Source organism: Saimiri boliviensis, chromosome 5 (assembly GCF_048565385.1).
Source record: "Saimiri boliviensis isolate mSaiBol1 chromosome 5, mSaiBol1.pri, whole genome shotgun sequence".
NCBI lineage: Eukaryota > Metazoa > Chordata > Mammalia > Primates > Cebidae > Saimiri > Saimiri boliviensis.
The window spans coordinates 65,427,669-65,571,847 of NC_133453.1; the positions used below are offsets into that span (position 1 = coordinate 65,427,669).

General features: G+C 41.5%; 2 protein-coding genes and 5 pseudogenes across 8 annotated transcripts in view; 4 read left to right on the forward strand and 3 right to left on the reverse strand.

The window, feature by feature from the left end:
* Positions 1-3,368: 3,368 nt before the first annotated feature.
* Positions 3,369-50,234, reverse strand: SP9 (Sp9 transcription factor). Of its 5 annotated transcripts, none has more exons than XM_074399453.1 (3): positions 50,148-50,234; positions 15,815-17,453; positions 3,369-7,250 (listed from the first exon to the last, which is right to left on the reverse strand). In XM_074399453.1, exons 2-3 carry the CDS (start codon positions 15,944-15,946, stop codon positions 5,820-5,822), a joined length of 1,563 nt encoding a protein of 520 aa, XP_074255554.1. In that variant the 5' UTR covers positions 15,947-17,453; positions 50,148-50,234; the 3' UTR covers positions 3,369-5,819. The 5 variants fall into 5 exon arrangements, with proteins under 5 accessions (XP_074255554.1, XP_074255556.1, XP_074255557.1 ...); XM_074399455.1 differs by lacking the exon at positions 50,148-50,234 and adding an exon at positions 14,429-15,467 and having other exon boundaries at positions 15,815-15,902; XM_074399456.1 differs by lacking the exon at positions 15,815-17,453 and having other exon boundaries at positions 50,148-50,199.
* LOC101037851 (coiled-coil-helix-coiled-coil-helix domain-containing protein 2 pseudogene) lies at positions 20,584-28,097 on the reverse strand (annotated as a pseudogene). Its single transcript, XR_012517716.1, has one exon. The product of XR_012517716.1 is annotated as a coiled-coil-helix-coiled-coil-helix domain-containing protein 2 pseudogene (transcript).
* Positions 49,729-50,438, forward strand: LOC101039206 (ras-related protein Rab-28-like; annotated as a pseudogene).
* Positions 50,439-52,939: 2,501 nt separating this feature from the next.
* LOC101035729 (leucine-rich repeat-containing protein 2 pseudogene) lies at positions 52,940-54,583 on the forward strand (annotated as a pseudogene).
* A 60-nt stretch (positions 54,584-54,643) lies between these two features.
* On the forward strand, positions 54,644-55,210 carry LOC141584691 (large ribosomal subunit protein uL23 pseudogene; annotated as a pseudogene).
* Positions 55,211-69,069: 13,859 nt separating this feature from the next.
* Positions 69,070-70,574, reverse strand: LOC101038899 (heterogeneous nuclear ribonucleoprotein A3 pseudogene; annotated as a pseudogene).
* Positions 70,575-105,422: 34,848 nt separating this feature from the next.
* Positions 105,423-144,179, forward strand: part of OLA1 (Obg like ATPase 1) — a 175,989-nt gene continuing 137,232 nt past the window's right edge. Inside the window, exons 1-4 of one of the 2 annotated variants that reach the window (XM_010351949.3) lie at positions 105,423-105,590; positions 107,222-107,322; positions 124,068-124,211; positions 129,068-129,195. In XM_010351949.3, the coding sequence (XP_010350251.3) occupies positions 107,222-107,322; positions 124,068-124,211; positions 129,068-129,195 (373 nt within the window). In that variant the 5' untranslated portion in view covers positions 105,423-105,590. Of the gene's footprint in view, positions 105,591-107,221; positions 107,323-124,067; positions 124,212-129,067; positions 129,196-144,179 lie in introns of those variants that run through there. The other variant, XM_074399457.1, reaches the window with a different exon arrangement.

Sequence of the window (144,179 nt, forward strand, 5' to 3'; positions counted from 1 at the left end):
TAACTGGAGTTGCAAACACGCAGTCTATATTTATATCAACAATATATGGAGGAGGCATGTCTGTATGTATTTACCTCATACATATTTCTATACACTCCAGCGTCTGGGAAGGGTGGGGGGTAAATAACACTGAACGGTTAAAATTATGGAGAAGGGATAATAACTGATTACTAATTTGAAAGTAAACAAACAGGTGACTTTTTCAGATCAAATTCCTCCTTGTATCGTTACAATAAATATCTCTGAAGGAAGCTCTCTATTTATGTTGTCATTGATTAATTCTTCACTACCTCATTTGATTTCGATTTAGAACGATTTGATTCTAATTTAATTAGCATGTAATTTGGATGTACATAATTACTGTAATTATGACATTCAGGTAAGGCAGCTTTAGGCTGAAAGGCAATTTCAAATTTTCTAGCAACCTACTTTGTACTGGGAAATGGACAAGGACTTTGCGCCCTGCTATCCAAGTAGTAATTAGCACATCTTTGAAATAGGCAGTGCGGCGGGGTTTGTATTAAAACAGCAAATACAAACCCAGCCGAGTTACCCGCCGCAAGGGTGGCTGCGAGTCCCCAGAAACGCACTGCGTCTCCCCTGCGCGAGTTCAGGGATCCCGGCGTCCAGGCGCCTTGGCTGGGCTCTCCCTGCTGCGGGCTACGGCGCCTCCGCCGCCTCGGGCGCAGGGTTTGAAGGTGTCGCTTTTTAAATTAAAATACAATAAATACGCGCTGGGGGGTGGAGGACACAAAAAAGAAGGAAGTCACTCCAGGCAGTCTGAGGACGGGCTAGGGTGGGGGAGATAGCGGACTGCGAAGAGGAGGTAAAGGGGCGGCGCGGGGAGGGCAAAGCACTCAGAGGAGAGAAAATTGGCCAACAACCCCAACGGTTACCCGATCTCATATTTGGGTTTCAAAGGTAAAAGGAGAGGACAAAAGGGGTTGGTTTGCTCCGGGATGGCGTGCGCACCCTTCGGGGAGGCCTGGGGAGGAGGGTTTGGGGGCTTCTCGCCGCCCTCGGAGGCCCTGTTAGCCCGGCCTGGCTCGTGCCTGCCTGGCCGCCCCCGCACTCTCCTCGGGCTGGGGTGGCGGCCGGAGGACGAAGGCGAGGCAGAAGGCTACTCCGGCCTGCCTCGGGTTCCGGCTGCGAAAGCAACGGGTCCCTCGCCTTCCCAGATTGTCCACGGGTGGTGGCGGGGTGGGATGGTTTGGTGGCCTGTTGGCATCGGCCTGGTTCCAGCCGGCCCTGGATGGTCCACGCGGGCTTTGCGGGACGGGAGCCGCGGATGCAGGGTCATGGGAGCCTGAGTCTACAGCTGGGTCCCCACATCCTGGGGTCCAAGTCGCCGCCGACAGCGCTCAGTGTTCTCAACTCTAAGCTGGAAGACCCTGAAGTTGCCTTGAAAAGGATGTTAAATGCGACAATTCTAAGACCAGGGCCAAGCGGTCTTTACTTTGTTTTGTTCCAATTTTCAGTTAGCACGTTCCAGAGATGACCCTCTTGCCCAGAAGCCACTGCTAAGCAGTGCTCCCCGCCCCCAAGAGCAGGGCTGGTTCCCCGCTGGAACGCAAACCCTCGCGTTTCTTCGCAGGATCCGCTGGGTTGCTGCTGCTGGAGGCAAAAGCAGGTCTCCCAGCGCTGACAGCCGCGAGACACGCAGGCGGCCGCCTTTCTGCCTGGGAGCTCTAGATGGCGCCAGCGAGCCGCACTCGCCAAGCTCCTCTTATGAGAATCAAGAGCTACTGTCAAACATAAAAGCAAATCAGAGTTTTCAGTTTTTTTAATGTGTTAAGAATGTTATTCCTTAAGAAAATTTGTAGCTAAATTATTCTCACTTAAAATAAACACTTAGTATACCAATTACACAAATGGGCGGGATTTATGTGAGATTTACTTCATCTGCATTTTTGTAGTGGAAGAGAGTCTTGGTGAATACAGATAATAGATGCAAATAAGATTAGAGTTAAAATAAATAAAGTTTCCATCTGAATAAAAAGAAATTCAATTTTACACGACTTGTAACGATTTGACGAAGGTCCAGACACGCCATTCAGGTGCACAATCTAATCTCATCAAAATAATGTTGTTTCCCCCTCGAAGAAAGAAAATCTCTTTTCTTTTTCCTCATCAGGTAGAACCCAATTCAGTCCACGGGGAGAAAACTGGCGTCAGAAAAGGAAACGCCGGAGGATGGTGCGGATCGTGGCTGGGTGGGCGCTGGGCCGAGGAAAATTTGGTCTTCGTTTCTCTGCTGCGCTGGAAGCCAGGGGACAGGAAACACCGGGGAAACCCGGGGACTCGAAATCGCACTGTCCTCACTCTGGCCTGGGCGGGACTCTGCACCCCCAGGCCGCGGCCCCCACCCCCACCGACCTCCAGGCTGCTGCCCACCTCTGCCCTTGGGTCCCTGACCGCCGCCTCTGGCTCCTCCTGGCCCCTGAGCCGGGGAGGCCCAGGCCGCCGGGGCCCCGAGGTGGCCCTGGGGAGGCGGGATCCCACCGCAGTTGGGGACCGAACTTGTATTCTAGTTCGGGGGGCTTTCTCCTCCCGCGCGCGCTGTCTCCAGTTTGGTCATCCCCAGCCGGATGGTCGCCACCCGCTCAGGTCAAAGTTCCCCGCGCCCCCAGGGGCGCCTAGGCCTGGGGGGAGGGCGGGCAGGAGGCCTGGGCCCTGTTTTCGCCGGTTGGCTTCAGCCGGGGCACCGGGGCCCCACTCCCTCCGAGCTCAGGTTCTGCGCACTGCCGTCTCCCGGCTGGACGCTCTGGCCGCGGCTACCGCCCGCCACTCCCAGGAGCCTGGGTGATGGACGTCCGCTGACCCGCAGGGCAGAGGCAGCGCGCACAGGCCTTGATCACTGGCCTGCGGAGGGAGCCGCGCGGCCAGCGGGACCTGCACGGCCGGGCCCTTTGATCTGCCTTTATTATCAATAAGAAACAAAGCTGCCTGAGCCCGACGCCCGGGCGCCCGCGTTCCTCGGGAGACCCACCACACCCTCTACTCCGCGCCGCCAGCCCGCGGCCCCTAAACGCGCCAGGCACCCTCTGGGCTCCAGCGCCCCGGGCCGAAGCCCCTCCAGAAAACGCGCCGCTGCCAGCCGGTTCTCCAGAAGACCATCCCCCAACCAGAGGCGCGTGGGGAGTCGGGGGCTCCTGACTATGAACAGCATGAGCCGGGAGAGAAAATGGCTAAAGTGAAGAAAAACTCGAGGAAGAAGAGCGGGGCAGCCTGGCTGCACGGTGCGCAAGGAGGAGGAAGAGGCCCTTGAATGTCATGCTGCAAACTCCCTGCTGGGGACCTTCGTTCTGTTTTATCGCTACTTTGCGACTTGGTGTTTCAGAACAGCTTCCGAGAAAACACTCTGCTGGTTGTTAATAACAAGATTTTATTTTTTCTTTCCTAAAAATCAAAACTTTCGTTCAAATTCCCAAGGCGGAGAGTCATCAAAAATGGGAAAAAAATTATGTTGGTGCTGACTTCGCTTGTATTTCCACTTGCGTGGGAAGTCTTTTAGAAATATTTTTATTCTGTAAATATGTACTTTATTTTCTAAATCAACATTTTTTCGAATTGCGAAATTATCTCATTTACCAATTTTCTTTTTGTCTCTCCCTCTTTTAAACTGGGGCTGTTAAGTTGGTGGTCAGAAGACAAAGAGAGTGAAAATAATTTTCATTTCAATAATTGCCTTCTGGTCAATTTAACTGCGCCTTATTTTGAAAGAGACTGTCTAAATGAGATTCCTGTCCCAAATGTGTTCCCAGGCCTGATCCCAGCCTTTAATTATTCCTGAGTTTTTTTCTTCAGAATAAGACGCCGCACTGAGTAATCACAAAGAAGTCAGAGAGCATCCTTGAACCTTTTCAGAAGCAGCGCCACTGATATTCAAATAACCTGCGAGGGCCATTTGACGGCGCCGGGACCTAGGCATTTCCAATTCACTATTTGCATAGATCAGCCGTCTTTGAAAAGGAAAGGAGCAGTTGTCTTCCCTAACATTAAAAAGCCTAGTTATCAAATCAAGTGCTTAGTTTGGGGGCTTTTAAAACGTTTACATTTTATCTCAGGTTGCCCTTTACCGTTTGACATGCAAATTTGGTGCAGTTAATTTAGACAATTAAAAAGATCTTCAAGGGAGCTTTGTCACAGAGAATATTTGGAGTTTTCCCCGCGGACCAGCTGAGATAAAGTTGGCCAGAACAAATGATGTCTAGGAGATTAATTAGATATTTGATAAGACATGAATCCCTAATAAGGGAATACAAGGCACAGGGGGCTGCTGTGTGCTCTAAGTCAAAATTAATAACATTTAACAAGATTTTCATTTAGGCATGAAATGTCTTTTCCGGGGTATTGACTCTAGCGATTTATTCCCTTGAGTTGCTTCCCAACATACAGGGCCTTGGGAGCGAAAAGACTTCTTTTTAAAAAGCGTTTTTCTTTCACAGATTGTTTTTAAATCACTTTTTGAAAACAAACAAAACCACCAGTTTTCTCTGACCCCTCCCAGAGGTTTAGGCATCTCCCCAGCTAAAGCTGCCAAGGACCTTTGCATTTAGGCGATCCAGAGTTTTAAAACGTCACCTTTTGAGGGCCTTCACATTAAGTAATAGAACTACACGTCCTTATAACCCAATTTAATTTACACTGTTGATATACAAATAAATAATTTTGACTTCTCAAAAACGCGTATGTAGTATGGCTTTGGTAACCCACATAAACTTTACATTACCTACAACTAACATTAAGGAAATTTTTTCCCAACCAAAAAACAAAAACAAAAACAAACCAAAAAAAATCGACCCACGAAAAGGTTATTGAGGGGGAAACAGGATTTTAAAAAAAAGGAAATGTATTGTGCAGAGTCCTTTAATAATACCAAAATGAAAATATGATGTCAAGATTTTCTTCATACAGATAAACGCATTTAATTTCTTTAGATGACCTTAACTTACGTATTTGTGAGTGAAATGATAACTCAACATCTTAAATATCTTTTACATATATACTGACTTTCACAAAGTGCATCAGAAAATTAAAAAAAAAAAACTCCCTGAATTTCAGGGATTCACCAAAAAAAACTATTCGAATGAACATTTACAAGAAAATAAAAGAGAACACAATCTTTTGAACCCTATTTATACATATGTTATGAAATACAGAGAAACTGTCGCTAGACTTCCAGTTTAATTTCTCACCTTAAGCCTTTTGATGCTTCCTTTTTTAGGGAAAAAAAAAGTCTCATTGTAAGTAGATATCAAGCAGGACTTGGAGCATTTTATAATATAATATAATCCACACAAAGGGTGTTTTTTATCGGTCCCGTTTGTTTTCAAATGTTCTGACAGTCCTTTGCTGGGTGGTGGCTTGTTTTTGAGAAAAGGAAAGAGAAGGGTGTTGGAGGGACATGGAGAGTGGGGAGAGGGAGCCTTTCTGTGTATTGCTCTTCGCTCGAGAAGTTTGGGCGAGTGGTGTGTGTGCGCGCGCGCGAGTGTGCGTGCTTGTGGTTGAGGGTCTCCGGTGTATGTGTATGTCTGGACGTACAGTTTTTAAAGTGTTTGTGTCGGAGGATGGTTCGCTTTTGTTTCCGGACCACGCGTTCGATTCTCATCTGGGCGCGAAGGCGGGGGAGAGCTCCTGACACGGCAGGCGAACCGCAACCCCAGAGCCCCGCGCGGCTCCACCTCGCGCCCAGCCCGGGCCCCGGGGGCGTCACTGGAGCCCCATGCCCTCCCGTCCCCCGCTCGCTCGCCCTCCGAACCTCTCGCTCGTTCTCGGTGTCTCTACTCGCTCGCGTGCTCGCGCCTCTCGCCCGGCCTCTAAGAGTCGTTGGGGCCAGACGCTGCTTCCTTGCCTCCTGCGGAGACCGCCGCCGCCGCCGCCGCCGCCGCCGCCGCAGCTGCCGCCGCTCGGGCTGCACTGACGCCGGAGTCATGCAGGATGAGGTCGGGGGATTCGGAACGGGGTGTCTCCAGGTTGCTGGCGTCCGTGTCACTGTCGCTGCCCTTTTTGCCCCCGCCGCCCCCGTTGTGCGTCTTAATGTGTTTGCTCAGGTGGTCGCTGCGCATGAAGCGCTTGTTGCACACCGGACAAGCGAAGCGCTTCTCGCCCGTGTGAGTCCGCAGGTGCCGCTGCAGCTCGTCCGAGCGCGTGAAGCGCTTGCCGCAGAAGAGCCAGTTGCACACGAAGGGCCGCTCGCCCGTGTGCCAGCGCAGGTGCGCCTTCAGGTGCGACGTCTTCCCGTACACCTTGCCGCAGCCCGGGATATGGCAGCTGTGCAGCCCCTTGCGCCGCAAGCTCGCCCCGGCCGGGCCCAGCCGCTCCGCCTCCTGGCAGTTGGGGCAGTCGCAGGTGGCGCGGCCTGAGTAGCGGCGGGCAGAGCGTGCTGAGCTCCCCCCGGCGGCGGCGGCCGCGGCGCCCGAGATCATGGCGCTGGCCGCGGCTGCTGCCACGGCGGCGCTGGAGTCCGAGTAGGAGGGCAGCACCGGCTTGAAGCCGTCCTGGGCCAGCAGGTGCTGGCTGGTGGAGAGCAGGTGCGAGGCGGCGGCGGCGGAGGAGCCGAGGCCCGTGGAGCTGAAGGCCGAGTGCGTGAGCGAGCTGAAGTCGGGGTTGTAGGTGCCCAGCTGCGAATGCAGCGAGGCCTGGGGGGCGCCCGAGTGCAGCGAGCTCTGGAGCCCCCCAGCAGGGTTCTGCACTTCCAGCCACGAGCCTGGGCTGCTGTGCACGTCCCACCACGACGACGCCGCGCCGTTGGTCACCTCGCCGGCCGCCAGCGTCGAGTGGAAGCCCGACTTGTACCACGACTCGTACGGGTGCGCCATGCCCACGCGCGGGTACAGGCCGTCGGCCGCCGTCGTGTGCACCTTGGAGATGAAGGCCGACTGGCCACCCGCCTCCTGCGGGGACACCCCGGCCGCCGCCGCCGCGGCCGCCGCCGAGTTGGAGAAGAGGCCGCCGTAGTCGCTGCTGAAGGCGGACGACGTGGGCGACGTGGAGGCCAGGCAGAATGCGCTGTTGGCTGCGCCCGAGCCACCCGCCAGGCCGCCCGAGCCACGGCCCCCGGTGGCCACGGCGAAACCCGAGAGGCTGGAGCCGAGGTTGCAGCTGGACGAGGAGCGCTTCCAGGGGTGAAAGCCGCCTTTGGCGAAGGCGCTCGACTCCGGCAGCGTCGTCAGCGGGCTCGTGTTGCCGATCTTGTTGCAGGTCGCCGCCAGCATGGCCAACGGGGTCGTTCCGAAGCGCGGCTCTTCCTAGAGTGGGTGGGATGAGGGAGGGAGCAAGGAGGAGGAGGGCAGGAGGAAGTGGGGGAGAAACAAAGTGCACCCGTGAGCAGCCTCGTCCCCTGCAGCGGCTCCCGGGGGGCCGTGGCTCCCCGGCTCGAGCCTCTTCCCCACTCGCTCGCAGGGGAGTCGCCGTGCCCCGCGCGGGGCAGGGGCGATCACAGTGACGAAGGTCCGGGCGCCGGAAAGTTGCTCTTCGCTGAGCCTATAAATCAAAGATGCCTCCGGTTCCCCGCCTCAGTCGCTGCAACCCTGCCTACAACCGGACTTTGGTTGTCGCTGTAAACCGGCTCCTCTCCCAGAAGACCCCAAGTTGCCCTTCGGGGTGAAGCACGAAGGTAAACACAGAGACAACAAACACCAGGTGAGGGCGGAGGCGGCCGAAACAGCTGCCTGGGACAGGCGAAACTTGCAGCACTCCAGGGTGGCTACGACTTGACTTTTTTTTTTTTTTTTTTTTTTTTAATAGAAAACGTTTGGTTTTAAAGTTTACGCACACACACAAACACAGCGATTATGAAAACAACAATCCGAGGATAAGCGGCCAGCAACGTATTTCAAAGTCACGGGTGAACTGGGGAGCCGCGGAAATGCAAATGTTTATTAGCCTGACTAAATGAACTGCAAAAACGATTAAGGCTGTTTTCTGGAAACACCTCTGTCATGTAATTGCAACAACCCCCAAAGCAAGGCGGGGGGTGGGGTATAAATCACCAGGGGAAGAAAAAGAAACCTCTAGCTTTTCTTTGAAACAAAATAAAAAAGGACTTGCTTAAGGAGGCCTTTTCTTGCAAAGGCATCTGCTGGGTTCCAAAAACTTGGGAAAAAATCAATCCCAGAATTGTGGAAAGTGCTAATAGAAGCTGAAGCTGCAGTCCAGCAGCAACAGTTTCTCGGGAGTCGCAGACCCCAGAAGCCATAACGAAAAATTACTCCGGTTAAAACAAGCAAATGCGTTGCAGCGCTTGCGACTTACCCCGAGTATAGACGTGGCCATAGCAGGTCTCTGGCTGCGCAGCGAGGCTGGGAGCGGGGCTGAGCCTGGCGGCTGCTCGGAAAAACGGATTGGGTCCCGCGCAGCTCCCGCGTCCCCGCGCTCGCGCCGAGCGGACTCCGGGCTCCCGCCGGCTAAACTCAGCCTAAGTGCGAGGAGCACCCGCTTTGAAGTGCCGCTGGCTGTGCCTCTCGCCCAATGAGGGCGCAGGCAGAGCAGACGGGAGCTGCCCCGCAGCCAATCAGACGCGCCGAGGGGCCCGAGCCTGGGCTCCCGGCGCGTGCCAGTCAAGTCCGCAAGCTAGGACTGCGGGTGGGGGTAGGCAGGGGGGCAGACTGGTGGGGGGGCGGGGGCGGGCTGGGGACTGAAGAAATTACAGTGCAATTAAAAATTTACACACACGCACCAAGCCAGGTTTAAGTACCAGTGAAACCCAGCCACAGGCACCCCCCCCACACACACACAAGCCACCCCAAGATTTTGCAAGTTAGAGTTGACAGTCCTACTCGACTCCCCACTTGTAGGAAAGGAGGCAGGAGGGGAGGAGACATTGAGGCAGAGGCCACACCAGCAAGGCCCCAAGAGGAGACAGAAACGTCAGCGCTCACTTTGTGTGTCCAGGTTCTTGCCCGCAGAGCACAACTTCAGCTTGTATCTATCATTCTTGCTTGTGATTTTTATTATTTTCGTGTGTCTTCTATCCAATTCTTTATTCCACTAGATTCAGTGTTACTCTCTCAGTTACACTGGGGAGGGGCGCGAAGAGACAGCTCCTCCGAGAGGGCGAAATAGGCCTCTATGTACAGGTTTACACCCACAGATTTGTTGGGAAGTCCTGGAGCCTGCTGCATCCCGCCATTTCCCCCCAGCGATGTAAGTGACTTCCTAATTGTCGCTCTGGCCTCTGACCCGGGGGGTAATACAAGTGCCACTCACTCTAGAGGCTTCTGGTGGTAATTGAGGGCATCCTTTGTACGGTTTCGCCAGCGCTTAGATACCAGGTTAACCCAGTTGTCAAATATGACTAAACAGTGGGATGTGCTGATTATCTGCCGAGTTTTGCTGGGGGCTGGTGTGGGGGTGGGAGGCATCAGCCCATACAACACGCTGCACGAAGCCGCTTATTTTCACATTGTAACAACTTTGGAAACAGAGACCGGCGCGAGCGGCGTCCGCCCCCACCTCCACCTCCGCTGAGGCTGCAGCTTGCTCGGCTGTTTGTTTAACCCGGTGAAGATTTGCATGTCGCGTTTCATCCTGGAGTGGAGTTTTGTCCCAGCTCCAACCCACTCCCACTCCAGACCTCCCTAGAGGCTCGTCTGCAGGGCAAGTGCGCCGCGTTAAGGTGGGCTCCCCTTCAGTGTCCTGCTTTCACGGACGTGCCTGAGAAACCTTTTCAGGACTGTCACCCGGGAGGGCATAGGACCAGGCCACACATGGACGCCTCCACATTTTGCAGGCTGGAAGCATCTTGAAGTCCTCCTTGGACCTTGTCAGTGTCAAAAGAGGTGTCCTCAAACAGACCAAGGTGAAGCTTCGAGTCCCCCAGCAACCGCTGAACTGCTTGTTTTTCTCTTTCTTGGCCCCGCTTTCTCTTTCTTCTCCAGGGTAGCCAGAAGCTGTTTTTGAACCAGAAATACCAGCGCGCCCTTGGACAGACCTGGGCACTGGCTTTAATTTAGCACATTCCCCACTAAACCCACACCCTGCTTCTTAGAGAAAAAAAAAATCAACTATCAACCCCAAATGCTCGGGTGCAAACGACGAGTTGTCTTGGAGCGGGTGCAAGTGACAAGGACGTGGAACTGTGCCTCCGTGATTTCTCTCCTCTTTTGCAAGATCTCTTGACCCAACAGTACGACCAGCGTGGCGCTGCTCTTGGCCCTGTGATGGAGCCTGGGTGCGTCTTGGCGCGTTCCGTGGGTGGGGACTATGTGGGTCGCTTTCTTGGATTCCTGTTAAAATACTTTTGCTCGGAATGGTTTCTCTCTTTATTTTTTATTTCTCTTTTTTAAGGTGGCGAGTGGCGAAAGCACAGAGGAAGAGAAGGGACGGGAGAAGAGAACGAAAAGGCTCTAGTGGCTGTCAATGAAGTGCTGTGCCCTGGGAGACTGAGGTGAAAATAGGGGTGGGGAGGTGTGAAAAGTCTCTGGGGGACGCGGAGTGGAGGGTGGAGGAGAAATCGGGCCGCCTGGAAGAGCTGGAAAGCCCAGCAGGGGGACCCAGGAGCTGTTCCCAACAGGTGACTTCTGCCCTGGAAGAAGACACTGGCCTTCGGCTTCCCATAGAGTCTCCGCGTGGATTTACTAATAGAGGGATTGTTAAGTGGCAGCGAGGCGTTTCCGACTCACCCTGTGCAGCCTAGGGAGGAGATGCGCCGAGGTTTCCCCTGTCCACCTCCTCCCCCACCCCCAACACACCCTCTCCTTAAGGAAACCTGACAAAGTAATAAATAAGACAATCCGAAAAGCCACTTAGCAATAGTGACATTTTCAAGCCAACCATTTAAAACAGTTCTTGCAGGCGCCTCGGGCTCCCGGCGCCCTGCTCGTCCTGCTCTTCTTCTCCTCCCCTTGGCTTCTCTCCCCTCCCCCTCCTGCCGTTTCCCCGTGGTTCCAGCTGTCAGACTCTAGACGTGGGCACTCGCATATTCCTTTAGATACACGCGTCTGCATCACAATAAAAGTTAGGGAAATCTTCCAAACGAATGCAGGCAAACACCCGGGCCACTTCAACTCTAAGGTGGGGCCCCAAAGAAATCTTTCGGAGGAAGTCCAGATTTTTTTCATCTGACAGATTTTTTTTTTAATCGTCTAAAAAATCTAGTTTTTAAACAAAGATCAATGTGTTATGCTAAAGTGTTGAGCTGACTGTTAAAACATTTGGGGAAATAATGACAATGTAACAAAGGCCTGGTTTGGAGTGAATCATCACCCTTTTAAAAGTTAAAGCAATTTTCAGGAGAATAGCTTTCAGCAAACGCTTTACATTATTCAAAACGGCCAAATAATGCTCTATTATAGCGCCTGAATGCTGCCAGTCAGCCCCTAAGTGCAATTTGTGCAAAGGCCCCGGTGCCTTATCTCCACTTCTTTATAAAGAGGTGAATATAAAACAATTTCTTCCAAACCCAGACAGAGAGCACGAAAATTGCTTCCCTTTCTGCAATCAGGGCAATTTAACTGGAGTGCAATTAGCACTATTAAATGTCGATTCTGCATAAACAAATCTGACTGAGCAGCGAAAGTGGGGTGAGAACCTCATATACACTGAAACTGATTTTTTAAAATTATGTATCCGGGTCCTTTACAATTGATCGGTGACGTTTTCATCTTGGAATATATTTACATCATAAATACACTATGGTTAAATCAACATAATTTTTTTGCAAAAAATTTCAATACGAATCCTAATAAGGAAGAATAGGGTAATTAAAGGGAAGAGTTCACTTCCTTTGAACAAATATTGTTTCTACCATCTTGCCTCTCCCGAAAGCTTTGAGCTGAGCAACTGCTCAAGTTGCTGTGTTTAGAAGGCAAAGCCAGGGAAACAATTCAGTCATTAGCTCTGATCGGAATGATTGGACCTCCTGAGCCACAGATAAAATGCTTCTCCCTCATATGCAGGAAGCAGAGTGGGAGGACCAGTTATTTTCTGAATAACTCGATATACTAGCTGCTTAAATATTAGGTGGCTACCCAGTCTCCCTGTAGCTTTAACCTGGCAGAATTTAGCAGCAGATATACGCCACTGGGGTGGGGTGAGGTGGGGTAGGAGGGAGGTGAGGTGGAGTCGGGGGACTCCAGAACACCACTGAAGGGGAGGCGTTGGGGGAGGAGGAACAGAAAATGCTCGCCTTGGCCAGGCTGGCTGCAGTCAAAATCTGGACCACCATGACCAGGAGGCCTGGGGGGTGGGGGGGGGTGATGGGAGCCCAGCCTATAAAAATCCGACCTGTCCTCCCAACTGCCTTTATTTACTTCCTAAGCCACAGCGCTCCTTTTTAAATCATTTGTGCAATTAATTATGCTTTTCATTTGCATGATCTTCACTAGAGCAGTGATTATCAGGTCAGCACGGTGTGGGAGTTGGGGAGATACATTAATAACTTGAGTTAAAAAAAAAAAAAGAAAGAAAAAGCTGCCCTTGTGTACCCACGTTGCCTGCCATGAGCAAGGAAGAAGGAAGCCCAGGAAGGTCCATAGTGCCTGTTGAGTCGGGTGAATCCTTCACACAGTTGGAGTCTTGTCAGTGGGTGAAAATGAAATACAGCCTTTGATTAGAAGGGAATCTTTTATAGTTAACACATATTTATATTTCTTAAGCACCAGTTGTTGAGATCAAACGGATGGAGAAAATTAATTGAAAATTAAGAAACTCTCCCACAGTTTCTGTTGAGCTTTCATTTCATATTTGTTTTATAATGTCCTAATTCCAGCCCAACCCTTGCAAATGAAAGAGCCAGGAAGAATCAATAGGCCAATGGGACTTTCATCTTTTTTTCTGTATCTCAGAGGCGTCACTGCCATTTAACAGTGGCAGAAGATGCAAATCTTTCTTGCCTCTGTAGGGTCGGCTGAAGAAATTGAAAACCCCTAGTCTATCAAGTACAGTCCAAACGTTTGTTACACAACTAATTTTCTGCTGCTAGATGTATCCTGGCCATATATTTTAAGCTTGCCCCGATCTGTTTATCTAAGCCAAAAATGCATTAACAATTAAGGGAAAGGCTGGTGTGTCAAAGGAAGGAAGGTGACTGTAGACTGTGTGATGATTTTAATGACTGCAATTATTGGAAGATTATTCAACAAGCATCATAGATTTGTTTACTGCATCACTCGGAAACTATGGGGGGCCTATTCAGCTTGGGGTTTTACTTTCCTCCCTCCCTCACCAGCTACCACAGAAGGGTCTAAGACCTAAGCAAATGCAGCATTCTGTAGTGCCTTTCTTCTTTTTAAGAGCATCTCTACCAAAATGATGCACATGTATTGTCTCAGCCAACTCTAATGGAACTCTGGAGGTATTAAAACAATCTTTTCACATAGACTCTAATATCAAGAAAAGCCAGAGGCCAGAGGATTCTGATCATTAGTCAGCTTCTCCTAGCCAGGGTACCAGTTTCCTCAGTTTTAGCCTTTCATAGGCAGGTTTGAGGAGGCTTCCAGCTCTTTCCTCCTCCCTCCAGGGCTTGGAAAAGGCATTACATCCACAAGATGTTAAACAGGAGAGTAGGCATACCTCCAGGAGTCTCTTGGATAGTCTGGCTTTTCCTTCCTTGCCTTTAGCACACCCCTCCCCCATGGTTATTTCCTAGCACAACTCCTGATGTTGCTGTTAAAAGTAAGTTAAAAAAAAAAAAAAAAAGTATGGCTAAAAGCATATCAGTTTGTAACTAAGGAAGTTTTTACTGTAAATACAAACACAGGGGATGCAAGTAAGGAAAGTTTCTTCTCTGATATTAACAAAATGATCCTCAGTCCACAATAATCTATAAATTGCCACATGGGCTTTGCTCATTCATCAGTGACTGATTTAGAAGGGAGATTGGGGGAAAAAATGAACAGCAAATAGCCCCACTAACACCCCCTTTCTTCCCTGCCCCGTAGAACTGAGACTGCAGTAACCGCACCATCGTGGGTTCTGTAGTCGCCCAACCTCAAGCCTTAAGGTGGACTTGGCTAGAACTTCCCTGTTCAAATGTGAGCCTGCAGGATTCTGCAAGTGGCAATTAGGAGCCTACTACAAGCCATTAGATTGATCAATGTTCCTTAAACAATGCGCATGATTTGTATCACTGATTTATACGGGAAGAAAAAGAAAGCGGGGTACGATTTCATCTTTACATCCACAGGCTGTTCCGTAGAAGAACCAGGCCCAGCCTCTGGTTCATCACAGCTTAGAACCACCCAAGCGATTTATCTAGAAAACTTTTCAAGCAAAGACAAGGTCCTCTCAGCTTGTCCGGTGGGTGGCGAGGTACACATTCTCTGCCCTTCTCTCTGCTTTCTAAGGAAGAGCTTAGAAAGACCAAGGCCCGGAGGGGCAGCCGAAGGTCACAGCGGCGCCACTCTGCTAGTCAAGGACACCACCCGGGGCGGGCCCAGCTGCCTCCTTCCCTAGTCTGTCCACAGAGAGGGGGAGGACGACTTACATATTTGTTTAACGGAGTGTTGGAGAGCTGCGTGGCCTCCTAATTACGTCAGGAACACAGAACCATCAGCCCTTGAAGTTTCCAGCGAGACTTCGGGAGGAGCGGCGACCCGACTCCGGGCGCGAGATGACGCAGGGGGTAGGGAGGGAGGGGACTCCGCAGAACAGAACTCCATGCTAGGGCTGGCAGTTCCAGCTAATCTATCTGGCGAAGACAAAATTACAACAGAGCTGGAGCGAGCAAAGCTGGCCCCCGCCCCCACTCCCGTCCGCCCGCCTTCCCTGCCCAAAGTCTGTTTGTAGTTGTCTTCTCGGCTGCAGACACTCGTCCATCTTCTCACAACAAGGAAATTCCTGCCAGTTTTTCCAGAGCCTGCAAGGAGAGGACAGACGCACTTCACCCGTCCCAGAGGAGGAAGATTCCCTTTGTTTAACCTCCTCCTTCCACAGTCGGCCTTCAGCTCTGAAATAGGGGAGGAGGACAGGAGATGGAAAGACCCTGGGCGTGGAGGGGCGGTTATAACAGAACCCCAGGTCCAACTCTGCCCTGCTGGTCCCTCCTTTTTCTCCTACCTCTTCTCTTTCCAAGCTTCTTCCCCCCTTTCTCCCTCTCTCCCTGCCGCCCTCCTTCCGATCTTCTAGATCCTCTTCTCACCCCTCTCCCGAGCTCGCGCGCCCAGAGCCTGGACAGGCTCTGTTTATTTCCCGGCCTTCGTAGTTTGGCGAGAAAGGGCTTCGTCCCGGCTTGTTCGTGAGTGTCTGGGACAACTCCTTTTGTGTCTGTCTAAGTGTGGAAGCCTTCCAGGTTGATAATGGGGCGCAGAGAGAAGAGGGAAAGAGCAGAGAAGCAACCTGCGTGTGTCTTTTGTAGCCAGTATGCGATGGCAGCCAAGGGCTTGGAACCCCTTCCAGATGGATCATGATTTCACACACACACCCGGGTGTGCTCATCTGTCTTTTATTATCCATGTTCCACTCCTGGGTTCTTTTCTAAGTTAGTTCCTTTCAGTTCTCTCCTTCCTAGAACCTCTTCTCAGAACCTTACAGTTCAGTGGGAAGGGGAGAAAAAAAGATAGGTTCTGAGACTCCTCTCGAGGACCAAAGCACTCCCGTGACATATCCGGAAACAGGCCAGCCCTGGGCCCACGCGTCCATGCTTTCTTGATTTTCGCCACTGTAGAGCGCAACCCTGACACTGGGACTTCCCTGTCACACCCACGCCCTTCCAGAGTCCGGACGGATACCCTCCGCCCTGACCCGCTTCCTGGAACGTTGACTGGAGGGTATACGTAGGGGTAGAGGAAGGCTCTACGCACTTTAGACACGTGCGCCTCCCCCTCGCCCCGCTGCCACATGCAGAATGTACACTTATGACAGACACACTTACCCGGGCACATGCCAGCGGCGTCCATCCTCCTTCCCAGGCAGGCATCAGCAAGCGAGACGGCCTTGAGGCAGGTGCCATCGCTGCAGGGTGGTTGGCTCCGAGCTCCAGATGTCTCCCTGGGAGTCGGGACATTCAGGTCCCCCAAAGCCAGATTCCAGCCTCCCGGGCCGGGTGGCTGAAGACCTTAACGAGGCTAGGCGTCCCCCTCCGCCTCCCGCTGTGCTCCCGCGCCGCTTCCTGCTCTGCACCACCTCCGCCGCCGCAACTGCTGGAGCGCCCCTCTCCGAGAAGCCCTCTGTCCGCCGCACGCAGCCCATAGGCTCCGCTACATCTGGGATGCATTGCCCCTTAATTGTCAACCCTATTATTGTGATCAAGTGAACGTTACTAATCTCTACATTTATTATTTAGGTAAATAGAGGCTGCATTTAATCAATATGCAGGGCCCCAGCTCTCGCAGCGCCAAGTAACTTAAGTCAACGGTGAAGCTTTCAGTGTGTGCGTAATTACAGAGCTTGCGGAATCTTCGCTCCAGCTCAATTCCACGTCTCTCCGCCGACCCGGGGGAGAGGGAGGAGGGAATGCAAGGAATCTCCACCCTCCAATGGGTCGAGGGCCTGCTCCTTCAGGTCAAGTAAATGACTTCGTGGCGTTGACACCGCGCGCCAGGCCCGCGCCCTCAACTGAGCGCGCTGCGAACGCGGGGGCCTGCGGCGGAGCTGGGAATTGCCCCCGACTTCCGAGCGGCAGAATCTGGCGCTCCGCGCCCCCACTCTACCGCTTCTGGACCCCTCCCATCCCAAATCTGCCTCAGGGAGGTGGGTGGTTCCCCATTTGGCAGTCCCCGGCAGGCGGGAAAGCGGGGGCGGGGCCCTGGAGTTGGGTTGCCCGAAGTTCCCAACGCCCCGGCCCCAGCACGCAGGCTCCCTCTTCTCCGCCCCAGCTGCGGGGAGCAGCATAGTTCCTTGCCCGCGGGGAACTCCCTAGAATGCCACGTTTGGACGTGCAGAGCGCGAGTTACTTTGCACTTCTTCTTAAATAGCTATAGTTTCCTAATTTAAGGGGACCTTCGCCAGGCAAGAACCTCAGGGATTCACAGCAGGGGGTGGGCGGGTCTGGGGAGGTGGGCGGTTCGCTCCGGCTAGTCAGTTCCTGAATATAGCTTGGCACCGGGAGTGGTCACAGAGTGAGGGCCTCTGGGTCTCGGCGGGGAAAGAGCTGAGAATCTTCCGGGCGGCGGTGGAAAGAACCGGACCCCCCAAACACACCCTGGAGTGGGGCCCAAGAAGCTGATCCTCAAGTTTGAGACGCCAACACTTCTCTTTCGGCAACACCGTCGTCGCGAGTTTCTCCTTCTCCTGGTTCCTCTTTCTCCGCTCCGTTCCTGCACAAGTCCGCCATAAATAGTAACTTCATTTGTAACCAGATACCCGCCTTGTATGGAATTGTCCGGCTTTATATAAGCAGGATTCTAAGGTCAACTCATCATTTGCAAGTTTAGAGTGCCATTGCAACCTCCCAACTAAATTACAGCTGAAGTTTGAAAAAAGGGCCCATGGTATTTGATGGCAGCTGGCTGTTTTTAATTTTCGGAATTGAACAGTTTTCGTATAAGGTACCTCTCCCTGCTTTCTTCTTCCTTTAAGTTGAATAGCATTTGGAACAAGAGGAAAATGAAACACAAATGTCAGCGCAATCCCGAAAACCTTTGTGTTTCTATTACTACATTCAGAGCCTCCCCTCTGCAGGGCCCAAGCTACTCCCAAGCCTGTAATCCTCCTCATCAGCTAAGCAGACCTCTTTACCACTCGGCTGCGAACCAGTGTGGCCTCTGCCTCTACAGGACAGATGAATATGGTGTCAGACTCTTTTAATTGGGAATGGCAACTTAAACTTTTCTGGGTGGCAGTTGTTTTTAAGCTAGGATAAGGAAAAGAAAGGCAAGAGAGTTGATAGCCAGAGTTCCTGGGTAAGCACCAGCCCTCTGGAGGTCTCAGGAGCTGGGTGTGATTTGAGACCCACTCTTAACAGTGCTGTGACCTTAGGTGGGCCTTGAAACTTGTGTTTCCTCCTCTCTAAAACGAAGCTAATAATTTCAACTTTGAAGGATTGTTATGAAAGTTAAATAAAACTATATAGGGATATTCCTAACAATGTGCTCAATACTTATTAATAGTTGAGCTAAAAAAGCTCTTGCTTTCCATTTTCCACTGAAATAAAATTCCCAGCTAAAACTTACTGTGAAACTAAAGGCAAAGCCAACAGCCGCTATCAAACAGAATTTTAGTGTGTGTGTGGGAAGCACAGGGCCTAGTACAGAAGCAAGGTTGGATGAGGATGCTTGCAATGACAGCTTGCAGCTGTCTGATTTGGAAGGAGTTAAGGTTAGCTGCTCCAGTCAGCAACATATTTTATGGTCGGGCTTTCATAGTTCTGCAGGAGGGGAAGAGGAGGCCTTGTCTCTAAAAGTAATAATAGCTAGTATTTATTATATACCAGGCATTCTGCCAAGTGCTTTACACACAGCATCTCATTTAATCCACACAATAATCTTACCAGGTATTACTGATACCTTTTAAAAACTTTTATTGTAGAAAGTATCTTCTGGGCGCTGTGGCTCAAGCCTATAATCCCAGCACTTTGGGAGGCCAAGGCAGAGCATATCCCTTGAACCCAGGATTTGAGAGCAGCCTGGCAACATTGGAAAACCCTGTCTCTACAAAAAATACAAAAATTAGCTGAGCATGGTTATGTGTGTCTATGGTCCCAGCTACTAAGGAGGCTTACATGGGAGGATCAATTGAGCCTGAGAGGTCGAAGCTGCAGTGAACCATGATTGCACCACTTCACTCTAGACTAGGTGACAGAGCAAGATCCTGTCTGAAAATTGAAAAAAAAAAAAAATCAAATACTTATTTAGAAGTAGAGGTAATATTTTAATGAGCCCCTCTATTTCCATCACCCAGTACCAACATTTGTCGGCTTACGGCCAAACTTGTTTCATCTCTATCCCATCCATTTCCCTCTTCCTTATTTTGAGGCAAATCTCAGACATTATATTATTTTATTTGTAAATATTACAGTATTTATCAAAATGTCAAAAAATAACACCAAAAATCCTCCAAAACAATGTTATTCTATAATTATACCTAAACACATTTGAAATAATTATTTAATATTAGATATCCAATCAATGTTCAAATCTCCCCATTGTCTCATAAATGATTTTTAAAATTTGTTTCAAATCAGATTTAAACATGCACATAAAACATTTAGTTAATATGCCTCCCAGTATCTTTTAATCTATAGGTTCCTCTCTCTCTTTTCCTTTCCTTGCAATTTATTTGCTGAGGTAAGTCAGTCATTTGTTCTGATATCCCTCTCCCCTACCCCCACCCTGTTTTTTTTTAAGAGACAGGGTCTCACTATGTTTCCCAAGCCAGATTCCAGTTGCTAATCTCAGGTGGGATCATAACTCACTATAGGCTCAAACTCCTGGCCCCAAGGGATCCTCCTACCTCAGCGTCCCCAGTATCGGGAATTACAGATGCATACCACAGCCCTTGGCTGATATTCTTTTCATATTTAAAGTATTTATTTATTTAGAAACAAGGTCTCACTCTGTGGCCCAGGCTGGAGAACAGTGGTGCAGTCACGGCTCACCGCAGCCTTGACCTTCTGGGCTCAGTGGATCTCCCAGGTGGCTGGTACTACAGGCACATGCCACCATGCTCAGCAAGTTATTTATTTGTTTGCTTTTAGTAGAGACAGGGTTTCACCATGTTGCTCAGCTGGTCTTAAACTCCTGGGCTCTAGCAATCCTCCCACCTCAGCATCTCAAAGTGTTGAGATTACAGGCATAAGCCACTTTGCCTGGCCTTAATCTTTTTACAAATAAAGAAATTCAGAGGTGAAAAAAGTTTAATAAGGGATAGAAAAGGAATTTAGTCCAAGATATAACCAATTCCAGAATCCAAGCACTTAATGGCTTTATTATGTTCACTTTAAATCAAGTGATGAAAACCAAGACAGAAAAAATACAATCACTCATTAAAGATTTCAGAACATGCATGACTCCCCCAAGTAACCAGTTCTTTTACCAAGTACTCATGGAAAACTGTTCACTTAAAACCCAGGCAAGGCTTGAAATGCAGGAAGAGAAATTGAAAACAGAATAACCCAGTATCCACCTTATGTTTTGAATCTGACTAAATAAATCCTAAATGTAATCTGGACTAAATAATCCTAAATGTAAATCTGACTAAATAAATCCTATCTGACTAAATAAATGTATCCATAACGTAAAAGAATTTTTACTTCCAACAAATATTTAGCAAGGCAAAAACATTTCTTAAACAAATCTATGAATTTTCTTCTCCTTTTTCCTTCTTTTCTTCCTGTTCTTCCTTTCCCTCTGTTCTGTATAGCTAAGATAAGGAGGAAACATCTCTTTCTTTTTTTTTTTTTTTTTTTTTTTTTTTTTTTTTTTGAGACAGAGTTTCGCTCTTGTTACCCAGGCTGGAGTGCAATGGCGCGATCTCCGCTCACCGCAAACTCTGCCTCTTGGGTTCAGGCAATTCTCCTGCCTCAGCCTCCTGAGTAGCTGGGATTACAGGCATGCACCACCATGCCCAGCTAATTTTTTGTATTTTTAGTAGAGACGGGGTTTTCACCAGGATGGTCTCGATCTCTTGACCTCGTGATCCACCCGCCTCGGCCTCCCAAAGTGCTGGGATTACAAGCTTGAGCCACCGCGCCCGGCCGGAAACATCTCTTTCAAGCAGTTATTTTAAAATACCAGTCAAATTAACAATTTGGTAGTTTGATATGTGATATCTGGGCTTTTGTTATGGTAGTTTTGAAACCACAGTTACCCTAGCAACTGAATACATTTTTTCTTTAAGAAAATTCTTAGCTGTCTGAAGGAGAAAAAAAGAAAGAAAGAAAAAGAAAACTTCTTGCCAGAATTTTCCCATAATAGCTTCCATTAACTGCAGTGACTTCTATTGGAGAGGCCAGCACTGCTGTCTCCTGCTGTCACCAGTCATTCACTGATCTAGCAGATGTTTTGTTTGATAAGGCCAATTTGAGCTTTATAAAACATTTATTTTTTTCACCTCCAAGGAGCAAATACCGGTAAGGATAGATTCAACATTTATCACTGGATACCGTACAAGGGCCTCAACCTGCCAGTGGAGCTTGTAGGTGAGAAGAAAAACAGCAAGAGGCCAGGCACGGTGGCTCACGCCTATAATCCCAGCACTTTGGGAGGCCAAGGTGGGCAGATCACCTGAGGTCAGGAGTTCGAGACCAATCTGGCTAACATGGTGAAACCCCATCTCTACTAAAAATACAAAAATTAGCCAGGCATGGTGGCACATGCCTGTAATCCCAGCTACTGGAGAGCCTGAGGTGAGAGAATCGCTCGAACCCGGGAGGCAGAGGTTGCAGTGAGCTGAGATTGCACCACTGCACTCCAGCCTGGGCAACAGAGCAAGGCTCCATCTCAAATAACAAACAAACAAACAAGAAAGAAACAAAACTTAGCAAGAGGAAAGAGTGAGCAAAAGACCAACAGTCTATTTTAGAACCTTTCTGGCAATACCTGGTAACTGTGCAGTTGCCAAAGAGGGCAATGATGCTAGTTAATGAGAAAAAGGAAGAAAAAAAGGAGTGATGGACATTGCATTGAGTTTTGTAGGTTTTATAAACCATGGATTGGCAGTTTTGAGATGGAGTCTTGCTCTGTTGCCCAGGCTGGAGTGTAATAGTGCAATGTCAGCTCACTGCATCCTCTGCCTCCCAGTTTCAAGTGATTCTCCAGTCTCAGCCTCCTGAGTAGCTGGGATTGCATGCACGTTCTACCACCCCTGGCTAATTTTTGTATTTTTAGTAGAGACAGGGTTTCACCATGTTGGTCAGGATGGTCTTGAACTCCTGACCTCATGATCCATCCGCCTCAGCCTCCCTAAGTATTGGGATTACAGGTGTGAGCCACTGTGCCCGGCCCATGGGTTGGCATTTTAAGGAAGTGAAGTAGGTAAGACTCAGCAAGGAAAAAAAGGTGTATATTAGGACTTCTTGAAGCACGTAGACTTTGAGCATTGGCACAGATATTCACTTGCTTCTGAACGAAATCCCTTTCACAGTCATGCTTGTAATATAGACAGCTCTATGTTTCTTTTCTTAAAAACACACATACAGGGCCGGGTGCAATGGCTCACGCCTGTAATCCCAGCACTTTGGGAGGCCGAGGCAGGTGGATCACAAGGTCAAGAGATCGAGACCATCCTGGTCAACATGGTGAAACCCCGTCTCTACTAAAAATACAAAAAATTAGCTGGGCATCGTGGCGCGTGCCTGTGATCCCAGCTACTCAGGAGGTTGAGGCAGGAGAATTGCCTGAACCCAGGAGGCGGAGGTTGCAGTGAGCCGAGATCGTGCCATTGTACTCCAGCCTGGGTAACAAGAGCGAAACTCTGTCTCAAAACAAACAAAAACACACACACAAACTGATTTTACAAAAATATCCATATCCTTTCTCTTGAATAGGTTTTAAGACCTGGGGCTGTGGTGTGGGTAAATCAAGAGATGGCAAAAGAAGCACAGGGTAGTTCTGCCTCTGTTAGTAAGATACTGCTTTTTGTAGGCCTCCTGGGGCTCATTTAGTTGGTCATTGTGCAGAAGACCAAAAAAAGCCAAAATCCAAAACAGGAGGCTATCCTTTACAATATAACAGCTCAACAAAGTTTTTTTTTTTTTTTTGAAGAAAATCACTTTATTCTAATTAACTCACAAAGAATAAAATCATAACAGCTAGTTTAAGGAGGCCACACAAACATCTGACCAGCTCCAAATTCTACAGAGTAGGAACACCCCCTTCCATTTCAATTCTGAAGCAAGGAAGCTAGGAATGACAGGAGAGGTTTAACTGATGGCTACACTTTACACCTTCACTAGTAATTAAATTTTTATATTAAGTTAACTTGGTTATGAGAGCTGGTTTTCTGTTTCTCCAGTTTGAACTTCTTGATTAGGCCAATCTGTTTGCAAGTTGGCACTGTTTCAGCACCTCACTGAAACCCTCACAGAGCTTGATGTCACCCTGGTTCTGGGCACACTCCAAGAACTGTTTGATCTCATAGAAGCAAGGCTGCTGCTGCTGTGCCGGCTGGGTTCCCTGAGGCTCCTGGTAAGTGATGTCAGGCCTCGCAGGCTCAGGACCACTTCCTCCACTGAAGCCCCCAGTAATGGCGTGGCCCAGTGTGTGCCCCACAGCAGAGCCCACAGCCACGCCAGCTGCAGTGGTTGCCATCTGGGACAGCAGACCTGGCTGCCGGGGCACAGCAGCAGGAGAGCCAACTGCAGAGGGGGGTGCTGCTGCTGGTGGCTGAGCGGCTGGTGCTGGCCTGGGCGCAGCTCTCATCTGAGGGGCCCGGCTGGCCGGAGGGGCCATGCGGGAGGTACGGCTTCGGCTTCCACGTGGCATCCTAGCAACGGGGCTGTTCGGCCTTTAGACGTGCAAGGATCAGGGCAACAAAGTTTGAAAGAATGAAGATTCTCATCCTTGGGATTTTATTTTAGATTGCCCTACCTACCTAAGTATACTATTTTGACTTGAGGAATTATACTTTAAGCCAAGGTAAGAACTAAAAAAGAAAGAAAGAGGACCAACTATTTTTGCAGAAAGTGTAATTTTTCTATAGTAAACTCACCCCACACTAACTCTCTCTCCATGTCTCTCTCTGTATATGTGTGTGTATATATATATATGTAAAGTCCTAATGAGCACATTTCTCTCTAAGGCAAAATAGAAAACGAGAGCAAAACAGCAAGATTAGTTAGGCCTTTTTCTTTCCTTTTTTTTTTTTTTTTTTTTTTTGGCTCACTGCAACCTCCGCCTCCTGGATTCAAGCGATTCTCCTGCCTCAGCCTCCCGTGTAGCTAGGACTACAGGCGCACACCACCACACCCAGCTACTTTTTTGTATTTTTAGTAGAGTCAGGTTTTCACCATGTTAGGATGGTCTCGATCTCCCGACCTGGTGATCCGCCTGCCTTGGCCTCCCAAAGTGCTGGGATTACAGGCATGAGCTACCACGCCTGGGCAGGACTTTTTCTTAACGACTTAAACTATTAAAGGAACTTGCTGCTTCTTTATTGACCATCTGCAAGATGTTATACCTGAGTTACATTTTCATTCTTGAATCCCACTCTTATGTAAGATCTAAAACTGGAGAATGGCTCTCCAAAGGAAAATCTTGACACTGTTAGCATCAGAAGGGGGATTGGATATTGGGAAGAGAAAAATTAAAATGTTAACTACAGATGGCAAAAAAGGAAGACAAAAATCATATTGATTAATTAGAAGAACTGAGGAAATCTGGAATGAAGGATTGCTCCGAAGTATTTAAGCACCAGTAACAACAGACATTACTACCAGAATTAGAGAACTCTGCAGTAAATTCAGTTCTTGTTTCTAGTCCTTATCCCTTTTCTTTTCTGTTTCAACATGCTCCTTATTTTGAAATATAATTTGAAGCTCACAGAAAAGTTGTTAGACTCTTACAAAGAAACATTTCTGTTTATCTTTTAGGACATTCACCAGGTTTTAACATTTTGCCTCATTTGCTTTGTTACTCTCTCAGAAGATTCAGATTTTCAAAGAAGAAATGGGTTTGGTTTGAGACCAACTTAAGTTTGAGAGAATGATGGAATGTCTAAGCAGAAAAGCTCGGCCAGGCACGGTGGCTCATGCCTATAATTACAACACTTTGGGAGGCTGAGGCGGGTGGATCACTTGAGGTCAGGAGTTCGAGACCAGCCTGGCCAACATGGAGAAACCCCGTCTCTATTAAAAATACAAAACTTGGCTGGGCACGTTGGCTCATGCCTGTAATCCCAGCACTTTAGGAGTCCAAGGCAGGCGAATTACAAGGTCAGGAGTTTGAGACCAGCCTCGACAATATGGTGAAACCCGTCTCTACTAAAAATATAAAAATTAGTGGGGCGTGGTGGCACGTGCATGTAGTCCCAGCTACTCAGGAGGCTGAAATGGGATAATTGCTTGAACCTGGGAGGCAGAGGCTACAGTGAGCCGAGATCATATCACTGCACTCCAGCCTGGGTGACAGAGTGAGACTCCATCTCAAAAAAAAGAGAAAAGCCTAGCAGACTGAGAGTCAAGACTACTCAGAAAGATAAAAATATGAAGAAAAAACTAAGTGGAACTAATTTGTTTGAGGATATGGTTTTTGACAAAAAGCCTAATTCTGAAAGACAAAAGGTCTTAGTTCTGGCCAATGAAAAGGCATGAGATACTATTAATATATGAATTGTAACTTTTTCATATCTTGGTCCACTTTAGGGTCATCTGCTATTATTCTTATTTTACATTTGAAGACTACTTTGAAAATACATGAGGCTCATTGTATGGTTTTATTCAGAAATTTATAAGAAATTGGAAGTCTTGTCATTAATATAGCTTTTAGGTAACATACGTTCTAGTTACCATTGTTGTGTAACAAATTACCCTAAAATTTATTGGCATAAAATGGCCATTCTATTATGTTCACAGATTCTCTGGGTCAGGAATTCAGATTGGGTGCAATGGGTTTGGATGGTTGTCTTCACTCCATCATATCTGAAGCATCAGCCAGAAAGACTCAAAGGCCAGAGGTAACTCAACAACTGGGGACTGAAATCATTTGGCTATGACTTCACTCACTTATCTGGCAGAGGATGTTGGCTATTTTTTTTTGAGATGGAATTTTGCTCTTGTTGCCCAAGCTGGAGTGCAATGGTACGATCTTGGCTCCCTGCAACCTCCGCCTCCTGGGTTCAAGCAATTCTCCTGCCTCAGCCTTCCAAGTAGCTGGGATTACAGGCGTGGGCCACCATGCCTGGCTAATATTTAGTATTTTTAGTAGAAACGAGGTTTCACCACATTAGTCAGACTGGTGTGATCTGCCCACCTTGGCCTCCCAAAGTGCTGGTATTACAGGTGTGAGCCACCATGCCTGGCCCAAATGCTGGCTTTTAACCAGGACACCTACCATGTAGCTCTTCATGGGCCAGTGCAGGCTTCCTTACAGCATACAGCTGAATCCCTGTATTGAGGGTCCCAAGACAGCAAGATGAAACACTTGGCATTTTTATGATCTAGCCTCAAAATTTACATAGCATCACTCTCCAGTGTATTTTTTTTATTGAGACAGTTGCAAATGTTTGCCCAAAGTTAAGGGGAAGAGACATAAACTCCACTTCTCCATAAGATAAATGTTAAGGTAACGTTATAAGAAGAGCACTTGGAAAAATAGATTCTGTTTCAGCTACTTCGGGAAAATACAATCTGCAGTAAAACATATATGAACACAAAAAGGGAGCATCTAACAGAGTACAAAGAATACGCATCTGAGAGGTATTTTTTACTGTCTATGGTGGTTGAAATTTAAAATATTTCCTCAAAGACTAAGATATAAGGAAGAATTTTACATATACCCTATGCCTTCTTTATTAGGAATTATTTTCCATAAATGTCTTGAAAAAGTAAGATTTGCAGAGGTATTTATTTATTTATTTAGAGAGAAAGTCTCACTCTATTACCCAGGGTGGAGTGCAGTGGCTTGATCTTGCCTCACTGCGACCTCCACCTCCCAGGTTCAAGCAATTCTCATTCCTTAGCCTCTCGAGTAGCTGGGATTACAGGTAAGCACAACTACACCAGGCTAATTTTTGTATATTTAGTAGAGACAGGGTTTCATCATGTTGGCCAGGCTGGTGTCAATCTCCTGACTTCAAGTGCTCTACCCGCCTTGGCCTCCCAAAGTGCTGAGGTTACAGGCATGAGCTACCATATCTGGCTGCAGTGTTTTGATTAACACTTTGCTCTTACATGTACAACTTAGTGGATTACAATTCTTTAAAATCTCATGAGCAGATGAACAGCAGCTCATGAGATGTCCAGAATTACAAAATCTATAGGAGTTTTCCATTTGGCTCAAAATTGAGGTGCTAATCTAATAACTTGATCACTCATATCTCTTTAAAATAAAATCTGATAGATGGCTTTAATAGTTATTCATAATAGAAAAAATATTCAATCTGTCAGGTGTGCATTCTTTTTTATTAGCTCCCATTTCATTACATAATCCAAAGGTCTGGAATACTGGAAATCAGTCTGCATCTTTGAAAGAAACCTTAATACTTTCCTTTGTTACTGCAAGTATTTTTTTCTTTAATATGAAAAGAGACTGAGGAAATGTCTTAATGTTTGGTCAACAAATTAAAAACCCATGTTTAAGTGCTTTAAAATTCTAGTCCTATTTCACTGTGTCATCAAGGGGTTGATTTACCAGCTGTAAAATTACATAAGAAACCTTTTAAATGTAGACCTGTTAAAAGTATTTGACTCTCTGTGCATATACTGTGATCTTCTGATAATGACTACATCAACTGTGACAACTCATTGTAGCTTACCAGCACTAGCTCTGCATTCGCTGATGTGTTTTCAGAGATCAGAGGAGGTAATAAAGCTGGGCTTGTTCCAGTATTCAGTGCTTGTTATTCATTCAATATTTCAAGTCTTTTCCAGCCTTTGCCAAATCCTTTTTGCAAACCATATGAAGAAAACATTACTTATTTTTTTTGAGACAGGGTCTCATTCTGTCACTTAGGTGACATGTATAGTGGCATGATCACAGCTCACTGCAGGCTCAACCTCCTCAGGCTTAACTGATCCTCCCACCTCAGCTTCCCAAAGTAGCTAGGCCTATAGGCATGTACCACCATGCCCAGCTAATTTTTGTAATTTTTTTTTTTTTTTTTTTTTGAGACGGAGTTTCACTCTTGTTGCCCAGACTGGAGTACAATGGTGCAATCTCGGCTCACCGCAACCTCTGCTTTCCAGGTTCAAGTGGTTCTCCTGCCTCAGCCTCCCAAGCAGCTGGGACTACAGGCATGTACCACCATGTCTGGCTAATTTTCTATTTTTAGTAGAGATGGAGTTTCTCCATGTTGGCCAGGCTGGTCTTGAACTCCCGACCTCAGGTGATCTGCCTGCCTTGGTGTCCCTAAGTGGTGGGATTACAGACATGAGCCACTGTGCCTGCCCCAATTTTTGTAATTGTTTTTAGAGTTGGAGTTTTGCCATGTTGCCCAGGCTGGTCTTGAACTCCTGGCTGAAGTGATCAGCCTTTGCCGTCTAAAGTGCTAGGATTACAGGCGTGAGCTACAGCATCTGGCCAGAACACTACTTTTAAGAACCAAGAAACTGCCGGGCGCGGTGGCTCAAGCCTGTAATCCCAGCACTTTGGGAGGCCGAGGCGGGTAGATCACGACGTCAAGAGATCGAGACCTTCCTGGTCAACATGGTGAAACCCCGTCTCTACTAAAAATACAAAACATTAGCTGGGCATGGTGGCGCATGCCTGTAATCCCAGCTACTCAGCAGGTTGAGGCAAGAGAATTGCCTCAACCCAGGAGGCGGAGGTTGCGGTGAGCCGAGATCGCGCCATTGCACTCCAGCCTGGGTAACAAGAGTGAAACTCCGTCTCAAAAAAAAAAAAAAAGAACCAAGAAACTGATATATTTGAGTAGCCAATCAATTAAGAAGGCAGAAGAGATGTGTTGACTGTATAGCAAGGGCAGACCAAGGGAAAGGAGTTTTGAAAGTTGAACATTTTCATCTTAAAACATGAAGTTTAGCTGGGTGCTATGGCTCATCTCTGTAATTCCAGCAAATTACAAGAGAATCGCTTGAGGCCAGGAGTTCGAGACCAGCTTGGGCTATGTAGTGAGATTCCATCTCTACCAAAAAAAAAAATACATTTTTTAAAATTAGGGTGATGTGGTGGTGTGCAATGTAGTCTCAGCTACTCAGGAGGCTGAGGTGGGAGGACTGCTTGAGCCCAGGAGTTTGAGACTACAGTGAGCTGTGATAGTCTCACTATTCTCCAGCCTGGGTAACAGAGCAAGACCCTGTCTCTAAAACAAAACCAAAAACCAAAAAACATTAAGTTTAATGGAATACATCTCAGTTAATAGTTACATTACAAGAGGAGGCCTTAGCTCAGAGCAAATCCAGTTTTCTGTGTGTCTAGTTGTACCATAATTGAACGATGAGGAAAGAAGTATACAGTAATGTATGTAAGTCAGGGTTTGTTTGGCTACAGGTGTGAAAGTAATCAGAAACCAAAATACAGAACATTGGCTTGAAGTGCAGAAAGAAGTTTACTTCCAAACTGATATGGTGGCTCCATGGATCATCAAGGATCTGAGTGTCTTTTCTCTCCCCTTTTATCCCCATGTGTCTATGTCATCTATGATTTTTTTAAAATTATTTTTTATTTCAATAGGTTTTGGGGGAACAAGCGGTGTTTGGTTACATGGATAAGTTCTTTAGTGGCGATTTCTGAGATTTTGGTGCACCCGTCACCCAAGCAGTGTACACTGTACCTAACATGTAGTGTTTTATTTCTCACCCCCTTCCCACACTTTCCCCTGAGTCTCCAAAGTGCATTGTATTATTCTTTTTTTTTTTTTTTTTGAGACGGAGTTTCACTCTTGTTACCCAGGTTGGAGTGCAATGGCGTGATCTCGGCTCACCGCAACCTCCGCCTCCTGGGATCAGGCAATTCTCCTGCCTCAGCCTCCTGAGTAGCTGGGACTACAGGCACGTGCCACCATGCCCAGCTAATTTTTTGTATTTTTAGTAGAGACGGGGTTTCACCATGTTGACCAGGATGGTCTCGATCTCTCGACCTCGTGATCCACCCGCCTCGGCCTCCCAAAGTGCTGGGATTACAAGCTTGAGCCACCGCGCCCAGCCTGCATTGTATTATTCTTATGCCTTAGCATCCTCATTGAGTGCTTCTCTTTTAATATCTCACCTATTTTTCTTCGTACACAGCCTCATAGATCAAGATGCTTCAGTTCCAGCGACTGTTTCTCTGTTCTAGTGTGTAAGAAGGAGAAAGGGCAAAGAAAACATGCCCTCTACCCTTACAAACACTTCCCAGAAACTCAGCTCAACAATTCAGTTAACATCTCATGGACTAGAATTTACTCACAGCCACATCTAGCTGAGAGGAAGGTTGGGAAATACAGTTTGTTGTTGTTGTTGTTGTTGTTGTTGTTGTTGTTTTGCTTCTAGCTAAAAATTCTATAACCAAACACTATGGTTTGAATGTTTTTGTTCCCTCCAAATTTATGTGCTGGAAGTTTAATCCTCATTGCGACAGTGCTGAGAGGTGGGGCTGAATGGGAGGTGTTTCAGCCATGAGGGCTCTACCCTTGTGAGTGGATTGATGCTGCTGTTTAAAAAGAGTTTGCAGGAGTGGGCTCTCTCTCTTCTGCTCTTCTGCTATGTGAGGAACACTGTTCCTCTTCCTCTGGAGGATGCAGAGTTCAAGGCACCATCTTGGGGGCAGAGACCAGCCCCTCACCAGATGCTAAACAGGCTGGTGCTTTGATCTCAGACTTCTCAGCCTCCAGAACTGTGAACAATAAATATCTGTTTATTATAAGTTCCCCAGCCTCAGATGTTCTGAGCACAAATAGGCTAAAGCACTAAGGAAAAATGGGAGCTAACAGACAGTATTCCCTTACACAAAATAAGTCTTATGGGAAAGGAGGGATGATCTAGGAACCAATAAACTGTTGTGGTGAAATAAATTTATATGATGCTTGGATAGTCAGTGTGTGACCAAATAGAAAAATGATTTTAAACTTTATTCTACCCAAATGAACATCAATAATTCAAGAATTAGATTTAAATAAGACAAAAAATTATTCTTGATGTTATTAGTGTGAAAGTGGCATTGTGGTAGTGATGTTAGGAAAATGCCCTTACTTTTTAAAGATTTATATTGAGGATGAAGGAGTGAAATGACATGATCTTTGGCATTTACTTAGAATATATCTACAGGCCAAATGCAATAGCTCAATGCCTGTAATCCCAGCACTTTGGGAGGCTGAAGCAGGAAGATCACTTGAGCCCTGGAATTCAAGACCAGTCTGAGCAACACAGTGGGACATTGTCTCTACAAAAAAATAACTAAAAATTAGCCAGGCATGGTGACACACCTGTAGCCAGTCCAAGCTACTAGGGAGGCTGAGTAGGAGGATTGCTTGAGCCCAGGAGGTTGAGCCTGCAGTGGGCTGTGTTCAAGCCACTGTGCTCCAGCCTGAGTGACAGAGCAAGACTTTGTCTCAAAAAAACTAAACAAAAACAAAAAAACTTCTACAAAGAAATAAAGGGGGAAGATGAAAAATATATAGTCAAAATCTTGATCATTGTTAATTTGGGGTTGGGAGCGGAGGCTCACACCTGTAATCCCAGCACTTTCAGAGGCCGAGATGGGCAGATCCCTTGAGTTCAGGAGTTCAAGACCAACCTGGGCAACATGGCAAATACCCTATCTTTACAAAAATACAAAAATTAGCTGGGCATGGTTGTGTATCCCATGTTCCTGGCTATTTGAGAGGCTGGGGTGGGAGGATCATCTGAGCCTAGGAGGTCAAGGCTGCAGTGAGCCGTGAGATCATGCCACTGTACCCCCGCCTGGGTGACAGAATGAGACCTTGTCTCAAAAAAAAATTTTTTTTAAATTTGGGGTATGAGTACATGGAATTTATTGTACTTTTTTAAAGTATGTTTGAAATGTTTTATTAAACAAACTTTTTTGTAAATAATCAGGATCAAAATTTCTAAATCTTAGTTTGGAATATCAGTACCATGTATCCTTGGCGAATTTAATGTTTCTGTGTTTGGGCTTTTTCATTAGTCAAATGCAAATAATAATACCTTGCCTAACTAGTTAACAGTACTGTACTGAAGGCCAAATATAAAAATGCCCATGAAAGAGTTTCAGAACCTATAATGTAATATGATATCAGATATTGTTGATAATATGCTTGCTGTCATTTTTATTCATGTGAGACCAGAGTCCATGCCCTATTATTCACTGCTGTATCTCTAATGACTGGTAAAATGCCTGACACACAATATATATAAAATAAATGTTCGATACATGAGAACAAAAATTAAGAAAAAAATTGTAAATGAAATTGACATGAACTAGTAAGGACAGAAGAGACCTGGGAAGTCATCCAATAACCTCACGTTACATATGAAGAAACTGAGCCCAGAGCAATTAAAGGACCCACCTAACACAACACAGGTGGCAGAACTGCAGTACAGTCAAGCAGATAAAGGCACAGTCATCCTTAAAATCACAAGGGAAACACCACAGACTCCAGGAGAATGTTGCTCCATTTTTAGCTACTTCAAGAAAATCATGCCATCATATCATCACATCACTTCTTGTTGCAGTCATAAGGAACAGTGTATTCTCTAGCAGCACTCAGACTTTGTTCCATTAACAACTGTTACCAAACAGGAGGCAGTACAGACTCAAAAATCCTTTTGTCACATTTTGGTTCTAATGTTTCCAATGATAAGAACTGGTCCCGTGGATGGAACAACTACTTATAATCTTTTCTTTAAAAGTTCTTGTAGGCTAGGTGTGGTGGCTCATGCCTGTAATCCCAGCACTTTGGGAGGTTGAGACAGGTGGATCAACTGAGGTCAGGAGTTCGAGACCAGCCTGGCCAACATGGTGAAACCCTGTCTTTACTAAAAATGCAAAAATTAGCTGGGTGTGGTGGTGGGCACCTGTAATATCAGCTACTCAGGAGGCTGAGGCAGGGGAATCACTTGAACTCAGGAGGCGGAGATTGCAGTGAGCCAAGATTGCACCACTACACTCCAGCCTGGGTGACAAGAGTGAAACTTTGTCTCAAAAAATAAAAAAAGTTCTCATAATACTGTTAAACAGTCTTTGTGGCCAACAGCTACAAATTCTGAGCAAATATTTCATGGAAATCTTCTCCTTGAGTATGCATCTGGATCAACTGTGTCAACCATGTCCTGATATAACAGGGCTGAGTCAGGATAGTATTTTTCAGAAGAGCACTCTACTTTGATGTGCGGGATATGTGCTCATCAATTCCCAAGCCAATAGCACCAGACAGCAATCATTTAGTAGCCAAGTTTCAAGGACAGAAATTATCCAACATTTATTTATTTATTTTGGCATTTTTTTTTTTTTTTTTTTTTTGAGATGAAGTTTCTCTCTTGTTGCCCAGGCTGGAGAGCAATGGCACAATCTTGGCTCACTGCAACCTCCGCTTCCTGGGTTTCTGCAATTCTCCTGCCTCAGCCTCCCAAGTGACTAGGATTACAGGCACATGACACCATGCCCGGCTAATTTTTTTGTATCTTTTAGTAGAGACAGGATTTCACTATGCTGGTCAGGCTGGTCTTGAACCTGTAATCTCAGGTGATCCACCCACCTCGGCCTCCCAAAGTGCTGGGATTACAGGTGTGAGCCACCACACCCTGCCAAAAATATTTATTTTTGCTCATGAGTCTATGGCAGGCATCCCCAAACTACGGCCCATGGGCCGCATGTGGCCCCCTGAGGCCATTTATCTGGCCCTCCGCCACACTTCAGGAAGGGGCACCTCTTTCATTGGTGGAAAGTGAGAGGAGCACAGTATGTGGCGGCCCTCCAACGGTCTGAGGGACAGTGAACTGGCCCCCTGTGTAAAAAGTTTGGGGATGCCTGGTCTATGGATTCGCTAGGCTGTTTTGCTATTGAGCTAGTCTTGATTGATTTCAGCTGGGTTCACTGGTATCTGTGATCAGCTGGCAGGTCAGCTGGGAGCTAATTGGACTAGGATGGCTATGGCTGCTATGACTCATCTCTGTGCTTTCAGGTTTCCTATCATGGTGGAGGAAAGTTTCCAAACAAGCAAGCAGAAGACACACAGGGCTTCTTTCTCAAGGCCTCAGGTCAGAACTGGCATATTCACTTATGCTTCATCCTATTGGTTAAGCAATTAACAAGGCCAGTAGAGATTCAAGGGAAGGGAAAATGGACTTCATATTTAGATGAGGGAAGCTGTGAAGTCACATCATAAGGGGCATAGATACTGGGAAGAGAAGAACTGGGGCCATTTTTGCACTCATTTTATTACAATAAAGATGAAATGTTGCTAAGGATACTTCAGTGAACTTTCTCCTTGGAGTATTCTCAGCCAACCAAACACATAGCACATAGCCTTTACCTCTTGAGTGGGGAGAAAAGGAGCACTTTATTGAAATAGTGGAGATAAGTTTGAAGTCAGGCAGGCTGGCAACAGATATAGACTTTACAAAACCAGGCATGGATGTTATTTTTTTGTTGTTGTTTGTAAAGTTTGTCCATGCCCAATAACAACATGGATTTCTATGTTCTGGGTCTTACACCCTTATAGCGGTTCAATTAATCCTCACAACCACCAAATTAAATATAATTAATCCATATTTTATAGACAAGTTAACTGAGGCTTAGGAAGGTTAAACTGTCTAATCAAGGTTTCTCAACTATAATTGGGAGAATATAGATTCACACCCAACTCACTCTAACTTCAAGGGCTGTAGGAGACGCCACACATTATCTCCCGAAATGCAGGAGCTCCCTCTACCCTGTAAATTTCACTGCACATCCATTTGGAGGTACAGAAAAACCCAATAATTTCCATTTTAATTTTTATTTGCAGTTAATATGGTAAAGCAGGATGGTGTCATATCTTAACAAAGGTGTCTATAAACTTTTTTTTTTTTAAGCCAGATAGTAAATATTTTAGGCCTATGGGTCATATAGTCTTTGTTGCAACTCTTGGCTTTGTTTTTGTAGAACAAAAGCAGCCAGAGACAATATGTAAATGAATGGGTTTGGCTGTGTGCCAATAAACTTTATTTATAGAACCAGGTGACCAGCCAGATTTGTCGTAGAGGATTTGATAAGAAGCCAGGACTTAGCTAAAATGTACTCTGTTCCAAAGGTCAGTTTGAAGTGTTCTCCAACTCCTCTCAAACATTATAATAATGATGTACATTATAATTCCTATATGCTACTAATAAAATGTTATTTTTAAAATAAGGCAAAAGTATGGCTGTCATACAAATATGTTAAAAAGTTAAAGATTTTGCCAGGTGTGATGGTTCATGCCTATATTCCCAACACTTTGGGAGGCTGAGGCAGGTGGATCACTTGAGGTCAGGAGTTCGAGACCAACCTGGCCAACATGGTGAAACCTTGTCACTACTAAAAATACAAAAATTAGCTGGACATGGTGGTGCAACTGTAGTCCCAGCTACTCAGGAGGCTGAGGCAAGAGAATCATTTGAACCCCAGAAGCAGAGGTTGCAGTGAGCCAAGATCCCACCACTGCACTCCAGCCTGGATGTCAGAGTGAGACTTTGTCTCAAAAATAAAATAAAATAAAAATAAAAATAAAAAACAAAGTCAAAGATTTTATTTAACACATTCATTAATTAAAAAAACACTAATAAATTAAAACCAGTTGAAAGGGGATTAAAAGAACAAACACATATAGGAGCAATCAGGAATGCCAAAATGAATTTGTCAATAGATGAAAACTGATCGATATTTATAAGAAATAGAATAATGCTTGGAATCATCTTTTCCACAGAGTGGTCATCAATTGCATCTTCAACAAACACAATTTATTGCCCGGTCTATGGAAAAGACTCATTTGCATTACTGTCGGGTTTTTTTCAAGACAGGGCCTTGCTCTGTCATCCAGGCTGGAATGCAGTGGTGCCATCTTGGCTCACAGCAACCTCTGCCTCCTGGGTTCAAGTGATTCTCATGCCTCAGCCTTTCGAATAGCTGGGATTACAAGCATGTACCACCATGCCTGTTTAATTTTTGTTATTTTAGTAGAGACAGGGTTTCACTATGTTATCCAGGGTGGTCTTGAACTCCTGGCCTCAAGTGATCCACATGCCTTGGCCTCTCAAAGTGCTGGGATTACAGGCATGAGCTACCACTCCCAGCCTGATTTTTTTTTTTTTTTTTTTTTTGCACCCATGCTGTTGATTGCTAAATGTAATAGTCTGATCGTAACACTGAATAAATGTCTTTTTTTTTTTTTTTTTTTAATGTGCTGTGTAAAGTTAGTCTACGCTGAAGCCATCTTGGTAAATTTCCCCCAACAGTGTGAAGTTAGAATTCTTTCAGGGTGATGCCAGGTTCTTTTTGGAATTTATATGCAACCTGCTTGGGTGGAAAAGCCATTGTTTTCAGAAACCTTGGTGTAGTTGAACTGATAGTTACTGTTGCAACCTGAAGTTCACCATTAAAAGGGATTACCCAGGCTGGGCATGGTGGCTCAAGCCTGTAATCCCAGCACTTTGGGAGGTCGAGGCGGGTGGATCACGAGGTCAAGAGATTGAGACCATCCTGGTCAACATGGTGAAACCCCGTCTCTACTAAAAATACAAAAAATTAGCTGGGCATGGTGGCGCATGCCTGTAATCCCAGGTACTCAGGAGGCTGAGGCAGGAGAATTGCCTGAACCCAGGAGGCGGAGGTTGCGGTGAGCCGAGATCGCACCATTGCACTCCAGCCTGGGTAACAAGAGTGAAACTCCATCTCAAAAAAAAAAAAAGGATTACCCAAGCAAAATCATGGAATTATTGGTTATAAAAATGATAGCTGGCACATCCCATGCAATATATGTAAATTGAATAATAGTGCCAGATAAAATTATAGATGAGAATGAAGCTTGTGTATCATCCATTATCATGTGTAATCAATAAATGATTACATTCTCTTAGAAAAAAAAGAAGCAAGAATCAAACAAAAATCAGATTTCCTATTAACATTAGATGCTCAAAAACAGAACAGATACCTTCGAAGTTTAGAGTAAAAGTTATTTTAAGTGTAGAATTTTATTTCCATTCAAACTTTTCACTTGAGAGTGAGAGCAAAGCATGGTTATGCTCAGAAGTTTAATAACTAAGAAGATTTAATAGCCATATAAATTCCAGATAAATTAAAAACTTAAATGTGGTACAGATTTGTTTCCAGCCCAGATGGAGTCACAGAGACCAGATTTACCCTTCTGCCTGAAATCACTAAAAATAATCAGACAAAATCTATTAAACAATGGTTTTTCACTGGACATGAGACAAGGAAGAGTGATCCCTGAGAGATGGGCAGCTAGTCAAGTGAGCCCAGTGATTGTCTGAGCTTAGTGCCTGAGGAGAGTTTCCAGGCTGCAGGGCACAAGCATTAAAGGGGGAACCCAAGCAAGATGCAGTGACCTTCCGGACTTAAGAGAAAGACCTGAAAGTTGAAGAGATGAAGGTGGGAAAGACCAAAAAGACCAAAGCTGTTGGAGTTTGCAGAATAAAATACTGGAGAGGAGAAAGGTTCTCAGAGAAAGAATCACCAAAATGTCCAGAGGTTCTCCCTCACATACTCAGCTGAGTACTGTCCAGCACATGCACGGGGTTTGGAAATGACACATGAAAAGAGCTACTCATAAGAAGCTCATGTGGGGCCAGGAATAGTGCCGATTCCCCCCAGTCACACTTGAAAACCTCATAAATAATGGGGTTTTGGGTAGAGTACTCAGAAGGGTTTTGCCTCCATAGTGGGAAAAATTTAGCCCTAGGTTAAATGTTATTCTGATCTCACCTAAAGAGGCTTAAAAGCAAGAACTGAAAGGATCAAACTTTTTCCAGGTAACATAGTTGCATCTCAGAACAAAGCTGAAGGATGTTTACAGGTATATGAGAATATCCAGCACCCAACAAAGTAAAATTTACAATGTCTGACACACAATTTAAAAAAGACAACTCTAAGGCATGCAAAGAAGCAGAAAAATTATAAGGAGAAAAAATCAATCAATCAAAACTGCATAAAATGGACATAGTTGATAGCATTAGTAGACATGGGCAGGGCATGGTGGCTCACGCCTATAACCCTAGTACTTTGGGAGGGCAAAGCAGGCAGATCCCTTGAGCCCAGGAGTTTGAGACCAGCCTGGGCAACATGGCGAAACGCTGTTTCTACAAAAAATGCAAAAATGAGCCAAGTATGATGGCACACGCCTGTAGTCCCAGCTACTTGGGAGGCTGAGGTGACAGAATCACTGGGGAGGTTGAGGCTGCAGTAAGCTGAGATCGCACCACTATACTCTATCATGGATAAGACCCTGTCTCACAAAAAAAGGAGACAAGGACATTAAAACAGCAATTATAACTGTATTCCTTGTATCTCAAAATCTAGAGTAATAGTTTTCAAGGCCAGGCACGGTGGCTCAAGCCTGTAATCCCAGCACTTTGGGAGGCCGAGGCGGGTGGATCAAGAGGTCGAGAGATCGAGACCATCCTGGTCAACATGGTGAAACCCCGTCTCTACTAAAAAATACAAAAAGTAGCTGGGCATGGTGGCATGTGCCTGTAATCTCAGCTACTCAGGAGGCTGAGGCAGGAGAATTGCTTGAACCCAGGAGGCGGAGGTTGTGGTGAGCCGAGATCGCGCCATTGCACTCCAGCCTGGGTAACAAGAGCGAAACTCCGTCTCAAAAAAAAAAAAAAATAGTTTTCAGTAGAGGCATATTTCACATCCCTGGTGACATCTGGCAATGTCTGGAGATAGTTTGGTTGTCACAACTTGGGGGTAGTGGTGCCACTGGCATGATGTAGGTAGAATCCAGGGATTCTAAACATTCTTTATGTACCAAATAGCCCCACAAGACAAAAAAATTATCTAGCCCAAATTGTCAGGAGTGCTGAGGTTGAGAAACTCTGATCTAGAGGAAGATTAAATATGTTAAATAAAGACATAGGAAATATGAAAAAGATACAAACTGAACTTTTGAAGATAAAAATAACAATGACTAAGATTAAAAATACATTGGACAGGATCAATGACAGGTTAGACATTGCAGAAAAATATGAGTGAACTTTAAAACATGGCAATATAAGCCATGCAAAATGAAACTCACAATATAAGTCTGGGGTATAAGAAAAAAGAAACAGATCATTGGTAAGCTGTGGGACAATGTCAAGTTAAAACAAAAATTAGCTGGGTGTGACAGTGGGCGCCTGTACTCCCAGTTACTCAGAAGGCTGAGGCAGAAGAATCACTTGAATCCAGGAAGCAAAGGTTGCAATGAGCCAAGATGGCACCACTGCTCTCCAGCCTGGGCAACAGAGTGAGACTCCATCTCAAAAAACAAAACAAAACAAAACAAAAAACAAACAAACAAAAAAAACCCAGAGGAGAAAGAACATATAATATGTACAGAAGAAAGGAGATAATGACGACAGAACATTTCTGGTGGCCTAATATATATGTAGTTGGAGTCCTGAAGGAAAGGGGTGATAGAAAAAAAGATCTAGGAAGAAATACAAGCCATGACATTTCCAAATTTGATAAAAGCTATAAACCAACAGATACAAGAAGCTCAACAAACTAGAAGCACAAAAAATGTGAAGAAAACGACACCAAGGCAAAATCATAATCAAGTCACTTAAAACAAATTATAAAGAAAAAATATTAAAAGCAGCCAGAGAGCCGGCCGGGTACAGTGGCTCATGCCTATAATTCCAGCACTTTGGGAGGCTGAGCTGGGTGGATGACCTGAGGTAAGGAGTTAAATACCAACCTTGCCAACATGCTGAAACCCCACCTCTACTAAAAACACAAAAATCAGCCAGGTGTGATGGCGGGTGCCTGTAATCTCAGCTACTTGGGAGATTGAGGCAGGAGAATTGCTCGAACCAGGAGGCAGAGGTTGCAGTGAGCTGAGATCGTGCCACTGCACTCCAGCCTGGGTGACAGAAAGACTCCAACTCAAAAAAAAAAAAAAAAAAAAAAGCAGGCAGGGGAGAAAGAAGATATAACATGTACAGAAGAAAGGAGATAATCATGATCAACATTTCTTGTCAGAGACAAGGTAAACGAAAGAAAATAGTGGAACAAAATCTTTAAAATACTTAAAAAGAAAAAGCTGTCAACCTAAAATTATATATTAAGATATCTTTTAAGCCAGCACATGGTGGTGCATGTCTGTAGTCCCAGCTATTCAGGAGGCTGAGGTGGGAGGATCACTTGAGCCCAGGAGTTTAAGTTCAGCCTGGGCAACATAGTTAGATTCCATCTCTAAATAAATAAATATATCTTAAAAAATAAGACAAAATAAAGACCTTTTAGATATTAAAAAGCTGAAAGGACTTATCACCAGCATATCCACATTGCAGAAAATATTAAAGAAAATATTTTAGGCAGAAAGAACAGTTGGAAATATAAACCTACATAAAGGAATAAAGAGCACTGGAAACAGAAACTATGTAGGTAAATATATAAAATTTTTATCTTATTATGTCAATATTTTAAAAAGATAATTGCCTAGCCAGAGCAATGAGGCAAGAGAAATAAAGGGCATCCAAGCTGGGAAGGAGAAAGTCAAATTTGCAAACAATATGATCTTATATATAGAAAACCCTAAAAGTGCCACCAAAAACTCTTAGAACTGAAAAAAAAGTTTCGTAAAGTTACAGGATATGAAATTCACATACAAAAATCAGTAGGATTTTTATACATCAACAAGGAATTAGCAGAATAAGGAATCAAGAAAGCAATCCAATTTACAATAGCTACTCCCCCAAAATTCCTAGGAATCAATTTAACAAAGAAGGTGAAAGCTAAAGATGTTTCTCTACAAACTATAGAAAAACTATAAAACACTGATGAAAAAAATTGAAGAGGATGCATTCAAAAATGGAAAGATATTCCATGTTCATGTTTCTAATATTATTGGAAGAATATTGTGAAAATGACCATATTACTAAAAGTGATCTACAGATTCAACACTATCCCTATAAAAAATATTAATGACATTCTTCACAGAAATAGAAAAAAAAAATCTTAAAATTCCTATGTAACCACAAAAAGCTCCGAATAGCCAAAGCAATCGTGAACAAAAAGAACAAAATTAGAGGCATCACATTATTGGACTTCAAAATATACTACAGAGCTGTAGTAACAAAACAAGATGGCACTAGCACAAAAACAGGCAAACAGATGATTGGGACAGAATGGAGAGCCCAAAAGTAAATCCATATATTGCAGTTAACTTATTTTCAACAAAGATGCCAAGAACATTTATTGGGGAAGGCACAGTCTTTTCAATAAATGGTGATGGAAAACTGAATATTTGTATGTAAAAAAAAAAAAAAATGAAACTAGACTCCTGTCTCTCACCATATTAAAAAAAAAAAAAGAAAAAAAGGAGGGGATCCAAGATGGCCAAGTAGGAGCAGCTCTGGATTGCAGCTCCCAGCAAGAGTACAGAGGGTAAGTGGTCATCACATTTCCAGATGGATTTTTATTGCCCACAGACCAGGAGATTCCCAGACGAAGGAGCCCTACAGGTCTCCAGCGTGGCTGTTTCGGCCAGAGCAGCAGGTCTCCCACAAAAACTCACATGGGTCCAGGTGCCATTTCAGCTGGCGACTGGAGTGCCTGGGAGACAGAGTCACCCATTCAACTGATAAAAATGTGACTCAAGGCCAGGCGCGGTGGCTCATGCCTGTAATCCCAGCACTTTGGGAGGCCGAGGTGGGTGGATCACGAGGTCAAGAGATCGAGACCATCCTGGTCAACATGGTGAAACCCCGTCTCTACTAAAAATACAAAAAATTAGCTGGGCATGGTGGCACATGCCTGTAATCCCAGCTACTCAGGAGGCTGAGGCAGGAGAATTGCCTGAACCCAGGAGGCGGAGGTTGCGGTGAGCCGAGATCGCACCATTGCTCTCCAGCCTGGGTAACGAGAGTGAAACTCCGCCTCAAAAAAAAAGTGACTCAAATAGGGTGACAGGCCAGGAGATTCCTGGGTGGAAAAGTGCCATGAGTCTCCAGCTCGGCTGTTTCAGCCAGCACAGTGGGTCTCTGCACAAAATTTCACACAAATCCAGGCGCTTTTTCAACTGGCAACTGGAACGCCTGGGAGACAGAGTCACCCATTCAACTGACAAAAAGGGGACTGAGGCAGGGAGCCAGGTGATCAGGCTCGGCTGGTCCCATCCCCACAAAGACCAGCAATCTGAAATGCTCTGGATTGAGAGTTTCACAGCAAGCACAGCTGAACCCGGGATGGTCCATTTCTGTGGGGGAGGGGCGTCCACCATTGCCAAGGCAGTCCACCTTTACCAAGGTGGCCTGCCACTACCAAGGCAGTCTGCCATTACAGAGGCGGGTTGCCATTGCTGAGGCAGTTCTAACTATTCCCCTATAAACAGGACTGCAGGGAAGTTCACATGGCAGCTGGGAGAAGCCTACGGCAGCTAAGCAACACCTCTGCTGGCAGACTGTGACTAGGCTGCCTCCTCGCTGTGCAGGGCATCCCTGAAAAAAGGCAGCAGCATGACAGAAACTTACAAATAAAGCCCTACCTCCCTGGGACAGAGCACCTGGGGAAACAAAGGCGGTTATGAGATCTGCTGCAGCAGACTTAAATGTACCTGCCCAGCAACTCTCAACGGAACAATGGAGCTCACAACTCAGCATCTGAGCTCCTATAAAGAACAGACTGTCTCCTCAAGCAGCTCCCTGACCCCTGTATATCCAAAGAGTCACCTCATAAAGGAGAGCACAGACTGACATCTGGTGGGTATCCTGCTGGGACAAAGACAGCAGAAGAAGAAACTGGCAACAACCCTTACTGTTCTGCAGCCACTGCAGGTGATCCCCAGGCAAGAAGGGTCTGGAGTGGACCTCCAGCAGTCCTACAGGAGAGGGGTCTGACTATTAAAAGGAAAACTAAGAAACAGAAGAAAATAAGTTCATCATCAACAAACAGGACATCCACTCAGACCCCATCTGAAAGTCACCAACTACAAAGACAACAGGTAAATAAATCCACAAAGATGGGAAGAAACCAATGCAAAAAGGATGAAAACACCCAAAACCAGAATGCTTCTCCTCCTCCAAGGGATCACAACTCCTCATCAGCAAGGGAACAAGGCTGGATGGAGAACAAGTCTGATGAACTGACAGAAACAGGCTTCAGAAGGTGGGTAAAAATAAACTTCTCTGAGCTAAAAGAACATGTTCTAACCCAATGCATAGAAACTAAGAACCTTGAAAAAAGGTTTGATGAAATGCTAATGAGAATAAACAGCATAGAGAAGAATATAAATGAATTGATGAAAAACACAACACAAGAACTTCGCAAAGCATACCCAAGTTTCAAAAGCCGAATTGACCAAGCGGAAGAAAGGATATCAGAGGGTGAAGACCAACTCAATGGAATAAAAGGAGAAGGAAAGAATAGAGAAAAAAGAGTAAAAAGAAACAAACAAAGCCTCCAAGAAATATGGGATTATGTGAAAAGACCTCATCTGCAATTGATAGGTGTACCTGAATGTGATGGAGAGAATGAATCCAAGCTGGAAAACACTCTTCGAGATATTATCCAGGAAAACTTCCCCAACCTAGCAAGGCAGGCCAATATTCAAGTCCAGGAAATACAGAGAACACCACAAAGATATTCCTCAAGAAGAGCAACCCCAAGGCACATAATTGTCAGATTCACCAGGGTTGAAATAAAGGAGAAAATGCTAAGGGCAGCCAGAGAGAAAGATTGGGTTACCCACAAAAGGAAGCCCATCAGACTCACAGTAGAGCTCTCAACAGAAACCCTGCAAGCCAGAAGAGAGTGGGGACCAATATTCAACATCCTTAAAGAAAAGAACTTTCGGCCGGGCGTGGTGGCTCAAGCCTGTAATCCCAGCACTTTGGGAGGCCGAGGTGGGTGAATCACGAGGTCAAGAGATCGAGACCATCCTGGTCAACATGGTGAAACCCCGTCTCTACTAAAAATACAAAAAATTAGCTGGGCATGGTGGCGCGTGCCTGTAATCCCAGCTACTCAGGAGGCTGAGGCAGGAGAATTGCCTGAACCCAGGAGGCGGAGGTTGCGGTGAGCCGAGATCGCGCCATTGCACTCCAGCCTGGGTAACAAGAGCAAAACTCTGTCTCAAAAAAAAAAAAAAAAGAAAAGAACTTTCAACCTAGAATTTCATATCCAGCCAAACTGAGTTTCATAAGCGAAGGAGAAATAAAATCCTTTTCAAACAAGCAATTACTCAGAGATTTCATCACGACCAGGCCTGCTTCACAAGAGCTCCTAAAAGAAGCACTAAACATAGAAAGGAACAACCAGTACCAGCCACTCGAAAAACACACCAAAATGGTAAATAGTATCGACACAATGAAGAAACTTCATCAACTAGCATAACAATATTAACCCTAAATGTAAACAGGCTAAATGCCCCAATCAAAAGACCCAGACTGGCAAATTGGATAAAAAGTCAAAACCCATCGGTGTGCTGTATCCAGGAAACCCATCTCACAGGCAAGGATACACATAGGCTCAAAATAAAGGAATGGAGGAAGGTCTACCAAGCAAATGGAGAGCAAAAAAAAGCAGGAGTTGCAATCCTAGTCTCTGATAAAATAGACTTCAAACCAACAAAGATCAAAAGAGACAAGGAAGGACATTACATAATGGTAAAAGGATCAACGCAACATGAAGAGCTAATGATCCTAAATATATATGCACCCAATACAGGAGCACCCAGATACATAAAGCAAGTTCTTAATGACTTACAAAGAGACTTAGACTCCCACACAATAATAGTGGGACAGTTTAACACCCCACTGTCAATATTACACAGATCAATGAGACAGAAAATTAACAAAGATATCCAGGACTTGAACTCAGACATGGACCAAGCAAACCTAATAGACATTTACAGAACTCTCCACCCCAAATTCACAGAATATACATTCTTCTCAGCACCACATCATACCTACTCTAAAACTGACCACACAATTGGAAGTAAATCACTCCTCAGCACATGCAAAAGAACGGAAATCGTAACAGTCTCTCAGACGACAGTGCAATCAAGTTAGAATTCAGAATTCAGAAACTAACTCAGAACTGCACAGCTTAATGGAAACTGAACAACTGGCTCTTGAATGTTGACTGGATAAACAATGACATGAAGGCAGAAATAAAGATGTTCTTTGAAACCAATGAGAACGAAGATACAACATACCAGAATCTCTGGGGCACATTTAAAGCAGTGTCTAGAGGAAAATATATAGCAATAAATGCCCACATGAGAAGCAAGGAAAGATATAAAATCGACACCCTATCATCAAAATTGAAAGAGCTAGAGGCACAAGATCAAACAAACTCAAAACCTTGCAGAAGACAAGAAATAACTAAGATCAGAGCAGAATTGAAGGAGACAGAGACACAAAAAAACCCTTCAAAAATCAATAAATCCAGGAGCTGTTTTTTGAAAAGATCAACAAAATAGACCACTAGCCAGATTAATAAAAAAGAAAAGAGAGAATAATCAAATAGATGCAATAAAAAATGATAAAGGGGATATCATCACAGATTCCACAGAAATACAAAAAAGCCATCAGAGATTACTACAAACAACTCTATGCATATAAACCAGTAAACCTGGAAGAAATGGATAAATTCCTGGACACATGCATCCTCCCAAGCCTAAACATGGAAGAGGTCAAAACCCTGAATAGAGCAATAACAAGGGCTGCAGTTGAGGCAGCAATTAATAGCCTACCAACCAAAAAAAGCCCAGGTCCAGATGGGTTCACAGCTGAATTCTACCAGACATAAAAAGAGGAGCTGGTACCACTCCTTCTGAAACTATTCGAAACAATCCAAAAAGAGGGAATCCTTCCCAAATCGTTTTATGAGATTAACATCATCTTGATACCAAAACCTGGCAACAAGAAAAGAAAACTTCAGGCCAATATCCATGATGAACATAGATGCAAAAATCTTCAATAAAATACTGGCAAACCAACTGCAACAGCACATCAAAAAGTTTATCCACCATGATGAAGTAGGCTTCATCCCGGGGGTGCAAGGCTGGTTCAACATACACAAGTCTATAAACGTAATTCACCACATAAACAGAACCAAAGACATAAACCACATGATTATCTCAATTGATGCAGATAAGGCCTCTGACAAAATTCAACAGCACTTTATGCTAAAAACTATCAATAAACTAGGTATTGATGGAATGTATCTCAAAATAATAAAAGCTATTTATGACAAACTCACAGCCAATATCATACTGAATGGGCAAAAACTGGAAGCATTCCCTTTGAAATCTGGCACTAGACAAGGATGCCCTCTCTCACCACTCCTACTCAGTAATATAGTATTGGAAGTTCTAGCCAGAGCAATCAGGCAAGAAAAAGAAATAAACAGTATTCAATTAGGAAAGGAGGAAGTCAAATCATCTCTATTTGCAGACGACATGATTGTATATTTAGAAGATCCCATCATCTCAGCCCAAAATCTCCTGAAACTGATAAGCAATTTCAGCAAAATCTCAGGATACAAAATCAAAGTGCAAAAATCACAAGCATTCCTATACAACAATAACAGATTTAAAGAGAGCCAAATCAAGAATGAACTGCCATTCGCAATTGCTACAAAGAGAATAAAATACCTAGGAATACAACTAAGAAAGAATGTAAAGGACCTCTTCAAGGAGAACTACAAACCACTGCTCAATGAAATAAGAGAGGACACAAACAGATGGAGAAACATTTCATGCTCATGGTTAGGAAGAATCAATATCATGAAAATGGCCATACTGCCCAAAGTAATTTGTAGATTCAACACTATCCCCATCAAGCTACCAATGACCTTCTTCACAGAACTAGAAAAAACCACCTTAAACTTCATATGGAACCAAAAGAGAGCCTGCATAGCCAAGTCGATTCTAAGCAAAAAGAACAAAGCTGGAGGCATCACACTATCTGACTTCAAACTATACTACAAGGCTACAGTAATCAAAACAGCATGTTAGTGGTACCAAAACAGATATATAGACCAATGGAACAGAACAGAGGCCTTGGAAGCAATGCTACACATCTACAACCATCTGATCTTTGATAAACCTGACAAAAACAAGCAATGGAGAAAGGAGTCCCTGTTTAATAAATGGTGTTGGGAAAACTGGCTAGCCATGTGCAGAAAGCAGAAACTGGACCCCTTCCTGACACCTTACACTATAATTAACTCCAGATGGATTAGACTTAAACATAAGACCTATCACCATAAAAACCCTAGAAGAAAACCTAGGCAAAATCATTGAGGACATAGGCATAGCAGAGACTTCATGACTAAAACACCAAAAGCATTAGCAACAAAAGCCAAAATAGACAAATGGGATCTAATTAAACTCCAGAGCTTGTGTATAGCAAAGAAATGATCATTAGAGTGAACTGGTAACCAACAGAATGGGGAAAAAATTTTGCAATCTACCCAACTGACAAAGGGCTAATATCTAGAATCTACAAAGAACTAAAACAGATTTACAAGAAAATAACAAACAAACCCATCTAAAAGTGAGCAAAGAAGACATATATGAGGGCAACAAACTTATGAAAAAATGTTCATCATCACTGATTATTAGAGAAATGCAAATCAAAACCACATTGAGATACCACCTCATGCCAGTTAGAATCGGGATCATTAAAAAATCTGGAGACAACAGACCTGGAGAGGATGTGGAGAAATAGGAACACTTTTACACTGGTGGTGGGATACGTGTAAACTAGTTCAACCATTGTGGAAGACAGTGTGGCGATTCTTCAAGGACCTAGAAATAGAAATTCCATTTGACCCAGCAATCCCATTACTGGGTATATATCCAAAGGATTATAAATCGTTCTGTTATAAGGACACGTGCACACAAATGTTCACTGCAGCACTGTTTATAATAGCAAAGACTTGGAACCAACCCAAATGCCCCTTGATGACAGAGTGGACAGAGAAACTGTGGCACATACACACCATGGAATACTATGTAGCCATAAAAAACGATGAGTTCATGTCCTTTGTAGGGACATGGATGAACCTGGAAACCATCATTCTCAGCAAACTGACACAAGAACAGAAAATCAAACATCGCATGTTCTCACTCAAAGGTAGGTGTTGAACAATGAAAACACATGGACACAGGGAGGGGAACATCACATACTAAGGTCTGTTGTGGGGAACTAGGGGAGGGACGGTGGGGTGTTGGGGTGTTGGGGAGGGAGAACATGGGGAAAAATACCAGATATAGGTGATGGGGAGGAAGGCAACAAACCACATTGCCATGTATGTACCTATGCAACAATCTTGTTCTTCGCATGTACCCCAAAACCTAAAATGCAAAATATATATATATATATACATATATATATATATATATATATATACACATATACACCACATACACACACACACACACACACACACACACACACACACACACACACGAAGAAAAAACTCAAAATGGATTAAATATTTAAATATAAGACCCAAAACTGGTGGGGCATGGTGGCTCATGCATATAATCCCAGCACTTTGGGAGATTGAGGTGGGTGAATCTCAAAGTCAGGAGATTGAGACCATCCTGGCTAATATGTGAAACCCATGTCTCTACTAAAAATTAAAAAAAAAAAAAGCCAGGCATTGTGGCACATGCCTGTAGATCCAGCAACTTGGGACGCTGAGGCAGGAGAATCGCTTGAACTCAGGAGGTGGAAGTTGCAGTGAGCCGAGAGTGTGTCACTGCACTCCAGCCTGGGTTACAGAGTGAGACTCTGTTTTTTTTTTTTTTTAAAAAAAAAAGACCCAAAACTATGAAGACAGGAGAAATGCTTCAGGACATTGCTCTGGTCAAAGATTTTTATGGAAAAGACCTCATAAACAGGCAGTAAAGGCAAAAACAGACAAGTGGAATTCCATCAAACTAAAAAACTTCTGCACAGCAAAGAAAATTATCAACGGAGTGAAGAGTTGATTTACAGAATGGCAGAAACTATTTGCAAGCTATTTGTCCAACTAGGGATTAATATCAAGAATACATAAGGAACTTGAACAGCTCAACAGCAAAAAAAAAAAAAAAAAAGGAAAGAAAGAAAAGAATGGACAAGAAAAAAAAAATTTTAAATGGGAAAATGAGTCGAGTTGATATCTCCTCTCATACAGGAAGATATACATATGGCCCACAGGTATATGAAAAAATGTTTAACACCACTAATCATCAGAGAAAGGTAAATCAAAACCACAATGAGTTCTCTGACCCCAGTTGGAAAGGCTATTATTAAAAACAAGAAACAAAAATTAAAAAAATACCCCACAAATGCTAGTAAGGAGGTGGAGAAGCAGAACTCTTATGCCCTCTTGGTGGCCATATAAATTAGCAGTCATTATGGAAAACAGCATAGAGGTTCCTCAAAACACTAAAATAGGCCAGGCACAGTGGCTCATGCCTGTAATCCTAGCACTTTGGGAGGCCAAGGCAGTTGGATCACTTGAGGTCAGGAGTTCCAGACCAGCCTGGCCAACATAGGGAAACCCCATCTCTACTCAAAATATAAAAATTAGCCAAGTTTAGGGGCATGTGCCTGGGATTCCAGCTACTCAGGAGGTTGAAGCAGGAGAATCTCTTGAACTCGCGGAGGTTGCAGCAAGCCAAGATCGTGCCATTGTAGTCTAGCCCGGGCCACAAGAGCGAGACTTCGTCTCAAGACAAAACAAAACAAAACAAAACCACCCTAAAAATAAAACTACCGGATGGTCCAGCAATCCCACTGCTAGGTATATATCCAAAGGAAAGGAAATCGGTATGTCAGAGAGATATCCGCACTCTCACGTTTATTGCGGCACTATTTACAACAGTTAAGACATGGAATCTACCTAGATATCCATCAACAGATGAATGGAAAAGAAAGCATGGTGGCAGAGGGAGGGGCGGTTGGCAAGATGGGGCCTGGCGAGTGATTCTCCTCGGATCCCTCCAGCTGGTGCGGACATACCGGGGTGGGTGGGGGTCCTGCCACCATTACCTCCCTTCCTCTTCTCCTCTGCCCACAAAGCCTTCCTTCTTCCCTTCCCCCCTCCACCTCCTGGGGCGGACCTGGTTCTTGGGACACCATGTTGGACTCTGAGGAGGAGAGCCAGGAGTCAACTGAAAATCATCATGCAGGGGACGGCGCCTCTGGGAAGACCTCCTTAGCTACTGGGAAACAGTACAAACAAACTACAGGACTGAATTTCTTTTTGAGAAGGATAACACTGCCAGGAAACTTGATTGTTACCCTTGAAATTTGGGATATAGGAGGGCAGACAATAGGAGGCCAAATGTTGGAAAAATATATCTATGGAGCACAGGGAATCCTCTTGGTATTTGATATTACAATTATCAAAGCTTTGAGAATTTAGAAGATTGTTATACCATGGTGAAGAAAGTGCGCAAGGAGTCAGAAACTCAGCCACTGGTTGCCTTGGTAAGCAATAAAATTGATTTGGAGCATATGCGACCAGTAAAACCTGAAAAACACTTACGGTTTTGCCAGGAAAATGGTTTAAGTATCCACGTTGTCTCAGCCAAGACAGGAGACTTTTGGTACTTTGAAATGGTTTGTTCGTACGAAATTACTTTAAGACTTGTAATCATCTCCAGCTCCAGGTCTTCTTGTGCTTTCAGAAAGTTGCTGCTGAAATCCTTGGGATCAAAACACAGCAGAAGTAGAACAGTCACAGAGAGTACTGAAGGCAGATATTGTAAACTACAACCAGGGACCTATGTCAAGAACTGTTAACCCTCCTAGAAGCTCTATGCCTGCAGTTCAGTGAGTGCATTTTCCTTTTGTGTTGATAGTTTTGGCTGCTCTTCACCTCTGGGTGAGCCAGAGGACTTCTAGGAACTTGTTTTAACAGTGACCATCTCTGTAGTTCAGTTAACCCTTTCCTCCCAACTTGCTTCATCATTGCTGTTGCCTCACAGTGGCAGGAAGCTCCTGGATTTGAAAGAATTCAACTTTGGGACCATGCACTTTGAATTCAAAATGGAAAACCCATCCCCTGGAATTAGACTGCTTTGTTGAGAAAGAATGATGTTGCTTCTTTGTATGTCCTTGATTCTTTCTTCAGTAATGTAAACTTTTTTAACTTAATATGAAAATTATCCAAGTCTTTATCATCAGCCAGGATTTTGTCATAGCACAGTTTCATTCTCTTTTCTGAATTGGTATGTGTCAAAGTATACTTCAGAGTGCAAACATTAAGCAAGTAATATATTTTACCTACAGATACAAAGACATTGTTTTGCTATCTATTGTTAGTAAAAATATATAAAGATGTATCTAACTGGAAATGCTTGAAATAAGGCTGTAACAGAAATATTTTTTCATTTTTTAAAATGGGGTCATGGCTCGGCGTGGTGGGTCATGCTTGTAATCCCAGCACTTTAGGAGGCTGAGGCATGCGAATCACCTGAGATAAGGAGTTTGAGACCAATCTTACCAACATGGAGAAACCCTGTCTCTACTAAAGATAGAAAATTAGCTGGGCATGGTGCTGCCTGTAATCCTGGCTACTAGAGAGGCTAAGGCAGGAGAACTGCTTGAACCTAGGAGGTGGAGGTTGCACCACTGCACTCTAGCCTTGGCAAAAAGAGTAAAACTCCATCTCAAAATAAAGCGCCTAAAGTGTTTATTTTGTAGTTTGTAACATACAAAATAGTATTTGATATGTATTTTTATTACTGTATCAATGTCATTACATATTATGTAATACTCAGGTTTGATGGCTTTATGAATTTTGATAAATGTTCAGCTGATACTCAACATGGTATTTCTCTTGCAAACTGCGTAAGAATACTCCCAAGAATGAGTTATGACATTGTGGATAAGACTTATGTCCAGATGTTTTTCTTTCACAAATAAATTTATTTAAATTTAAAAAAGAAAGCATGGTATATAGCACAATAGAATACTGCCATAACAAATTTAAAAATTCTGTCATTCACAGCAACCTGAATAAACTTGGAGGATGTTAGGGTAAGTGAAATAATCCAGACACGGAAAGATAAATACCGTGTTCTTCTTTATATGTGGAAGCTACAAAGTTGATCTTTTAGAGGTTAAAAAGTAGGAGAGTGGTTACTAGAGGAAGAGAAGGGTTGGTGGGGAGGGGAAGATAGGCAGAAGTTGACAGAAATAAAAGTACAACTAGGTAGAAGGAATAATTCCTAGTGTTCTATAACACTACAGGGAGGCTATAATTAACAACAATTTATTGTATATTTTCAAATAGCTAGAAGAGCATATTTTGAACGTTCCCAAAACAATGAAACGATACGTGTTTGAGGTGATGGATATGTTTATTACCCAGACTTGGTCATTACACATTTTATGTGTAATTAAATACATTTATATGTATCTAAATATCACACTGTACCTCAAAAACATGTACAATTACTATGTATCCATTTAAAATAATAATAAAAGCAAAAAAAAAAAAACCCACGCCAAGTAAAAAAGATAGATTGTTTAAATAAAAAATAATTAATAGAGTATGGAGTTTACAGCATATGTAGAAGTAAAATGTGTGACAATAGGACAAAGCATTGGTTTGTTTGGAGGGGATACTAAAGGGGGTCAGCAATGCCCAGGAGCTCTATCTGTGGCTGAATGGTATGCTAAACTCAGTAGAAGTATTATAACACCTGTCTGGCCTAGAGGCCAAGCCAATTTTCCAATTTGGTAGGTATGAAACGAAGCCATTATTATTTTTTTTTCCTAAAGAAAACAAAAAGAGCCAGGCACAGTGGTTCATGCCTATAATCCCAGTGCTTTGGGAGGCTGAGGTGGGAGGATCACTTGAGGGCAGTAGTTGGAGACTCACTTTGTGGCAACATTGCATCAAACTACTGAATTGCCTAATATTTTCATTGATTTGACTAATTGTTTTGATATCATACAGATACAGGATTTAAAATAAATTCTTTCTTTAAAAATTGAGGCAGCCAGGTGCAGTGGCTAACACCTGTAATCCCAGTGCTTTGCAAAGCCAAGGCAGGAGGATCACGAGGCCAGGAGTCTGAGACTGCAGTGAACTATGATGGTGCCACTGCACTCAAGCGTAGGTGACAGAGCAAGACCCTGTCTCTAAAAAAGAAAGACGAGAGGAGGGAACTGAGGCCCCCAGTCTGGTGATGTAGGTATTGGCTGGACTGAAGTCAGCCCAGAACTCCAGGGTGCCAGCCTTTTAGCTACAAAAAATCCCTTCTCACCCAAGGACCAGAACCCACCGAAAAGATCTGCATTCCCCACAGGTAATTTCATGCTCCCCAAATGGGACATAAAGTGGTCATATTTGACATTTCTGTTGTCAGAGCCTTGTGGAAAACTCATGTCAAGAGCACAAGTTTTGGCAGAAGAAGGAGGCAGAAAGTCTTGAGAAGAGTGCATTGGAAAAGACAAAGGAGGAGTAGAACCTCAAGGCGAAGTACAGGAGGAAAGGCATCCCCCTGGCAGTGTACTGCAAGAATAGCTTCATAGACACCAGCATGTGGCTTCTGGAAAAGATAGAAAGGAATGCTCTCACAAGGCAGAGTTCACTTCCTAAGGACAGAGGCAAATGGAGCAGTGCATTTGTGTTTGGACTTTCTGGGGAGCACTGGACAGAGCTGCCAGGTTTGTTGAAGGAGCAGATGCACCTGGGAGAATGGCATATATGCGACACTCTGATACAGATCACTCCTACATATTATATTGAGCTGTTTCATTCGATGAGAATTCAGGGTCTGCCAAAGAAACAAATCTCACATCTTCCAGCTGAAATTAGTTGTTTGAAGAACCTGAAATAACTCAATGTGAGTTTCAACTATCTGAAGAGCATTTCTCCAGAACTGGGAGATGGTGAAATCTAGAGAGACTGGATTGTTCTGGAAATCTAGAATTCATAGAGCTGCCTTTTGAATTAAGTAATTGGAAACCAGTTGCATTTGTAGATATCTCCACAAACAAGTCACTGTCCCAATCTGTGTACTGAGGATGTCTATTTGCAGTGGTTGGATATCAGCAATAATAACCTGACTGACCTGACACAAGATAGAGACAGGTTGGGAGAGCTGCAGGGCTTTCTCTTACATAAAATCAAGTTGACCTACCTGCCTTACCCCATGCTTAACCTAAAGTAGCATACCTTATTAGTTGTCAATGGGGACCACTTGGTCACAAAGGGCTTTCAACTACCCTTTGTGACTCCTCCACACGTTTAAAATTTGTAGGCCTTATAAACCATCCCTGCCCCTTTTTTTTTTTTTTTTTTTTTTTTTTTGACAGAGGCTTGCTCTGTCACCCACGCTTGAGTTCAGTGGCGCGATCTCAGCTCACTGCAACCTCCACCTCCAGCCTCCTGAATAATTGGGACCACAGGTGTGCATCACCACATCCAGTGAATTTTTGCATATTTAGTAGAGATGGGGTTTTGCCATATCGGCCAGGCTAGTCTCGAACTCCTGGACTCAAATGATCTGCTTACCTCAGCCTCCCAAAGTGTTGGAATTACAGGCGTGAGCCTTGATAAAGAATTTATGAGGCTGGGTGCATTGGCTCACTCCTGTAATCTCAACACTTTGGGAGGCCAAGGTGGTTGGATCAGTTGAGGTCAGGAGTTGGAGACCAGCTTGGCCAACACGGTAAGACCCCATCTCTACTAAAAATACAAAAGTTAGCCAGGCATGGTGGCATGCACCTGTAATCCCAGCTACTCTGGAGGCTGAGGTAGAAGAATCACTTGAACCCAGAAGGTGGAGGTTGCAGTGAACCGAGATTGTGCCACTGGACTCTAGTCTGGGTGACAGAGTGAGGCTCTGTCTCAAAAACAAAACAAAACAAAAAAAATAATTTATGAAAGACTATATTGAAAATCTTAAGGAAAAAGAATCTGTCCCAAGCTATACCACCAAAGTGTCCTTTAGCCCTCAACTTTGATAACATCCATCAGAAGACAGCAAAGTCTCACTCTTCTGTGGAGCTTTAAGTTTTTGTGTTATGGGTCACGTCATGTAGGAAGAATGGCTTGTGCTTAAGGACAAAGTCTAGAAACCACTATCATAGTTAAGAAAAGTGATTTTCCCCTTTTCACAAGACGGCGCCGAAAGCAAAGAAGGAAGCTCCTGCCCCCTCTAAAGCCGAAGCCACAGTGAAGGCTTTAAAAGCCAAGAAGGCAGTGTTGAAAGGTGTCCACAGCCACAAAAAAAAGAAGATCCGCACGTCACCCACCTTCCGGTGGCCCAAGACACTGCGACTCCGGAGGCAGCCCAAATATCCTAGAAAGAGCGCCCCAGGAGAAACAAACTGGACCACCATGTTATCATCAAGTTTCCGCCGACCACTGAGTCCGCCATGAAGAAGATAGAAGACAACAACACACTTGTGTTCATTGTGGATGTTAAAGCCAACAAGCACCAGATCCAACAGGCTGTGAAGAAGCTCTGTGACACTGACGTGGCCAAGGTCAACACCCTGATTCGGCCTGATGGAGAGAAGAAGGCATATGTTTGACTGGCTCTTGATTACGATGCTTTGGATGTTGGCAACAAAATTGGGATCATCTAAACTGAGTCCAGTGGGCTAATTCTAAATATATGTATATCTTTTCACCATTAAAAAAAAAAAGTGATTTTCAAATATCAAATATGTGAATACCTCCCTCCAAAAAAATTTAAAAAATAAAAACAAAGAAAAAATTAGTCTACGATATTTGGCCTTAAAAGATATCAAGCCTAGAAAATGTAAACATTTCTTAGGCTCTTAGGATAAAATACTGAGAGAGGAACTAATTATGGTCTAGAGTTTCATTGGCTGTTAAAACTTATTGAACATTGTCTGGCTTCTAGTGCTTTTGTGTTGTATTCTAATGTATCATTTTGCTTTTGAAACTGTTGGAAAGGTTAAAGGTCAACTGAATTGTCTATTCAAAGTTGTAAATGCAAATTGTTTTCTCACCTCTGGAATTAGGAATCTTTGAAAGAAAGTGAGGATTTTCCTTAAAAGTTAGCAGAAAAAGGTTTTTTGTTGTTTTGATTTTTTTTGAGAGGAGTCTCGCTCTGTTGCCCAGACTGGAGTGCAATGGCGTAATCTCCACTCACTGCAACCTCCACCTCCTGGGTTCAAGCAGGATTCTCCTGCCTCAGCCTCCCAAGTAGCTGGGATTACAGGTGCTTGCCACCACACCAAGCTAATTTTGTGTATTTTTAGTAGAAATGGAGTTTCACCATGTTGGTCAGGCTGGTCTTGAACTTCTGACCTCTTGATCTGCCTGCCTTGGCCTCCCAAAGTTCTGGGATTACAGGAGTGAGCCACCAGCCTCAGCCTGTTAGTTTTTATTTGGAGACACATTAGTTTAATAACAGTCTTCATTTGATGGAGTACCATGGAGGTCTTTTTAATGAACATGAAGAAGCTGGAAATATACTCTATAACCTGTTATCAACCAGATAGGTGACAAAGTCCCAGGTAGAAAATTAAGATTAATATCAATTACGCTTCTTTGTGAGGCATGTTTTTATCTTAGCTATTTGGACTCTAGTACTTCATCTGGAATATGTATGTTGCCTACCTGATAACTACTGTCAGTGGATAGCTCCTTTGCTAATTTGTAAGGTTATTGTATTAATAAGCTTTTATTCGGCAATAAGAAACACCCCCAAATCTCAATGGTTTATGACAACAGAGGTTTATTTCTCCCTCTTGGTATACATCAGCTGCAGCTTAGTTCAATGGGTATTCATTTCAGAATCCAGGTTGAAGGAGTAACATGAATTAAAGACATTCGTTACTGTGATAGAGGGAAGAGTGCAATAGCTAAGTCATGCAATGTCTCTTCAACTTTCGTCTGATGGTACACATGGCTTATGCCTCCCATTTCATTAGCTGAAGGAAATCACATGGTTAAACCTACTGTTAACAGAGTGGGGAAGTCTGCACCTATAGGAAGGCACTGCAAGTCACATGGAAATGTATAGAATATCAAATTCTCTTATGGGAAGTGTGGGGAATAATTGAGAACAAAAATGCAATCTTCCACAGTTATTAAAAGAGATACATCTAATGAAGAAATAATTCAACAGACTGTTCTCATCTCAGCATTCAAATAAGACCAACCTGGTGGTCTATGAAATATCCTTTCAGGTTTTATCAGTGCACTTTCCATTTAAGAGTCATGCAACTTATAGTGAAATACAAACCTTGCTACTCAGTGCTATGGTGTTTTTGAGGTAGAAAGATAAAGGAAGGAAACCTCCTTAATAGGACCAGTCACTGGTTCTGCCAAAGAAATGACCATTCTCTATAAAGCAATGCCCAAAGCATTTCTTCCCACATATGGCTTACATGTTCTTTTTAAAATGTATAGCAATCACCACCCTTCACAATCCTTATTACTATTTGTAACTCTGTCTCTTAAAATTTATCCTCTACTCAAAATCTCTTCTCAGAAAGCACCGTCAATGATGTTTTTCTAGTATTCTATGGAGGTGCCACATTGAAGCAGAATGTCAATGTATATCCTTACAGCAATTCTTCTGGCTATAATCATCCCACACCCCCACTTTAGCTTATCAGACAGGGCTAGCTGTTCTATTGATGCCAAACACATCTCATGTCTTGGGCAGGAAACTGTTTTTTGTTTGTCACCTGGAAATACATAGGATATAAAATTCTATAACTGAGGCTGGTTCTCTTTTTTTTTGAGAAGCGTTTTGCTCTGTTGCCCAGGCTGGAGTGCTGTGGTGCGATCTCAACTCACAGCAGCCTCTGCATCCCAGGTTCAAGTGATTTCTTGTGCCTCAGTCTCCCCAGTAGCTGGGAGTACAGGTATGCATTGCCACACCTGACTAATTTTTTTTTTTTTTGTATTTTTAGTAGAGATGGGGTTTTACCATGTTGGCCAGGCTGATCTCAAACTCCTGATCTTAAGTGATCCACCCACCTTGGCCTCCCAAAGTGCTGGGATTATAGGGTTGAGCCACCTCAGTCAGCTGTTTGGTTGTCTTTTTTGAGACGGAGTCTCACTCTGTTGCCCAGGCTGGAGTGTGGAATGCAGTGGTGTGATCTCAGCTCACTGCATTCTCTGCCTCTCAGGTTCAGGTGATTCTCTTGCCTCAGCCTCCCGAGTACCTGGGATTACAGGCCCATGCCACCATGTCTGGCTAATTTTTGTATTTATAGTAGAGATGGGGTTTCACCATATTGGCCAGGCTGGTCAAATTCCTGACCTCAAGTGATCCACCTGCCTTGGCCTCCCAAAGTGCTGGGATTACAGACATGAGCCACCGTGCTCAGCCTATTTGGTTGTCTTTTGAGACAGGGTCTTGCTCTGTTGCCCAGACTGGAGGGCAGTGGTGCCATCATGGCTCACTGCAGCTGCAACCTCCCAGGCTCAGGCAATCCTCCCACCTCAACCTCCTGAGTGGCTGCGACTATAGGCGCATACCTTCACACCTGGCTAATTTTCAAATTTTTGTAGAGACAGGGTCTATGTTGCCCAGGTTGGTTCCAAACTCCTAGGCTCAAGCAATCCTTGCACCACAGTCTCCCAAAGTGCTGGGATTACAGGCGTGAGACACTGTGCCTGGCTAGAACTGTTTTGGATGAGCTCAGCTACCACATATTTTTTTTTTTGAGACTGAGTTTCACTTTACCCAGACTAGAGTACAGTGGCACCATCTCAGCTCGTTGCAAACGCCGACTCCCAGGTTCAAGCAAGTTCTCCTGCCTCGACCTCCTGAGTAACTGGGATTACAGGTGTGTGTCACCATGCCTGGCTACTTTTTGTATTTTTAGTAGAAACGGGGTTTCACCACGTTGGCCAGGCTGGTCTCGAGCTCCTGACCTCAAGTTATCTACTCACCTTGGCCGCCCAAAGTGCTGGGATTACAGGTGTGAGCCACTGCACCCAGTCACCACACAGATTGTCTAAGTCTTCATTTGTGCTTCAAGAATCTTGGTATGATACCAGATTTTCTATTTTTTTGAAAGAGACTGAGCCCCACCATAGTTTTAAGGGCCTAATTTTCATCTGTTACTTAATGCAACCCTATTTTTCAGTTTCCATTATGATATGATGAACTTTCTGATACTGTTGCTTAATTTTGTTTTTTAGTGCATATGGGAGACTCATTCCCCAAACTCTCATGTTACCTTTAGAAAGAAAAGTGTCGATCATTATTATTGAGTGAGATGAGTCATCAAAGAGATTCTGGGTAATAGATAGACCTCATACAGTAGGTAAAGGTGAGATTGTTCTTTGGGCTTAAAAACTTGCCTCTGATCTTTCCCAGGCACATAAGTGAAGAGTTTGAGGTTTCCGGGAGATAAAAATGAGCATCTGAGTGGTTGATCCAACAGAGAGGCACAAACTTTGAACTTGAAGGGTCATAAATTCTTCTGCTTGCCCTGGTGGGATGCTGACATAAGATGGAACACTCGCTATGGAAAAGTGAATCAATGACATTGCTGAGGAAGCAAATGTTCCTTAAAAGCCTTCACAATACACCAGCAAAAGGGCTTCAGAAACCCCAAAAGGGACAGAGAAAGAGGGTCAAGTGACAAAAGTGCAGCCCATCTTCATCAATATGAAAGGACTGACTAGCCAGTCAATACAAGATTCTTCCAAGGAATTTTTAAAAATCACTTTATGGAGGTATGACTGAGACACAAAAACTGTACATATTCAATGTATATGACAATTAATTTGGAAATATGTACACACTCATGAGACCATCATCACAATCCAGGCCATAAACATATCTATCACCTCCAAAAGTTTTCTTCCTCTCCCTTTGTTTATTTATTATTATCGTTTGTGCTAAGAACAGTTAACGTTAAGACCTACCCTCCTAGCAAATATCTAAGTATATATCACACTACTGTTAACTACAGGCGCTATACTGTATCGTAGATCTCCAGAGCTTACTCATGTTGTATAACTGAAAATTTGTACCCTTTGACCAACACCTTTACATTTCCCCTTTTTTTTTTTTTTTTTTTTTTTTTTGGAGAGGGAGTTTTACAATAGTGTGATCTCAGCTCACTGCAACTTCTACCTCCCACATTCAAGCAGTTCTCCTGTCTCAGCCTCCTGAGTAGCTGGGATTACACACATGTGCCCCCATATCTGGCTAATTTTTGTATTTTTAGTAGAGACTAAAAATAGGGGTTTCTCCCTGTTGGTCAGGCTGGTCTCAAACTCCTGATCTACCCGCCTCAGCCTCCCAAAGTGCTGGGATTACAGGCGTGAGCCACTGTGCCTGGCCACATTTCCCCTTCTACCAATTTCTGTGAACCATCATGCTGCTCTCTGCTCCTATGAGTGTTATTACCCAAGATTCCTCATATAAGTGGGATTAGGCAATTATTTGTTTTTCTGTGTTTGGCTTATTTCACTTAGCATAATATCCCCCCAGGTTCATCTATATTATTGCAAATGGTAGGATTTCTTTATTTTTTAATGGTGAATAATATCCTATTTTATGCATATACCATACTTTCTTCATTCCTTTATCCCCTGATGGATATTTAGGTTACTTCCATGCATATTTTTTTGATATATAGGAATATATACATATTTGCAGATATTTTGACATACTGATTTCAATTCCTTTAGAAATATATACTCAGAAGTAGGATTGTTGGATCATATGGTAGTTTTCTTTTTAATTTTTTGGGTTTCCATAGTATCTTCCATAGTGGCTGTACCAATTTACATTCCCACTAACAATGTACCAGGTTTGCTTTTCTCTCTATTTCACCAACACTTTTCTTTTTTTTATAATGGTCATTCTAATGGGTGTGAGTAATATCCCATTGTGGTTTTGATTTGCATTTCTCTGATGGTTAGTTACGTTAAGCACCTTTTCATATGCCTGTTGCCCATCTGTATGTCTTCTTTGGAGAAACAGCTATTCAGATCTTTTGCCCATTTTAAAGATGGATTGCTTTTTGGTTTTGTTTTTGCTGTTGAGTTGTAGGTGTTCCTTATATATTTTAAATATTAACCCCTCATCAGATACATGGTTTGAAATTTTTTTTTTCTTTTTGCAGGTTGCCTTGTCATTTTGTTGATTGTTTCCTTGTCATGAAAAAGCTTTATAGTTTGATGTAATTCTACTTGTCTGTTTTTGCTTTTGTTGCCTGTGTTTTGTGTCATATCCAAGAAAACATTGCCAAGAACAACATAAAAAAGCTTTTTCCCTGTTTTCTTCTAGAAGTGTTACTGTTTTCAGATACTCACTCTCACCATAGTGGGAGAGTACTGGAATAGTACTGTTAGAAGAGTTAGGATTAAAGTTACTAGTACTAGAAATCATAGTAGTTAGGCAAGAAAAAGAAACAGAAATGAAAGGCATCCAAATTGGAAACGAAGCAGTAAAACAATTTCTGTTTGCCGATGACATGATCTTATTAGACACTAAAGACCTAACGACCCCAAAAAATCTGTTAAAACTAATAAATGGGTTTGTCAGTTTGCTCCTTTCTGCCCGGGGACGCCACCGAAGAAGCATCGTTAAAGTCTCTCTTCTCCCTGCGATCATGTCTAAGTCAAAGTCTCCTAAAGAGCCGGAACAGCTGAGGAAACTCTTCATTGGAGGGTTGAGCTTTAAAACAACCAATGAGAGCCTGAGGAGCCATTCTGAGCAATGGGGAACGCTCACAGACTGTGTGGTAATGAAACATCCAAACACCAAGCGCTCCAGAGGCTTTGGGTTCCACACCTATGCAACTGCGGAGGAGGTGGATGCAGCCATGGATGCAAGGCCACACAAAGTGGATGGAAGAGTTGTGGAACCAAAGAGAGCTGTCTCAAGAGAAGATTCTCAAAGACCAGGTGCCCACTTAACTGTGAAAAAAATATTCGTTGGTGGCCTTAAAGAAGATACTGAAGAACATCAACTAAGAGATTATTTTGAAAAGTATGGAAAAATTGAAGTGATTGAAATCATGACTGACAGAGGCAGTGGCAAGAAAAGGGGCTTTGCCTTTGTAACGTTTGATGACCATGACTCCGTGGATAAGATTGTCATTCAGAAATACCATACTGTGAATGGCCACAACTGAGAGGCCAGGGAAGCCCTGTCAAAGCAAGAGATGGCTAGTGCTTCATCCAGCCAAAGAGGTCGAAGTGGGTCTGGAAACTTTGGTGGTGGTCGTGGAGGTGGTTTTAGTGGGAATGACAACTTTGGTCGTGGAGGAAACTTCAGTGGTCATGGTGGCTTTGGTGGCAGCTCTGGTGGTGGTGGATATGGTGGCAGTGGGGATGGCTATAATGGATTTGGTAATGATGGAGGCAATTTTGGAGGTGGTGGAAGCTACAATGATTTTGGCAATTACAACAGTCTTCAAATTTTGGACCCATGAAGGGAGGAAACTCTGAAGGCGGAAGCTCTGGCCCCTATGGTGGTGGCAGCCAATACTTTGCCAAACCACAAAACCAAGGTGGCTATGACAGTTCCAGTAGCAGCAGTAGCTATGGCAGTGGCAGAAGATTTTACTTAGGAAACAAAGCTTAGCAGGAGAGGAGAGCCAGAGAAGTGACAGGGAAGCTACAGGTCACAACAGATTTATGAACTCAGCCAAGCACAGTGGTGGCAGGGCCTAGCTGCTACAAAGAAGACATGATTTAGACAAATACTCATGTGTATGGGCAAAAAACTCGAGGACTGTATTTGTGACTAATTGTATAACAGGTTATTTTAGTTTTTGTTTTGTGTAAAGTGTAAAGCATTCCAACAAAGGGTTTTAATGTAGATTTTTTTGTTTTTGTTTTTGTTTTTTGCACCCATGCTTTTGATTGCAAAATGTAATAGTCTGATCGTGACGCTGAATAAATGTCTTTTTTTTTTTTAATGTGCTGTGTAAAGTTGGTCTACTCTGAAGCCATCCTGGTAAATTTCCCCAACAGTGTGAAGTAGAATTCTTTCAGGGTGATGCCAGCTTCTATTTGGAATTTATATACAACCTGCTTGGGTGGAGAAGCCATTGTCTTCAGAAACCTTGGTGTAGTTGAACTAATAGTTACTGCTGTGACCTGAAGTTCACGATTAAAAGGGACTACCCAAGCAAAATCACAGAATTATTGGTTATAAAGATGATTGTTGGCACATCCTATGCAATATATCTAAATTGAATAATGGTACCAGATAAAATTATAGATGGGAATGAAGCTTGTGTATCATCCATTATCATGTGTAATCAATAAACGATTTAATTCTCTTGAAAAAAAAAACTAATAAATGAATTTGAGAAAATTACAAGATGCAAAATCAATATGCAAAAATCAGTTGCACTTCTATACACTAAAGCCAATCTGGGCTGAAAGATAGTCTTTTTGATAAGGAATTTGTGGTTTATAAACTTTTTGTTTGTTTGTTTTGAGACAGGATCTCACTTTGTGGCCCAGGCTAGAGTGCAGTGGCAGGATCTTGGTTCACTGCAACCTCCGCCTTTTGGGCTCAAATGATTCTCGTGTCTCAGCCTCCCAAGTAACTGGGATTACAGGCACGTGCCATCACGTCTGCTTTTTTTTTTTTTTTTTTTCTTTTTTTTAAGGTAGAGATAGGGTTTGTTCATGTTGGCTAGACTGGCCTCAAACTCCTGGCCTCAAGTGGTTACCCCACCTTAGCCTCCCACAGTGCTAGGATTACAGCTATGAGCCACTGCTCCTGGCCTGTGTTCTCTAAACTCTTAAAAGGGCAAGGGAAATCTTCTGCCCCTTTCTCCAGGGAGAAGGAGTTGATACTTTAGCCAGACTCAGAGAAACTTACTAGATCACAATTTTTTTGTGGGTAGGTGTCACTGTGATTAAAGACATGAAATGTCTTCTCTTCCTTGCTTTTATACCATGATGGGACCTTCTGCTCCAAATAGGCATTTTGCTTTTTTGGGGTACTTTCTCTTCACTGGTGCAGCAGAAGGGATAAATGAGCTCAGGTCTGCCTCCTTGGGGAAGGCTGGGTCATCTTTCTCTCTATCCTTTTTCATTAGATACTTTAGTTTCTAGGTTAAGTAGTCTTGCTTGGTTCAGGTAAAACTACTTATGTTTAATGTGGTAGGTATTGATGTTTAAGTACAGGTATTGATCGACTTATGACCTATGCAACTTACAACCATTCGACTTTACGACCACAATCGCTAGCCACGACTGCTCTACGTCTGGCAACGCAAACGTTGCCCAGCTGGGCGTACGACAGTGCGGACCAGCTTCTGGCAACACTACCATCTCCGCGTGCACCATTTCAACTGTTATCCCAGACTTGGTACAGCAATTTGTGTTTTTTGTAAAAATAAGAAATAAAATGGTGTAGAGATGATACAAATGGCATAAAATGAACAAAGAAAATTATGATATATAACAATAATGAAAGAAAATTATGATAAAATATGACAAAGATTTTTATAACATCATTTCACAGTACTGTACATACTATAGCCTACTCAACTTACGACCAAATCGTGTTATGACCGGTCTGTCTGAACCAATCGTGGTCATAAGTCGAGCACTAGCTGTAGTTTTAAACATCTTTCTTAGGGGAAAGCAGTGGCTCATGCCTGAATCCTAGCACTTTGGGAGGCTAAAGCAGGTAGATCATCTGAGCTCAGGAATTTGAGACCATCCTGGGCAACACGACAAAACCCCATCTCTACCAAAAATGCAAAAAAAAAAAAAAAGTCAGGTGTGGTGACATGCACCTGTGGTCCCAACCACCCGAGAGGCTGAGGTAGGATGATTGCTTAAGCTCGGGAGATGGAGTTTGCGGTGAGCCAAAATCATGTCACTGCACTCCAGTGTGGGTGACAGAATGAGACTCCATCTCAAAAAAAAAAAAAATTCTTGTGCCCTGGAAATTGCTATGAAGTAGGATACACCAACCTGAACCTGTTCCCAATCTGACTTCATTCTATTGGTTGGGGAGAATAAGCTCTCTCATAAGCAACATCAAAGAATGAAAGGCAATATTTTCAGAGCTACCAAATGTTTCCAGTGGTGGTCAGATTCCAGGTCTACAGATGGTAGGCTTTCATATATCATAAATGTTTGCTCAGGCTCATGATGGGATAAACAATACATTGGGTAGTGGGTCTATAGCAGGTGTCCCCAAACTTTTTACACAGGGGGCCAGTTCACTGTCCCTCAGACCGTTGGAGGGCCGCCACATACTGTGCTCCTCTCACTGACCACCAATGAAAGAGGTGCCCCTTCCTAAAGTGTGGGGTGGGGGGGCAGATAAATGGCCTCAGGGGGCCGCATGCTGCCCGTAGTTTGGGGATGCCTGGTCTATAGTAAACATACTAGCTAATTCATGCTCTACAGGTGCTTTACATATAGAATTGTTTTATGTGTAAAACTGGAGAGAAAACAGCTGTTCCACAGCCCTTTCTGTCCCAGCACGCCTTTCCTTTTAAAGGATAATGAATATATATTGCTCCCTGTACATTCTCTATTTTTGCTGTCACCAAGATTACATGCAGGAGGCATGTGATTCTAGAAGATTCATTTGAAGATTGGTGAATATTATAAATTAAATTGGATGAATTTCTGGAAGTTACACCCAACTATCCTGTCTCCTTTGAAGTGCCACACAGGACTTCAATTCGGTTGCTGCTGGCCTTCTGCAGCCTATTTTGTGGTAGATGAAAGGATCAGCATCGTGTAAATCACTTTACTGTTCAGACCCTCCCCATACATTGTACCTTTAAGAAGCAAATCTGCATTGGTGGGAAGGTGACCCGAAATGGTAAAAAAAAAAAAAAAGAAAGAAAGAAAGTGGAGGGGATAGGGGATGGCAAGGCTAAGGGTACAGTATGAGACTCACTTTCAGGCCTTCAGACTTGGCAGTGGTCTACAGTAAGGGAGGGTGTCTCTATGGGGAGCTGTTAGGATCACTGGAGGCATCTCCATCAGGAATCTGTCACCTTGTGCCAAGAGCCAGGAGACCAGATGGTAGCCCTAGAATTCACCTGCTCACCAGAAATTGTTCTGCTAATTTGATGGCCTTGTCTGCTGGGAGTAAGAAGAAAGGAATGCAGTATTGAATTGAGTACATTCCTCGGAACTTCAAAGGAGGACTGTGAACTGAGAGTATTCACCACTTTCTGATTTGTTATGTCTGATTTATGACATAATTTAAGACTAAGAATTCTAAAAAAAAATAAGTTATTAATATGCTTACTTCAAGTAAACATCTTTGTTGATATCTGATCATAATTTAGTAAATTTTTTGTTTTTTGAGTTTAATTAAGATATATTTCTTTTTTCTTTTCTTTTTTTTTTTTTAAGATGTAGTCTCACTCTGTTGCCCAGGCTGGAGTGCAATGGCGCGATCTTGGCTCACCGCAATCTCTGCTTCCTGGGTTTAAGTTATTTTCCTGCCAGCCTCCCAAGTAGCTGGGACTACAAGAGTGTGCCACCATGCCCAGCTAATTTTTTGAATTTTTAGTAGAGACAGCGTTTCACCATGTTAGCCAGGATGGTCTCAAACTCCTGACCTTGTGATCTGCCTGCCTCAGCTTCCCAAAGTGCTGGGATTACAGGAATGAACCATCACACCCGACCTGAGATATATTTCAATGACCAATGTCATTATAGCACCATTATACTCTAGGTTCAAAAATAGCAATTTTTTTTTCTTTTTTAGATAGCGAGTCTTTCTCTACGGCCCAGGCTGCAGTGAAGTGGCATGATCTCAACTCACTGCAACCTCTGCCTCCCAGGCTCAAGCAATTCTCATCCCTCAGGTGCCCCAGTAGCTGGGACTACAGGCATGCACCACCACACAACTAATTTTTATATTTTTTGTAGGGACGAGGTTTTGTCAGGTTGGCCAGGCTGGTCTCTAACTCCTGGCCTCAAGCAATCCGCCCACATTGGCCTCTCAAAGTGCTGGGATTACAGGCATGAGCCACTGTGCCAGGCCCCTAAAATGGCAATTTTCTTCCCCAAGATTTCTTGCTTTGAGTGATCACTGGAGATCATTGCTGTGCAGAGAGCCAATGACTACATCCGCACTTATAACTCTACTAGTATTTATTGAATATATAATATTTGAAAAGTAGGTTCAAAGGTGAACCAAATCATGGGTCCTATTGGGAAAGAGACTAAGATACATATATCAAAATATCCAGAGGAAATGTCAAAAATGTAAATCCAACATCCAGAGGTCTGGCATTTTTTTCCGAGTGCTACAGTCATGGGACAATGTAAATGTGACCTACACATACTGGTTTGCACTCTGTGCCCAATTCTGTTTCTTCAGGCTTAAACACTCACTTCTATTCTACATGTCAGTTAAAAATCCACACTATTAATATTAATAGAGTATTTCAGTCCTCATAATACTCTGCTTGAAAATGACACTTTTTAGGCCACTGCCACTGCCTCCTCCTCCTCCTCCTTCTCTACCTTGTTCTTTGTTTTCTTCAAAATAAAATTACAAAAATCAGCTGGGCACGGTGGCAGGTGCCTGTAATCCCAGCTACTCAGGAGGCTGAGGCATGAGAATCACTCGAACCAGGAAGCGGAGGTTGCAGTGAGCCGAGATCCTGCCACTGAACTCTAGCCTGGAGGATAGAGCAAGACTCTTTCTCCAAATAAATAAATGAAATAAAACAATAAGGAAGCCTAAAAGAAAATTCAAAGAAAATATAAAATTCACTCTTCTTTTTCTTTTCTTTTTTTTTTTTTTTTTTTTGAGATGGATTCTCACTCTGTTGCACAGGCTGGAGGGCAATGGGGTGATCTCGGTTCACGGCAAACTCCACCTCCCAGGTTCCAGCAACTCTCCTGTCTCAGCCTCCTGAGTAGCTGGGATTATAGGCACCTAACACGATGCCTGGCTAATTTTTGTATTTTTAGTAGAGACAAGGTTTTACCATGTTGGCCAGGCTGGTCTTGAACTCCTGACCTCAGGCAATCTGCCCACCTCAGCGTCTCAAAATGCTGGGATTACAGGTGTGAGTCACTGCACCTGGCCTAAAATTCACCCTTCTAAAGCTTATAATTCAGCAGTTTTTAGAATATTCACAATGTTATATAATCAGCACCACTATATAATTCTAGAACATTTTTATCACCTGGAAAAGAAACCCTGTACCCATTACCATTAGTAGTAATTTTCCAACTTTCCATCTGTTCAGCCCTTCGTGATCACTAATCTGCTTTCTGTCTCTCAAGATTTGCCTATTCAGGACATTTCATATAAACGGGATCATACAATTATGTGTCTGGCTTCTTTTACCTATTATCTTCAAGGCTCATTAATGTTTTAACATGAATAGGTACTTCATTCCTTTTTATGGCTGAAAGATTTGATTGTATGGATATACCACATTTTGTTTATCCGTTCATCAGCTGATGGACATTTGAGTTTTTTCCACTTTTTAGCTATTATGACTAATGCTGCTATATGAACTTTCATGGTACAAGTTCTTGTGTGAAGATATGTTTTAATTCTCTTAGGTATATACCTAAAAGTGAAATTGCTGGTTTATATGGTAGTTCTACGTTTAACTGTTTGAAATTGCCAGAGTGTTTTTCAAAGTAGTTGTATTATTTTACATTCCTACCATCAATGTATGAAAGATCCAATTTATTCACATCCTTGTCAGCACCTGCTACTGTCCATTTTTCTTTAATTGAAGCCAACCTTGTAGTTGTGAAGTGGTGTCTCATTGTGATTTTGATTTGAATTTCCCTAACAATATTAAACATCATTTATGTGCTTTTTGGCCTTTTTATTTTCTTTGGAGAAATATTTATTGATTCCTCTGCCCATTTAAAAATCGGTCTTTTTATTATTGAGTCATGATACTTTTTTTTTTTTTTAAAGTTAAAAATTCCTTCTTTTTTTTTTTTTTAGACGGAGTTTCGCTCGTTACCCAGGCTGGAGTGCAATGGCGCGGTCTCGGCTCACTGCAACCTCTGCCTCCTGGGTTCAAGCAATCCTCCTGCCTAAGCCCCGAGAAGCTGGGACTACAGGCGCATGCCACCACGCCCAGCTAATTTTTTGTATTTTTAGTAGAGATGGGTTTTCACCGTGTTGACCACGATGGTCTTGATCTCCTGACCTTGTGATCCGCCTTGGCCTCCCAAAGTGCTGGGATTACAGGCATGAGCCACCACGCCCAGCCTAATTTTTTATTTCTGGTACCACTGCCACAATTTACAGGGCAATATACCTGATGTAATGAAAAGAAAAAGAAAAAGCTACAATAGATAAAAGACCTCAGGAATGTACATCTAATCGACACTACATTGCATTAATCAATAGCTGCACTTTTTGCAAACTGTGGCTAAGACAGTCCTGAACAAGAAGGGTTTCCTGTTTAAGCTGCAGTAACTTTTCTGACTGGGGATCATCGCTCCTTCAGTGGCAGATTTTTACAGATCCTCTGTATTTGGGACATTTGGGACAACTGTCTCAAAGTAACCTGCAGCTTTCCTGACAACTCCTTGCTCTCTCTCCTGCTAAGAACTGTAGCCCTTGTCTGCTGTTTTTAGAACCTTCTGCTACTATATCTGCCACTTTCACCACCAGATCCATAACCACAATAGAGACTGCCAAGCTTCTTCCACCAAAACTGCCTCCTTTAACGGGTCCATAATTTGACTGCTGTTGTCCACTACAATTTCCAAAATCATTATAGTTTCCACCACCACTATAGTTACCACTGCCAAAATTTCCTCCTTCATTGTAACTATCGTAACCTCCACCACCACCACCATACCCACCACCTTGGTTTCCATACCCTGGTCCACCATAGCCCACTCTACTACTATAACCAGGACCACCACCAGAGTTGGCACCATCACCTCCAAATCCATTATATCCACCATCACCTCCTCCATAACTACCTCGGCTGCCACTACCTCCACCACCATAACCTCCTCTTCCATCCAAGTTTCCACCACGGCCAAAATTACCTCCACCACCTCCTAAGTTTCCTCCGAGACCCATAAAATTGCCAGAACCACCTCCACGACCTCTCTGTGATCCAGCAGTCTGCATCTCTTGTTTAGAAAGGGTCTTTTTCACTTCACAATTATGCCCATTAATAGTGTGGTATTTCTGAACAACAATTTTATCAACTGTATCATGATCATCAAAAGTTACAAAAGCACTCTGTCTTCCATAACTTCTATGATTTCAATCTTGTCATACTTTTCAAAGTAGTCTCTCAAATTATACTCTTCTGTATCTTCTTTAATGCCATCAACAAAAATTTTCTTCACTGTTAGATGGGCACCAGGCTAAACAGAATCCTCTCTAGAAACAGCTCTTTTGTTCCACTACACGCCCATCAGCCTTGTGTGGTGGAGCACACATTGCTGCATCCACCTCTTCAACACAAGACTAAGTCACAAAACCAAAGTCCCTGGAATGTTTTGTTTGGGGATCTCTCACTACCACACAATCTGTGAGTGTGCCCCATTCCTCAAAATGTTCTCTTAAACTATCATCTGTAGTTTCAAAGCTCAGACCACCAATAAACAGTTTACTCAACTGCTCTGCTTCCTTTGGATCATGGACCACCTGCCCTGCCCCTACTCTGGCTGGGGGCAACCAGGCAGAATTTTTACCTCCATTTTGAGACCAGACTCGCCTCTTCCAAGTTAAGTTCAATATCCAGAGTTCTTTATATATTCTAAATACTAGACCTTTATTACATATATGATTTATAAATACTTTCTTCTATTTTGTGGGTTGTCTTTTCACTTTCTTGACGATATCCTTTGAAACATACTGTTTTTAATTTTGTTGAGGTCGAATTTTTCTACTTTTTCTTGTTGCCTGTATTTTATGTGTCACAGCTAAGAAGTCATTGCCTAATCCAAGGTCATGAAGATTTACTTTTATGTTTTCTTCTAAAACTTTTATAGTGTCAGCTCTTATAGTTAGAGGTCTTTGATCGATTTTGAATTAATTTTTTTATGTCTTTTTTTTTTTTTAGACGGAGCCTTGCTCTGTCTCCCAGGCTGGAGTGCAGTGGCCCAAAGTCAGCTCACTGCAACCTCCCCCTCCTGGGTTCAAGTGATTCTCCTGCCTCCGCCTCCTGAGTAGCTGAGACTACAGGCACGTGCTACCGCGCCTGGCTAATTTTTGTATTATTAGTAGAGACAGGTTTCACCGTATTGGCCAGGCTGGTCTTGAACTCCTGACCTTATGATCTGCCCGCCTTGGCCTCCCAGAGAACTGGGATAACGCGTGAGCTACTGTGCCCGGCCAATTTTTTTATGTCTTGTTAGACAGGGATCCAACTTCATTATTTTGCAGTTGGATATCTATTTGTTTTCTATGCATTTTTGCTTCTTCTTCCTTTTTTTCCTTTATTTATTTATTTTTTTTTGAGACGGAGTCTCCCATCTCCCATTGTTGCCTGGACTGGAGTGCAGTGGCGTGATCTCGGCTCGCTGCAACCTCTGCCTCCCAGGTTCACACGATTCTCTTGCTTCAGCCTCCTGAGTAGCTGGGATTACAGGCACACACCACCATGCCTGGCTAATTTTTTGTGTTTTTGCTTTTATTCTAAATATGAAAAGTATTGATAAATGAACTAATACAATTCTAATAAAATACAGTATTGACAATAAAAATGTACCAGGCGTGCTGGCTCACGGGGAGGTTGCAGTGAGCCGAGATCACGCCATTGCACTCCAGTCCGGGCAACAACAGCAAGACTCCATCTCAAAAATAAATAGATATAAACATACATACATACATACTGAAGGTTCAAAATTGTCTGGTTTCTAGTTTCAAGGCCGCGTTTCGTTACCTAAGGGAAACCACTAAACCTTTTTCACTTAACTTTGTAATCACTTGAGCATCATAGATTTGTATAGCTCTCTGCTGGTGATAGGTTTTCATAGTTTAAATAGGGCATTTTCAAAGAGCAAACTGCTGGAGCTGACTCTGAGTTCTTCACTTGGTAATTGGTATTTTGAACATGAAGCAAGCATAGTTTTTGGCCAATGGTAAAAAGTGTATTTTACATGTCTTATTTTAGTATAATACTTTTTCTTCTTATTTTTATAGCAATGATTGGACAGCCAATACTTGAGCTTTACCCTAGTCCATAATAGTTGTTAGATCTAAATCCTGTTCTTCTATCATATTATATATTCCTTTGCCTGTTTGTAACTGAAAGTGTAGAGTTATTTTATTCAGAAGTGGTCAATGAAATTAATTGACTCAGTAGACAAAACATCTCAAATTAGGAAAGTTTGACTTCCTCTACCTCATTTTTGAAATTAGTGCAATTGCCAGTTTAGCATTCTTAGTTAAGGAAATATTGGCTACCTTTGAAAATGTTATAGAAAGAAAAGCAGAGATAGCGTTGTACATATTTTCCTCAAAGACTTTCAGACCTAATGCTAATCTCCAATCTGGCTGCCATGGAACTGGCATTCTAACAAGCAGATGCTGTAAGCAAGAATGTGAATTATTAATGCACCATAGCATTGTCACCAATAGACCACAAAAATCTATCTTAAAAATTCTTTTACATACATAGTAGATTTTGATGTGGCACTGTGTGCTCTCAAACCTGCAGATACATTTTAGAAAACACTGATGAAGCCATTACTGCTCTGTCCATTTGTTCATGTATATATCACTATTCAAGAAATTTAAGAACTATAATGATGGAAAATCACACAGAAAGAAAAGAAAAGGAACATGGACTCTGTCAGAAACAAGGGCTACATTTTTATTCAAGAGGTCCCTAATGATGGAAAATCACCGTGAAAGGCAGAGACGAAACTGGGATTCCATAAAGGACCTGACACACATCAGTAGCACAAGTAGGAGAACAGTCATAGCAGACGCATAAAAATAAAGAAAAACAAAATTAACGAGAGACAAGCTGTACTGGGGCTGACGCACAAAACAGCAACAAATCACAGCAAATTCTGAAGATTAATTTAAAAGGATCTTCTGAAATAAGCAAGGAGACAGACAGCATCAATATTAATGAAGCTGAAATGGAACTCCAAAAGAGCCACCGCATAAAATGGCACATGAAATGTTTTGTTTTTAAATGGGTTGTAGATTGGATCACAGGACCATCAGGAAAATGAAGGGACATTCATGAGAACATCATAACAGGGCCAGCTGTGTGATAGGCAATTACAACATCAGTGCTAAAATCTCCCATGTAAAAGAAAAACATCAGTGCTGAAATAAAAGAAAATGTCAACAGTCTGCAGATGAGGTAGAAGAAAGTGAATAATAGATTTTATTGAGGCTCAATAGCCTGCACTGTCAATATCAAATGTTTTTGATAAAATGGACAATAGGCATTCGAAGAAATATCAGAATTTGATTCCATCTTGTACTGCACTCAATTTCCCTTCAGATTGTCAGCTGAGGAAGCCCTGGAATCAGCTCAATGCTTTTGCTACCTAAACCACTTGCTGGTTATAAACTAGATGCTTTAGGAAGCTGTATAACTTTGATAGGTTCCTAGAGTTCTGCCGATGTATCTCTCATGTAACCCTATAAATCATATTTTAAAATAAATAGTTTAAATGTGCTAATAGTCCTGGCTACTTAAAGGGATGCTATGGTCCAAAGTTTTATAAAATGAAGGTGTTTTTATCAAAATGCAAATGCTCATATGCCCATTGGCTATGGAGAGCTGGCCTTTGGTTGGACAGGTCCTGAAGCCATGCAGCAATGTCTTGTGGCAATTCCACCTGGTATTTCCATTGCTATGTATACCACAGAGGGAGAAAATAACACCCACTTCAAGCTTTTGCTCTCTTCCTATATCTCTATGACATTTATGATTGCAGGTTGTTGACCTATTTTAACCACTAGCTGAGCCACATGCTGCTTGGAGGGGAAGGAAGAACATAGTGAGGATTACTTCCCATTCACAATTAGAAAAGCAAGTCATGTATGGCACAAAACAGCCCCGTAAGGCCAGTTTCTTCACCATCTTCCCCAAAAAAGATGGGTGTGAAATTACGGGCATATCTGAGGATTTTTTTTTTTTTTTGAGATGAAGTTTTGTTCTTTGTTTCTCAGGCTGGAGTGCAGTGGTACAATCTTGGTGCACTGCAACCTCTGCCTCTAGGATTCAAGCTACTTTCCTGTCTCAGACTCCCAAGTAGCTGGGATTACAGGCACCCACCACCATGCCTGGATAATTCTTGTATTTATAGTAGAGATGAGGTTTCACCATGTTGGCCAGGCTGGTCTCAAACTCCTAACCTCAGGTGATCCACCCGCCTCGGCCTCCCAAAGTGATGGGATTACAGGTGTGAGGCACTGCACCCAGCCACTAGGAAGTCCTTTTATGAAGTTTTGCTCTCTGCACTACCATAAGGTGATTGATTTTAAAATATCTTCACAGATTCTTTGGAATTCTTCCCTTCAGGAGGTAGCATTTAATTCCCCTCTCCTTGATAGTTGGTTGGACTTAATGACAAATAGCGTATGATGAAAATGATGGGTCCTGCCTTTGGAGACTGGGTCATAAAAGTCACTGTGTCTTCATCCTTGCTCTCTCTTTAAACACTGACTCTGGGGAAAGCAGTTGCCATCTCATGAGGATACTCAAGCAGTCCTATGGAGAGGCCTTCCTGGGTGAGGAACTGAAGCCTCCCACTGACAGCCCACAGGAGTAAATGAGGATTTCTGTCAAGACCCATGTGAATGAGCAGTCCTCTAGCTCCAGGCAACCTTCAGATGACTGTAGCTCTGGCCAACATCTCAGCAAATGTTTGGGATAGTGGTGGGGAGAAGAAAACAGAATAATTTTGTAGTCTAAACATTAACTTCTCATTAATAGATATTCTGGAATATGATGCTATTTTTTTCTAGTGGACTCTCCCTATAGAACCTTCCTGTTCTCCTGCCTTACCACCCCATTCTTCATACTTAGAGAAAGGAGGCACCATTAGTCTGGGTCTCTCAATGTCTTGGTAACACACCTACAGCTTACACTGCATCTATAGCCTACCTTCCTTCAACTTCACTCCCCTCCCGTGTAAGGCCAACCTCTCCATCTGCACCCTGGATTCCATTCTCCTCTGTTTTCTCAGAGAACTTCGTTACTGCTTTTTCCTTTTCTTAACTTTAATCCCTCTCTACTGGCTCTTTTCCATTGACATTTAAGAATTTTCAAGTGTCTCTCATTTTAAAGGTTCATTGAAATACCAAGTAGTGAGTACAACTAAATTGCATAAAATTATAAAACCCGGCCGGGCGCGGTGGCTCAAGCCTGTAATCCCAGCACTTTGGGAGGCCGAGGCGGGTGGATCACGAGGTCAAGAGATCGAGACCATCCTGGTCAACATGGTGAAACCCCGTCTCTACTAAAAATACAAAAAACTAGCTGGGCGTGGTGGCGCATGCCTGTAATCCCAGCTACTCAGGAGGCTGAGGCAGGAGAATTGCCTGAGCCCAGGAGGCGGAGGTTGCGGTGAGCCGAGATCGCGCCATTGCACTCCAGCCTGGGTAACAAGAGCGAAACTCTGTCTCAAAAAAAAAAAAAAAAAAAAAAAAATTATAAAACCCAGGCAGAGCTTTGATAAAAGAACGTGACTCCTCAACTGCGGAAAGCACCTTCCCAGAGAACCTTTGTGCTACATGTGCTAAGGATTCATTCATTCAAAACAAATATTTGTTAAGCACTTCCAGGATTGGGATGGAAAACTGGAAATGTTTTTATTCAACAGAAAAATAGAAGTTGGCTCCAAAATTTCCACTGAAATATATAATTCACGAGTTTCTTAGAAAGAGAAAGAAGGCCAGGTGTAGTGGTGGCACACACCTATAATCCTAGTACTCTGGGAGGCCAAGATGGGAGGATGGTTTGAGTCCAGGAATTCTAGACCAGCCTAAGCAACGTAAGGAGACCCCATATCTACAAGAAATAAAACAATTAGACAGGCATAGTGGTGTGTCTGTAGTCTCAGCTACTTTAGAGGATAAGCCAAGTGGGTAACTTGAGCTCACAAGTTGTCGGCTGCTGTGAGCTATGATCATGCCACTGTACTCCAGCCTGGGTGACAGAGGAAGACTCTGTCTCAACAAAAAAACTAAATAAAAAATAAAAGGTGGAGGGGGAGAGAGAGAGACGGCAGAGAAGTAAGGTTTCCTTGTAGTTGGGAAGGTATAACCATAAATAAGGACTGATATGCTTAGCCATTTGGATGAAGCCTTTCCGAAGCCTTTCCAACAAAACCACTTATTCTACTCCTTAGCACTAGGAAACAGAACCAGGCTGGGTGTGGTGGGCCACGTGTGTAATTCCAGCACTTTGGGAGGCCAAGGCGGGTGGACTGCTTGAGGTCAGGAGTTCAAGATCAGCCTGGGAAACATGGTGAAACCCCATCTCTACAAAATACACACACACACACACACACACACACACACACACACACACACCAATTAGCCAGGTATAGTAGTGTGTTCCTGCAGCCCCAGCTACTCAGAAGCCTCAGAAGGGAGGAGGATCACTTGAGCCTAGGAAGCAGAGGTTGCAGTGAGCCACCATTGCACCACCGCACTCCAGCATGGGCAGCAGAGCCAGACACTGTCTTGAAAAAACAAAAACAAAAACAAAAAACAGAACCAGAAGTATGGAAACTTTTACAGATTCCTGACATTAAAACATATAACACATCTAAACCCAAAACATACAGAAAACATACAGCCATATTCTTTTTTATTTTTCTGTTTTTCTTTGTGTGTGTATGTGTGTATAATGGAGACTCTATCACCCAGGCTGGAGTACAGTGGCACAATCTCAGTTCATTTCAACCTCCACCTCCCAGGTTCAAGCTATTCTTCCACCTTAGCCTCCTGAGTAGCTGGGATTAAAGGCATGTACCATGATGCCTGCCTAATTTTCATATTTTTAGTATAGATGAGGTTTCACCATGTTGGCCAGGCTGGTCTCGAACTCTTGAACTCAAGTGATCCACCTGCCTCGGCCTCCCAAAGTCCTGGGATTACAGACATAAGCCACCGTGCCTGGCCACAGCCATATTCTTGTACACTCAACTATTCTATAGTTAAAGATGAATTAATATAATTTAAAGATCTGACTTTTCAAGAAAAAAAAAAACATTTATAATAGCATCACAAATAAGTTTTTGTCTAAAGACCCACAAAAGAAGTACACTAAAAATGACATAACACTGCTGAAAGAAATTAAAGAAGATCTAAATAAAGAAAAGTTTATTTACTTTTAGTTTAGTTACTTTGTCCATGGAGCTGAAATGTAACATTGCTAAGATGTCAGTTCTCCCCATATTGATCTGTAGATTCAATGCAATCACAATAAAAAAACTCAGCAGGCTGTTTTGTAGAAACTGATAAACTGATACTGAAATTTGCATGAAAATGCAAAGGATCTAGAATAGCCAAAACAACCAAAAAAGAATAAAAAAAGACTTACACTATCTGATTTCAAGGCTTTAGAAAGCTTCAGTAACCAAGACAATTACCTGAGTGTACTTTGAGGTATACATTCAGGTATATTGGCACAAATACAGACAAACGAAATAGAAAAGAGTTCAGATATAGGCCCACACTATATGGACAAGAGATTTTTTGACAAAGGTATAAAGGCAATTCAAGATAATCTTTCCAACAAATGGTGCTGAAACTCATATAGCTACATGCAAAACAACGAATGTGTGTATACTTATCAAGTTGCACATTTTAAATATAGTTCATTGTATGTCATTTAAACCTCAATATAGCTGTTTAAAAAACATAAGTATCCACTGGGCATGGTAGTGAACGCCTGTAATCCCAGCACTTTGGGAGGCCAAGGTGGGTGGATCACCTGAGGTCAGGAGTTTGAGACCAGCCTGGCCAACATGGTGAAACCCCATCTCTACTAAAATTACAAAAAATTAGCTGGGCATGGCGGTGCATGCCTGTAGTCCCAGCTATTCTGGAGGCGGAGGCAGGAGAATTGCTTGAACCCAGGAGGTAGAGGTTACAGTGAGCCCAAATGGAGCCACTGCACTCCAGCCATGGTGACAGAGCGAGACTTGATCTCAATAAATAAATACATAAATAAAATAAATATCCAATTTCTGAAGATCAAACATGTAATTACCAGATGACATTGTCAGAAGTCTTCCAAATCATAATTGATATGTCATCCGGGTTAGGAGTTCCTGAGGATGAACAAATAATTTTATCCATACAAGAATTTGGTCAAGATCAACCCTTGGTAAGTTAGGCTTACCAAGGCTAAATTACTAAAGATCAACCCTTGGTAAGTTAGGCTTACCAAGGCTAAATTCAGATGTTACCATTAGATTACTATTTTTTTTTAACAATGAAACATTTTCTTATTGTATACAATTAGAATTCGTGATCAGAACCAACTGCCAATATGCAAATAGATTTTAACTTTGAAATAAGAAAAGTAATTCTCCAAAATGAACTCTGATTTTAGAATGATAAAATTCAGCCGGATATTTTTTCCTACTGCTTTTGATAATCTGAGTTTGCATTATAATACTAGACTAGAAATCCTAGTTTATTCTTTTATCCATTGATTAGAGATGAAGTCTTGGTCTGTCGCTCAGGTTGCAGTGGAGTGTTGCAATCATAGCTCACTGCAGCCAAAGTGATCCTCCTGCCTTGGCCTCCTGAGTTGCTAGGACTATGGGAGCACGCCACCATGCTTGGCCCCTATTAAACTTAATGTCCAACCATGCTAAGAAAATTAAATGATTCCCAGAATCACCCAGAGTAAAATTCTGAGGGCACCAGTTTAGCTTTAATCTATTCTGTCAGCATAATAGTAATTAGAATAACAATTAGGCTTGGTTTAATGGCTAAGAGGTTTGTCATTCAAAAGACCTGGGCTAAATGTCCATCAAGGGATAAACAGATAAACAAAATACGGTATATACATTCAATGACATATTATTCAGCCTTAAAAAAGAATGAAATTCTGATGCTACAACACAGATGAACCTTGAAATATTACACTAAGTGAAATAAGCCAGACACAAAAAGACATGTATTACATGATTGTACTTAATTGAGATACACAAAAGTCAAGTTCATAGCGACAGAAAGCAGACAGCAAGTAGGATAGTTTTTACCAGGGGGTGGGGGAAAGGGAAAATGGGAGTTATTGCTTAATATGTGTAGTTTCAATTTGGGGTCATGGAAGAGTTCTGAAGATGGACAGTGGTGATGGTTGCACATTGTGAACGTATATAATGCCACTAAATTGTACACTTACAAATGGCTTAAATGGTGGCCAAACATGGTGGCTCATGCCTGTAATCCCAGCACTTTGGGAGGCTGAGGCGGGCAGATCATGAGGTCAGGAGTTCAAGACCAGCCTGGCCAAGAGATAAGCCTGGACAATAGAGTGAAACCCCGTCTCTACTAAAAATACAAAAATTAGCCAGGCACGGTGGCAGGTGCCTGTAATCACAGCTACTCAGGAGGCTGAGGCAGGAGAATTGCTTGAACCCAGGAGGCAGAGATTACAATGAGCCGAGATTGTGCCATTGCACTCCAGCCTGGGCGACAGAGTGAGATTCTAACTCAAAAAGAAAAAAATAATAAATGGCTAAAATGATAAATTTTATGTTATGTATATATTAACACAATTTTTTAAAAAGGACTGGTTGAGAACCATTTCTGCCATTTAAAAGTTATGAGATCTTGGGCTATATGGAGCCACAGGTTCCTCATATGCAAACAGGAACAATACCTATCCATGGAATAATACCTATCTGTGGAGTTTTGGTGAGAATTAAATGAAATAAATTATGTAAAGTATTTATACAGGTTTTTTTTTTTTTGCACAAAGTAAAAGTGAAGAAATGGTAGCTATTATTATAAAACGTATTTATATACCTCTGTATCTCTAAGGTCAACAATGTGTTGATGAATAAATGAATGTTTGAAGAAACAAATGAATTATAGGGCACTGTGTCCAGTGTACCTGACATGTTAGAACAATAACAATAAAAATGACTATTAATGCTAGTTTTCTTGAGACAGGGTCTTGCTCTTTCAGATGAAGACTGGAGTGCAATGGAGCAATCACAGCTCACTGTAACCTCAAACTCCTGCCTCAGCTTCCCGTGTCTGGCTAATGCTTGCATTTTTTGTAGAGACAAGGTCTCACTAAGTTACCAGGGCTGGGCTCAAGCTCCTGGGCTCAAGTGATCTGCTCTCCCCTGCCTTCCAAAGCGCTGGGATTACAGGTGTGAGCCATCACATGTGGCCTAATATTTGTATGACAAGTGAGAGTTACAGAGAGCTTTCAATACATCACTTTGTTTGAAGGTCACAATGACAAAAGAAGTTATTGCCTATGAGACTGTGCAATGCACAGCAGGGCAGCAATTGGGATAGTTAGGAGGATGGAAGAATGGAGGCCAATAAATTTAAACTTTTTTTTGTTTTTTGAGATGGAATCTCATATTCTGTTGCCCAGACTGGAGTGCAGTGGTGCGATCTTGGCTCACTGCAACCTCTGCCTCCTGGGTTCGAGCCATTCTCCTACCTCAGCCTCTCAAGTAGCTGGAATTACAGGCATGTGCCACCACGCCTGGCACACCAACGGGGTTTCACCATGTTGGCCACGCTGGTTTCAAACTCCTGATCTCAGGTGATCTGCCCATCTTGGCTTCCCAAAGTGCTGGGATTACAGGTCTGAGCCACCGTGCCCAGACTAAATTTAAACTTTAAATCCAGATTCTGAGTCCAGGGTGTTTTCCATAGATACAACATAAAGTTACCAATGGATGGAAATGTACTGAACATACGATCACATAAAGGATTGGTGGGGAGTCCTGCAGTTTGGTTACTTTCCCTCAGGTATCCTTCTTTATTCACACCTAAAAATTTAAACTTTGTTTTTATTTATTTTTTTGAGTCAGGGTCTCATTCTGCCACCGAGGCTGGAGTGCAGTGGTACAATCTCAGCTTGTGAGTGGGAGGAAGAGGACAAGAAAGAGAGAAATCTGACACTGATTACCACAAAGGGAGAAGCAGCATTGCCCCTAATCTCATTTCCATTGCTGTAAAAAAGCCCTGGAGAAAAAAGGGCAGCTGTCCCATTACTTGGACCATGACTTTTCCAATTGCTTAAGTCACTCTCCTCCTCTATACTAATAAGATACTACTGCAATTTATCTAGGTTGGAAGAGGGATAATGCAAAGTCAGAAACAGACAAGGTAACAGAGTTGGTACAAAATCCAGATTGGATTTAGACTAATATTTTGCTAGAAACTGGGTAGGACAGTGACTTGTGCAATGAGCAAGGAAGTTTTTGCTGGAAAATGAAGAGGACCGTGACTCAAGCAGTAAGTGAGGAAGGCACAGGCCAAGAAATGGGACTGTATTTTACGGCTGTAAAATACTTCAGAGTATTTTACAGCAATGAAAATGACACTATATATTCTCCCATGTATTATTTTCTGTGGCAACTCTTCCTCCATAGTTCCTGGAACTGTCTTTTGTTTGTTTGTTTTTAAAGACTAGATTTTTTGGAGGTGTTATCTTCTACCTGCAAAATGGAATTTCTGCCTTTAAATTCTACAGCTGAAGTGTGTATCAAATTCTTTATTTCCTTTAAAATGCAAGAACTGAGTCACAAGAAAGCTGGATAGCCATACAATCATCCTGAAAAGTGCTTGAAGCAAAGCTTTAGTGAGATGATTTCGACCTCAAACTGTATAGCAAGCAAACGGTTCTCCCAATGCCTTCATCATGCGAGAGATGATCTTCCTGTAGTCTCTTTTGTTGTATGCCTGCCTAGGATGCTCTTTCCGGCTCTAATGAGTGAGGCTACAGACACATGTCACCGCTCCTTTCTCTTTACTCCTCTGACCTCAGATAGCACGCAGCCAGATTCTGTCTCCATCGTTACTGCAGAAAGTGCTATCTTTAAAGGAAGATGCTTTTTGCAATCTTGTAAGAACTCCAGCTGGTCCAGCAAAGGTTGTAACTCTTTATTTTGGGGTGTCCTTATAAAAACAACACTCTAAAACTACCTGTTTCCTTATGTAAAATTCCCCCAAGTCCTTAATCACTAGGCTCAACAATGCTCTCAGGAGGTGTAAAGGCTGCAAGTAAGATCCGAAAAGCTCAGTGTTAAGAATTATAAACATGTTCTTAATTATACATAGTAAATAACATACATGTTATTAATTATACCTTAACCTTCAGTCAAGGTCAATAGAAACTTCTTTAATGAACATTTGCATGACATAATATATTTTCAGACCATATCAAGTTGTGGGTCTAGTGAAAGATACAGAGAAAATTTCATATGGATGTAAATGAAATTTTGATAGTTTCCTTTTTTTGTTTGTTTGAGATGGAGTCTCATTCTTGTTGCCCAGGCTGGAGTGCAGTGGCGTGATCTTGGCTCACTGCAACCTTCACCTCCCAGGCTCAAGTGATTCTAATGCCTCAGCCTCCCAAGCAGGTGGAATTACAGGCACCTGCCACCATGACCGGCTAATTTTTTTGTATTTTTAGTAGAGACGGGGTTTTACCATATTGGCCAAGCTGGTTTCAAACTCCTGACCTCAAGTGATCCACCACCCTCGGCCTCCCAAAGTGCTGGGATTACAGGCATGAGTTACCGTGCATGGCCAAAATTTTGATAGTTTCTAAGGCTACTGGTGTCTCTAACAGAAAAAGAAATATATGCTCCTAGATAGTCAGTGTCCAGAGGAAAAGTCTGATCACAGCAGTAATACACATACTGCCTTTAGCTGCTTCTGGGTTAAAAAGTAACTGAGGCATACAGAACACTGATGACAGATGATAGGGATAATGTAATGCTGCCTATTGGTCGTGCAGGACCCCCAGAGGAATGCAGCTCTAGATAGGAGGGCCATGTGTTAGCAGGCCCTTCACAAAGTTTCAAGGAAGAAGTAGGTGGCCTATGTAATGGGTATTTAAAAGATTCTGGAGGAGTACACAGGAATATATTTGTTTGCTAGAGGTGCAATAACAAACTGCCACAGACTGGGTAGCTTAAACAATCTAACTTTATTTCCTTACAGTTCTGAAGTTAGGAGTCTAAGATCAAGGTGACAGCAGGGTTGGTTTCTTCCTGTGTCCTTGGCCTGTAGATGGCCAGCTTCTCCTTCTGTTTTCACATGGTCATCCTTTTTTGTCTGTGTCCTAATCTCCTCTCCTTTGTTTTCCCCTGAGACAGAGTTTCACTTTGTTTGTATAGGCTGGAGTGCAATGGCATGATCTCAGCTCACTGTAACCTCCACCTCCTGATTTCAAGTGATTCTCATGCCTCAGCCTCCCGAGTAGCTGGGATTATAGATGTGCACCACCATGCCCAGCTAATTGTGTGTGTGTGTAAATAAATAAATAATATATATATACATATACATATATATACATATATATACATATACACATATATATATGTGTATATATATATACACATATACATATATATATGTGTATATGTATATATATATATATATATATATATATATATATATATATATATTTTTTTTTTTTTTTAAGTAGAGACAGGGTTTCGCCATTTTAGCCAGGCTGGTCTGAAACTCCTGATCTTAGGTGATCGATCCGCCTGCCTCTCAGCCTGCTGGGATTACAGGCATGAGCCACTGCGCCCGGCCAATCTCCTATTCTTATAAGGACACCAGTCATATTGGCTTGAACAATGCATAAGACCTCATTTTACTTTAATTACTTCTTTACCCTATCTCTAAATACAGTCATATTCCAAGGTATGGGGTTTGGGGGCTAGGATCTCAACATATGAATTTTGATGACTATTCAACCTAATTCAGCCCATAACAGAGCACTGTAGGCAGGAGCATGAAGACATGAAAGTACATGACGATCACTGAGTATCTGCTATGGCAGAAACATAATGTGCTCCTGGAAGAGTGAAGAGAGATGGGGCTGGACAGGTGGATGCAGCTCACAGGATTAAGGGTCTTACCTACCAGGCTAAGGAGTTTGGACTTTATCCTGAAGAATATGAGGAGCCACAGAAAAATTTAAATTATGGAAATAGCGCACAACAAAATTTTGAATGCTCTGTCTACATGGTAGGGACTGGATTATAGAAGGAGAAAGTGTTTGAAGGCAGAGAAACTAAGAAGTTAAAGGTGAATCTGGAGAGACTGCGTAAGCTAGAAAGAGAAAGTTTTTAGGAGGGCATGCAGAGACTGTAAGGCAGGAAATGGTGTGGAAGCACCTGAGACTATAAATGAGGAACTTGACAGAATAAGGTCCCGAAGGAAACCAAAGGGGCATAAAAGGCACAGAGAAAGAGATCAATGAAGAAAGGAGAAAAAAAGTGAGAATGAGGAAAGATTCAAATGCATTTGTAAAATCCCAGCCTGATGGCCTCTATTTTGTTGCTTTTTTTTCTACCGTGAGAATAGTGGATAATCTGGGATTGAAGAGAATAGTAAACGTTTCGAGTAGTCACTGTTAACTAGAAAGCAAAAATAACCCTTTTCTGAGCCACACTGAAACCCCAGCAGAGGTAAGGAAGGTTCTCCTAAGTGTGTGACAAGGATAGAGAATAGCAGTCCTAGATCCAAGATATTGAACTGGTTGATTTCTGTTTGCATGGCTGACAAGATTGAGGAGCCCCAAATCCTGGGCTCAGGGAATTCAGAGGGCTGGTAAGAGGGTGCTGATGATTTAGGATCCAGGCATGAGGGGAAGGAAAGGAACCACAATGGGCTAGAAGTCCGAAAATCTAAAATACTAGGGGTAGAGATAAGGCTGAAGAGCAGATTTCATGACAGGATAGATGTGGAATGAAGATGCCTAGGCAGTAGTGGTGAAAAGTGAGGCGTCTGCTGAAAGATTTCACAGGAAAAGCAGTTTCAGGCAGCGTCAAGGTCTTAATGTCAGTATTAAATGAGAGGAGATACGTGCTAAGATTACATAAGAGAAATTTATATTAGACCTAGAGGAAATATTTCGTAAAACTTCTGTCAATATGGCTCTATTGTTTGCTCCTTTTTAACTTTAGGCTTAAGGAAATATTGGAAACCTCTGTTCCCTAAGGAAGATGAAAGTGAGAAGATAGAGCTCTGAAAAGCAAGTACATCTGGGGTCCGTTAATTACATGTAAAAACAAAACACTCTAAGAACAAGAAACAGGATGGGGAAGCAAGCACTCTGCCTGTTGCTATGTTAAATAACTAGCTGGAAAAGAGTTCTTTGCCCAAATCTTCATAACAGGGCAATTTTATTTGGTTTATACTTTCTATAAATCTTGAACAATAGAACTTTTATTTAAGTTTTGTTATATAAATCCCCCCTACTTCTGAAAAACAGCTTGAATTCTCTTTTATGTTCTTGTCACCCTCCTGGGGTTATGAGTTTGATTAGTAGAGTGGACCTGTAATTTCTAACTTCACACTCCACACTTCATCTAAGTATTCATTATAGCCCCAATTTCTCCCTCCAGAAATCAGTTTTCCTTTAGACAGCTTTCTTTTCTAAAATATTGTCTAAGATCTTAAAGTAAAAGCAGAAAGAAAGGAAAAAACAAAAAACAGAAACAAATATTAACTTTAAGATATTCTGTAGGAATCCTTAAAGTAAATAAAACCCATAAATTAATGTTTATAGCATTATTCATAATAGCCAAAAAGTGAAAACAACCCAATTATCTATCAACTGATGAATGAATAAACATCGTATATCCACATAACTGAAAATCATTTGGCAATAAAAAGAAGTATTGATACATGCTAAAACATGGATGAGTCTTGAAAACGTGCTAAGTATGATGGTTAATTTTATTATAGGTCAACTTGACCAGGACATAGGGTATGCAGATTAAACTGTCTGTGAAGGTGTTGCTGGATGAGACTGGCATTTAAATTGGGAGACTGGGTAAAAAAGACTGCCCTCCCCAGTGTGGGTGAGCATTAGCCAATCTGGTGGAGCCCTAAATAGAACAAAAACATAGAGGAAGGGGAAATTTCTTCTGCCTGAATACTTAAGCTGGGACATCAGTCATCTGACCTCAACTGGATTTATACCATCTCTGGGTCTCCAGATTGCAGAGGTCAGATCATAGGACTACTAAGTCTCCATAATTGCATAAACCAATGCCTTACAATAAATCTCTTCCATCTATTGATCTTTTTTTTTTCATTTGATGCCTATGGTGTGAATCTTCTGCCTATCAATCAGCCAATTATCTATCTATCCATTCATCTATCTAATCTATTTATCTATATCCATCCATCCTATTGGTTCCATTTTCTGAAGAGCGCTAACTAATACACTAAGTGATGGAAACCTGATACAAAAAGCCATACATTGTAGGATTCTTTTGATTTTGTTTTTGTTTTGAGACAGAGTCTCACTCTGTTGCCCAGGCTGGAGTGCAGGGGTGGGATCTCGGCTCACTGTGACCTCTACCTCTCAGGTTCAAGCCATTCTCCTGCCTCAGCCTCCAGGGCAGCTGGGATGACAGGCATGCACCACCACATTGGCAAATTTTTGTATTTTTAGTGAAGCAGGGTTTCACCATGTTGGCCAGGCTGGTCTCGAACTCCTGACCTCAAGTGATCCACCTACCACAAACTCCCAAAGTGCTAGGATTACAGGCATGAGCCATGGCGCCTGGCCTGTATGGTTCCACTTATTTAAACTATTTAGTATATACTTATATAAAATATTCTGTCTCAAATCCATAGATACAAAAGGTGGATTAGTGGTTTCCAGGGGCAAGGGTCAGGGAAATGAGAAACAGCAGCTAATGGCTACAGGATTTCTTTCAGGGGATGTTGAAAATGCTCTGGAATTAGATAGTGGTAATGATTATACAACTTTATGAACATAGTAAAAAAGCACACTGAGTCGTACACCTTAAAAAGGTAAACTTTATGCTATGTGAATTATATCTTATTAAAAAACAAAGTGCATAAGGCTACTAGAGATTAAAGTAAGGTCTATTCTGCACATAAGATTTACTATTAAAAATAAAGCATTTGCTGAAATTTAATGCCCCTATGGCTAGTTTATTTTGCCTTGTTATACTCATTAATCACTACTATGCTATTAAATTATCTGACTTGAGGTTTTTAAAATGGGGCCAAACTCATCTTTTAATCTGATCATATTTCATTTTTGTTTGAAAAGATTTCTACATACATTTAAACACTAAAGATCAAATCCAAGAACTTCTTTTTTTTAATTTTTTCCTTTGAAATAGGGTCTCACTCTGTCGCCTAGGCTGGAGTATAGTGACACGAACATGGCTTATAGCCTCAACCTCCTGGGCTCAAGTAATCCTCCCACCTCAGCCCCCTGAGTGGCTGGGACTACAGGTGCACATCACTATGCCTGACTAATTTTTGTATTTTGTTTTGCTAGAGACGAGGTTTCACTATGTTGCTCAGGCACGTCTCAAACTCCTGAGCTCAAGCAATCCACCTGCCTCAGCCTCCCAAAGTCCTGGCATGAGCCACTGTGACTGGCAGCAGATAGTATTAATAATTTTTAAATCATAGGCCTTTGCAGCCAAGGTGTTACACCTGAGATAATATACCTGAAGGCATTTATCTGCTCCTGGACCTTCCTTAGATCACAAGTTCCTGGACTTTGAGCTGATGCCGGAACAGTATGAGAGATGAGTATATTTTGCACATGTGAATTGCTGTGGTCTGGGAGTACACTCTATAGCTAGTCTCCAAGGGTTGCCTCTCATCCCTCAACAAATACTTCTCCTACTTGTATATATTTCCCACTTTTTACATTAAGAGGTGGTGCTCACTTTTCTTTCATTGAATCTCACTGACTTTGACCAAAAGAATATAATCAAAGTAATGTTCTAGGTCTTCTGGACCCAGACCTTAAGGGAATTGGCAGCTTCTACTTCCTATTGCTCCTCAAATGCTCACTCTTTGAACTCAGCCAGCATACTGTGAGAGAACTGAGCTACATGGAGAGGATATGCAGAAGAGAACTAAGGTGCCCTAACCAATAATCCCCACTGCCCAGCACCAAATGCCAATCTAAATGAACGAGGCCATTTTGGACATTCTTGCGATCCCAGAGCCCAACCTGATATCACCTGAAACAGAAGAACGACTTTGACAACCCACAGAAATGCAAGACAGCCTAAATTATTGTTTTAAGCTACTAAGTTTCGGTTGATAGAAGGTTGTAGGGTAAGGGAAGTATTATCTGCAGGATGCTCTCATCTTGTGCTAGGTAGCCTGCTCTTCAGTGTACATACTGTTTTTGTTAATTTTCAGAAAATGTTTGTGAAGAAAATGGTGGTAGAAGCAGGAAAATGAGACTGAGAAAAGTAAATTGATCAAAATGACATAGCTAGTCAGCAGTAATACCAGAATTCAAATCTGGATTATCTGGCTCCAATGCCTGTGTTCTTTCTAGTGTACCATGATGCTCACCAATACTTTATAATTAATAGGAAAACTTCAAGTTTAACTGGAGAAAAACATGCCTTGCAATTTTATTTTTTTAATGACTTGCAGTTTTTAAACAGTACTAATCAAGGAAATTGTTGATATCATTAGGTACAAGCAAATCCTTATTTTATATACAATGTTAATTCTAGATATAGCCAAATTCTGGCCTTCTCCTAGTCCTGATAGACTTGTATTGAACTTAATTTCTTCTTTTAGCATGTATTATTCAAATAACAAAAAGATGTTTGTTGCTCATTTTGATAATAAATTTGTATTATATTTCTATAAAAAAGTCTTTTCTTCTTGTTATTTATGAGATTATTTGGTTGGCTTAATGCTGTGAAACAATGTGACAAAAACCTGTTCAATACACCAAATTTTCTTTAAAGTTAATATTTATGGCACAGATATAAAATGCAACAGAAGACAAGTGCATTTGATAGGCACAATGTTACTGAGATTTTGACTTTAAAAAAATAATGTGGGTTAGAAGACTAATGTTAAAAAAATCTTCAAACAGCATGAAACATCTGCTTCAAAGCCTCACATCTAAGGTAGGATCTGTGGCTAAAAAATAGTGACATTTCTATACATTCCCAGGATAGCTCATTTCAATTTATGCACAAGTGATTGAGTAGTTATATTCATCTAACAACTCTACACAAAGGAAAAAGGAATCTCTAAGCCTCCTCTTTTTTTGGGGGGTGGGGGACAGAGTCTCGCTGTGTTACCCAAGCTGGAGTGCAGTGGCGCAATCTCAGCTCACTGCAACCTCCACTTCCTGGGTTCAAGTGATTCTCCTGCCTCAGCCCCCATCAAGTAGCTGGGACTACAGGTGCCTGCCATCAAGCCAGGCTAATTGTTTTTTTGTATTTTTAGTAGAGAGGGGGGTTTCACTATGTTGGCCAGGCTGGTTTGGAACTCCTGACCTCATGATCCACACTCCTCTGCCTCCCAAAGTGCTGGGATTATAAGCGTGAGCCATCGCACCCGACCGTAAGTCTTCTCTTTAGCAGGATAGCTTCATATAAACGTGGGCAATGCTGTTAGGCCTGATTTGTTCCTTTTATTTGCTTGCTCTAGACTTTTACAATTTCATAATCTGGCTCTTCTTAAGGTTGTTTTACTAGTTGGCAGAGACTTTAGTCCACTCGAATTGTGTGCATTAACAGAAACATTGGTAGAGACAGCAGTAGTGAGAAGAGGCTGGCAGATAATCACATTTAGGATCTTGCCTTTGTCCACTGCTACCATCCACCCTATGGTTTGCCCTAGTCACATGCAGCTATTTATTGAGGACTCTGTGAATAAGCTGTGTTCTTGCATTTCTCTGAGACTTGCTTCTCATCTCATTTAACCTATACTCAGTCTATACAATTCAGCACAAACGTCTCCCACTCCAGGATGCCCTCCAGTTATTTTCAGTCTTGGTGCTGTATTGCATTTTACTCATTTCCACTATGGGCCTGACTTATTATATTGATTCCTTCATCTCTTTTCCCCATTAGACTATAGAACCATTGAGAGAAGAAATAACATGTTAACCATCTTTATCTCCTGGCCCTGGCCCTCAGCAGAGTACCTGGCAGGACATTAGGTTCAGTAAATGTTCTTTTCTTTTCTTGTTTTTTTTTTTTTTTTTTTTGTGAGACAGTTTCACTCTGTCATCCAGGCTGGAGTGCAGTGGTGTGATCATAGCTCACTGCAGTCTTCAACTCCTGGGCTCAAGCAATCCTCCTGTCTCTCAGCCTTCCTGAGTAGCTAGGACTACAAAAATATGTCATTGTGCCCAGCTAATTTTTTTTTTCTTTTTGAGATGAAGTCTCGCTCTGTTGCCAGGCTAGAGCACAGTAGCATGATCTTGGCTTATCGAAACCTCCATTTCCTGAGTTCAAACGATTCCCTTGCCTCAGCCTCCTGAGTAGCTGTGACTACAGGTGCACGCCACCACACTCAGCTAATTTTTGTATTTCATTAGAGACAGGGTTTCACCATGTTGGCCAGGATGGTCTTGATCTCTTGACCTTGTGATTCTCCTGCCTCGGCCTCCAAAAGTGCTGGGATTACAGGCATGAGCCACCATGCCCGGCCATGCCCAGCTAATTAAAAAATTTTTTTTTGTAGAGATGGAGTCTCATTCTGTTGCCCAGACTGGTTTTCATCCTTGCCTCAAGCGATCCTCCCAAAGTGCTAAGATTATACGCATGAGCCACCATGCCTGGCCAACATGCTTGTTAAAGGAGAATATGAAGAAAAGCCTCTCTGACTTAGAGGGGAAAAAAAAAATCAATGTTTAGAAAGACATCTTCGTGGAGAACTATAAAAAAACCACTATTTTACTTTCTGTTTTGAACACTTTTATTGAGAGATCATTCACATGCCATATAATTCACTTCCTAGGGTTATTTATGCTGCTATGATGAACTGCTGGAGGAAGTTAAAATTTTTAGTCCTGCAGGCCATCACATGTACCACAAATAGTTGTTGTTGTTGTTGTTTAAAGCTTTTTAAATATTAGGTTTTCAAAGACACTAAAAATATTTCACACCCTTAAAAAATGTTAAAGCTCTTTGTCTAGCATACAGTTCTCAAATTTTATCAGAATCACCTACTGGGTTTAACAGGTAGATTGCTGGGCCCTACCCTCAGAGTTTCTGATCCAGTGGATCTGGGGTAGGTCCAAGAACTAGCATTTTCAACAAGTTTCCAAAGTAGGCCAATACTGCTGGTTGGGAGACCTCATTTTGGGAACTACTAGTCTAGCAGTTTCAACAGTTATCATGGGGTACAGTGGCTCATGTTTGTAATCTCAGCACTTTGGGAGGCCAAGATGGGCAGAGCACTTGAGGTCAGGAGTTCCAGACCAGTCTGGCCAAAACAGTAAAACCCCAATTCTACTAAAAATACAAAAATTAGCTGGGCGTGGTGGTGGGCACCTGTAATCCCAGCTACTCAGGAGGCCAAGGCAGAAGAATTACCTGAACCTGGGAGGCAGAGGTTGCAGCGAGCCCAGATTTTGTCACTGCACTCCAGCCCCGAGCCATAGAGTGAAACTCTGTCTCAAACAAAAAAATAAAAATAAAAAATCCACTACTAACATGTGGACATGTATCCTTTCCTTATCTTCTGTAGTTTCTTTTATAATTTACTTTTAGCAAATTTCCCTTCATTCTTTCCTTCTTTTCCTTCCTTCCTTCCTTTCCTTATTTCTTTTTTGATACAGAGTCCTGGTCTGTCTCTCAGGCTACAGTGTAGTGTAGTGGCCAAATCATAGTTCAGTGCAGCCTTAAGCTCCCAGGCTCAAGTGATTCTCCTTTCTCAGTGTCCCCAGTAGCTGAGACTACAGGTGTGAGCCACGATGCTAGGCTCATTTTTTACTTTTTGTTGAGATTGGGTCTCACTGTATTGTCCAAGATAGTCTTGAACTCCTGGGATCAAGCAATCCTTCCACCTCAGCTACTCAGCAGTGTGCCATCATGCCCAGCTAATTTTTTTTCTTTCGTAGAGACGAGGGTCCACCATGTTGCCTAAACTGGTCTTGAACTCCTGAGGTCAAGCAATCTTCCTGACTTGGCCTCCAAAAGTACTGGAATTACAGTTATGAGCCATCTCACCTGGTCTTTAAAAGCAAATTTTTGACATTTCTCTATCATTTTACCCTGAAATACTTTGATATATATCCAAAAACTAAGGACTTTCTTTATTACATATGTTCACATCTAAAAGTTAACAGTACTTCCTTAATATCGTCTAACTGATAATCATCTTGATTATCTGAAAAACACTTTTTGTGGTTTGTTTGTTGAAATCAGGATTCAAACAAGGCCAACACATTCCATTTTGCTGTCATCATTCCTAAGCCTTTTTGAATCTAAAAAACAGGGATCTCTCCCTCTTTTTTTTTTTTTTTTTTGATTTTTTTTTTGAGACAAAGTCTTATTTTGTTGTCCAGGCTTGAGTGCAATGGTGCAATCTTGGCTCACTGAAACCTCCAACTCCCAGGTTCAAGTAATTCTCCTGCCTCAGCCACTGCCCCCTCCTCACCCCACCCCCTGAGTGGCTGAGACTACAGGTACAAACCACTACAGCCAGCTAATTTTTGTATTTTTAGTAGAAAAGGGGTTTTGTCATGTTGGCCAGGCTGGTGTGGAACTCCTGACCTCAAGTGATCCACCCACCTCAGCCTCCCAAAGTGCTGGGATTACAGGCATAAGCCACTGCACCTGGCACTTTTTAAATTTTCTTATGCCATTAACCTGTTGACAAAAATCAGGTCAGTTATCATGTAGAATACAGTCCTGTCCTATATTCTGGGTTGAATAGTTGTTTCCTTGCAGTGTCATTTAAACTCATCTTTCTATCCACTGTATCATCCATAAACTGAAAATCAGAACTGAAGGCTCATAGATTCTGTTTTAACTTCTTTAGCAGGAATATCTTGCTGGTGATGCAATGTACTTTATACAGCATCATATCAAGAGGCATATAATGTCTGGCTGTCTCACTTGTAGTGATGCTAAATTGGTGGAATCAAGGGGTAACAGCTTAAGTTTTACTTCGAACAGTGAACTAGCAACCTTTCTCTTAACAGTTTCATCATCTATTGATGAGCACTGCCTAACCCACATAATAATGGTTTTCTAAATCTATCATTCCTTTTACATGTGTTAATTGTATTTCTCTTTTCTCTCCGTCACCCAAGCTGGTGTGCTTACTATATCAGCGTGATCTCGGCTTACTACGACCCCAGCCTCCTGGCTTCAAGTCCGAGTAGCTGGGATTACAGGCATGCACCACCATATATGGCTAATTTTTGTATTTTACTAGAGACAGGGTTTCACCATGTTGGCCAGGCTGATCTTGAACTCCTGACCTCAGGTGATCTGCCCACCTCAGCCTACCAAAGCACTGAGATGACAGATGTGAGCTATCACACCCAGCCCTTCTCTTGTCAATTAGGGCTATTTAGTGACTTAAAAACACAGTTTCTACAGGAGAGGAAGATAAATTATTTTTTCTTCTCCTTTAATTTTGAATTTTCAAAGTATGCACTTGGCGCCTGCCCTTACTACATTACGTCTCCTAAAACTCCTGTGTTGCAGTCCTAACTCTCCATTCCTGTTTTTATAGACAGGTCTTTAAAGAGGTAAATAAGTTAAAATGAGGTTATCAGGGTGGGCTGTAATCCAATACAAACGCTATCTTTATAGGAAGAGGAAATTTGGATACAGACAGTACAGAGGGAAGACCATATGAAGACACAAGAGAAGACAGCAATCTACAAGTCAAGGACAGAGGCCTCAGAAGAAAGCAACTCTGTCAATGCCTTGATCTCAAATTTCCAGCTTCCAGAATTGCGAGAAAATAAATTTCTGCTGTTTAAGCCACCCAGTCAGTGGTCCTTCATTATAGCAGCCAGCTGCTTCTAATGATGACCAGTGACTTTTTGTCTAATCAATCAATTGGCTTTCATTTTCTTTTTCATATCACTATGAATTCATGGATTTTATACAATCAGTGTGTTTCAATCGGTCACAGTCATTTTTCTTTTGGATGTTTAAGTATTTCCATATTTGGCCAGAGGAAGGAGGCCTCAGAAGTTGACTTTTGGGTCATTTTGATATGACCCCAGCAGTCTTTGATAACTTTCTTGCTTTCAGGTACATTTTCTGTCCAAGACCTGGAAGCAGTTATCTTAAAAATGGTACAGTAGTACCCCCTTATCCATGGAGATACATTCCAAGACTTGCAGTGGATGCTGGATACCACGATAGTACCGAATCCTATGTATACTAAGTTTTTCCTACATATACATGTGATAAGTTTCATTTATAAGCTGGTTCAACTGCAGTGGTGTTTACAACTAATTTGATCACAACCAGTTATACATTTCTTTGTTCCTTCCTCACTTCTGCTTCCTTTACTTGACTAGCCTAAAAAAAAGTTTAATTTATAAATTAGAACAGGCAAATGTTAAAAAAATTAATAAAACAGAACAAATATAGTGTAATAAGTTATGTGAATATATTGTCTCAAAATATCTTACTGTACAATACTTCTTGTGATGATGTGAGATGATAAAATGCCTATGTGATTAGAAGTGAGGTGAATATCGTAGGGTTTGTAACTTAGTATTAGACTATAAATGACCTTCTGACAATACATCAAAACAAGGAGAATTTGCCGGGCGCGGTGGCTCAAGCCTGTAATCCCAGCACTTTGGGAGGCCGAAGCGGGTGGATCACAAGGTCGAGAGATTGAGACCAACCTGGTCAACATGGTGAAACCCCGTCTCTACTAAAAATACAAAAAATTAGCTGGGCATGGTGGCACGTGCCTGTAATCCCAGGTACTCAGGAGGCTGAGGCAGGAGAATTGCCTGAACCCAGGAGGCGGAGGTTGCGGTGAGCCGAGATCACGCCATTGCACTCCAGCCTGGGTAACAAGAGCGAAACTCCATCTCAAAAAAAAAAAAAACAAGGAGAATTTGCTTTGGGTGATCCTGGATCACGAAGCCATGACAATGGCAATGGTTGGCTGTCAGGAGCAGATGATGTTGATGACTAATGGGCAGGTAGCATACAGGGCATGGATATACTGGACAAAGGGATTATTCATATCCTGGGTGAGACAGAGAGGGACGGTTCAAGATTTTATCATGCTACTCCAACATCACATAATTAAAAGCTTATGAATTGTTCATTTCTGGAATTTTCCATTTAATATTTTTGGACTATAGGTAACTGAAACCTTGAAAATGGAAACCATGGTTAAGGGGATCATTAAATAATCTGGGTATGTGACTGTTCATTGCTGCTAGGTTGCCACTGCATCTAAGCTTTTTCAGGAAATAAGAGATTATAGGGCTTTTACTTCTTTGTTTATCTATTTATATCTTTGATCTCTCACACGGGAAGTTTTGGACCTAACACATTAACACAATCATTTGTACTATAATATCTACAGAAGTTCCCAAATGATACATATATATTTGCTAACCATTAGACTATTAAACGAAGCTTTAAAATTTTTATTTATTTATTTATTTATTTATTTATTTATTTATTTATTTAAGACAGAGTCTTGCTCTGTCACCCAGGCTGGAGTGCAGTGGTGCAATCTCGGCTCACTGCATCCTCTGCCTCCCGGGTTCAAGTCATTCTCCTGCCTGAGCCTCTTGAATAGCTGGGATTACAGGCATGTGCTACCTTGCCTGGCTAGTTTTTGTATTTTTAGCAGAAACAGCACATTGGCCAGGCTGGTCTTGAACTCCTGACCTCAAGTGATTGGCCTGCCTCGGTCTCCCTAAGTGCTGGGATTACTGGCATGAGCCACCACACCTGGCCTAAATGAAGTTTAAAATTCGCCTTTTTGAGTTTGAGACTAGCCTGACTAACATGGTGAAACCCCATTTCTACTAAAAATACAAAAATTAGCCAAGTGTAGTAGCGCATGCCTGTAATCCCAGCTACTTGGGAGGCTGAGGCAGGAGAATCACTTGAATTTAGGAGGTGGAGGTTGCAGTGAGCCAATGTGCACTACTGTACTCCAGCCTGAGCAACAGAGTGAGACTTTGTCTCAAAAAAAAGAATCACCTTTTCTCCTTAGAATACATATTTCTAAGAATACAGAGTCAAAGTCTTATGTTCGAAAATAATTGAAAATTGTTCTTCCCTTTATGGTTACGTAACTTGATACGCAGTTAAATTCATTCATTTTATAACAGTTTTTTTGGTTATATCAACTTGATATACAGTTAAGTTTATTTGTCTTAGAACAATTTTGTTGGTACTTTTTCAGGCAGTGTCCTTTGTTTTATTTTATAAGCATCATTAGAAAATAGTTGACTTCAAGCTGCAAATCTGAGGTGAAAAGACAGAAGAAACGGAAAGAAACCATTCTGGGACCTCATCTTCCTACTTATATGCATCACTGAAGAGTTCACCATTGATTTCACAGTAATTCATCCAGGATTCCCTGAATAAACTGTTCCTTGACAAAATATTTTAATCATTGCCTCAATTTAGATAATCCTGGTCACATCATGAACATTGAAGCCTTAATGTTTCAAGACTCTTATTTCTCTCTGAATACTGAAGCCTACTGATATACTAAATATGTCTTCCAACACTGTTATAGTCATATTTACAGAACTGAAATAGTCATGATTAAAAACAGAAATCCTAGCCAGAAGTTCCCTTTGAGGTCAATTTTTTTTTTTTTTACAGAAAATATTTGAATTAATCTTTTGCTTCAGTAAAAAGCACACACACACACACACACACACACACACACACACACATATTCTTCTTCTTTTTTTTTTTTTTTTTTTTTTGAGACAGGATCTGGCTCCGTCACCTAGGCTAAAAAAATGCAGTGGCTCGATCACAGCTCATTGCAGTTTCGACCTCCTTGGGCTCAGGTGATTCTCCCATCTCAGCCCCCAGGTGGCTGAGACTACAGGTGCACATCACCATCCCCAACTAAATTTTTTTTTTTTTTTTTTTTACAGAGATGGGTTTTACCATGTTGCCCAGGCTAGTCTTGAACTCCTGGGTTCAAACAATCTGCATGCCTTGGCCTCCCAAAGTGTTGGGATAACAGATGTGAGCCACCGTGCCTAGCTATCTTCTCATTTAAAAAAGACTTATTTTTTTTCTTTTTAAACAGTGGTTTTAGGTTCACAGCAAAATTGAGAGGAAAGTATAGAGATTTCCCATATACTTCTGCCCCACTCATGCATAACCTCCCTATTATCAACGTCTCTCATCAGAGTGGTGCATTTGTTACAACTGATGAACCTACAATGACACATCAATATCACCCAAAGTCTATAGCTTACATTAGGATTCACTCTTGGTGTTGTACATTCTATGGGTAGGGACAGATGCATAATGACAAATATTCACCATTATAGTATCATACAGAGTAATTTCACTGCCCTAAAAATCCTCTGTACTCCTATTCTTTCCTCCCTTCCCCTCAAACCCTAGCAACCACTGATCCTTTCACTGACTCCATTGCTTTTGCCTTCCCCAGAATGTCATATTGTTGGAATCATACAATATGTAGCCTTTTCAGATTGGTTTCTTTCATTTAGTAATATGCATTTTAAGTTTCCCCCATATCTTTTCGTGGCTTGATGACTCATTTCTTTTTAGCACTGAATAATATTCCATAGTCTAGATGTAACACCATTTATTTATCTAGAATTCTTACTGACGGGCATATTGGTTGCTTCCAGGTTTTGGCAATTATGAATGAAGCTGCTATCCATGTGCAGGTTTTTGTGTTAATATGTTTTCAACTCCTTTGGGTAAATACCAAGAAATGCAATTTGCAGGATTGTACCGCAAAAATATTCAAACTGTCTTCCAAAGTAGCTGTGCCATTTTGCACTCACATCAGCAATAAGTGAGTGTTCCTGTTGCTCCATATTATTGCCATCATTCAGTGTTTTCAGTGTTCTGGATTTTGGTCATTCTAATAGGTGTGTAGTCACTTCTTTTTTGATCTATGCTGTTAGATTGCATTTTTTACTATACTATGTTTGTAACATCATTTGGCTACTGTGGGAAAAACATGTTTAAATAGAAAGTACAATAACTCTAAAGTCAGATGGAACTGGTTTTATGCAATCTAACAGTTGTTAAAAACTAATAAAATAGTGGCCAGGTGCGGTGGCTCATGCCTTTAATGCCAGCACTTTGGGAGGCTGAGGCAGGCAGATCATCTGAGGTCAAGAGTTTGAGACCAGCCTGGCGAATATGGCAAAACCCCATCTCTATTAAAAAAAACAAAAATTAGCTGGGTGTGGTGGCACACACCTGTAATCCTAGCTACTTTGGAGGCTGAGGCAGGTGAACTGCTTGAACCTGGGAAGCGGAGGTTGTAGTGAGATAGTGACACTGTACTCTGGCCTGGACAACAGAGTAAGATTCCGACAATCAGCCAATCAATTTAATACAATTTCCTAGCTTTTTACAGACTTGGTGTCCTTAGCTGTAAAAGGGTTGTAGTAATACATACTCATAGAAAGTTATCTTGAGCAGTAAATGAGGTCCCAAATGTAAAGTGGTTAGCAGTGTTTCAGACAATAGGGGTTTAATCACCATTATCTTTTTCTCAACCTAAAAACCTCTTAAAAGACAAACATAAACAGAAAAAATAGTTTGATCTTGAGGATGATTGTTAGTACAGTCCTCTTTTGATTTTTAGATCATTTGTATAATACAGCTGTAATTTAAAAGAAGTACCAAACTGAGCCCTTATTTGTTACTTCAGTTGGGCAGGAAGCCAATGTATTAAGGAATCTTTTTAGTCTTGCTATTTCATACAGGGCACAGAAATAGTATTTAAAAAATGGCTAATCAGGAGTTCTTGTACTGGCTGTCAGACAGGGCATCCTAAAGTTAGCTTCTAGAGGGAGATCCCTAATTTGCTAAGGTGGTTTAAGAAAAACTACAAATTTCATCCCACTCTTTAGAGATCTTTTACTCCACTAGAAAACACATTTTCTCATCCAGAATGAAATATAGTTCAAGACTCTTCTAATTTTAAATTTCTTCTTGATAGTGAGGCATCTTGTGGGAGCACTGGTTTCCTTAGGATTGAAACTCACTTCTCTTTTTCCTTGTTAAGTAATCATTTTATTGCTTGTTTGTTAGTTGTTAAAAGGCAAAGGAAGACAGCATTCTTCAATATATATATATTTTTTTCTGAAACAAAAGTACTTGTAAATCACTATAGTAGCAACTTTCAGAGAGTCGCTCTCCACAGAGTACATGTTCCAAGAGATTTTAGTGCTCATTATATCAAGAAGGCTAGATGTATTTGGTAATGCTGGGTTAACAGATCTTTTTTCTTGCAGAATGTCTCAAAACTTTAAATATACTAATATATATTATCAGTCTCCCAAAGGGGTTTTACAGCACTTTCTAAAGTTATCTTATCCTGAATCTCTTATTTTGCAACATGGAGTATCATTGTTCCACAGAACACACAGTGGGAAATAATGTCTTATAACTTAAAACTACAGGTAAGAGGGGCTGGACGTGGTGGCTCACAATTGTAATCTCAACACTTTGGGAGGCCGATGTGGGAGGCTTGAGATCAAGAGTTCAAATACAGCCTGAGCAACACAACAAGACTGTTTCTACAAAAAAAACAAACCAAAAGAAAAAACTACAGCTAAGAGAAACATTGGACCATTGTGCCCCAAAACATATTAACAGTTTTGGGGAGAGTATATATTTTTGTTTGCTTTGGCCATTGCAACCATTGTCTGGCTATAAGAAATAGAAACCCAGTGCAAACATATTTAAAGAGAAAATGGAAATTCTTAGTAGAACACAGTGCTATCTCACAGAGTCCAAGCTCAGAAAATACACAGGACATCAGGAGAACTAGACTCTGGAACTGGAAACTCAGAACTTGTGATGACTCTTTCCCCTCTCAGTTTCCCCAGCACCATATAGATGGCTGATAAACTACCCTTCTTCCTCCCTCAGTGTTTTTCTCTTTCTTTAGAATATCTACATGTCAAAAAATTGTTTGACGTAGACCTGATTCTATGTTCTCCTTTAAGCAACTGATATTATTTATTGCTATGTTCTAAGTCCAGCTCCTAGAGAGAAAGAGAATCTCAATTTGCACTGTTTGGGTCAGGTTTTCATCCATCCCTAGTCCAATCTACTGTAGCTGGAGGGTTTGTGTGCTATAAGCAGGAAGGCTAGGTCTCAGTTTGATGAGGAAAATGAACCCTTCTTAGAGTGAAGGGGCTATAGGATGACAGGCACCACCCAAAGTAACAATAGTCATGACTTCTAAGAATCATCTTAGGACCGGGGTGCAGTGGCTCACATCTGTAATCCCAGCACTTTGGGAGGCCAAGATGGGCAGATTACCTGAGGTCAGGAGTTTGAGACCAGCTTGACTAACATGGAGAAACCCCATCTCTACTAAAAATACAAAAAAAAAATTAGCCAGGTGGTGGTGCATGCCTGTAATCCTAGCTACTTCGGAGGCTGAGGTAGGAGAATTGCTTGAATCCAGGAGGTGGAGGTTGCAGTGAGCCGAGATCGTGCTATTGCACACTCCAGCCTGGGCAACAAAAGCGAAACTCTGACTAAAAAAAAAAAGAAAAGAAAAAGAATAAAACTAGGGAAGCCCAAGGAAGACAAAGACATTATATGGGAAGAATTAGGATCCTTGAAAACAGTGTTGAGCTACTGAATCTATCAGCCTTGTTCTCCCGCTCTGTACTTTGTTATATATGAAACATTTTCATTGAATCAAAACTTCTATTATTTGTATCTCGAAGTATTAGCTAGCTAATACAGTGATAATATATTTACTTTTATGAATTAGGATATGTCTTTTTATGTTGCCTCTGGGAAAATGATATGTACATTTTTTTTTTAAGAATTCCTAAATTGAGGCTGGTCGTGGTGGCTCATGCCTATAATCCAAGCACTTTGGGAGGCTGAGGAGAGAGGACTTCTTGAGCCAAGGACTTTGAATCTAGACTGAGCAACATAGTAAGACCCTGTCTCTATATAAGAAAAAAAAAATAGCTGGTGTGGTGGTATGCACCTGTAGTCTCAGTTATTTGGGAGGCTGAGGTGGAAGGATCTCTTGAGCCCAGGATGTCACGGCTGCAGTGTGCTATAAACAGTCCCTTGGTGAAGAGCCACTCCATTCCAGCCTGGGCAACATAGGGAGACTCTGAATCTTAACTAGAACAAAATAATTCCTAAATTGTTAGTATCTATGAATTACAATAGATATTACAAAACTCCAGCAGTTTCTAAAATATACGAATTCTTTAATCAGCATTCTTTCAAATGCTATGAGCAATTCTAGAATAGAAGCAATTGATCACTTGTGTTTTAATTCACCAATAACTTACAGTCCAATTTCAGTAACTTAGAAAACAGACTCTGTCACGTGTAGAATGACAATGGAAAATTGGGGCTCAGCACAGTGGCTCATGCCCGTAATCCCAGCACTTTGGAAGGCTTAGGAGGGCAGCTCGTTTGACTTCAGGAGTTTGAAACTAGCCTGGGCAAAATGGCAAAACCCCACCTCTACAAAAAATACCAAAAACTGGCCTGGCATGGTGGCATACACCTGTAGTCCCAGGTACTTGGAAGGCTGAGGTAGGAGGATCCCTTGAGTCCAGGAGGTCAAGACTGCAGTGAGCTGTGATCCGGCCACTGCACTCCAGCCTGGACAACAGAGCAAGACCCTATCTCAAAAAAAAAAAAAAAAAAAGAAAGAAAAAGAAAAGAAAATGGAAAATCTTTTTCCTTGCTGATGACTAACAGGGTCTGAGTATCACTGGTGAGAGAACAAGGAAAGGGGATGATGACTAGGCACTGTCTGGTACATAATATTAGACGTTGCGAAGGTAAGTGAAAACCAGGATGGTTCCAACTTTCAAACTGTAGTTAAAGTATTTAGATATTCTTTTATATATTTTACCAGATTCTCATATAGTTCTTTGTGTAGTCACCTATTTGTTTACTCCACTAGATTGCTAGCTCCTTCAGGGCAAGGACCATATTTATCTTATTTTTCATGACTCCAAAGCCTACAGCAATGCCTGGGATGGAGTAGGTGTTCAAGAACATAATTTTATATAAATAATGATAACAAGAGTGTTCAGAGTAGGATATTCTAAGTATATGGGACTATACCCAGTCCTTAGTCTGGAGACTGGCTATGATAGTAACCTTAGTGTAGAGAGAGAAAAACATCTGATACAGGTAATAGAGAAAAATGCAATTTAAGTTACTATCTATACAGGGTATTTTTGTCCAACTTGTCCCTTTCCCCTCCTAAATTTATTATCAGGACTCAACTTCCCTTTTAGTGTAGTTATTACTATTATTCTGTTTTCTGTTCTGCCCCTCACAGATGTGAACGGGGCTGGCCAACAGGTGTAGTCAGGCCTTGCAAGCACATGATGAACATGTTGCTGCTATTTTCCTCTTTTCTTTCTCATCCTCTCTCTTTATGTACTCTGTCTCCTGTTGCTTAGCTTTCTGTATGGATCAATAAATCTCTGAATTTCCAATGGAGCTATTCTGTATTTGGGTATCAATTACTGACCCCAAACCATTCTCTAGATCCTTCGTGACCTTAGGTCAACTCACTTGATCTCTGGTCACTGGCAGAGCCTGGGAAGGAAAGAAAAATCCAGAGAGGCTAACGATAGCAAAGAGTGAAACCATGGGCTCTGTCTACTTTGTCATTCCATTGATCTTTCCTCCGTAGCAACCTTCTGTTGACCTGACCTGATGCTCTAGTCTCATTCCCCTCTGACTGAAATCTTTTGCTCAATTTTCATTCTAGACCACATCTGTTTCTTTCCTCTAGGCTTCACCTAATCATTGAGCCAGACAGGTACTAAATAGACTTCCCTTTGTGCAAAAGCTCAAAAACATGCTTTCCACTGTTCAAAGTCTTTTTTAGGCTTGGCATTAGTGTTAACTATTAATATCCTATTTGTTTCACTGAGTCTTCCTTTAGCATTGTAGAATAGTAGATACCCAGTAGGGTCTTTTCTGAGAACTATGTGTTTCATTGGTAGAGAGAGAGAGGTCACTCATATGGCTGTTTTGACTATGTGACCCTTACCCACCTAGCCATGGCTGATGGGACCCTTGTTAGAACTTTACCTGAACTGGCCAATGAGATCTTCTTTCTTGTGAACACAAACTGACCCCCAGTGACAGTGAGTTGGAAATGGAGTCCTATTATCAGGCAAGTGCTGGCAGCAGCATCTGGCTACTCCTGAAATTCTGCCTAGCTCACTGAGATTTGCGTAACCTTTTAAAGGTGGTTAAAAGTGCAGGTGAGAAAGATGTAGCTATAAACAGAAAAACAGGTGATTGACTTAAGAACTTGATAGTGTGAATTTAAGGAAATGAGTAAATCTGAGAGATACTGATATTGAAGAAGTAGCTAGATTTGGCCAACAGACAGTGATAAGTTGAAGATGATTCTAGTACTCCACGACTGGGGAACATTTTCAATCAGTATTGGGGTGGCTAGTTGCTGGGCAGAGAGGGCTCTCTGGGATTCTTGAGCATTTTTTTTTTTTTAAGGATAGAGTTGTCCTCTGTTGCTCGAGGTGGAGTGCACGATCTTGGCTCAACTCCAGCCTTCGCCTCCCAGGTTCAAGTGATTATCCTGCCTTAGCCTTCTGAGTAGCTGAGGTTACAGGTGCCCACCATTACGCCCAGCTAATTTTTGTATTTTTAGTTGAGAAGGGGTTTCAACATGTTGGCTAGGCTGGTCTCGAACTCCTGTGACCTCAGGTGATCTGCCTGCCTCAGCCTTCCAGAGTGCTGGGATTACAGGTGTCAGCCACCACGCCTGGCCTCTTAAGCTTTTAAAGTAATGGTTCTTCTCTATTTCCACAAGCAGCAATGTGAATGCACTATAGAACTTCATTACTAAAATAACAGCAAATGATTTAGGAATCACTTTGAAGGGCTATTCCTGAGAGTTATTTTCACAGTGGCCACAAAATGTGGGCTAGTGAGCCCTCTTTTTCATAGCTAAAGTGCACCAAGATAACTGCTTTATATATATATATATATATATATATATATATATGGTTTAGTGACAAGGGTACGAGACCAGGAATATACACAGGGCATATTTATAAATAATATTCAGAAAAAAATAATATAAAACCAAATCAAGTTGCCTGTGTCCTTGAGAATTTCCAAAATTATAGAGAAAGCTCTTTAACTCACCTCAGTAGATCACTGTTATAGGCCTAAGGAAAAGCCTTAACGCAATTTTATTATGAATACTGGCTCAGTTGGAGCTTATAGGGAGTCTCTAGTTGAATGAATTCTCGCTGAAAGAAAACAAATTTTTCAGTTAGTTTTAATTTTATTAATTTTTATTTTTATTTATTTTGTTAGAGACAAGGTCTTGCTCTATACGCAGGCCAGAGTGCTGTAGCAGTGATCATAGTCACTACAGCCTTGAGCTACTAGGCTCAAGCCATCCTCTCACCTCAGACTCCTGAGTAGCTGGGACTATAGGTATGTGCCACCATACCCAGCTTTTTTTTTTTTTTTTTTTTTTTAGAGAGGGGGTCTCACTACGTTGCCCAGGCTGTTCTCCAACTCCTTGGCTCAAGTCATCTTCCTGCTTGGGCTACCAAAGTGCTGGGACTACAGGTATGAACCACTTTGCCGGCCACATTTTCAGTTACATTGGGGTTTGAAATATGCTGCTGCCATTCACTAGCTGTGTGACTTCATCCAAATTAATCAACCTTTCTGATATTGTTCCTTTACTAGTAAAATGGGGATAGCAACTAATCCCTTTAAAAGAAGCTTCTAGTGTCACAGTTTTTGGACAGGTATATTCATTACAACGAACACCTGAATGGCATCTGAAAGCCAGGACCTAAATAAAAGAATTCCTTCTCCGGTGGCGCTCATGGTGTTGACATGGTGTGGGTGAGATGGAATGAAATCCTAATAATTAACAGCAGTGACTATTCACGAGCCTTTTCTATATATGCTGTTGTTAGGAGCTCAACACGCATTGTCTCATTTTATCCTCACACTAACAACCTCATAAGGTGGTCTCAATAGCCTCATTTTATCCAGAACGAAATTGAAGTCCAGAGAAGTTAATTTGTCTAGGGTCACAGTCAATAAGTGGCGAAACCCCGACTGGAAATCCCCAAATTTCAAAAGGCCCTGCTCTCAACTGACAAGAGGAAAACGGGGGAAATTGGCTCAAACGCATTCTGGGTTCCAGTACCTGTGTGAGACGCCTTAACTGTAAGGCGAGGAAGGAATCCTTAGACCAAAGCTTCCCTTAGTCCCCTTTTCCTTCAAGAACGTTTAGTTAACAGCTTCTCTCCGTACAGACTGACCGAATAAAGTTATAGGAAAAGGGAGACGGGCTGGCGGCCACGCGGTCCCCGGGGCTGGTGCGGCAGTTTGCCTGACTTCAGGAGCCCCGGATCTCCCGCAGGAAGTCAGGGCCCAAGGCGCTTCGCAGTCCAGCGGGGGAAGCGCGGGGATGCAGGCGAGCGAGCGAACGTGCGGAGGCAACCCGGTCCACTCAGCCGGGCGGAAACGGAGACGTGGAACCGAGAAACCCCACGTGCTAACGCGGAAGCCTAGGGATCGCAGGAAGCGCCTGGCCAGCGCCTTCACGCTCCGGCCCTCCCGGACGCCGCGCGGCTCCTCCCACCCTGGGCTCCTCCCGCCCTGCTCCCGCCTCCCTGGCCTGTCGGGCCAATGCGCTGGGCGCGCGGGCGAGGCGTGGAGGGGCGGGGCCCACGGCGTGCGCGCAGGTGCCGCTCGGTGCCCGGCCCGCCCGTTCCGCCGCTGCCGCGGCAGTGTGCGTGCCGCTCGGCGGAGGGGCAGGGCCTGCGTTCTCTCCTCCTTCATCCCCGCCTCCGGCTGCCGGCAGGACCTTTCTCTCGCTGCCGTTGGGACCCCGTGTCATCGCCCAGGCCGAGCACGGTGAGGTCCTCAGGGAGCCCGGGGGCGCTCTCTCCTCCAGGTCTTCGGCGCCCAGGCCCATTGCCCTGAGGCCGGTGCGAGGCCTGGGCCGGGTGGCCAAGATGGGGCCAGGGCAGCGGGTGGCGTGGGGGTGTGTGGATGAATGAGGCGCTGTCGGACTAGGCCGCGCGTCGGGAGATCGGCCTACGCCTCACGCGGGAAAGCCCAGGCGAAAGCCTTCTCCTGAGGCCGGGACGGCCAGTGGCCCAGTCCGGAGGGGGAGGACGGGGGGTGAGGCCCGCCTTGGGTGGGCGGCCGGCCACCGCTCGGTACGCCAGAGGACCCGACCGGCGCTGTTCATGTTATCTGTGCTCTGGAGGCCTGGGGGTTGGCCAGGAACAGGTGTCAGGAGGCTGAAAAGGGAAATTCCTGGCCCTCGGGGTCAGGGATCAGAGGCTGGAATATGACTACAAGGGCAGAGCCCCAGTGTGGTCCTAGGAGGTGCAACTCTCAGCCAGAAGACAGGGACAGTTTTAGTTCCCAGCTTCTAACACTGGAGCTTAGCAGTCCTTGTGATTTCCCTTGGCAGTACATGAGTGGGACTAATTCCGCCCGTACAAATTAGGAGCCAGAACTAGTGAGGGACAAAGTTTCGACTTGTAAATAAAAAGGTTTCGTCGATTCATTTACGATTAGAAATAGTCACCATGGTGTAGATTTTGGAGGTTGCTTGTGATGACTGCTGAGCCGTACCTTCAGTGCCAAAAGGTGGGAGGAGCTTGGCGGAAGGACCCCAGTACCTGGTGGGTGTTCATCTATGTGAAAAATGGGGGTTGTGGGTGAGTGGGAAAGCTCAGATTCCAGGTTCTGGAGGAATGGTTTGGTGTGAAGGGTGACTTGGTTATTGGTGGAGAATGGAATTTTCTTTTATTCTCATCTGTGTACCTGCTTCCAGATGTTTTCGTTCATATAACCATATATCAGGTTAAGAAATAAAGTGTTTTGTGAGCAGTCTGGATGTAAGGTTGGTAGCTAAACTCTTTTATCTTTGATTCCTGATGCCACAAAGATTTTATTTATTTATTTAAGATAGAGTCTTGCTTTGTGGCTCAGGCAGAGTCCAATGGCGCGATCTCAAAGCACTGCAACCTCTGCCTCCTAGGTTTAAGCGGTTCTCAAGCCTCAGCCTCCGGAATAGCAGTAATTACAGGCACACGCCGCCATGCCTGGCTAATTTGTGTGTGTGTGTGTGTGTTTTTTTTTTTTTTAGTAGAGACGGGGTTTCTCCATGTTGGCCAGGCTGGTCTCTCCTCCTGGTCTCAAGCAGTCCGCTCACCTTGGCCTGCCAAAGTGCTAGGATTACAGGCCTGAGCCACTGTGCCCGGCCCAACAAATACTGATTTTAGATAAGTCTTTCTGGGACTTCTCAGCAGTGACTTTTGACAACCATCAGAATCAGATATGCTTACAGGACTTTAAAAAAAATGTTTGTTAAAAAAATAAAGTGGATTTAGCTGTTAGTTTTGGATCGCTATCTATAGTATGTTTTGCTCTTAATCTTAATTCAGTAATACATTTTATGTGATGAAATGTGTTTTGGGTCCATGTGGATAGTAAAAAGTTTTGTTCATACGTCTGCTTTGGTATTTCAGATGCCCCCCAAGAAGGGAAGTGATGGAATTAAACCACCCCCAATCATTGGAAGATTTGGAACCTCACTGAAAATTGGTATTGTTGGATTGCCAAATGTTGGGTAGGTGAATGTTGGGGCTTTTCTTATTTTCATTGTGTAAATATGTTGGGTCCTATTGTAGAAATGGGAACAATGAGGTAATTAAAATTTAAGTTGAAGAAAAGAGGCCAGGAAGCCAGACTATTAACTTTGCAAAATTAGACTTTAGATTTATTTTATTGATTTCAGTGCTGGTTGGCTATGTGTAGTACCTACCTAGGCTGGCTACCAGAGGCCACGCAGTAGGATACTTTAGGATATAGGTTTGAAAGCTCCATTATAAGTTTGATGGAGAAGGAGGTGACAGTTTTGAATTTTGTAGTGGAACTTGTTAGGGTTCCTGTTACAAAATGTCTAAATCTGAAAGTTCTGAGAACAGAAATTTGAGTTTTTGTAATGTTTTCTTTTCTTTTCTTTTCTTTTCTTGTGAGACGGAGTCTCATTCTATTGCCCAGGATGGAATGCAGTGGCACAAGCTTAACTCACTGCAACCTCAGCCTCCCGCATTCAAGCAATTCTCCTGTCTCAGTGTTCTGAGTAGCTGGGGTTACAGGGGAGGCAGTGCACGCCACCACACCCAGCTAGTTTTTGTATTTTTAGTAGAGATGGGGTTTCACCTTGTTAACCAGGCTGGTCTTGAAGTCCTGACCTCAGGCGATCTGCCTGCCTCGGCTTCGCAGAGTGCTGGGATTATAGGTGTGAGCCACCACACCCTGCCCGAGTCTCTTTTTCATTATTTAACCTTTCACTAACCTTAAAATATAAAATGTCTCAAAAGTGATTAGGATGTACTACTAGGTAACAGATTCAATGTGGATGTGTGAAGGTAATCAAGGGTATTTTGGGATGTGCTGTGGTCTTTGAGGTTGGTGGCAGGTAAGACAATCATGTTCTTAGGTATTCCTAGGACCTTCTGTCATAGGGATTCCTCAATGAGTAGAACATGGTGTGACCAAGTGAGGCATGTCTTAAATTCATGTAATGTAAAACATGAACAAGTGTGGCTGTCCTAATATCAGTCTTCCTGGAGCTTGAAGAGGTTTGCATTTTGAAGGGGTTTCCTGCTGTGATATAGTCTGCTTGCAAAGTAAGACTAAATAGAGAGTGAAAATGTAAGCAAAACAAATAATCAAAGTACTGTAGGGTGCTATCAATAAACATGAAAGCAAGATGTGATCATTATGTATGTTGTGAGCTAATATGGCACTAGTAAGGAAGATACAGTTTTTAGATATTCACATACTTCTCATTCTAGAATTGTTACAACAACTTGACTTTAAACAGGATTACTTTAAAATGGGCCATATTAAGTGTTTTCTGTACATATAGGCAGCCCTCTATATCTGCGATTTCACTTCCTTGGATTCAACCAATCTTAAAAATATTTTTTAAAAAAATTGTCCATGCATGGGCACTCACGCCTGTAATTCCAGCACTTTGGGATGCTGAGGATCACTTGAGGTCAGGAGTTTGAAACCAGCTTGGCCAACATGGCGAAACCCCGTCTCTACTTTAAAAAAATACAGAAAGTGGGAACCTGATGCTTGGGAGGTTGAGGCAGGAGAATAGCTTGAGTCTGGGCAGGCGGAGGTTGCAGTGAGCAAAGATCGTGCCGCTGCATTCTAGCCTGGGCAACAGAGTGAGACTCCATCTCAAAAAAAAAAAAATTTTTTTTAATTAAATGAAAAATGAAAACAATAAAAAAACAGTAAACACCTATTTGCCTAACATTGCATTAGGTATTATACTACACCATTGTATATAAGGGACTCAATCTGCTGGAATCTTAGAACCAATTGCCTGCAGCTACAGAGGGACTATATAAGCTTTTTAGTCACAGAGTATAATGAAATTAATGTACATGGAAATAACCTAAAAATATTTTCTTATTCAGAATAAATGTGCTGTTTATACTTTTAAATAAAATGCTTCCCCTGCCCAGTGTCATTGAGGTATACTTCACTAATAGTAAAATTCACTCATTTATAAAGGTACAGTTTAATGAGTTTTGGCAATTAATTGTATTTGGTTGTAAACACTACTTTTTTTTTTTTTTTTGAGACAGAGTTTCGCTCTTGTTACCCAGGCTGGAGTGCAATGGCGCGGTCTCGGCTCACCGCAACCTCCGCCTCCTGGGTTTAGGCAATTCTCCTGCCTCAGCCTCCTGAGTAGCTGGGATTACAGGCACTCACCACCAGGCCCAGCTAATTTTTAGTAGAGACGGGGTTTCACCATGTTGACCAGAATGGTCTCGATCTCTTGACCTCGTGATCCACCCGCCTCGGCCTCCCAAAGTGCTGGGATTATAGGCATGAGCCACAGCGCCCGGCCCTGTAAACACTACTTTTTGTAGAATGATCTTACTTCACCCAAGTATGTCAGGTAAGATTCTTTGTAAGCAAAACAATTCCGGCTATTTTCAGCGAGAAAAAGAGGTTTATTGGAATGAGTGAATTAGGATCCGAACAGCTAGGCCTCAGGAGGCATAGGAGCCAAGTGGTGCTGGCAGAAATGGATCCATGTGGAACTCAGCCATGTGAATCCCTGGACTTCTGGTTGTTTCTCATCTCCTGTCTCTCCTGTAATTCCAGTTCCTGAGTAAGCAAGTCTGACTAGACCTATGTGCTTCTGTATAGGTCTACAAGATATAGATTGTGGGAAGGGGACAGTTGTTGATCAAAAGTAAAGACATTCAGTACAAAACCATCTAGAGAATCTCTTGGTTTTTAGCTGGGTAAATAGAAAGGCTTACTTTTTAGTCTGCGCCGGGCAAGGAGACATGTTTTAATGGCCTCTTTTAATGAAGTAGAAAGAATATGGAGATTTGGTTTCTAGTTGTGTACTGCTTTTTCTTACCCAAGTGACCTTTTATGAATGAGCTCCTGTTGGACCAGTGTATCATTGTGGTTGTGAGGCTTAAGAGAATGTTGAGGGGAAAGTACATTTTGATACAATATTCCAAACTTCTTTATTTCTGTGAGGGATCGCTCCTCTTGTTGCCATACACTGCATCAGATGGGATTAGATTCAATTAAGAGCATCAGAAAACCCCAGATAACCAGTTTCTTTTTCATGTAAAAAAATGTACATTTTGCAGTCACAGATTGGTATAGTGGACCTGCTTTATAAAGTCCTCAGTTATCCATGCTCCTTTCAGTTAACAGTTCGGCAATCCCTAGGGTGTGGCCTCATCCTCAAGGTGTAGGGCTAGGGGTCCCCGAACCTCATTCTGCAGACTGATACCGATCTGTGGCATGTGAGAAACCAGGTGGCACCGCGGGAGGTGAGCATTCCCACCTTCGCTCCATCTCTGGTCAGGTCAGCAGCTGTATTAGCTTCTTAGAGGAGCGCACGCCTTGTTGTGAACTGCATATGCAAGGGATCTAGGTTGCAGGCTCCTTATGAGAATCTAATGCCTGATGATCTGAAATGGGGCAGTTTCATCCTGAAACAATTCCCCATACTGTCGGTCCGTGGAAAAATTGGCTTCCATGAAGCCAATTCGCGGTTCAGGCCTTCGTGCCAAAAAGGTTGGGGGCTGCTGGTCCAGGGTGTTATGAACTGCAGCTGGTTATCGAAGGGTCAAGGGGCCAAACTTGACTAGCAGCCTTTTTCCTGTAAACTGTCGTATTATACTTCTGCCAACATCCCTTTGTCCAGAATTTAGTCACAAGAATTTAGTTGCAAGGAAGGCAAGAAAATGTAGTCTTTATTTTGACATGTTTGGTTAAAAATTTTATTACTGGACATGGTGGCTCACGTCTATAATCCCAGCACTTTGGGAGGCCGAGTTAAGCAGATCACTTAAGGTCAGAAGTTCTAGACCAGGCTGGCCAACATGGTGAAACTCCATCTTTACTGAAGATATAAAAATTAGCTGGATGTGGTGGCACACGCCTGTAATCAGCTACTCAGGAGGCTGAGGCAGGAGAATCACTTGAACCTGGGAGGCAGATGTTGCGGTGAGCCAAGATTGTGCCACTGCACTCCAGCCTGGGCAACAGCAAGACTCCATCTCAAAAACAAAAAACAAACAACGATTAATCTGAAAGAACTGGAAAATGGGTATTAGGGGCGGCTAGTATACTGTTTAAACACTCACAAACTGCCCCAGGAGAGTAATTGTCTTGCTTAGCTGTTGCTTCTGGTAATACATTTTGGTGTTTCTGCAAATTGCCTTCTCCCAATTTTCTAGTGACCAATCACAGCATCTGTGAAAGCCATTTACTACTGCTGAGGAAAGAGATTGTAGAAAATGCTGGAAAAAAAAATTACAAAAGAATTATCATCATTGTTTAGTTATCTATTGTTGTGTAGCAAACCATTCCAAAAGTTCATGGTTTAAAACAGTAACAGTTTTTCTTTATTGGGGATGTAGGTGAGCTAGATAGGTCTTCTGCTGGTCTCTTTGGGATCCCTAGTGTGACTGCATTCAGCTGGTGGCTAGTTGAGGCTGGAACATCCAATATAGCCACTTCAGTAGATCTGGGACCTTAGCAGGGTTGGCTGGAAGTCAGGGCACTTCTCTTATACTTGGTGTCATTCTCTTTCTAAATGGTCTCTAGACTAGGCTTTCTATATCCTGGTGTCTGACTCTTGAGAGAATGGAAGTGTGACAGTGGCATAGCACACTTACACAGAAATCTTTTGGTCAAGGCAAGTCATGACACTAGCCCAGAGACATGGGGAGAGGGGAAATAGACTCCACCTCTTGATGGTGGAAGTGACAAAAAATGTGTGGCCATCTTTAATCCACTGCAGTCCACTATTTTCCTAATACAAAATGTGTGATGCCTATGTGTTCCTAGAAGTCTTCCTAGTTGATTCTTAGCTTTCTTGTTTTTTACAAGCTCCATTCTTGATTGCTCAAAGGAACTCACAGAAGGAAAATTATTCTCTAGGCTGCAAATACTGGTGATCTGAGTATTTTTGTTCTAAAAAGCTGATAAAGTTAAGCTGGGAGTCAGATTCCCATGTCTACCAAGAAGACAGCTATCTATGGATATCAGAGATATCTCTTGATGGTTTGTAATTTTGAGCGTCTTTTCATATGTTATTGGATATCTGATATAAAAAGTCTGGGTTTTTTTCTTAATGATTAGGAGTTTTTTTTATTCTGGATATGAGTTCTTTGTTGGGTATGTATTACAATGATCTCTTGCCAGTTTACTTGACTTTTCACTTTAAATTAAATTAGAAAAAATTTTGAGCTGGGCTTAGTGGTGCCCACCAGTAGTCTCAGCTACTCAGGAGGTTGAGGTAAGAGGATCCCTTGAGCCCAGGAGTTCTGGGCTGTAGTGTGCTATGCTAATTGGGTGTCTGCAGTGCTACCCACATTGCCGATCCGGTGTCCACACTAAGTTCACCCATCAATATGGTGACCTATCAGGAGTGGAGGATCACTAGGTTGTCTAAGGAGGGTGAACTGGGGTCCAGGTCAGTAACAGAGCAGATCAAAACTCCTGTCCTGATGGATAGTGAGATCTCTGAATAGCCACTACACTCTAGCCTGGACAATAAAGCAAGACCCATATGGGAAAAAAAATTTTTTTGAAATAATTTCATGCTTAAAAAATCTCGCACTCACAAAAATAGTTTTAAAAATTACTATTTAATCTCTGCTCACAACCCCTAAGTGTTAAAGTCTTTGTAACTGTAGTATAATAATCAAAATCAGGAACTAAACATTGATTTACTAATTGTCCCACTAATGTTCTCTTTTTGGTCCAAGGTTCAGTCCATAATTGTATGTTGCATTCAATTGTTTTTAGTTTTTTTTTGAGATAGAGTCTTGCTCTGTTGCCCAGGCTGGAGTGCCTTGGCCTGATCGTAGCTCACTGCAGCCTTGAATTCCAGGGCTCAAGTGATCATTCCACCTCAGCCACCTGAGTAGCTGGGACTGCAAGCACATGGTATATGTTAGGTTAATTTTTTTTTTTTTTGAGGCAGAGTTTTGCTTTTGTTGCCCAGGCTGGAGTACAGTGGGGAAATCTCGGCTCACTGCAGCCTCCACCTCCCGGGTTCGAGTGATTCTCCTACCTCAAGCTCACAAGTAGCTGGGATTACAGGCATCCACCACCACGCCCCGCTAATTTTTTGTAGTTTTTTAGTAGAGATAGGGTTTCACCATGTTGGCCAGGCTGATCTCGAACTCCTGACCTCAGATGATCCACCCACCTCAGCCTCCCAAAGTGCTGGGATTACAGGCATGAGCCACCACGCGCAGCCTGGTGTCAGGCTAATTTTTATTTATTTATTTATTTTGGTAGAGATGGGTTCTCACGGTGTTGCCCAGACTGGTCTCAAACTCTTGGCCTCAAACAATCCTCCCACCTAGTCCTCCCAAGTGCTAGGATTATAGGCATGAGCCACTGTGCCCAGCTGCATTTAATTGTTTTGTTTGGTCAGTTACCTTTAACCTGGAACTCTTTCTCAGTCTCTTTTTGTATTTGATGTCCTTGACACTTTTGAAGAGTGCTGGCCAGTTATTGTGTACAGTCCTCATTTGGGGTTTGTTTGATGTTTCCTCATGATTAATTTCAAATTATGCACTTTGGGGCATAGAAGATGCTTTTCAATACAGTGTGTTAGAAAGCACATGATGTTGACTTGTCCATTTTTGGTGATGTTAACTTTGAAATCTGACAGATTTCTGATACCAACAAGGGTTAACTGAGAGGGTTATTATTTTTCCCATTGCAATTAATAAGCTTCTTGAAGGGGATCCTTTGAAATTATGTACATTGTTTCTCATACTTTTGCCCCCTAATTTTGGCATGTATTATTGATTCTTACTGAAACTATTATTATTGTGGTGTTTGCCAAATTAAAAAATATTCCTTATTTCTTCTACATTTAGAAGAAACAATTTATAGAAGAAGCAATGGAAATTCTATTGTATAAAATTCTATTGTAAAAGAAAGTTCCCCATTTATTCAAGTATTTCATTATAACTTATTTATATCAATATAGATTCTTAATTTATTCTTTTGGTTGTAATCCATTACTGTTGTTATTTTGTTGCTCAAATTGCCCAGATTTGGTGATTAGAAACCTTTATGTTCACTTATATTCCTTTTGACATGTCCTCTTTATTTTTCTAGTGCTCTCTACTTTCTGGCACCACAGTATCTTTCAGTGATAATATGACATATTGTATATTTCAGTACAATATGTTATTTGTACTCTTGTCTGCCTCAGCCTTAGGATATATAAATTTTTATTTATACATATGTTTTTATTTCTCTTAGTTATATATTTAGGAGTAAAATTTCTGGGTCATATGTGACTGTATGTTTAGTTATTGAGGGCTGCCAAACTATTTTCCATAGCGGTTGCACCATTTTATATTCACACAAACAGTGTAGGTAGGTTCTAGTATCCTACATCTTGTCAACACTTGTTACTATCTTTTTTGTTATAACCAAGTTGTGAAGTTTTTGATCAGTGGTTTTTTGTTTTTGAGAATGGAGTCTTGCTCTGTTGCCCAGGCTTTAGTGCAATGACACAATCTTGGCTTACTGCAATCTCCACCTCCCGAGTTTGGAGTGATTCTCCTGCCTTAGCCTCCTGAGTAGCTGGAGTTGTGTGCTACCGCTGGGTAATTTTTGCATTTTTAGTAGAGCTAGGGTTTCACCGTGTTGGCTAGGCTGGTCTCAAACTCCTGACTCAGATGATCTACCCACCTTGGCCTCCCAAAGTGCTAGGATTACAGGTATGAGCCACCGTGCCTCGTCAGTTGGTGTTTTCTTGATGGCTAAGTATATATCTTTTCATGTGCTTATTACTTCTTCATTTTGAAAGATATTTTCACTGGGTAGAATTCTAGGTTGACAGTTACTCTTCTAGTGCTTTGAAGATAATCTTCCACTTTTTTCCCTTTCTGGGATGCCTGTTACAAGTGCTGCATAATGACATTGGTCAATGACTGATTGCATATATGATGGAGGTCCAATAAGATTAAAATTTTCTATAAAGATAGAAAATAGAATTTCTATCACCTGGTGACATTGTAGCTCTGGTAACTTCATAGTGCAAGGCATTACTCACACATTTGTGGTGATGCTAGTGTAAACAAGCTTGTGCTGCCAGTCATATGAACATATAGCATATACAATTGTATATAGTATCTAATTCTTGATAATAAATGACTATGTTATTGGATTATGTATTTAGTATGGTTAGTTTTTGTTTGTTTTTTTGAGGCAGAGTCTTGCTCTGTTGCCCAGGCTGGAGTACAGTGGCCTGATCATAGTTTACTGCAGGCTAGAGCTCTTGGGCTCAAGCAATCCTCCTGCCTCAGCCACCTGAGTATAGCTGGGACTACAGACAAACACATCCCACCTGGATAATTTAAAAAATATATTTTTATAGAGACAGGGACTTCCTGTGTTTCCTAGGCTGGTCTTGAACTCCTGGCTTCAAGGGATCTTTTTGCCTCAGCCTCCCAAAGTGTTGGGATTACAGGCATGAGCCTGTGAGCTCGGCCTATACTGTAATTTTTATTATTATTTTAGAGTGTACTCCTACTTACTTAAAAAAAAAAAAAGTAACTGTAAAACAGCCCAAGGCAGTTCCTTCAGGTGGTATTCCAAAAGGAGGCATTGTTATCATAGGAGATGACAGCTCCATGTGTCTTAATGCCCCTGAAGACCTTCCAGTGGGACAGGATGTGTAGGTGGAAGACAATGATATTGATGATTTGACTCTGTGTAGGCCTAGATTAATGTATATGTTTATGTCTTGGTTTTTAGCAAAAAGGTTTAAAGGTTTAAAAAAAACACACATTTTAAAGATATTTTTAAAAGCGTATGGAATAAGGATATAAAGAAAAAATTTTTGTGCAGCTAACAATGTATTTGTATTTTAAGCCAAGTGTAATTACAAAGACTCAATGAGTTAAAAAATTAAAGTTTATAAGGTAAAAAGTAAGCTAAGGTTAATTTATTATTGAAGAAAAACATTAAAAAATAATTTTAGTGTATCCTGAATATACAGTGTTCATAAAGTCTACAGTAGTATACAACAATGTCCTGGGCTCTCACATTCACTCATGACTCACTCACTGACTCACCCAGAGCACCTTCCAGTTCTACAAGCTCCACTCATGGTAAGCGTCCTGTACCACTTTTATACTGTATTTTTACTCTACCTTTTCTGTGTTTAGATACACAATACCTGCCTTTACATTTGTCTACAGTGTTCAGTACAGTAACATGCTGTGCAGGTTTAGCCTAGAAGCAGTAGGCTATACCTTATAGCCTCAGTGTGTAGTAGGCTGTACCATCTAGGTTTGTGTAAATGTACTCTGTAATGTTCGCACAATGATGAAATTGCCTAAGGACCCATTTCTCAGAATATATCCCCATCATTAAGTGATACACGACTGTAAATATGTGTCCTTCCCTAGAAAGTATCCTGCTGAAGCTCTGGTTATTTCCTTCTCCAGTCTTTTTCTCTCTCTTTGTGCTTCATTTGGATACTTTTATTGCTGTCTTCAAGGTCTTTTCTTTGCAGTGTCAAATCTGCTGTTAATCATGTCCAGTGTATTTTTCATTTCAATTTCATTTTATTTCAAATACTGTATTTTTTAACAATAATTTTATTTGGATATTTATTATGTGTTTCATTTTCTTCCTCATTGTCTTTATATTAGCTTTTACATCCTTAAGAAAAATTTAAAAAGATTTGTACCAGCCGGGCACGGTGGCTCAAGCCTGTAATCCCAGCACTTTGGGAGGCCGAGGTGGGTGGATCACAAGGTCAAGAGATCGAGACCATCCTGGTCAACAATGGTGAAACCCCGTCTCTACTAAAAATACAAAAAATTAGCTGGGCATGGTGGCACGTGCCTGTAATCCCAGCTGCTCAGGAGGCTGAGGCAGGAGGATTGCCGGAACCCAGGAGGCGGAGGTTGCGGTGAGCCGAGATCACGCCATTGCACTCCAGCCTGGGTAGCAAGAGCGAAACTCCGTCTCAAAAAAAAAAAAAAAAAGATTTGTACCATTTATTTTAAGGTCCTTTTATGCTACTTTATCTCTCATTAGTTCATCTCTCATTCCTCAGTATGTTTGTATTTATTGACTGTTGTCCTGATTTTGGTATATATACTTCTGCTTTTTTGCATGTCTTATAATTTTTATTAGATTTCATACACTGTGGATTTTATATTAAATGCTAAATATTGTTGTTTTTCTTTAAAGAATATTGGACCTTGGTATGGCATTTAGTTATTTATGTATCAGATTAATTGTTTTGGGGCTTCTTCTTATGCTTTCTTATTATGGATTAATAAGATTTTGTGCTTTGGTGCTACTTAAGCCCTAGTATTAAGACTTGACCCTTTTGAGGACTCTATCCAAATACCCTTGTATTACAAGATCTCTCCACTCTGGCTCATAGGTATGTGAACTGTTCCAATCTCTGTGTGAGCCCTGAAGATCTTACATCCTACCACATTTGGGTGGTTCTTTCCCTGGACTTGTAGAGATCGAATTTACTCATGCGCAAATCATTACTTAGCCGTGTTCTTGAAGGGACCGCCTGTGGCTCTTTAGGGCACTTTCTCTGTGTAGCTCCTGCCTTTCTAACGTACTCTCCCATAAATTCTAGCTGCCTTGGCCTCCTAACTCTCATCTTAGTCTCTTCACCTTGGTGTGACTGCTGCGTTCTGTTGGTTTCCCCTCTTGGAATGGTGACTTTGAAACCATTAGTAGGTAGTAAACTAGAGGAATTGTAGAGCTTAGTTTATTTGTTACTCTCTCAGGGAACGCAGTCCTGTGATACACACTGTCCTTTGTGTGAAAGCTTATTTCATAGGTTTTGTCTGATTTTCTAGTTGTTTATAGCAGGAGGGCAGTTCTTGTAGCAGAGGGGAATCAAAACTCCCCAATATCATTTTAAATGAATTTAAATCTTATTGTATATACTTGTCAACATTCCAGAATGCCTGCTGCTTCATAGAAATTTGTGATTTGGGAATTATTTACTTTCTCTTTTTAATATGTTCTGAATGATCATTTTGAACAACAGATCTATTTTCCTAATCACTCTTCCCTGGTATTCAACAGTAATTATGTACCTTAGAAGTACTTCATAGATTAATGGGTTTTAAGTTTAAATTTTTCTTTTTCCCCCAAGAAAAAGTCTCGCTGTGTTGCCCGTGCTGGAGTACAGTGGCATGATCTCCACTCACTGCAACCTCTGCCTCCTGGGTTCAAGCAATTCTCTTGCCTCAGTCTCCCGAGTAGCTGAGATTACAGGCACTTACCACCACGCCTGGCTAATTTTTGTATTTTTAGTGGAGATGGGCTTTCACCATACTGGTCAGGTTGGTCTCGAACTCCTGACCTCAAGAGATCTGCCCACCTCGGCCTCCCAAAGTGCTGGGATTACAGGCTTGAGCTACCGTGCTCCACCTAGTTTTAAAATTTTAAATGTGTTTCTTTTTCAGAATTCTGGTCTATATTGCTGTATCGCTACATAATTTCAATAATTTTTTTTTTTTTTTTTTTTTTTTTTTGCTCCTTAAGGTACAGTTGAGGGCTGGGCATGATGACTCACACTTAGAATCCCAGCACTTTAAGAGACCAAGGTGGGCAGACTGCTTGAGTTCAGGAGTTCAAGACCAGCCTGTGCAACAGGGTAAAACTCTGTCTTTACAAAAAATACAGATATTAGTCAGGGGTGGTGGTATGCACATGTATTCCCAGCTACTTGAGAGGCTGATGCGGGAGGATGTCTTGAGCCTGGAAGGTCGAGGCTGCAGTGAGCTGTGTTTGTGACATTGCACTCTAGCCTGGGCAATAAAGTGAGACTTTATCTCAAAAAAAAAGATAAAGAAATTACAGTTGACCATTGAACAACTCAGGGATTAGGAGCGCTGCCCCCTGGCCCAGTCAAAAATTTGTATATAATTTTTGATTGTCCCAAAACTTAACTACTAATAACCTACTATTGACTGGAAGCCTCACCAATAACATAAACAGTTGATTAAGCTATATTTTTTATGTTATATTATCCTATACTCTGTTCTTACAATAAACTAAGCTAGAGAAAATAATGTTATTAAGAAAATCATAAGGAAGAGGAAATGTAGTTACTATTCACTAAGTGGAAGTGGAACATCATAAAGGTCTTTGTCATTTTCATGTTGAGTGGGTTGAGTGGATTGAGGAGAAGTAGGTGGAGGGTTTGGTCTTGCTACCTCAGGTAGCAGAAGCAGAAGGTAGAGAGGAAGTGGAAGGAGAGGAAGGAGGGGCAGGCATACTCAGTGTAAATTTTATTGAAAATAATCTATGTATAAGTGGACACATGCACTTTGAACATGCATTTCAAACCAGTGTTGTTCAAGGGTTAACTGTATTTACTTTTTTACTGTTAACTGAACTACAGACTTTATTTGGATTTCACCAGTTTTCCCACTAATGTCCTTTTTCTTTTCCAGTGTAAAATACTATGTTGCATTTAGTCTTCATATCTCCTGTCTCTTCCAATCTTCGATAGTTTCTGAATGTTTTATTTTTTATAACCTTTAAAGATTTATTTTTGAAGAGTACTGGTTAGGTATTTTGTATAGTATTTATCCATTTGAGTTTGATACTTTTTAAAGAAATTATGTTAATAAACACATAATATATGACCAGGCACAGTGGCTCAGGAGTTCAAAACCAACCTGGCCAACATGGCAAAACCCCGTCTCTACTGAAACTACAAAAAATTCGCTGGCTGTAGTGGCATGCACCTGTAGTCCCATCTATTCTGGATGCTGAGGCAAGAGAATCACTTGAACCCAGGAGGCTGAGGTTGCAGTGAGTAGAGATGGCACCACTGTACTCCAGCTGGGTGACAGAGTGAAAATCTGTCTCAAAAAAAAAGTAATATAAAATTTATCATCTTAATCATTCTTAATGTACAGTTCAATTGTGTTAACTATATTCGCTGTTATATAACAGGTCTCTAGAACTTTTTCATCTTGCATATCGGAAACTCTGTACCCATTGAACAACTTCCCATTTCTCTTTCCCCACAGCCCCTGGAAACCACCATTGTACTTTCTGTTTCCATGATTTTGCCTACTCCAGATATCTCATATGAGTATAAGTAGAATATATGAGTATATGAATATAAGTGTAATCATAAGGTATTTGTATTTTTGCAACAGGCTTATTTTACTCAAGGACACTTTATAGTGTCCTTAAAGTTTATTCATGTTGTAGCATGTGACAGAATGTCCTTCTTTTTAATGGCTGAATAATATTCTATTGTATGTAGATAACATTTTCTTTATCCATTCATCTGTTGGTGGACATTTGCTTCTACCTCTTGGCTATTATGAGTAATGCAGCAATGAATGTTGGTGTGCTATCTCTTTGAGATCCTGCTTTCAAGTCTTTTGGATATATACCCAGAAGTGTGATTGCTGGATCATATGGTAATTCTACTTTTATTTATTTATTTTTTGGAGGAACCTCAAACTGTTTTCCATAGTGTCTATACCACTTTGCATGTATACCAGCAGTCCACAGAGTTCTAATTCTTGCCAATACTTGCTGTTTTGTTTTTTTGATAGTGGCCATCCTAATAATTGTAAGGTTATATCTCATTGTGGTTTTGATTTGCATTTCTCCAGTGATGAGTGGTTGAGCATCTTTTCATATTTTTTTGGCCATTTGTATCTCTTCTTTGCAGAAAATCTGTTCAGAATAGACATTTTTCTAGGTGTGATCATTGCTGCTTTAGTGTTACTGTTTTTAGGTCTTCTTATCTGATTGAGTTAGGAAATATGTAATTATACTCACCCATGTATACATGCATTGGTATTTATTTCTATCATCTTATGTATTTACCAGATAGATGCTTTTAACAGTTTAGTTATATCTAAATTGAAAACATTTTGAGAGGACCTTCTACTTCTTGTCCCATGTTTTGGATGGATGTTACATATAAATGATTGATTCAGAATGCTGTGGAAATTTCCACTGGTATCGATACTTCTCATTACATGCTGTAGTTTTGTGTAAAGTTTTACATAAAACATCTTTTCAGCGAGATTTACTTAATAGAGTAATATAGTAATTTCCAAAATAAAGTATTTAGGTCCTAAGTCTAGGGGCCATACATTTAGTCTAGTCACTTTTTTTTTCTTTCGGTGCTATCATTGCTGAAATAAGTTATGTATACCCATTCTTGCATGAGAGAAATTCCTATAACTTTGAATCTTTCTTCTACTTTTAAGCTTTAATATTAACCTCAAGGGATCTAAGAGAGAGAGAGAGAGAGAGAGAGAGAGAGTGTGTGTGTGTGTGTGTGTTTAAAAAGTTCTCATTTTACAAAAAGACTACAGGCTTTAACACTTAAGGCATAGGCCCAAACTTTCAAATTCTTTGCTTTCGCAAGCCTTTTCTTAATAGATTTGAATAGATCAAAATGTCTTTAGTTGCCACCGAAGCCTGTATGATCCTTAGAAATTTTTCTTTTTCATTCTTCCTTATTTCTTTTTACTTTTTTATACCTACAAAGCTGTGAGAAGCTACAGATGACTAGGATTTCGTGAAATTTAAAATTCATCTAAAATGAGACAGTCTGTGAAAATGGACATTTGTCTTCTAAGTTTAGTTTGAATGTATGTAAGAATTTTTTCTGCCTACGAAACTTTCTTTTGCTATGTTTTACCATATAATATGTTTTGAGGGATACACTTTTAAAAATCACAAAACATTTTTGTCCAGGTAGACAATATAACATACTATATGTAGCAACAGCCATACATTTGAAAAAAACTCCATAAACAACCTATGGCCTTTTTAGAATTGCAATTGACTCTGGTAATAGCAATGAGTGATTTTTAAATTACAGTATGCAAAAATGCAATAACATTTTATTTTGCCTTTATAATATTAGGCCCCAAGTGTCCTATAAATGTTTAAATTAACAGATTTAAATTTTGTCCTAAGTACTTTTATTACAACATTATTCTGTAATATATCCATTACAGGTATACTGTATTTTCATTGCATTTTATAAATAAGGATTCATGGACTGTTCTGGCAACTTAACTATCACTCTTTATTTTTAATTTTTTTCGTGGAGAGAGGAAGAGGGTATGGAGAGTGGGCCAGTCTGTGTTACCAATTACTTGAGTAGGCTTTTGTAGTTTTCCCTTGAGGAAAAGATCCTGAGTGGGGAAACTGGTGGTATGGCTGAGGTTCTCCAAGTCTCCAAATGTTTTGCTGGTTTCCTTCTCCTTCAGCATCAGCTTTCCGTGGGTATAAAGTCTGGATCCTTGCCTCCTTCCTTTGCCCAGAGTGGGCACAGGTCCCCAGGGTAAAAATGCTTCCCTTTTTTTTATGTTCGTTTGTTTTCAGAATCCCAGTCCCTTCAAACAGATGACTTCTGTATCCTGCATTTTAGATGGTTTTCTAGTTCTGGGTGGGATTGCTGGTCTGCTGTTAGCTTTTACATCTCAACCAGAAGCAAAAGTTTCCCGCTTACTTCCAGCCCCCAGATGACCTGTTAAGAAATCTGGTTGTTAGATTTACCAGAGTCTGGATTTTACTGATTTTATCCCTGTGGTATAATTTAATACGTTCTTCTGTCCTCTGTATTTCCTGTAAACTAGCGGTAACATGTGAAGTGTTGATCAGATTAAGATGACAGATGATGTATATGGTTCTTTCAAGAGGTACTGTTTTCTCTTCCTCCTTTTGCAGTAATATCATTGGTAATTAGTACCTAGATCCATTAATTTGTTAGGGGTTGCAAAAATGGTGCCATTCTATGTTTTTATTCTTTTCTCATTTATTGACTAGAATATGTCTATAAAATAATTTTCTTTTCATAACTATTGGTTATTCTGAAAGTACAGTTTTTATAGGAAAGACACAGTAACCACTTTAACAGTCTTCAAAGAATTGATTACCTAGCATTCTTAAAAGATGGCCACTGAGAGTTTTAAATTTTGTTTGGATTTTACTCTATATTATATTTGGTGTTGTATTATCATATTTGTTTATTTTTTAAATTTTATTTCTTTTTTCATATTTTTAAGACATGAATGATAAAGTATTATCATATTTTTTAAAAACCATGGCTGATATTAATGTGAGTTGGCTTTCTCTGAGCACATATTACTTGATAGCAGTCAAATGATTAGAAAAGTAGTGACTAGTTTATTTCATATTAATAGATATTATATTTTATTGATTTAAGTCATACCTTGAATAAAATTTATATTTTGACTTTCATAATTCACAATTCTAGACTTGCTAGTAATCCTTACATACTAATGATTAGAAGGCAGTTCTGAGTCCCTACTTCCCACTTCCTATCAGATATCAGACATTTAGCATCTCTTTCCCAATTCAAAATTTTTGGAAAGTCATTGACTCAACTAGAGACATGCCTTCTACATTTCATGTTAGAGAAGGTTATGTTAGTTATAGATGAAGTGATACTGGTACAATCAGGTGTATTATGGAAAAAATAGATTTTAGTATGACATGAAACTCTATTACAAAGATTCTTTGAGAACATGCTTTTCAAGTTTCAAATAGACTGTGATAGGGGCATAACCTAATTATAAGTCATGAGCTGCCACTTTACTATTGTAAATTTCATTCACTTCTGTTAGTAAAAAATGTATTCTTCCTTTTTCCCTGTCTTTCTAGATTGGTTTTATATTTCTCATGGATCTTATTTGAGCATTGAAATTGGTTTTTCTTGGTATTAACTTAAGAATTCATTGAAATTGCTTTTGTTCATTATAGGAAATCTACTTTCTTCAATGTATTAACCAATAGTCAGGCTTCAGCAGAAAACTTCCCATTCTGCACTATTGATCCTAATGAGAGCAGAGTACCTGTGCCAGATGAAAGGTTTGACTTTCTTTGCCAGTACCACAAACCAGCAAGGTAAGAGATATTTAATGCTATTTTTTACTTGGTGGCTCTTTGTGGACTGAGCAGATATGTTTTTGATATGTTTAAAGTCATGTAGAAGAGTTTTTCTTTCAAAATTAATGTAACATTATTGTTTTGGGTGATTATAAAAGTAATGCAAAGTATGGAGAAGAGTGTAGAAGGGTCTACTCAGTTGTTAACATTCAAGTTATTTTTTTCTGGGGAGTATGAAGTAGAGGAGTAATTAGTCTGTATTTTGTGATCTTACTCATGTAAAATTATATGTTTGTTTATATGCATAGAAAAATGTATGAAATGAAGATCATAGACTGATGATTATCTCTGGCTAGTGGAATTTTTAGGTGATTTTTACTTTATTCTTATATTCCTCTATGTTTGAATTTTTTACAATAAGCATGTATTATATCTTTAATTAGAAAACATAAGTAAAACTGTTTGATCAAGAAAAAAGATAGCTTAAGTTTGTTGCAGGAAATTCAGACAGTAGGGAAATGTATAATGAGAGGAATGAAAACCAGCTCTGCTTCCTCTACCTTGATGTAACAGTTGTAAATACTTTGGGGATATATCCTTCCATAATTTCCCAACTGTGTGCACACTTTCTTACAGAAATAGGATACTTGTTTTACTTGGGATATTATTAACATCTTTCTGGACTAAACAATACAGACTTAAATAATAATTTCTAATATATTTACTGTTGTATTATATGAATGTAGCACAGTTTACCATTTGCTTACTGAAAATTTAGTTTGTTTTTAACTTTTTACTATTTTTAATGTCCTGATAAATTCCAAGTTTCTGTCTCATGTCCTGAACTCGGCAGAACTCCAGATTTGTATCTCTAACTGCCTTTTTAATATTGACACTTGGATGTCTGAATAGGAGCCTTAGACTTGACATGTCCAAAATGACCTCTTGATTTCACCTTCTTGAATCAAATTCTTCTTCAAGACTGCCATAACTCAATAAATATCATTATCATTTCCTCAGTTGCTTAAATCAGTGCCCACAATTTATCTTTGATTCTTCTCTCCCCTCTCCCATATCCAGTCTATCAGCAATTTTTGTGAGTTCTAACTGCAAAGTATGTACTGAACTCATTCACTTTTCCCACTTTCACTTACTAGTTGTAGCATCCATTGATTTTTTTTTTTTTTTGATGAATTCATTTTTACTATGTGGATTCGCACGTGGTGATTTTGTAATTTTATTATTCCTCCTTCATTTGTTAATATTGTACTGAAGGAAGAGCTTTCTCATCTTCATGTATTTATTCAGATTAATGTTATTTAATTGGTTTTAATCTGTCACAAACATTGATTTGATGCTCAAATTATATCCCTCAGATTGGCTCCTCAGCCTGACTTCAGTGTCTTGATTTCAGTGTCGTTTCTAAAACTTTTTAATTTTTAAATGATTTTAAATTTATATAAAAGCTGAAAAGTACATGAGTGCTTATATACCCTTGTATACCCAGATTCTTTGAACCTTTGAGAATAAGTTATAGACATGATGCCATATTATACTTTAATTCTTTGGTTTGCATTTACTAAATACAAAGACATCCTCCCACATAACCATAGGAAACCATCAAAATCAGGATGGTTTACTATGGGATTAACACTGATCCCATATTACCATCTTGTTCATAGACTTTAGTTAGATTTTTTTCAGGTGTTCCAATAATATGCTTTGTTGCATCTAAAGTAGGATCATGTGTTTGTTCAGTTTTTGTTTTTTGTTTTCCTTTCTTTTCTTTTTAAAATAGAGATGGTGTCTTGCTATGTTGCAACAGGGTGGTCTTGAACTCTTGGCCTCAAACACTCCTCCAGTATCAGCCTCCCAAGATGGTGGGATTACAGGCATGAGCTACTGTGCCTGGCCTTCTTTGTTTTTTGTTTTTTAAGGCAGAATCTTGCTGTGTTGCCCAGGCTGGAATACAGTGCTGTGATCATAGCTCACTGTAGCCTCAAACTCCTGGACACAGTCAGATGATTCTCTTACCTCAGCCCCCTGAGTAGCTGGGACTACAGGCAAATGCCACTGTGCCTGGCTAATTTTTAAATGTTTTGTAGAGCTGGGGTCTTGCCATTTAGGCTGGTTTGAACTCCTGGCTCAAGTAATCCTCCTGTCTTGGCCCGCCAAAGCCATGCCCAGCCCCACTAGCCTGTTTCTATGGAAGAATATTTATAAATATTTTTTGTAGTCTGTGTCCATTACAGTATTGTGATTAAAAAGATTTTTAACATCATTTAAGTCTCGAGAGTTCTAAAGTATTGTTTTATTCTGAAAGCATTTTGTTCAAGTAGTCATGAAATCTTTGGTGTAATACATCAGAAATGCTGGAATTAATTCTCAAGTTTTAACTTTTTGAGATATTATATTAGTTTAAAGCTTATCCTAGCCATAAATCACAAATCAGAATTGAGAAGCTCATTTTCAATAGAAAATAAAATCTCAGAGCTGAAGATCTTCCTGTCTAGTTTCCTCATTAAAAGAAACTTGAAGCCTAAAAAGATGAAATAATTTGTTCATGGTCACAGTTATAGTTACGTCAACCAGAAATAGAACTCAAGGCTTCTCACTTCAAATTTAGTGCCATTCTACCCATATGCATGCTACTTACTGTACTTCTGCATTAGTCCGTTTTGTATTGCTATAAAGGATTACCCGAGACTGAGTAATTTATAAGGAAAATAGATTTATTTAGCTCATGGCTCTGCAGGCCATACATGCACAGCACCAGCATCAGTTTGGCTTCTGGCGAGATCTCAGGAAGCTTTATCTCATGGCCAGGAGATAAAAAGGGGAGTAGATGTGTCACGTGGAGATAAGGGGAGCAAGAGATTGAGGAGAGAGGCACTGGACCGTTTTAAACAACCCGCTGTCCGGTGAACTAACAGAGCAATAACTCACTCATTACTATGGGGAGGGCACCAAGCCATTTATGAGGGATCCGCCCCTGTGACCCAAACACCTCACACCAGGCCCCACCTCCACCATTGGGGATCACATTTCCACATAAGGTTTGGAGGTGACAGAACATCTAAACTATCTCAATCTCATATTTATCATATGGGTGGTTTTAGTTGTTAGAAATATCATTTAGGATGAATTTGGTTGCACTTAACACAATGACTTAAAGAGCTGAGTAACAGGTAGCACAGTGTTTAGTTCAGTAATATCATCAAGAACCTGGCTTCTTTCTCCCTTCAGCTTACTTTATCAGCTGGATCATAAGGTTATCTTCCCCTTCTGGTCACAGGATGGAACTGTATACTTTCTCATACATGTTCAGAGTGAAACGGGGTTGCTTCTAGTTCTCCCAGAAGACTGATGAGGTTCTATTAAAGAGCCTCCTACAACCCCTCCAGTAAACCTCTCCTTAAGTCTTTTCATTTCTCTTTGTTTTTTAAGAGGTGGAATCTCCCCATGTTGCCCAGGCTGGACTTGAACTCCTGGGCTCAAGCCATCCTCCCTCACACCTCAGCCTCACAAATACTTGTGACTACAGATGTATGCCACCATGCCTGGCTTCTTAAGTTCTTTGAGGCAAATAGAGCAAGGTGAAGGTCCTAGAATTTTTTTTTACTTTGCCTAGGAATGAGATTAAACTACTTAGTGAAGGCCTGAGCTACATATCCCACTTGTCAAGTTAGGGGTAGAGAAAGCTTCTCCAAAGCTCTGGGCTATATTGGGGAGGATTGGCTACCCGAATGAAAATCAGTATAGGTACAAGAGAAGGGGCAGTGGATGCTGGGGAGGCAGTCACTATGTCCAACAACAAAAAACTAATCACATTTCTTTGATTTTAGTGGATTTGGTGGTAACAATAATCAAGTAATTTCAATCTGCCATGCTTGTTTATAGAATAATTATTTTGAAAGGACTCATTTTCCATACCAATAATAGGGGAGTCTTTTGTGGAACTTTTATGTTGTATTTTATCAGGTAGTGAAACTGACATTCTGAAAAATGAGTGCTCTTGAAAATTGACAAAGGATATAAAATTACATTATATATACCTTTGTCATATGACATTAAAAGTAGCTTTTATTTATTCATGTACTAAAATCTCCATTTTTATATGGCAGACTGATTTTCCTAACTTGGTTTCTAATTTGTGTTAAATGTGCCTTTATTAAGCAAAGCAAAGGTTATTTTGTATATAGTTTAATTTGGTTGCTGTTATCAACATTAGGTATTACTATGCTGATAACTGGTTCTCAACATTACATGCATTTTTTTGTCTATATAGCATATGGGTGATCAAATGCAAACCCAGACAGCCTGTATTTGATAACCAGTTTTGTCACTACTGGCTGAGTGACCCTGAATACAATAGATTTCTTAACTCCTCTAAGGCATAATTTCCTTATCTGTAAAGTGGGCTTAGTAAATAAATAACACTCATGGAGTTGATTTGAACTTTGAAGTGAGATAATACATGTAAAATACTTTTAGTGTCTGGCACAAAGTTAATTGGCTCATTTTATGATGATTACCCCAGCATACTCTAAACATTCTTCACAGCTTTTGAGTGTGTGTGCATGTGGCAATAGAACTTTATAGTAAAATTAATAAGATCTTTGATTTCAGAGACACAATAAGTACATTTATTCTGTTTTAGTTTTCTCCCTCATATTCCTAGGTAAGAAAGTACTAAAGTATTAAAAGGCCATTTCTGATTTTGCAGGGGCGTGGTGGATATTCATTTATCAAATCATTATTGTAGACATTGTTCTAGAAAGGAAAGAATTTATGTGAAATGTTTGGGGAATTCATTTGGTTAATAGATAAGTTCTTAATACTGTTTTATAATAAAGCCTTCTTTTGTTTTTCAGCAAAATTCCTGCCTTTCTAAATGTAGTGGATATTGCTGGCCTTGTGAAAGGAGCTCACAATGGGCAGGGCCTGGGGAATGCTTTTTTATCTCATATTAGTGCCTGTGATGGCATCTTTCACCTAACACGTAAGTACAGTTGTTTATTTAATCATTGATTTCATTAAGATCAGTGTTTTCTTTCCATTAGTGCTCAAATAAAATTAGAAATGACCAATGGAAGATTGCTTTGCTTTACCAGATGAATCTTGGGTTTGTAAACCTGTGACTATGATTTTTATGTTACTTAGTATCATCTTCGTACCTGGAGGCTTATTCCATAGCAAGCATATGCTGTCTTGACATTATATTCTAATTGAACTTTATTTCCTGTTCTGGATTAGAGCCATTGAGAAGTGTTTCTATATGGAACTTTGTTGATTGTAAAGGCATTTCGAAATTGTCTTAAATTATGGAATTTTATTGCTTTTCTGTGTGTTAAGAAGGCAGAATTGATCAAGAAGGGGATTCGAATTATTTAACAAGAGAGAAAGGCTTCCAAGTTTTCTATTGGAGATGAAAGAATTAAAGAGAAACTGTAGATCAGCTGGTCCTTATGGAGAGAGGATTATAAAGCAAAGAGAAAGAACTGTGACTTGGTTTGGGCTCTGTTGACCGACTACAAAAGTGAGCCAATAGCATAGTAATTTTCTGACAAAATAAAACAGTTGAGGTTAAGGCTTAAGTCAAGGTTGTACTTTTTGGTAAAGTATTATAATAAGCAAATTAATAGAAACAAAGAAAACACAAGTTAGAGGTGACAAGGCCAGCTGTGGTCTGGTTAAGTGCCTTTGTTATGGGTCCTCAACTAGATAACTATAGTAATTGAGAGTGAGCATTTAGAAAATATCATAGCAATTTGACTGATTTTTTGGTCATTTGAATAAAGTAGTAATAAAGTTGTGCTAGCATTTTTTATGTGCCTTTTAATAAAAGACCATTTGTCGCTGTGGTTTGCATAAGCTGCCTAGAAAAAAGATTTGTTTGCCTAGTATTAGGTTGGTGCAAAAGTAATTGCAGTTTTGTCAGTGTAATGCCCAAAACTGCAATTACTTTTGTACCAACCTAATAATTCATTTTATTGTATTTTACAAAACCCCATGACAGACAATTTGAGAAGGATTGATCTAGGTAGTTTAAACTTGAGTAAATGTATGGTCAGGCCTCTGGGAAGTCCAGACAAAGAATAAGGCTGTGATTGGGAAGTGGTCCAGTTGTGTAGAGAAGTTTTAACTAAAGCCTGTACATTAGCAAGAACCTCTGTTTTCCTGACTGGTTTTCTTCTGGGCTTGGTGACTGATGTGAGGATTTCAAAGAGAAGGTAGAGTGAAGTGTGACTCCTGGATTTCTGGACTAGGTCAGTTGAATGAATTGTCATACCATTCATTGAGATGTTAAACACAGAAAAAGTGGCAAGTATTGAGAGAGATGATGATAAGTTCAGTTTGGGACAGTTTCTGATAGATGTCTTTCAGAAAGTAGAATTGATAGGGCACATGTTACAGAAGAATGAGGGGCAAGAGAACTGAAGATCTGGATATGAGAGAGAGAGTGGGTTAATGGGTGGAAAAGAATTAGAGTGGGAATGAAAATAGCAGAGGACTGAAAAATGGAAGGCTTATGGATCTGATTCCCCATTAAGGTTTTATAACAGGTAGGTTGAGTTTCAGGGTATTGTGTAGTTAGGGAGGGATATTTGACTTAGAATTTTCCAAGCTGGAGCAACTTAGGATGATGGTAAAGTCCTGATTATGTTGGTAATAAAAATGTCTCTGGTTTTGTTGTTTCTTACATAATATTCATTTGATGTGTTTTTCTAACCCTTGGGGGGGTACATGAATTTGGTGAGGAGCATACATACTATACTGTATTTCATTCAGACTAAAAATACCATCATTAAGGAAGGAAAGAAAATCCAATTAAACTAGATACTATGCTTTCTTAGAGTGATTGATCTCAGAGACGTCAAAATGTGCATCTTAGAATTGATGAAATACATTGTATATATTATTCTATAGCCCATAGAGCACTGAATGATACATTATAATCAGAATTTTTTAAAAAATCCTTAGATGTATAATAAATAAAAAGACTTGTAGAGATTAGAAAGATTAGGGATTGCTTTGAAGCTATGAAAATTGATAAATCTTTTATTTCAAATTATAATGTATTTTAATTCTTAACAGTCAGATATATATTAGTGTTTAGAGTACTTTTCAGCTTTCTGTTGGAATATCTGAAAGTTTGGGAACAGAAAAAATTGTTAACGAGAAGTTTTAATTTATCACTGAATTTTAATTTATCATTTTTCTCTCCACTAATTTAATTAATTTTTAAAATTTGACTTTTCCCTCGCCTTGTTTACTTCCTTTGGTTATTAGAAATACATAAAATATATATGTTATTGTAAACACGTATACTTGTTTAAAATGCAAATGCTCATTTTGGTGTATTTGCTTTGGCTTTAAATCTTTAGATCACTCTTATTCATTTGACCCATGTTTATGGAGCATGTCTTATAAGTGTGCTAGATGTTGAGGGATGTAGTGGTGAGTGAAAACAGATGGGTCCATTGTCCTCTTGAGCTTATAATCCGGTGAATAAAATGGTCACATAAATATTTGATGCCTTTCCTGTTGTGTGTGTGAGTATGCAGTGTTACCTTGAGGAGATGACAGTTATGCTGAGAGGTAAAAGCTGAATGGGAGCTAAGTTAGCAAAAGAAGGAAAGGAAAGATTGATTATTCAGAGTAAATGGTTTGTTTCAAGGCCCTATGGTAGAAAGGAGCCTTAAGAACTGCCACTGTGGTTAGAATGAATGATGAGGAGTAGGAGCGATGGGAAAGAGCCCACGGATATAGTTGGGGATGTCATCATGTTCACCATATTAAAGATAACCATCTCAAATGGCTTAAATATAAAGGATTTTATTTATTTATTTGAGATGGAGTCTTGCTCTGTCCACCAGGCTGGAATGCAGTGGCGAGATCTTGGCTTACTGAAACCTCCACCTCCCGGGTTCAAGAAATTCTCCTGCCTCAGCCTCTCCAATATCTGGGGTTACAGGGTTGCACTACCATGCTGGGCTACTTTTTGTATTTTTAGTAGAGACAGGATGTCGCCATGTTGGCCAGGCTAGTCCCGAACTCCTCACCTCAAGTGATATGCCCACCTCTGCCTCCCAAAGTGCTGAGATTACAGGCATGAGCCACCGTGCATGGCCTAAATGTAAAGGATTTTAAATGGACAGTTGAGGTGGGGGTGGAGGTGGATGAAATTGTTCCAGTAGCTTATTTTGCAATTACAGTATTGAGTGGCACTTCTAATGTTTTAGCCAATCAAAATGGGCTGGGCACAGTGGCTCATGCCTGTAATCCCAGCATTTTGGGAGACTGAGGCAGGCAGATTGCTTGAGTTTGAGACCAGCCTGGGCAACATGGTGAGACTCTTGTCTCTACTAAAAATACAAAAAATTAACTGGGTATGGTGGGGTGCACCTGTGGTCCCAGCTACTTGGGAGGTTGGGTTGGGAGTACTGCTTGAGCCTCAGAGGCAGAAGTTGCAGTGAGCCAACATCATGCCACTGCACTCCAACCTGGGTGGCAAAGTGAGACCCCATCTCAAAAAAAAAAAAAAAAAAAAGGAAATAAAAATGGAGTAAGTTGTTTTTCATTTCATGTAAAACTATATTTCCAAGATACTGATAATGATTTCCCTAGATGACATTTGGGTATAAACAATGTAGAATACTTTTTTAAAAAATAGATCCAGGGTCTTGCTGTGTTACCCAGGCTGGTCTTGAACTCTTGCACTCAAACAATTCTCTGCCTTGGCCTGCCAAAGTGCTGGGATTATAGTCATGAGCCACCATGCCCTGCCAGTAATGTGTAAAGATTCTTTCACACACAAAGAAGTATTTGCCCAAGTGTGATGGCTCATGCCTATAATCCTAGCACTTTGGAAGGCCTATGCAGATAATTTGAGCCTTGGAGTTCAAGACTGGCCTGTGCAGCTTAGGGAGACCACATCTCTTAAAAAAAAAAAAAAAAAAAAAAAAAATTAGCTGGCCTTGGTGGCCTGTGCCTTGTAGTTTCAACTACTCACAGGTGGGAGGATCACTTGAGCTCAGGAGTTCGAGGCTGCAATGACCTGTGATTATACCACTGCACTCCAGCCTGGATGACAGAGCAAGATCCTCTCTCTAAAAAAAAATTTAAAAGATTAAAAGAATCTATTCACATTACTTAGTTTGCTTGCCCCCAGATAATGTCCCCTCCCACCCTCTGGGGTTTGCTGCCTAATGTAAAGATAATTGAGATCCCTACCCATTAGTCATTTAGAGTTCTCTTTGAAGTTTTATTTTCAGTAGTTTTCTTGTTTGCAGAGTGTACTAATGAGGACATGCAAGATAGTAGAAATAATGAAAGATTATTTTCTTATTTGAATGTGTGCAGATCTGGAGTTACTCTAGTTTTTTAAAGTATATTTTTGAAGTTACTGTATGCTAACTCATAACTGTGGATTCAGCTATATAAACAGTTTATCTTTCACTAAACAATTGCTGCTGAGGTGAAAGTTAGTCTTATTCTGACACTTAAAAATATAACAACTGTCAGGATTTACATAAGGAATTATGAGAGCTTATCATTTTATTCTGGTGGGTTTTTTTAATCAAGAAAGCTTTGTGAGAAGTATTTTTAGAGTACAAATGAATATCTGCTTATTAAATTTAATTTAAAAACAGAATCAGAGTCTTCACTTATTGGAGAGTCACTTATTTTTCTTGTCCTAGTTTAAATGCTTAGAATACTTTTCCAAAAGAGTATTAGTTCTTCAGTGGCGGTAGTAGGGAGCTGAAAAAAAAGATTCAAAGCCAGGTGCAGTGGCACATGCTAGGTAATCCTAGCTACTCAGGAGGCTGAGGCTTGGGAATTGGTTGAGCCCACGAGTTTGAGGCTATAATGTGTTATGATTGTGCCTGTGACTAGCCTGGGTAACATAGTAGATTTTGTCCCTTTAAAAAAAAGAAAAAGAATATTGAGTCAAGAATGATCTAATAATCTGCTGTCTAGATGAAAGTTCACATATAGCTAATTGAAGATTCTCATCTTGTGAGTAAGCCCAGTTTGCAGCAAATTTGGACTAATTTTATATAGCAGGTAGATGCAGCATTAAAGATTTTTTATACACAATAACATGGATGAATCTCAAAATAATTATGCTGAGTGGAAGAAGGCAGTCCAAAAAAAGAGCATATACTATGATTCCATTTATATAAGATTCTAGAAAATGCATACTAATTAGAAAGCAGATCATGGTAGCCTGGGGGAGGAGCAGAGAGAGGGATTATAAAGGGCGATGAGGAAACTCTTGGGGGTGGTAGATATGCTCATAATCTTAATTGTAGTGGAGGTTTCACAGGTGTATGCGTATGTCAAGACATGTATACATCTGTACACTTTTTGCACATTTTATCGTATGTCAGTTTCACATTAAAGCAGAAAAAGTGGGAAATAAAACTTTTCTCATACTTTTCCTTTTAGGGGAGCTTTGTTTGTACTCTGTTTACTTTGTTTCAGCAGTGTAAGCATTGGAAATAATGTCATATTTTTAGATAATAATTAGCAGATTGGTACAACTATTTGTATTGCTTTAAAAATGAAAATAGGGCCAGGTATGGGGGCTCATATCTGTAATCCCAGCACTTTGGGAGGCTTTTGGGTGGATTGCCTAAGCACCGGAGTGTGAGAGTAGCCTGGGCAACATAGTGAGATCCCATATCTAGAAAAAAAAAATTAAAAAGAAAACCAAAATAAAACCTGATTATTTGTGAGCCTTAAAATTTTGTGAAGAACTTTGGGTTTTGGCTCAATTATAGTGAAATTATTTCTCTCTCATACATAAGTCTTGGAAGCACAGAATCTTTTCAGTTACAAAATTTATTAGACTTGATTCCAAAATGTAGTTGACCCTTGAACATACTGGGATTAGGGGAGCTGATCCCTGCACAGTTGAAAATTTGCATATAACTTTTGACTCCCCAAAAACTTAACTGCAGATAGCCTACTGCTGACTAGAAGCCTTACCAATAATATAAACAATTAACATGTATCTTGTATGTTATATATTCTATATTCTTACAATAAAGTAAGCTAGAGAAAAAAAAACTTTTTAAGAAAATCATGGCTGGATGCAGTGAGTCAGACCTATAATCCCAGCACTTTGTAGGCTGAGGGAAGAGGATTGCTTGAGTCTAGGAGTTTGAGACCAGCCTGGTGGACATAGGGAGAGCCACATCTACAAAAGACAACATTAGCCAGCAGTGTGGTGTGCACCTGTAGTTCCAGCTACGCAAGAGGCTGAGGCAGGAGGATTGCTTGAGCCCAAGAGTTTGAGCTGTGATGAGCTATGATTGTGCCACTGCACTACAGCCTGGGTGACAGAATGAGATCCTGTCTTAAAAAAAAAAAATAAGAAAGAATATACATTTATGGTACTATACTGTATTTTAGTGATACTGTCATCTGTTTACAAGATGAATTGTTTGTCTGAAATGGCAGTAACCCCAGATGCAGACCTCAGTCTATAGTCCGTATCAAGCAATTCAGCTTTTGCTTATATTGCCATGACTTTTCTCTGCTTCTCAGGAGCACTTCCAGCATCACTAGTTATACTTTGTATAGGTCTCATAATGTTATTTTAAAATTTTTTTATTGTTGTTTTAGAGACAGGATTTAGCTCCGTTGCTCAGGCTGGAGTGCAGTGATGTAATCATAGCTCACTGCAGCCTGGAACTCCTGGGCTCAAGCTGTTCTCCTGCCTCAGATACCCAAGTAGCTAGGACTACAGGTATGCACCATCATACCCAGGAAATTTTTGTATTTTTGTTTGTGTAGAGACAGGGTCTTGATGTGTTGCCCAGGCTAGTCTCAAACTCCTTGGCTCAAGCAGTCGTCCTGCCTTGGCCTCCCCAAGTGCTGGATTACAGGTGTGAGCCACTTGCCCGGCTTATGTTATTCAACGTTTACAGTATTGCAAGCAAGATGAAAAATAATAATATGCAGGAACCTCAAGAGATCACTTTTTATAGCAATACACAATTTACTGGAGAAATGAACTGGTTACGTGGTAATGATTACTGTCTTCCCAGTGTTTCAAGATAAGGATACTCGGCAACACTCAAGCTCCTCCCAATAGCAACAGGAGGTGGATGTGAAAAAATTATGGTAGTACAATATGAGTACAGTTAATTTTATGCAGTTATGATTTCATACTGCATTTTTAGTTTATATTTACATTTCCCTTGAATTAAGTGTAAGTTTTGGTACATTTTAACTTTTTATGTGTATTTATAGTAGTAAGTGATAAAATAGACAAGTATCTGTATTTTATGCATGCATGCATGGCATACCTAGTTTTTTATTATTTTTTTTCCATATTTCTAGGCTACGTGTTTCATCTGCAAGTTTTTTCAAATTGTTGCAAATCTTCAAAAAATTTTCCCTTATATTTATTGAAAAAAGGTCTGTGTGTAAGTGAATTCTCAAAATTCAAACCCGTGTTCAAGGATCAATAGAAATATTATTTATTGACAAGTTTATTAGTAAATTTGTTATGAAAACTTTTAAAAATATTTGTAAAGTTTAGAAATGTACACATTTTATTTTACAAATTGTCATACAGAAAGTAGCTATTTTGGGTTTATAGTTCTATGAACTTAACATGTGTACAGACCAGAATGGTATACAGAGCACTGTCATCACCCCAGAAAGCTCCCTTCTACTCACATTCTTTTATGGAACTTTTGGGTGTCTTTTTTTTTTTTTTTTTTGAGACCGAGTCTCACTGTATCACTCAGGCTGGACTGCAGTGGCACAATCTCAGCTTACTGCAACCTCTGCCTTCCAGGTTCAAGAGATTCTCTCTTCCCAGTCTCCCAATAGCTGGTACTAGAGGCGCTTGCTACCAAGCCTGGCTAATTTTTGTATTTTTTAGTAGAGATAGGGTTTCATCATATTGGCCAGGCTGGCCTCAAACTCCTGACCTTGTGATCCACCTGCATCGGCCTCCCAAAGTGCTAGAATTACAAGCGTGAGCCACGGCACCCAGCTGTTTTAGGTGTCTTTAAATACCAGAATGTTCTTTTCATTCTTGGTGTTTTTAGAAATATTGCTCTTATTTTCTTCCAAAGTTTACCTTTTTAAAATTATTTTTCTTGGAGTCTTGTCTGTGGCCCAGGCTGGAGTTCAGTGGCATGATCTCAACTCACTGCAACCTCCACCTTCTGGGTTCAAGCAACTCTTCTGCCTCAGCCTCCTGAGTAGCTGAGATCACAGGTGCCTACCACCACACCTGGCTAATTCTTGAATTTTTAGTAGAGATGGGATTTCACCATGTTGGCCAGGCTGGTCTCAAACTGCTGACCTCAGGTGATCCACCTGCCTCGGCCTCCCAAAGTGCTGGGATTACAGGCCTGAGGCACCGCACCCAGCCCCTTTTTAAAATTCTTAACAAAATTTTGTGTTAAACCAAACTAAGTTTTGAACTAATGGGCAGAGCTGCCTATTTCTGAAACATAGAAAATATCTAGAAAATACAAGATAATATGAAAATGGTGAGACTCCTGTGTTTGTTAAACTTTTCTACCCAAGAGCCCTAACCACAAAGGATAAGGAACATGATGGCTTTTGGTACATGGTGTAGTGCCAGACGCTTTACTTCAAGGAAAAGTTTTTAGAATCTCATGGTTTTCTTTCTTCCGTACTTCAGGGGTCCCCAGTTTGAGAGGCAGGATCTCAGGTTAAGATAAAAATACCATAGGGCAACCAAGAGGCCTAACTGGGCCGGGCACGGTGGCTCAAGCCTGTAATCCCAGCACTTTGGGAGGCTGAGGCGGGTGGATCATGAGGTCGAGAGATCGAGACCATCCTGGTCAACGTGGTGAAACCCCGTCTCTACTAAAAATACAAAAAAAAAAATTAGCTGGGCATGGTGGCGCGTGCCTGTAGTCCCAGCTACTCAGGAGGCTGAGGCAGGAGAATTGCTTGAACCCAGGAGGCGGAGGTTGCGGTGAGCCGAGATCGTGCCATTGCACTCCAGCCTGGGTAACAAGAGCGACACTCTGTCTCAAAAAAAAAAAAAAAGAGGCCTAACTGACCGAACTGCTAAGTGCAACTTAAAATAATAATAATGACTTTTTTATAGCACTTTGCTTATTTATTTTTTTGAGGCAGAGTCTCTCTCTGTCACCCAGGCTGGAGTGCATTGGCGTAATCTCAGCTCACTATAACCTCTGCCTCCTGGGTTCAAGCTATTCTCGTGCCTTAGCCCTCTGAGTAGCTGGAACTACAAGTGTGCACCACCATGCCTGGCCAATTTTTGAATTTTTAGTAGAGATGAGGTTTTACCATGTTGCCCAGGCTGGTCTTCTACCTCCTGACCTCAAGACACCCACCTTTGCCTCCCAAAGTGCTAGGATTACAGGTGTGAGGCACTGCGCCTGCCCTTGCTTTATTGTTTTTAATGATGCATTATTGATTTCTTTTTTGTAAATATAGGTTTTAAATTTCAACACTTTTTTTGTTTTTTAGATTTTAAAAAATTATGGTAATATATACATCACATGAAATTTGCCACTTTAATAATTTTTAAGTATAGTGTTCAGTGGCATTAAGTACATTCACAGGTACTTATAAAAATTACAGATGACATTGCTAATGAATACTTCTTTTTAAAACTTTTTTTTTTTTGAAATGGGGTCTCATTCTGTTGCCAGGTTGGAGTGCAGTGGCATGATCTTGGCTCACTGCAACCTCCACCTCCTGGGTTCAAGTGATTCTCCTGCCTTAGCCTCCTGAGTAGCTGTGAATACAGGTGCATGCCACTACACCTGGCTGGTTTTTGTATTTTTAGTAGAGTTGGGTTTCACCATGTTGACCAGACTGGTCTTGAATGCCTGACCTTGTGATCCACCCACCTAGGCCTCCCAAAGTGCTAGGATTACAGGCATGAGCCACCATGCCCAGCCTAAAAACACTTTTATGATAGATTTTTCTCTTTCATCTTCAGTAAACAGAATCATGCTCAGATAAGACAGCCTGCCAAAAATTAAATACAGGAGAAGGAAACAGCAATCATATTATAGGAAGCAAATTCTTTTTTTTTTTTTTTTTTTTTTTTTTTTTTTGAGTAGGAGTTTCACTCTTGCTACCCAGGCTGGAGTGCAATGGCACTATCTCGGCTCACCGCAACCTCCGCCTCCTGGGTTCAGGCAATTCTCCTGCCTCAGCCTCCTGAGTAGCTGGGATTACAGGCACGCACCACCATGCCCAGCTAATATTTTTGTATTTTTAGTAGAGACGGGGTTTCACCATGTTGACCAGGATGGTCTCAGTCTCTTGACCTCGTGATCCATCCGCCTCGGCCTCCCAAAGTGCTGGGATTACAGGCTTGAGCCACCGCGCCCGGCCCCGCAAATTCTTTTTTAATTTTTACATGCAGTAACTTCTCTGAAAGCAAGTGTGTTATTTGGAAAAACCACGAACTTTTTCTCTTGGGTTCAGTGAGTCAATATATGACTTCACCGGTTTTTGGAAGCAATGTAACTTACTGTTGCTGGATTTTAAAATATTTGAACATGATTAAGCTATTGATTTCACTAAATCCTTAACCTTTTTTTTTTCCTTTTGACACCTAAAGATCACTGAGTAAAGATTCTTAACTTTTTAAAGTGAGCTTTTGAAATTACATTTCAACAGGAAGCTAAGGCATTTGTGTGTTATTTGAAGGATAGCACCTTTGACAGTATCATTGTACCTACTGTCAGGCTATTTACAGATAAAACTTGTTAAGGTTTCTCAGTAGGTACTTAGAGATACGACCTTGGAGACTAGAAGCAAGAGTGCTGCTTTCTGAGTTATGGGACAATTTTCTTCTCAGTTTAGAAACATATAGTAGGAGGGTCTGATATATGGGATTGGTATATAATTAGTTATAGAGGTGGAAAACAAAATTTCAAATATAATTTGATTATTTTCAGCTAAGTTTGTGTGTGCATGTGTGTGTATATGTATGTGTGACGGTGATGGTGGGAGTAGGGGATATATTGCCCTATTCTTTCCTGAGTTCTGGTCACCAATTGTATAGTTAAATTTTCTGCCTGTGGATTTATGCTGAACTTTTTGTGTGAATTTCAGTCACTATACTTTTTCTTGTTAGAGTGTGCTCTTCCTAGTTATTAAAAAGAAAAATTAACTGTAAAACAGCCTCAGGCAGATCCTTCAGTAACTATCCAACAAGAAGCCATTGTTGTCATAGAAGATAATGGTTCCATATATGTTACTGGCCCTGAAGACATTCTAGTAGAACAAGATGTAGAGGTGACACTGATGATCCTGACCCCTGTGTAGGCCTAGGTTACTGTGTATATTTGTGTCTTCGTTTTTAACAAAAAGATTTAAAAATAAAATTTTAAAAATGGGAAAAAGCTTATAGGTAATATAAAGAAATTTTTTTTGTTGTTTTTTTTTTTGAGACAGAGTCCTGCTCTGTTGCCAGGCTGGAGTGCAGTGGTGTGATCTCGGCTCACTACAACCTCTGCCTCCCAGTATACCTGTTGTTTTAGATATAATCAGTAGTCATCTACTTGCTAACAAAAAGCATTCTCTTATAATAGATTGAATTGTATGCAATTTAGGTACAGAAACTTGTGCTTTAGAAAAAATGAGGGTCATTCTATAGTACATATAACATTATGATTTAATTATGTGTTTATACCCCTTTCCCTTATACCTTATGAGTAGACAGTTTTGGTTTTATCAGTTTTGCACTCCTATTGATTATAAATGACCAAACTAATGTAATATATAAAAATTCTAGATGATATATGCATATTTTAAACAAAATAGGAAATAATTAAGGTTCAAAATAAAATTTCATGTTTACCTCTGTTCCCAGTCTCCAGAAGTAACTGCTTTTCATTCTTTTTAAAATCAGAAAGGACATATGCTTGTTTTCTTCTGATTACGTGGGTAGAACATGTATGTTGTACGGCATTCATTTTCAGTAACTAAAATATGATATAATGTAGAAAGTGAAATCATGGCATCTACTGTCACTTATGTTCCTCCAAGTTTATTTTTATTCTTGAACACATCTTAACATAAATTGTTAATTTCCCCCTACAAATAGAATAATTCTATGTATACTTCTTGATGATTTAATTTTGCCTTTGATATAATTATTTAATCTTTCCTTGTCAGTCTTGATACTTTATTTTGTAGCAGGTAGGCAGATTCCATTATATGGATATATCATTGGTTATAGTTCCTTATACATGGTTATTTTTATAAACAATTCTGAAGCAAACATTTTTACACAGAACATTCACATGTTATAACTTTGCAAACAGATGTGACTAGTTCTGAAGAATAGATCCCAAGTGAAATTACTAGTCTAAAATGTATCCATTTATAATCACATCAATTTATTTCTCCATTTAGGAAAATTCCAAGATCTTCACCTTTACAACCTTATCAGGAGGGGACAGTGAACCAACATGATTATTGGGAGGGGACACTGAGAGGGGACAATAAACCTACATTATTATTTTTTTTCCTTTAGAGCTCAAGATTCCATTTGTATGCAGTTACCAGTAGAGTCTCTTCTGCCCCCACTTCTTGAATCTCTTTATCCTAAATTGCCCACCTCTGCTTCAGTCTGAGTTTTTAATCACCCCTTACTCCTTTGGAGTTGGTATTTCTTGCTGACCCTTGATTTGGCAGCTAGCCCAATGTTCCCACTCTATGCCCAGGCAACCTAGCTTGGCCCAGGATTCTTGGGCCCTTTCGTTTGCTTAGAAAAGAAATTGGAAATTATGTATACTTGGGATATGAAAAACAGTATGTGATAAGTGCCAGATGAATAGTACATAAAATTAGTCATATATCAAAGAGGGATAGAAGTTCTAGAGATAGTTTGGGTCAGGTTATATAGATATCAGGATGAAAATACAGAATTTTTTTTATGAGTGGTAGAAGATATTGATGATTTTTATGCTGGCAAGTATATAGCTTTGTCAGTGTTTCAGGAAATGTATTAGATTTGAAGAAGACTGCAAGATGGGTGATCAGTGAAAACGTTGTTTTGTTTATTTATTTATTTATTTAGAAGCGGGGTCTCATGATGTTGCCCAGGCTGGTCTCGAACTTCTAAGCTCAAGCAGTCCTAGTGTCTCAGCTTCCCAAGCCATAGCTGAAACTGAAGTCATGCACCACCACACTCAGAGAATAGATTGTTTTAATAGTCCAGGTTAGAGGCCTCAAAATAGAAAGGAAGGGACAGACTTGAAAGGTATAGACATGAGTATAGAGTTGATGGTAGTGTTTTTACTAACTTTATGCAGTTTTTGTGTATTGTCCATTTATTTGATGCTCTGAGACATGAAAGCTATTGTCCCTTCTGCCAAAGTCCTGAAAAAAGAACTTAGCTAAGGGAATAGATAAGAAGTTGTATATGTGGAAGTGGGTGATGGATGTGCATTTAGTAGGGAGTAAAGATGTATAAAGTGAACAGAACACACCTTATGCTGATAGTAACATCTGTGAACATCAGGTTTGGTGGGAGAGCTTTGAATAAGAGGGAAATGTATACTTTCAGTTTTTAAAATTTTCAGTTTGGCCACTATACTGCTTTGCTCCCGTCACATGGTAAATTGATATGGGTGACCATAAAAAAGCTTTAACACTGAAATCAGTTTGGAAACATCTTAGACTAAGCCCTATATTCTTCTGAGGTGAAAGGAGCAGAGTCATGAATAACAAAGATGATTGCTACATGGTATGTTGTATAGCTGATTAGAGAGGCACATTTTTCAGAGGTCTGAAAGCCAGGGAGGAAAATTCATACTTCTTCCCCTTTTTAGAGAAAGTGGAAATATAATAGATCCTTGACCTTTTCTAATTTAATAATAATTATATAGATATCAGGACTGTTGGTTTGGACTATTTTTAAGCATTTCTGAAGATACTGGACATGATATTTACTTATAATTTTGCTGACTCATTAATTTGAATGGCTAGAGTTCAGAGGCTGATTAGCCAGGTGATTGTAGCTGATGATTTTATTGTTTTCTATGCATCCTTCTTCCAACAGTAGCATCCATGTTTTGCTGTTTTTATAAAGTCATGGATGATATAGGTTAGAGGTGAAATATATTTATGAGCTTTAATGTCTTTTACAAATCTAAATAAAGCATTGCAAATTCTTGAATATAGAAAGGCATTACAGTTGTCCCTCACTATATGTAGGGTGATCAGTTCCACGACTGCCCAGATTTTGCATTGGACCAATACAAATGCAAAATCTGGGCAGTATTTTCTGTCCAAGTTTGTTTAAAAAAAAAGTCTGTGTTTAAGTGTACCATATGCAGTTCAAACCCGTGTTGTTCAAGAGTCAGCTGTACTTATTTTCTTTCATAATGATATTTGCAATGTTAGACTTAAATTTTTTTAGCCAATAATTTAATTTCTATTTGATTTTACTTTTCAATGTTTATTTTCCTAAGAGTCTGTTTTAATAAGTAGAGCATATCAATTTTTTGAATAACTGCTAGCTGTACTGGTTTTGATGTCACTTTTTATTTTGAAAGATCTATACAGTTTTACAGTTATTAGAAAAATAACTCTGTCTCTTGCCCCCCGTCTCCCCAAATGTGATATTAAGCCATTGACTGATTTCACTTCTCCCTTGGCCTTTACCACTCATAGGCTGGTCAGACAAGTTCTTATGGAAATAGAACTAAGATCAATCGATGTAGGTAAGTTCTGTGCAAATGGTTAGAATTTTTGGCTAGGAAAAATAAAAACCCTTATCCTTTCTCCTTTGTTATTAATGACAGATGTGACTTCATTCTGTTTTAAGTTACCGTCCCTCTGTATCTGTTTGAATTTCATATGTTTAAATTGCTCAGGGCTTTAAAAATAAGATTCCTAAGAGCTACTTTAGTTTTGTTCCAGGTGTCTGGTTAAAAAGAGATGAAGGTGGCACTGATAAAAAATAGTTTCTAAGTTGCCTTT

Excerpts from the sequence above, each read along its gene's own strand:
- SP9 (XM_074399453.1), bottom strand. The coding sequence starts at position 15,946 with ATGTCCCGACTCCCAGGGAGACATCTGGAGCTCGGAGCCAACCACCCT. Across the intron at positions 7,251-15,814 it reads CGCCGCTGGCATGTGCCCGG|GAAGAGCCGCGCTTCGGAAC; the intron begins GTAAGTGTGTCT and ends CACCCACTCTAG.